This window comes from Lygodium microphyllum, chromosome 10, assembly GCF_053477565.2.
Source record: "Lygodium microphyllum isolate KBCC chromosome 10, Lygodium_microphyllum_v1.1.10, whole genome shotgun sequence".
In the NCBI taxonomy this organism is placed as follows: Eukaryota; Viridiplantae; Streptophyta; class Polypodiopsida; order Schizaeales; family Lygodiaceae; genus Lygodium; species Lygodium microphyllum.
In genome coordinates this window covers 131,120,328-131,264,506 of record NC_141144.1, presented here as the reverse complement: position 1 = coordinate 131,264,506, position 144,179 = coordinate 131,120,328, and the positions used below count along the sequence as shown (strand labels likewise).

At 41.1% G+C, this 144,179-nt stretch overlaps 1 protein-coding gene across 3 annotated transcripts; it reads right to left on the bottom strand.

The window, feature by feature from the left end:
- Positions 1-27,948: 27,948 nt before the first annotated feature.
- Positions 27,949-137,336, bottom strand: LOC148030569 (uncharacterized). 3 transcript variants are annotated; one of them, XM_087687279.1, is made up of 8 exons: positions 137,129-137,336; positions 136,555-136,700; positions 103,138-103,217; positions 102,725-103,020; positions 102,343-102,420; positions 96,518-96,580; positions 96,229-96,289; positions 27,949-28,742 (listed from the first exon to the last, which is right to left on the bottom strand). In XM_087687279.1, exons 1-7 carry the CDS (start codon positions 137,171-137,173, stop codon positions 96,275-96,277), a joined length of 723 nt encoding a protein of 240 aa, XP_087543405.1. In that variant the 5' UTR covers positions 137,174-137,336; the 3' UTR covers positions 27,949-28,742; positions 96,229-96,274. The 3 variants fall into 3 exon arrangements, with proteins under 3 accessions (XP_087543405.1, XP_087543407.1, XP_087543404.1); XM_087687281.1 differs by lacking the exon at positions 96,229-96,289 and adding an exon at positions 136,958-137,047 and having other exon boundaries at positions 27,977-28,742; positions 137,129-137,335; XM_087687278.1 differs by lacking the exon at positions 96,229-96,289 and having other exon boundaries at positions 27,980-28,742; positions 137,129-137,335.
- Between the last annotated feature and the right edge of the window lie 6,843 nt (positions 137,337-144,179).

Here is a 144,179-nt window from a genome sequence, read left to right as displayed (position 1 = left end):
AGAGTCTGAAATGTTGATAGACAGCCAGTACATAACTTTCCTGGCTCTCTCATGCCATGCTTTAAATGCCTACATTTGCTGTTGATTGGGAACATCAGGAAGAATTAGTTCTTCTTCATTTCCTACAACGAATTCCCAATATCCTTTTCCCATAAGGAAATTTGTCATTCTGAACTTCCATGCTTGGAAGTTGTTCTTGTCAAGCTTTTCAGTGACAATCTGTGAAAGAGAATCAGATGCCATTACAGAACACTGCAAAAAATTCTGTCACTGCAAAGAACATAGCTTCAGCCTCACAAGGGCAAATCTGCAAAACTGACGAAAGTGGTATTTGACCACACAGTCACTTCCTAGTGACGATTTTGCATCAACAGGTAACAAGGATGATTCTGTAACTCCCAATGTCTCTGCGCACAAGCATACGATGCAACTTCTACAGTAACTTTTCACCGACCTGTAGAACAGTGGCCGCACAGCATAAAACAGGGCCTTTTCCTGAGTGCGTGTAGAAATCTTCCGCCTCCAAAACAGACCCCGAAATGGCCTCAAATCAAAAAAACAAAGCAACCAAGGGCTAAAGCCTTTCCCGCAGCATATACTGCCCTTTTGCTACACCGCGAAGGGCGTCTCAATCTGAGACAATGCACTCTTGCACTTCCCGGCTGTGCTACCTGTAGAGACTTGCTCCCAAAACAGAAAAATGAAAGCAACACTGGTCCTCTTACCAGAACACCACGAGCTTGGCTTGCTTTCTTAAGCTCCTTACTACGAACAAGGCTCTGATACCATGTCAAGATTGTGGGAGAGAAGGAAGGAGTCTCACTTGTAGCTTTCTTGCTTGCACAATGGGGGAATGCACACACAGGTGGAGGCTGAAAACAATTTTCCTCTTCTTAGTTTGTGTAAGCCAAAAGAACTCAAGTACATAGAAATAGAAGAACCCTACATATGGGTCTCAAACCAAACTCAACTAACTAAGGTGGCATACTAACTGAGCCACGAACTAGAGTAGATAAGGATAGCTGTCATCTAGCTATTATTCATGGGCGGTGTACCAACCGCACCAACTGACAAGTCGGTGACATAAATGCACAACGGTCGCCCTGGCATATCATGAGTGGAGCTTGATATCTCAACACCAATTCCACCAAATTGGAAGTAGATTCTATTAAATATTGAAGATGCATGCTAGGATGGATCACTAATGAGAAAGTAGATAATCATAATGAGACATAAATAATGACAAAGAAGAACAACTGATATTATTTAAGCATAATGCAAGTACAATTGAATGAGAATGATGGATGGATTGAGTGTGGGGATGAGTGCCTTTTATAGGCTTACAATAGGTGGCATGTTGAGATATCGAGCTCCACTCGTGATATGCCAGGGTGACCATTGTGCATTTATGTCACCGACTTGTCAGTTATAGATGCGGTTGGTACACCGCCCATGAATAATAGCTAGATGACAGCTATCCTTATCTACTCTAGTTCGTGGCTCAGTTAGTATGCCACCTTAGTTAGTTGCCTTTGGTTTGAGACCCATATATAGGGTTCTTCTATTTCTTTGTATGTGATTTTTTTTTTGGCTTACACAACTAAGAAGAGGAAAACTGTTTTCAGCCTCCACCCTTGTGTGTATTCCCCCATTGTGCAAGCAAGAAAGCTACAAGTGAGACTCCTTCCTTCTCTCCCACAATCTTGACATGGTATCAGAGCCTTGTTAGTGGTAAGGAGCTCAAGAAAGCAAGCCAAGCTCGCGGTGTTCTGGTAAGAGGAGCAGTGTTGCTTTCATTTTCTGTTTTGGGAGTAGATCTCTGCAGGTAGCACAGCCGGAAATTGCAAGAGTGCATTGTCTCAGGTTGAGACGCCCTTCGCGGTGAAGCAAGAGGGCAGTATATGCTGCGGGGCAGGGCTTTAGCCCTGAGCGACCCCGTTTTTTAGATTTGAGGCCATTTCGGGGCCTGTTTTGGAGGCGGAACTTTTCTGCACGCACTCAGGAAAAGGCCCAGTTTTATGCTGTGCAGCCACTGTTCTACAGGTCGGTGAAAAGTTACTGTAGAAATTGCATCGTATGCCTGTGCGCAGAGACATTGGGAGTTACAGAATCATCCTTGTTGCTTGTTGATGCAAAATCGTCACTAGGAAGTGACTGTGTGGTCAAATACCACTTTCGTCAGTTTTACAGATTTGCCCTTGTGAGGCTGAAGCTGTGTTCTTTGCAGTGACAGAATTTTTGCAGTGTTCTATAATGGCGTCTGATTCTCTTTCACAGATTGTCACTGAAAAGCTTGACAAGAACAACTTCCAAGCATGGAAGTTTAGAATGACGAATTTCCTTATGGGAAAAGGATATTGGGAATTTGTTGCAGGAAATGAAGAAGAACCAGTTCTTCCTGATGTTCCCAATCAACAGCAAATACAGGCATTCAAAGCATGGCATAAGAGAGCCAGGAAAGTTATGTACTGGCTGTCTATTAGTATTTCAGACTCTATGATTGTGCATATTCAAGATGCAAGTACGCCTAAGGAGGCATGGGATACTTTGTCAAAAATGTATAGCACAAATACGCAAGCCAGGAAAATGCAGCTCAAGCAAGAGTTGCACAATGTGCAAAGAGAAAATATGAGCATCAATGACTACCACATGAAGGTGAAGAAGATTGCAGATGCACTTGCTTCCATTGGGTCGCCAGTGGAAGATGATGATTTAGTTTCCGTGACCTTGAATGGTCTAGGAAAGGATTATGCACAGTTTCGGACATCCATTTCAGTTCGTGAAAGATTTCCTGATTTTGAGGAGTTGATTGCTCTTTTAATTTCTGAGGAGCAGAGAAATGGTGGTGCATCTTCTTCAGGAGGAACTTCAAAAGAAGCTGTCTTCTACTCAAATGCTGGAAGAGGTAGAGGCAGAGGTAGAGGAGGCCGTGGTAGAAATTAGAATATGCAGCAAACTCAAGAAAACCAGTCCTATGGAGGAGGACGTGGTAACTCTAGAGGCAGGGGGAGCCAAAGAGGTCGTGGTGGATGGCAAAGAGGCCAAAATGCAAACAGTAATGTAGGCCCAAAACATTGTTGCAAGATTGCCTAAATTCAAGGTTGCAGAAATGCATAAGGTATGTGAAGCCTGTCAGTTTGGAAAATAGGCAAGGAAACCATTTCCTAGACATGTTCAAGAGAGTAATAAGCCATTGGAATTAATCCACTCTGATGTGTGGACTACTAAAGCCGCATCTCTTAGAGGCTGTCATTATTTTGTCACTTTTATTGATGGCTATAGCAGAAAAGTTTGGGTGTATTTTATGAAAAAGAAAAGTGAAGTTTTTGGGCATTTCAAAACTCTTAAAGCTATGGTTGAAAAAGAAACAGGTCTGTAGATAAAATGCCTAAGGTCAGATGGAGGGGGAGAGTACCTCTCAAATGAGTTTGCAAGGTTCCTGCAGGAGCATGGCATAAAGCAGCAATATTCATGCAGTCATAACCCACAACAAAATGGAATTACAGAAAGAAAAAACAGGCATATTGGAGAGGTATCTTGTGCCATGCTCAACGAAAAAGACTTGTCAGATTTTTATTGGGCTGAGGCAGTTGCTACAGCAGTCTACATAATGAACAGGACTCCCACTGCAGCAATACATGGCATGACTCCAGAGGAGAGGTATACTGGTAGGAAACCAGATATTTCTCATTTGAAAATTTTTGGCTGCATTGCCTATGTTCATGTGCCAGATGAGTTGAGATCCAAGTTGGATCCAAAAGCTGAGAAGTGCATCTTTATTGGTTATTCTCTGCAGCAAAAAGGATATAGATGCTATAACCCTTCTACTCGTAAGTTTATAGTGAGCAGAGATGTTGTTTTTGATGAGATGAATAGCTGGTATAAACCAGTAAATGTGATTGATAATGTAGATGCACAAAATGGTAATGTTGCACAGAATTCTCAGCAGAAGTCAAAAGATATTAGTGGACCTGGAGTGTCCTCTGGCAGTGGTTCACATTCTTCTCCATGGACAGGCAGATTGAGATCAGGAGAATCTTCTCAAAGCAGTGCAGATAGTGGTATGCAGGTATCACGAAAAGGAAAAGAGAAGGTAGATCAGCCCATGTTTGATGTGAATGCAGGTCAGTCTTATGTGGATGGTGAATCCAGTGGCTCAGAACAGAGCATTGATGATGAGTTGGGTATTCCTTCTATTGTTACACCTGGAGTAAGGAAGACGAGGGATGTTTTGAGAGCACATGGGAGTGAACCCACTTTGCGCAGGTCTACCAGAGTTAGGTATCCTGTGGATAGGCTGAAATATGATGGATTTACAACCATTCACTATGCATATATGGTCAAGGTGATACGGGAACTAGAACCCACTTCTTTTGAGCAAGCCATGGGAAAAGAAAAATGGGAGAAAGCCATGGATGAAGAAATGGATGCCTTGGAAGCAAATGCTACATGGGAATCGATATCTTTGCCTAAAGGTAAGAATGCAATTGGCTGTAAGTGGGTTTATAAGGTAAAGCACAATGCAGATGGTTCTGTGAACAGATACAAGGCAAGATTAGTAGTCAAGGGGTATGCACAAACATATGGCATTGACTATGAAGAAACATTCAGTCCGGTTGCAAGGATGGCAACCGTAAGAGCAGTCATTGTTATGGCTGCATCAAAGGGATGGTCTTTACATCAGATGGATGTAAAGAGTGCCTTCTTGCATGGTGATTTGCAAGAAGAGGTCTATATGGAGCAGCCACCAGGTTATGTGCATGTTGTTCATCCTGAGTTTGTTTGCAGGTTGAAGAAAGCCTTGTATGGCTTGAAGCAAGCACCTAGAGCATGGTCTGACAAGATAGGACAGTATCTTGTCACTATTGGCTTTCAGATTTCCAAGGCAGATTTCTCACTTTATGTGAGAAAAACAGAGAAAGGTATTATGCTACTTGTCATTTATGTTGATGATTTGATTATGACAGGTGACAGTGATGAAGATATCCTTCATGTGAAAATGCTATTGAAGCAGAAGTTTGAGATGAAGGATTTGGGAGAGCTGCGTTATTTCTTGGGCATTGAGGTGATTAGATCACCAAGTGGGATACGGCTCTTGCAGAGGCAATATGGATTGGACATGCTGTCCAAATATGGGATGACAGGCTGTAAGCCTATTTCAGTTCCTTTGGAGCAGAATGTGAAGCTGAGCACAGATGCAGGTGAGCTTCTGGAAGACCCTACTATGTACAGACGCATAGTAGGAAGTTTGATTTATATGACTATTACCAGGCCAGATTTGAGCTATGCTGTTGGATTGGTAAGTCAATTTATGCAGGCTCCAAGGAAACCGCATTTGGATGCGGCTAGACGCATACTCAGGTATGTGAAGTCCACATTGCAGTATGGACTATTTTATGAGACTGGGGTTTAGATACAGCTGCATGGATACACTGATGCTGATTGGGCTGGTAGTATTTCTGATAGACGATCTACCAGTGGATATGTGTTCTCTTTTGGGAGTGCTGCAGTCACTTGGAGCAGAAAGAAACAGCCTACAGTTGCCTTGTCAAGCACAGAGGCTGAGTATAGGGGTGCAGCAATGGCTGCATGTGAGGTAGCTTGGTTGCATAAGCTACTTTATGATATGCATCAGTCTACAGATGGGCCAGTTGTCATTTATTGTGACAACATGAGTAGTATACACTTGTCAAATAACCCAGTCTATCATGCTAGAACAAAGCACATTGAGGTGCATTATCACTATGTGCGGGAGAGGGTTTTACTAGGTCTTATTGATCTAGTTTATGTCAGCACAGAGGATCAGGTAGCTGACATATTTACGAAGGCATTGGGTGCAGAGAAGCTGTGCAAGTTCAGAGACCTGCTTGGTGTGCAGGAATTGGGATTGAGCTCGAGGGGGAGTGTTGAGATATCGAGCTCCACTCGTGATATGCCAGGGTGACCGTTGTGCATTTATGTCACCGACTTGTCAGTTGTAGATGCGGTTGGTACACCGCCCATGAATAATAGCTAGATGACAGCTATCCTTATCTACTCTAGTTCGTGGCTCAGTTAGTATGCCACCTTAGTTAGTTGTCTTTGGTTTGAGACCCATATATAGGGTTCTTCTATTTCTTTGTATGTGATTTTTTTTTTGGCTTACACAACTAAGAAGAGGAAAACTGTTTTCAGCCTCCACCCTTGTATGTATTCCCCCATTGTGCAAGCAAGAAAGCTACAAGTGAGACTCCTTCCTTCTCTCCCACAATCTTGACATGGCATTGGTAGGTGGAAAAAGGTGGAAAGGGACCATGGTATTCACCAACTTTGGTTTTAATAAACCATGCATACATGACCTAGTCTAAGGCTTTACTTGCAATGTGATCCTTTGCCTTGCTATTCATTACAAAGGGGCTATAGAGTGGGTGTGATTGCACATTTCTCAACATATTCTTATACTTTTGGTTGACTTTTAAAGGTGATTGCACTTGCAGGGGCTAGACTTGAGCAATCCTTTGCAACGTGACACTCTCCTTTGCATCTACTACATAATGGCTTGTAGTCCATTGACCTTCTTGGATTAGGGAAATTTGGAAAATTGTGGTCTTTCTCTCCACACTGATAACATTCAACTTCGGACCTCTGACCACTACCAAAGAGGTTCTTTGTAACTTTGGAAAGAAAATATTTTATGGCTGAAGTTGGTGACTTGAACTCTCTAGATTTGGCCCAATGTTCTGTGTTGTCATCTTGGACTCTAATAGATTAAACCATGCACCTTCTTCTCTCTTTCTTCTATCATGAATCTCCTTCAGAGAGCATATTTCTTCTATATGGTTATTTCTCAAGCAATAGGAATGGAAGGCTTCCAAAATAGCTGGTTCTTGGGTAAATTCAATGGCTAAATGCACCACTTGATGGTACTTTCCACACCATCTGTTTGATCTCATAACATCTATGGCTAAGCCTCTAACATTAAAGACACGCACGTTAAGATCTACAAGTATTTTGTTTTACATCTGTCAGCTCCTTTTTTATATTGAAAAGTGCATTAGAAAGTAATCTTTAAGACTTTCTCCTTTTGATGCACTTGTAGTGGGATTTTGGCATCTCTCTACGATTATTGCATAAATTTGCTAGATTGATGCAAAGAGAGCTCTATTTTGTATTGGATTCAAAGCTCTTGTTTGAATGGCCTACCCATTGACTCCAATGGGTGGGATTTCATTGTTGATGTGAGATTTAATGAGGCATACCATTGTGGTTGAGGCATCATTTTCTTTGCCATTGTTGGGTTGGAGCACCATATTGGGATATTATAGGCACCTATTGATAGGGATAGGGTATAGGCATGATAACTAAGTTAGGTTGATATACAATTCCTAGCATTGAGGGAGGCATAACTCCTCTTCCTAGATTCATGCCTAGTCTCGTCTCGACCTCATCATACATTCTGCCACTTTTGCACATTTATTGGTCTTCTTAGTCCCATAAATATTCAAACCTCTGCTTGTAGTACTTGAAGAAACATTGCCTTCTAGATTTCCTCGTTTAGGTTGTTGTTGGACCATATTTTCAATATGGACTCCATTTAAGAGACATAGGATTCAACACATCTTCTAGCTAATTGGCTTAAATTCATGAATTATTCTCTCATTTCTCTTTGAAGCCTTCACACCTAAGGTAAGGAAAGCCAATCTCATGTGCCAAAAGTTCTTGTTTCTTGTCTTTTATACCACTAAAATGTTGTGCCCTTGAAAGTGGCAAGGAATATTGCCAACCAATGCTCTAGGGTTCTGGCATTGATGGCCACATATGCTACCATGAACTCTACCACATGAAGATCGAGGTTTTCATTGTACTCTCCCTTAAAAATTGGCAATGGGAATATATTGGCATGATGATCATTAACATTTCCAAGGGGTGTCTGACTAGAAAGGGAACATTGGTTTGGTTGTATCATTGGGACTGTTGTTAAGAGTGTTGCAAGGGCATCAAAGGATTCTTCTGTTGCTTGTTCATTTTCCACTTTAGCCTTCACTTTCTATCTTCTCATGTACCTTAAGAGATGCTCCAATGCTTTGGCTCTAGAATGACTCATTCGTCAAGTAATTGGTACCATCCAACTTTTCATCACTTTACAGAAGGGAACATAGGGATTTCTTGTCGTCCTTCGTCTTTGGGGACTCTCTAGCCAACATTCCCTCAACTAGTAATTGGTACCATCCAACTTGTCATCACTTTAGAGAAGGGAACATGGGGATTTATTGATGTCCCTTAGTCTTTGGAGGACTCTCTAGCCAGCATTTCCTCAACTTCTTCTTTCTCACAATCTTTGATATTAGCCTTCATACCACATCAAAGGGGATCAACCCATTCATTCACAACCACAAAGCTTCAATTACACAAAAACAAAGCCTAGTAGAGCCAAAATAAACATATCAAAACCAAATAGTCACCCAATAGAACTAATAAGAACATAATGAATCAAACCAAAAACCTCAATGAGCTTTCAAAAGATATTCAAGCCTAACCAAACTCATCCTAGCACTCTCAAAATCAATCATACAAGAGTCAAAAATCACATAAACATGTAGAAAACATGAATAAAGCTTCAAAAATCAATAGAAGATAGCAAAAAATCCAATCATTTTTGCACTCAATAATGCGTTCTTGTGTGACTGCACGTGTTGACATGTGAAAACAAGCACGAATATGATTGTGGCAAGATTAGGGTTGTGAGAAGACCTATGACTTGAAGTGATGAATAGTGTGGTTGGTTGACTTAGCTTCATCCAATTTAGGATGGGACTCAAGGTACTTAAGCTCAAGGTGGTGGAAGCCTTTATACTTAGTGGACTTTCCAACTTGGGGTGGTGGCATGCAAAGATCTTGTTGAGTAGTGATGTATGAGCACTTGAGTCGGGTCATGGCAATGACTTGAGGTGGCTACACTATGGGCTTGAGGTAATTTATTAAGGACTTGGTGTGTTGGAAATCAAGGTGGAAGCAAGATGAGAACTCAAAGCAAGCATAAAGACAATCAAAAGTGGATGTTCCCACTCAGAGTAGTGCCAAGATAAGTGTCAACCCAAGGTAGGCAACTACTTTGAGGTAGTAGATGTGTCAACATTTTCTCCAAGTAAGTGAGCACTAAATCTTGAGTATCAAAGATAATTTCCACTTAAGGTATTGGAGTTGTAATTTCACTCAAGATAAGAGGTTGTTCCAACTCAATGTGAGTAGAAATGTGAGCACTTAAGATGGATACTACTCATCAAGGTGGGTACCAATATCAAAATAGATAATGAAATGGACTTGAAGTAAGCATGACCAAAAGTTAGACAGTACAACTCAAATCTCCAACTTGAGTTAGTCCAAGGAGAAGTAAGTATGATGAATCTCTCATCAAGGGTTGACATGTACAATCCACTCTAAATGAGCTTAGGAGTGGACTCCATGTGGCCTATGAGAAAGCTTGGCCTAAGTTAAGATGTCTCTCAAGGTAAGATTGGTAGCCAATGGCAAGACAAGGAAATTGACTTTGATGAGATATTCTTAACTAGTAGTCAAGATGACCACTCTTATAAAGCACTTGTATTGCCAAAGAAGTTATGAAGCTTATGCAGATGGATGTAAATACAACCTTCTTGCATACAGATTTGTATGAGGACATATATATGAAACAACATGAAGGTCTTATTGTGGTAGGTAAGGGAGTAGTTGTCTAAGCTATATAAGAGCTCATATGGTCAGAAGGCTCCTAGAAAATGGTATTATAAGTCTGATACCTTTATACAATCTCAAGGGTATACTAGAAGTGACATTGATTGCCTATATACTAGGAATGCTATGCACAACAACCTTATGATTTTGATTCTCTATGTAGTCTTACGGGCACACAAGAAGTAAGACTAACTATTGCCTATACACTAGGAAGACTATGAATAGCAACCTTATGATTTTGATTCTCTACTTTGTCTTAGTGATACACTAGAAGTAAGACTAATTATTGCATATATGCTAGGAAGGCTATGGATAGCAACTTTATGAGAAAATCAATCATGGATATGGATGAACTAAAGAAACATTGCATGAAAAAATTGACATGAAAGACTTAGGGATAGTGAAAAAACAATACTCTATTTGTCTCAAAGGAATACATTGGAAAGGTATTGGAGTGTCTCAATATGGAGAGGGGGAAGGCAATTAGTATTCCATTGCCTTCATACTTGAAACTTAGCTAAGAAGAAAACCCTAAGTGAAATGAGAAAAATGATGAAATAGCCAAGGTTTCTTATATATCCATAATTGCTAATGTACGCTATGGTTGCTCACGTCCAAACATTGCCTATGAAGTGAGAGTAGTTAAGTAAATAGAAAACCCTATCAATAAGTATTGGGAGATAGTGAAGAGTATCATGAGATAAATGGCACTAAATCTATATGTATATGATTTGGAAGAAAGAGTACACCTATTCTTGGATATGCAAATGATGATTTCATAGGAACCTTAGACTTTAGGAGGTCTATGACAAGTTTTGTTTTCATATTCACCAGGTAATGCACTCTCATGGGTATCTTGATTGCAACCATATACGGATTATCTACCATTGAGGATGAATATGTTGCAACTACTAGGATATGCAAGGAAACTATATCACTTACTCGTCTAGTGGGAATTTTGGGCATTGCATGAGAGGTTCCTACTTTACACTAATAGTTAGAGTGCCATTTAGTTAGCATGAAACACAATCTTTCTTGCAAATCAAGGAGGTGCTTGAGAAAAACTGCATTGCACCTGTTAAGGTCCATGCAGATAATAACCTTGCAATATTTTTCACAAAGATTTTATCTTCTTAGTGTTTTACACATTGTGGAGTATTGATAGACATTGGATAGTATCTTCACTTTCTTCTTACACTCACATAAAGATGTATTGGCCTTTAAGTGGGAGGTTGTTTGGATAAAGACCAATGTCCAATAGCCATGTGGGAACCCCTTATATAAGTATATTGTATAATCATATATAAGTAAAGAATAAGAGGACCATTCATTTTATCCTTCTAGGTTGCATTATTTGGTTTGAATAATGTTCTTTAAATGTATATTATTGTATTATTTAGGGTTTTTCCAAATACTACCATTTCAAAATAAAACTCATTTTGATTGAAAAGAGTTTCAATCAGAAAGATTTTGGTTTTTTTTTAAAATTAAAATCTTTTGTTGAAATGATAACTATAATAATATGGTGGGTGAACATTTTAAATTATTTCAAAAGCTTTTTGACAAGTTCTTGCCTTTTCTATTCTAGCTCAATCCATAACAACCCAAAGGTAATTTTTACATTTATTTTTAAATTATTTTTAATTTAATAATTTTAAAATATAATTTTTAAAAAGGTTTATCTCACATTTCAAAAGTATTTTTAAATTTAGTTTCCCTTCATGTGTATTAGAGGCATGTCTCACATTCCAAAAATGGATTTAGGATTAGTTGCTTATGTTGTCACGTATTAAGAGAGTTGTCCTCACACTCACTCTCCTCCAATAGTGAGTCTAAGTAGTAAAATATCCATATCTATGTGTGTTAGAGACTTACCTCACACTCGAAGAATGAATTTAGACTTCGTCACATGCTTGTGTTGTGTTGCATTGCTTTTTAAATATTTTTGTTGTGCGAGGTAAAATTTCAACACTTTGAAAGTATTTATGAAATTTTAGTTTCTCTTTGTCAATGTTAAAGATATGCCTAACCTCCCAAAAGAGATATTAGGATTAGTTAATTGGTGTTATATCGTGTTAAAGGCTTATATGCATACTCATACTCCAATAGTAAGTCTAAGTACTACAACATCGATTTCCACATGTAAGCCACACTTCAGAAATGGATTTAAACTTTGTTGTACTTGTGTTTTGTTCTGTTAGAGGCTACTACAAGGAATTGGAGTATAACATATCCATATATAGTTTGCTACAAACATCCTTGATCCTAGGCTAAATCATGATGAGACCCAAAGGATCATTAAACAAGAATAAAAAAGCTTGGCAATCAAGATTTGTCATCTATCCCCCAAGTGAACATATTGATGATAACTACCAAGACAGAGACCCTTTGTGCTTATACCTAAAGAACATGAGCACATCATAGAGATGGCAACACAAGTAGCAGCATTAGCATTGCCAGGGCAAAGTGTGGAGGAACTATTGGCACATAATGCCCTGTTGGAACAAGAAAATGTTGAGCTTTGGACGTTTGGCTGATGAATTAAGAATGCAATTGACACATCCCAAACTAACATGTCTACTACTCTAACAATGTAGTACGGATTTCCATGATAACAAGGGTATTTCTCAAGTCATTGTAATAAAGCATAAATGCCTTAGCCTAGGGTTTAATATAAAAGGTGGAGATGTAACATGTGAGGGATATTTTGCCATTTTGAAGAATACATGTTTTGAGGTTTCCTTCCTTCCACCATCTAAAAGAGTGCATACTCTTAGCCACCATGATCATGGGGTGCATACCATGTCCCACCTTGGCACGAGGTGAGTAATCATGTTGCAGCAATCATCTTTGATTCTCAGCCTTCCATGGCAATATAATTTCATGCCTAGCCACCTTGGCTATGGTTTCTTGGAACATATGGTGTATTTCTTGTATTTTCAGTTATTTTACTTGCTGTGAGAATTAGTTATTTTACATTGGTATCAGAGTATGGATTTTGATCCATGGGAAGAGTCATTTTCTTTGGAAAATTTAGTCACAGGAACAGGTGACAAGTAACCAGAGTACAAGATTTTGTTACAATGGTTGACACAGTTAAAACCATGACTGGCTATCTGTATCAAGTCATCACTAATATGGAGGTTCTTGGAATTGGACATGAAGATACTGGAGGATCTATGGTGAAAATAATAGGTCGTGGCTCTTTTCATGACATTTTAGAGGTCCTTGAGTTAACTGTGGTTAACATGGATTAAGAATGGACTAAAACAAGGGTTACTTTTGTAAAAAGAGAGTTTCTCTCTCTTCTTTCTTCTTCCTATAGCCTTTCTCTACAACTCCATAGCCAAGATCTTGCTTCTATCTCTTTCCCAATACCTTGATGGTCCAAATGACTACCATAGATCAATTCTTCATGTTGTAAGCTTGTTATAGAGTACCTATATGCCTTGCTTAAGCCTTATTTTAATCATGAAGTAAACATGTAGGTTCATGGACTGTTTGCACCAGTTTTTTTGAAGACACATTCCATCAATGTGAGCAAAAATGAAGGCCAAGCTTAACTTCTAGCCTACTCAAGTTCACTTACAAACTCTCTTCCAAGTCTACAGCATGATAGAAGCAAACTTCATCACTCTCTCTTGAATTCTTGGAGCTTCAAAACCCTAACCATTGCTGAAAATGGACAGCATGAATATTCCTTCAATTTCTTGAAGATTTGGCTTCTTATTGATGCCTTTTAGCTTCCAACAGTCAAGGGGAAGCATCTATAATGCACATTGGGTCTACATTGAGGATTTCAAGTAAGATTGGAGCATTCTCTTCTCTTGATTTGGGGCAAACAGGGCAGCCACTTGATTCTTTCAAAATTTCTAGTCTTTGAATATTGGAATCATGGGGCTTTTGGCTCTTGATGCCTCCAAAGGCTTCTAGGCATTGGATTTTGCCAAAATTTGAAGGCTTTGCTTCAAGATTGCAAGAATGGAGCTTGATTTTAATGTTGCAAGTATATGGACAGCTTATGCAAGTTCAAGTACTTCAAATGGGGGAGCTCTTTTTAAGATTTGAAGTCTTCTACTCTCTTGGAAGGTTCATCATTGATTCCCCTTCAATTTTCAGTCACATTTGGAGTTCATAAGGATCATCTCCATCAAGCTTATGGTCATAGAAGCTTTCTCGGAGAAGAATTGGAGTTTATGCATTGAATATTCATCCTGGGAATTACAAATTGAAGGTATTCTTGGCCATTTCAAGCTGGAGGTCAAGCTTTTCAAGTCTCTTATGGTTGTTGGTCCATAATCATCTACCTTCAACAATGAAAGAGGTATTACTACATTTTGCTCTTAATTCCCTTTAATTCCAATTGCTTAAGCCATCCATTTGCTAAAAAAGGGAGAATTGAGAGTAATCCTATTTTGAAATTGACAATTAAGTGCATATAGACCCAACTTAGGGCTAAATGTGGCTGTGATAAATTTTCTTCATCTTACCCACTTAAAATCAGTAGCCAATTGATGCTAATATTTTTCATTTGCTGAAATTTTATACCTCACCTTGAATTTGGTTGCTTGAATGTGATTGATTGCAATATGGCTAAAGTAAAAATCAAATGGTAAGTGAAATTCATTGTATGCAATGAGTCATTGCAAGAAAGGGCAATACCTATCCCTATCCTTTTCCATTTTGATCAATTTTCTACTTCCACTTGCATATCATTAAAAGGATGAAGGAACTCTTTTCAACCTATTGCATATCATCATTGTTTTCTTAGCCTTAGCATGTACCTTGCCATGTTTATACCCACGAGGAAAAAGTGGATGTCGGAGGAGTTGGTAGGACAAAAGTGAGGTGACCCTCCCCTACTGATGAGGATCCTGAAGGGGATCACAAACCGGCTTGAGAGGGAAATTTACACACCCCTCAAGTCATTGATCCCATGCATTTTTTTCAATTTAGGTGCAAGTACATATCTTGAGCCAAGAATTGACAATGGTATTTCAGTAAGATCAGCAATTCACATATGTTACAAACATTCAGCAGCAAGAGAACATGGTCATTTAGCTCTCTTGATTACTACAGGTGACAGGGTAATTACTGATCATTTCCATCAATTTTACCAATCAATTACAAGTATTTCTTGGATACCTACACATGCCCTACAGTCTATCACAGGTCTATTAAGTTTTTTGGTGTCCACAAGTACTCCAAGAGCCAATTCAGGGTGAAATGGGGCATTCACACAAGGTATTTATAGGGTGCAGAAATTCACAAGATAGGTACACGATTTCAGCTACAGAATTTTTTGTCATGATCTAATATGAGAGCTTGATATCTTGATTCAAAAAGGGGATGTCAAGCTTTGATTTGAACTAAAAATTTCAGTAATCAGACATCGAAAGAAAAAGTTATAACAATTTTTCTAACAGTTGGTATAGTGGGGCTGCACCTAGACAAGCTGACAAGAGTGCATTATTTGAGGTCATTACACCTATTACCCCTCTTGCAAGATTAGATCTTAACAAATCTAGAATATCCCCACTATATGAGCTTCCTTTGGGTCAAAAAATCATTGGGAGTGGTGCAATATTAAGCAATATATTGTTAGTTTTCTTTGGAGCAGTCATCTTTGACAACAACTATCCCTAATGGCCAAAAACAAAAGGAAAGGCCAAGTGATGGAAACCATTCAAGAGGATATCAGAGAGTACGTCAACGATCAAAATAACACTAATGAATCCCATAATCAAGACCAACACAATGAAGGTGTTAGTATTGGTAATGCTCATAGTGTACAACTTGGCAAGGATAAGAATAAATTGTTTCATGAATCTTTTGAAGACTCCATACTTTCAAAAGAGCTGTGTATGATGAATATTGGGATGCATGACATTCATGAACAACTCTCTAATAACAACCAATGAAGTGAATGAGGGTCTTTAGCAATTGGTCAAGTTTATGTAGAGTGGACTTAAAAATGCAGTAGCAAAGTCTATGAAAAGTGGATTTGAAGATGTATTAGCAACCGTCAAAGACTTGCAAACTCAAACCACACCTTCTATGTCCAAATGTACCCACTTCTCATTTTGGAAATACTTCAGCCCAGCCAACAAATATGAAAGGAAAAGAAATTTATTAACCAATAATTTCAACCTTTGAGAAAGGAGAGCCATCAACATTAAAGAGTGTCTATTATCAGCCACCACTTATACCATCAAAGCATCATGCCTGTCCATAATTCAATTCAAGACATGAGGCCACTAATGAAGAGGAGAAGAACTTAAGAGAAGATGAGAATGAAGAATTTCATGGATGTGACTCATTTTACAAATCCTTTTCCTTCCAATCTACCATCAAGCCAAAAGAATCGGAGATGCATGATAAGAATTGAAGACTTGAGAAAAAAAGGTCATTCCATGATATCACTAACAAAGAGAAATCATTTTATGGTCAGCCCACTAGTGGACAGCCTCATTCTTTTGGATCGGATCAACCAAATGGTAGTGCTTCTAGACCAAATTCTTTTGGAAGAGGTTCAATGTATAGGGAGTCTTGGAGACAATCATCTTTTGGGCAGCACTCTAACAATTTTCAGCCAACCTATAATGAGTGGGAGTACAAAGAGAAGATCACCATTTCCAACTTCAAGGGTGATAATGCATCTCCAACGGAATGGGAAGAATGGGTAAATAATTTAGAGATGCACTTCACACTTTTTCCTCACCAAGATGAATCTAAGATCTATTTTGTGGCACTCCATCTTGAGGGCTACACACATATATGGTGGAGATACATGCAAAGAGTTGGTCATACTTTTGCTTCTTGGGAGGATTTTAAGAAGGCAATGTTAGTGGTGTTTGTCTCTCCAATGGAAAAAGAAAGATTGCAAAGAAGATTGTATGGTCTTCAACAAAGAGGTATGTCTATTCATGACTACTCCAATATGTTCCTCGATCTCTCTATGTACATTGAAGGAATTGATGATTCGACAAAATTAAACAAATACATCTTTGGTCTAGATCCAACCCTTTCTTTGGAAGTAGGTGCAATGCATCCCAAGAGCATTCATGATGCTATTCAATATGCTGAAAGATATGGGTAGAAATATAGAAGAGATTCAATGGGTATTCAGCCTAAAAGTGCAGGGTATTCCTCACCAAATCAGTCCTCTAAGTTTGGAGCTCATTTCAGTCAGCCAAGGGATGTGTATAGACAAGATAGCAAGGGAATTAATACCTATAATAGTAATTACATCAAGGTGCCTACTTATCCAATGGTTTATGGGTCAAAACCATGTGTTGGTGGTGGTCCTAGACCAATGGTTGAAGCTGAAAAAAACTTTACAAGGGCTAAAAATACACAAAAAGGGTCTCAAAACAACACTTTGCTATATAGCAAAGTCCTTTCTAATTATCGAATTAGGGACATGCAAGCCAAAGGTTTATGCTTCAAGTGTGGAGAAAATTGGACACAAGACCATAGGCCAAAATGTAAATAGAATAGCAAGCTCAATTTTGTCATCATCAATGAGCCGGATGAAGATGAAGGTAAAAAGGGAAATGTGTTTCATGTGGATGCAAACCCTATGGTTAAAGACATGCATGATGAGGGAGATGGAATTAATGATGAGTTCTATGATATTGTGGATAGTTTTCCCTTTGATCCGGGTGGTTCTCTATGTGCAATTTCTCATGATGCATGGATTGGTTGTAAGGAAGAAAATACCCTTAGACTTGAGGGACTGATCAATGGGAAAGTGGTTCATCTTTTGATAGACATGGGCATCACCCACAGCTTTATAAATACCAAATCTTTGCATGGGCTGAAATTGCTACCTCAATAAATGTAAGTGCCATTGAAAATCCAAGTTGCCAATGGAGCTTATGAGTCGAGCAATGAAGTGTGCCTACACACTCCTATCACCTTATCTCCTTCATGTACCATACAAGTGGACTTGCTTAATTTAGAAATGGGACCTATAGCTATTGTCATTAGTTGTGATAGGTTAAAGTCCATTGGAAATTTTTCATTAGACTTGGAAAACATGCAAATGGAGTTCAAATGGAATGGATAGCATACAAAATTGAAGGGCATTGGTAAAAAACAATTGGAATTCATATCCATAAAGAAGTTACGAAAAGAAATCAATACACGATCATGTATCTTCACTCTTTTGCTTGCCAAAGTAGATGAAGAGCAGCCATCAAATCAGCCATCTTCTTCTTCAAAGAAAAAGGATCCAAGGTTAGAAGAGCTATTGGAGGAATACAAAGATATATTTCAGTCACCATCATCTTTGCCTCCAAAGAGAGAGGTTGATCACCCTATCAACTCACTGTCTAATACAAAACCCATCAACAAACCTCCATATCGCTTGTCAAATTTTGAAAGGGAAGAGATGGAGCGACAAGTCAAAGAGTTGCTGCAAATGGGTTTAATTCAGCCAAGTCAATCTATGTTTGCCTCTCCCATGCTCTTGGTTAAGAAGGATGGATGTTTTCGCATATGCATTGATTATAGGGAGTTAAACAAGTCCATGATGAAGAATATATACCCAATTCCATGCATTGATGATCTTTTGGATGAGCTTGAGGATGAAAGGTCTTTATCAAGATTGATCGTCGTTCGGGTTATCACCAAATTAGAATGAAGGAAGGAGATGAGTATAAAATAGCTTTTAAGATTGAAAGACGGTTATGCCACTTCTTGGTCATGCCATTTGGGCTTTCAAATGCGTCGACTACTTTTCAAGCTCTCATGAACAAAATATTGCAGCCCTTTTTGTTCAAAACAATCTTGGTATTCTTTGACGATATCCTCATTTATAGCAAATCCAAGGAGGAGCATTTGATGCATGTACGAGAGGTCTTTGGCATATTAAGAAGACACACACTCTTTCCCAAAATGTCAAAGTTTTCTTTCATGGAAGGTGAAGTGAAATACTTGGATCACATTGTAAGAGAGCAAGGCATTCGAGTGGATCCAAACAAAGTGAAATGTGTCAAAGAGTGGCCTACTCCTACGAATTCTACTTCTTTGAGGGTTTTCCTTGGATTGTCTTTCTTCTATAGGAGGTTTATAAAAAATTATGCTCATGTGGCAACTCATTTGACCGATAAGCTGAAGAAAGAGGCTTCCTTTTGGGACTCGATAGGCCAACAAGAGTTTCAATGAGCTAAAATCTCTCTTATTTTCAGCACCTATCGTTGTATGCCCGGATTTCTCTAAGAAATTCATTATATGTGCGGATGCTAGTGGGAGAGGAGTTGGGGTTGTTTTATATCAAGACTATGGAGCTATAGCCTATGAAAGTCGCAAGCTTGATGATAAAGAGCGTCAACTACATGTCTATGAACAAGAGATGTTAGCAATTTTGCATTCTATTAAAAAGTGGCATCATTATATATATGGTAACCATTTCAAGGTTAAAAGCAATCACTGTGTGCTAAAATATTTCATTTCCCAACCAATTTTTTCTCTAAACAAAGGAGGTGGCTAGCTACTCTTCAAATCTATGATTTTGAAATATCCTATATGGCTAGAAAAGATAATATTGTGGCAGATGCTTTATCAAGAGTGTAGGCATGTTCTATCTCTAAAATTTCAATTGTGCATAAGGATTGGATACATGATATCCAAGAAGAGTATTTGCTTGATGAACAAGCATAAAAGATGATGAAGGAATTTCAACAAGGCAAAGGAGAAGAGTATCCCGATTTCAAATGGCACAACGGTCTTTTAAGGTATCATGGTAGAGTCTACTTGACACCATAATCTTCTTTCAAAGATTGTATCTTGCATGAGATGCACTCTTCACCTTTAGTGGGACATCATGGATTGTTCAAAACATTTGACAATATCCACAAGAGCTTCTATTGGAAGGGCATTTGGAGGGATGTCAACAATTATGTTATGCAATGTCTTCTGTGTTAATAAAATAAGGACTCCTCTTCTACCCGGCGGCTTACTTTAGCCACTCCCTATTTTTCAAGGCAAGTGGACTAATATTACTTATGGATTTTATTGTGGGATTACCTACAACTAAGCATGAGTGGAATATCATTTATGTGGTGGTAGATCGGTTGACTAAATCAGCTCATTTTATCCCCACCAAGGCTCAATTTATAGCTAAGCGGATGGTTGAACAATTTATGAAATGTATTTTTAAACTCCATGGTATGTCATTGAAGATCATATCTGATCGTGACATTAAGTTCATGGGAAGTTTTTGGAGTAGCTTGTTCATTTCTATGGGAACAATTTTGACTCCTAGTACGACATATCATCCCCAAATAGATGGCCAAATGGAGCGTGTCAATAAATAGTTGGAAGTATACCTTTTACATTTTTGCCATGACACTCAAGCTTCATGGGATCAATGGCTACATCTTGTTGAATTTTGTTATAATAACACTCATCATATGAGCATTGGCATGTCACCATTTGAAGTGCTTTACGGATATAAAGTGCAAATACCTTCAACTCTCTTTCATAAATATGTGAATCCATAAGTCAAGGCTGAAGTTGAGAAAATGGAAGCTCTTTTACATCAATGTAAAGAAAACATTAGAAAGGCACAAGATGTCATGAAGGCTTATGCTGATGAAAAGAGGGGGCCTTTGGAGTTTGAAAAAGGAGATTGGGTATTTCTTAAAGTGCCTAAATCTAGGTATCCTTCTCTCAAAGGCAGTCATAATAAGTTGGCTCATCGTTAATATGGGCCTTATCAAATCCTCAAACGGGTTGGCGAGCTTGCATACAAGCTTGCTTTTCCTTCTTCAACAAGGATTCATTCTACCTTCCATGTTTCCCAAATTAAGAAATATGTGGGTTCAACCATCAAGGTTTTAGAGTTACCTCCATAGATGAAGATGGTCTCATCATTTATGAGCTCAAAAAGATTATTGGCAAAAGAGAAAAGGTTTTAAGGAACTGTTTACTGCTAGAATACATTATTAAATGGTGAGGTTTGCCCATGGAGGAGTCTACTTGGAAACCATCATCGTACCTTGATTGTTTTCCATGGCTTTTGCAGGAAATAGAGTAAAATTTGAACAGGACATCTTGTCGTATAAAAATTGTGTCAGAAAAATAATTACTCTATTGTCATCCGCATTGGATTTTCATGGCATGAGTGGATACTAGGGCTTGTCCTCTACATTTCTATAGCTCATACATGGTGATTGGATATTTCTTCTTCAAGTTATGGCCATTCTTGTGCGGCATCCTATTTTGGACATTTCCAGTAATATACTCAAATTTCATACTTGTACTTCATTGACATATGAGATCTTCTTCAACTTGCAGTTTCATTTCAGCATGGATCCATTATTTACAAGCTATCCTTGTAATCTTTCGTTGTGAATTGTTCCAATTCCTGCTTTGAGGACAAAGCTCTTTTAGGATGGGATGGCTTATAATAAAGCGTAAATGCCTTAGCCTAGGGTTTAGTATAAAAGGTGGAGATGTAACATGTGAGGGATCTTTTGCCATTTTGAAGAATACATGTTTTGAGGTTTCCTTCCTCCCACCATCTAAGAGTGTGTGTACTCTTACCCACCATGATCATGGGATGCATACCATGTCCCACCGTGGCATGAGGTGAGCAATCATGTTCCAGCAATCATATTTGATTCTTAGCCTTCCATGGCAATATAATTTCACGCCTAGTCACCTTGGCTATGGTTTCTTGGAACATATGGTGTATTTCTTGTATTTCCAATTATTTTGCTTGCTGTGAGAATTAGCTATTTTACAGTCATAGCTCCCACTGCTTGTTGGTTACTATCTCTTGAAGCACCAATTGCACAACAACAAACGTACTTAGCATGTAGTGAGATGTGGTAAATCGTGTGCCACAAAATATTTGCAAGGTCTTCAATGGTGGCTTATCTCTTTTTTGCAAAAAGAGCAAATCTAAATTGATGTCCTTTATGAAGTTAACAATGCGATTTGAATTTAAGAGGGTCTATTTGATAAATGGAAGCTTGCCAATGTCTTTAAGCAACAAATTCAAAGTGTGAGCAACACAAGGTACCCATGTAACTTTAGGGTGTTTCTTCATGATCAAATCACACTTTAGCCAAGTATGTGGAAGCTTTCTCCTTAAGACTTTCCTTGAGAGATATATCAATTGACTAAAGGAACACAGAATCTCAAGGACAAATGCACATGATATTTTGATCAAATGTTTTTTAAAAACAGTAGGTTCATCTATCCAATGCTATTATGCACCCATACATGGGCATAAAATCAAGACTTTCCTTGAGAAATATATCAATTGACTAAAGGAACACAAAATCTCAATGAGAAATGCACATGATATTTGATCAAAGGTTTTTTATTAAAAACAATAGGTTCGTCTACACAATGCTATTATGCACCCATACATGGGCATAAAATCAAGTATAGTTCTATTAAGCACAGTCTCAAGTACTACCCTTAACTTTATTTATGTATTCTATTTACATTTCATTTTAATAAGACAAAACAAAGTGTTTTCCAAATGTGATAAGCAAAGCATCTTGAATTATGGGGTTCCAAATCACATTGAACAGTACTCCATATGCCATAAAAGCTTGCATCCACTTCAAGTGAAATTTGCCTCTCTAGAGACATGCGAACTTGTGCCCTCTATGAAAGCATGCACGTAACCCATACCCTCTTGCCTCTACTTCCATTTGAAGGGAGTCTACCTCTTGTTGAGTGCCGCCCATATGTGCAATAGAAGGCCTATTATCATTAAGACATCTTTGTTTCTTCCTAATGTCACTCTCATTTGTATTGAGTTTAGCTACATATTTATATACTAGTGAGATGTGCACCCATCCACATTACCTGCAGCCTTGAAAATATGGTCCTTAATTTATGTATCATTCTTGGTAAATGTGTAACCACAACTCTTGCATCACAGTCACAAAGTAGTTTTTTCAACTAGCTACTCTTCCATATGTTCTTACCCCAATCCAGAAACCATGATTGCAATCGAAGGCATATTAAGTAAACTTAGCAACACCATAGAATAGAATAAACTTCCAACTTCTAACTATTACAATTAACTCAATAAAATGAAGTCCTAACGATCACAATTACTCTAATGGGTGAGAAATTCTCTAATATAATAGAATAAGCAAACTTAATCAATATATTTGATATATAAATATCATCGCTTTACTTTTACGAGCTCATTTTAGAGTATGAAAATGTCTCCAACACAATGAAATAACTTTAACTTTCATGATTATTCAGAAGTGTGCAAAATTCAAATCTCGTAGCTACCATAAATATTCTAAAGTGTGAGGAATTCTCAAACATAATAGAATAATCTAAACCTCATAACTATCATAATTATTTATTTTTCTAAAGTGCAACAATTCTTTAACACAACAAAATAATCAAAATCTTTAAATTTTCATGAATTTTTTGATATATATTACATTGCCAAACTATTTTAAATTATTAAATTACTAAATTACTAAACTATTTTAAAATTATGTAATTATTATTAAACCACTAAATTATTATTTAAGTTATAAAATATTAATTTTTTGAAATTAATTACTTAATTTTAAAATTATTACTAATTCAATAAAATATATTTTTAATTATTTTTATTTCATTTTAAATCACAAATTTACTTAAGTATTAGGCAATTTCTCATAATAATATGATATTGTAATTCCACTTTTTAATTTACCTTGTATGTTGGCTACCACAAGACAAGAGCTTGCAATTTGGTATATCACCTATAATTTGGCAAATCTTGAATAGAAGTTTGAATATTATAATCCATTCTTTTGATCAAAATACAAAAACCTTTCGATCTTTTCAATCAAGAAATTTTCAATCCAAATGTACTAAGCAATATTTGGTCATTTCCTTGTATGCTAACATGTCACGAAATAATGCGTTTGAGTTTTTGTGGTTAATGTGAAAGTCAACTATTACTCGCGTGAAAAACGTTTTTTAAAGAACATAAAATGCAGCCTAGGTATCCACAAACTCTCTCTCTCTCTCTCTCTCTCTCTCTCTCTCTCTCTCTCTCTCTCTCTCTCTCTCTCTCTCTCTCTCTCTCTCTCTCTCTCTCTTTATAACTACTACCTTGCATCGCATTATTGCTTCCCTCTCCAATGCCATTAGATGACCCTCCTAGACTTGATTTCAAGACTAACCTCTTAATGCCATCTATTTCCCTTTTCATTTCTACTCTCTTCGAGGAGTGATTGCTAAATTCAATAGTTTATTAAGGGTACATCCTCCTTAGTAATCCAACTTTTATCAAAGTTAGTTTTGTCACTTTGAAAATTATCAAAGGAATTCCATAGCCTTGAGGAACCTCCTTTCTACTTCCATCGTGCGAATTTGCCCCACCTTTGTTTCTAAGTTTACTAGCTCTATGATATTATCTATCAACAAAGGGATGGGGATATTCATAATTTTTTATCAATACTCTGTGTTTTTGGGACTAGGACATCTACCTTCCATAAGGGTTGGATATCGCATACACCCATTTCCTTTGGCTCTAGTTAGCTTGATATGTCACACTGTTCTTGTGTGAGGTTTGCCTTTCTAAGTTAGGGTTCCTTTCTATTCTTGCATGTTGTTAAAGCTTCCATTGGAGCTTGTCTAAGAGTTTTATTCTTTCAATGACTTGACTTCCTATTCATGATCATTTAGTTTTCAATTGAGTCCCTAATCTCCTTGAGGTTTTAATCTATGTGTTATTTCTAAGAGTTGTGTTTCATAGGAGTTATCTAGTACTCCTTATCCATTTTAGTGTGTCTCACTTAGGTAGCCAAGATCTATTGAGTTCAAGGTTGTTAGGGTTGCCAAGGTTATATTCAATAACAACCTCTAAGTTGCAATTGTGGTTAGGTTGACCACCCTAGTTGTGGTGTTATTGATTATCCTAGCTGTGATGATATCAAGGGGGGTAGTGTATCAATCACACAATCAATAGTCATACAATCATAATCATGCGTTCACTCTAGCACTTATGTGATGGTGTGGTAGGGGACACTCGTGTCAACCATGGTCATCACACAACAGCCATGCACTCACAGAGGCTTGGACATGTATGCTGTCAAGGGGTGTAGCCAAGTGGTGACGTGGTAGGGAATAGTCATTCAAGCAATCATTATTATACCCTTGCGTCACGCTCACAGCAATCATCACCCTGCAGCACTCATCAATCACATCACTTCTAGTGAAAACGTGTTCAAGAGAGGGAGAGGAGATGGAGGAGAGAAAGGTTACTCACAGATTTCATGCTTGCATGGCTACTCAATCAGGAGTTTCAATACATAACTTGTGTGTTGATGCAAATGCGGCGGATTTCCTGATGCATATCTCATATTCTTCCTCTTTTCTCCTCTTCCACAAGCAAGAAGACTCCTCTTCCACGGATCCGCATCTCTTCGTGTATGTGCTTTCTCGCAATCCCGTCTCTCTTTTATCTCTCTAACTGTCAACACAGCAAGTATGTGTCCTATCTGTGTCTCCCACCCAGTCATGGTGTAGTCTTGATGAAGGAAAAACCAAGATTGGGTCATGGTCTATTGCTAATCACGGCCATGTCTATGCAAAAAGCAAGACTCTATATATGTCCAATCCAATCCAATCATGCATCCAGGACAAGTACACTGCCAGTCGTGGTCACACGTGGGGAATCAGGCAATCAAGTAACCAACTTGTCTCTTTCTCCATCAATCATTGCCACTCCTCACTCAGCCGTGGTCTCACACACTCTCCTTATTCACACACAAACCTCTTCCTACTTGCTTCTCATGCAATGAATCAGAATGCACAAGATGGCTTGCACAAGATTGAGAAGTTCATTTTTTTCAAGGGTTTTCAAAGTATTCTTTCAATAGTAATTTAATCTACCCTACTTTACTTTCATCCTCCAAAAAAATTCCATATTAATTTAGTTTCCCACCTAGCCACACACATTTCAAAGCAAGAAAATCATACAAGGCAGCCATTGCCTTGTTACTATTCCATCCCTCTCAAGCACAACAATGTCTTCCATGCCTGCACACAATAAGAATATGAGCACCTTTGGAGATTCAATTACGTCTTTGACTCAACAACGGGACATAAACAAGACTCTTATTTGTTCAAGAGCTCAAATCTACCAATGCCTCAACCATCTCTCACATAATTGGCTTTAGTCTTGCTCCAAACCATCTATATTCCCCTCTTTGACTCCTGATGAAATCAAAAGAACAAAGAAGTCCAAGATAGTGAAGTAGACACCTATTTACCTTCTTCCGCATTATAGCCCAAAAATGCACAAGTGATTCATCGTTGCTCACACAATTCAAGTGTTGCATCTCAAGTCATTGTCTCACCTTCTTCTAGTCTATTTAGTTGCCACTGCAATTCCAAGAAAACAAGATAGAGAAGGAGAAGAAGAAATATGGGAAAGAGCCTCTCTCCAATAGGCCCCTTACTCTCGCACACTCTCCTTCACGACTCAAATTCTCCTCTCAAGCTATGTAAGCAACATGGGAAGAGATGGAAACAAGTAGTGAAGATAGAGTTTCACCTCATTACTCCCTCGCTCTCTCACACCCTCACTCACTTTGGAGCAATGGAACCAAGAAATACATAAACAAGAAGATGGATAAGTGTTAGCCTCAAAATGTTAACACAAAGGAGTGAGCTCTCTATTTTCTTCCACACATAATATACATTAGGTTTATCGTTTTAGGTTGGATGCACTCTTATTCTTTTTCAATCAATGAGAAATCCTCCTCTTTTTTATGTTCCATTTTGGGCACTGTGGATACAATTCACACAAAAGTAAATAGAGATCCTACAACCCCCTCATTCATTGTAGATCCTATAATGAAACCTTCAATGATATTACAATTTGCACTAGAGTGAGCCCTACTTTCACTTAAATTTTACAAAGATATAATGCCTCTTCACCTACAAATACGAAGTAGGAATAATCACCATTACACCTCATGGATGAACAATGCCTAAAACAATATATTGAGTCCTCAATATTTAACATAACTTTGAATATTCGGCGCCTTTGATTGGCCTTCTTACACTTCAATTTCAACTTATGACTTGTTGTCTATAACTTGTTTTCATCGAGGGTTAACAATGAAAAGTACTCAGTCAATTTAATTTCAAATTGCAAGGTTAAGGATTGCACTTCAAAAGTACTTGGCGTGAAAGCTTGTTTGTCAACAAGCTACAAGCTAGTCAACTTATTTTCTCAAAGGGTTAACAATGAATTGTGTCAACTTAATTCCACATTGCAAGCTTAAGGATTGCACTATGAAAGCTCGTTTGGCAACAAACTACAAGCGTTGGAAAGACTTGAAAAGACACCTAGATTTCTACACTTCCAAATGTGTATAATCTGGCCTAGACTTAGTTTATGGCCTAGACTTGAACAAGAAGTCCAACGCAATATGCGCTTGCAATTCTCAATATAAAAACCTTAACGCCAACCAAACAATATTCATCAGATGGATGCAAGCTACTTCGGTTGGATCGCACTCTGCATATGGAGATGCATGCATGTAGACTCTTGCATAAGGGGAAACAAAGTTGAGGAAAGTCATTTCGCTATTCCTTATATATACATCCACATATAGAAGTGTGCATATAAGCATAAAGCATTAGGTTGGTATCATACAACAAAGCTTAGGACAAAAATACAACAAAAGTTTGATGGCCGAGAAATATTAAGATTGATGATATCGAGCTTGGCATTGCATTGGTTAAATTTGCCCACACAATGATGAAAATTAATCGAGAGAGGACCATTTCTAAACCCCTCTTTAGAAAATGGCTGAATTTTTGGTATTGCATTAGATCTGTGTGTGGCTTCAATGCTAGCAAGTCTTCAAGGTACTGACCAACTCATTCGTGTCTATATTTAGATAGTATGTAATGACATCATAGGCCAAGGTTGGATCTTAACAACATAGTTCCACAACCTTTAAAATTTATGCGGTGTAGGGTCAACCTTTAAAAATAAAGAAGCAACGACATCACATTTCTAAGAAAAGTGTCTACGATAGAATCTCTTAGGTCTAGTTGCCAAGAGCATTGCCTCCAAACCCAGCACCTGTAATAAAGTGCCTTCCTTTTAAAACTCCACTTGAAGACAAATCATATATTAGCATAAGATAACATGAACATTCTTTGGATGCTGGAGGTAAAAAAAAGCAAACACTTGATTTAATTTCACACATCTCAAGGTACAAGACACACCAGATATATTTTTGAAAAACCAAAAGAGAGGCAATGTAAACCTCTATCCTATCCTTTGTCTTAATAAGATTTAGAACCATGAGGTTTGATTGTTTAAATCCAATGAATGAAGGTACGGTAACGCAACTCCAATGGAAGTAATTGCAAAGTCACATGGCCACTGTTTTACTTTCTTCATTGCTTCATTGGAAATTTGAAAACATTACATGGAATGCACAAAATTCTCTTCAGCAATGAACCTGCTGATACAGGCAGTGCATAGCACGAGCAAGGGAAATCGCTGTTTGAATAAGCTCTGTTCATGACAATCAAATCAGGCCATCTGATCAGAGAACCCTATGCATAGACTGTACAATTCACCAGAAGAAATGAAGCCAAGAGGGCAATTAAATAGATTGGGTATGCCCTTTGAGCATGCTTGTACTAGAGTGTACGGAAGATATTAGAGTGTATGGAAGATACTGAAATCATGCAAGGGAAGAGAAAAGGCCTCTGTAACAATCGTGAAATGACTTTCACTAACGTCAGGTTAGTCACACTGATTTCACAAATGAAACTAAGAAAAACTTCACAATTCAAGAGCATTTTGAACATCTCTATGCATACAGTCAAGTTCTCATTATCCTGCTAACAAGTTTCTGAATACAAGGAAAATTCAGTTTCTGGTTGTGACACAAATTTTGAAATTAGTGGATCCACTTCCTCCAGAAACAGGAGTTAATGTAGAAAACTGCAAAAGAAGTCACCTATCTTTTGAAATGTGAATCTAAAGCCAATTTAATCTTCTTCCTGGGCCCCTGCAAAATGTTTAGTTACAATGTCATACACACATTTCCCTGAAAAAATGATCAATCAATACGTTTCATAACACTATTCTTTGCAAAGCTCTTCAAGTTCTTGAGATCAAAAAAGCAGGAAACCCTAAAAGCAATCATATCAAAATGTTTTGTTTAGAGTGCAGTGATAATGCACATGCTTCAAATAACAACACTATTCTTTGCAAAGCTCTTCAAGTTCTTGAGATCACAAAAGCAGGAAACCCTAAAAGCAATCATATCAAAATGTTTTGTTTAGAGTGCAGTGATAATGCACATGCTTCAAATAACAACAAATTATGCCCCACATGACACATTATCAGTTATCAACCACACAGCTTAGGCATGAAATGTTGAAGTACCCCCAGTTGTTAATGGAACATTAGTGTGCAGGGCCCTCCTTTGCTGGAGTATTCATCCCAGACCTGTTTATGCAGATGATATTGTTTTCTACTGGATTCAGCCGAGGGGCATACGCAATACGTAGATCAACTACATTACAAGTATCCTACACCAAGGGACATTGTATCCTTCTATTGAACTTGGAGACCTTTCCTTACATGGCCTTTTGTGTTGAAGTGCCTGCTCAATTTCAAGAAGCCTCTGTTTCTTGAATCCATAAATTCTAGTTGCCAAAAGGCTTCTCTACTCATTAAAATGGCTAATCATCAAATGGATATTAATTAGCATTAGTGTCGAGTGACATTGGGGAATTGGCATTAATCAATCAACAAATGCCCATTCCGGGCTAATGACCACTCACAATCACTAGAGTGATAAATTGGCCTAGCCAATTTAATTGTTGCCTAGTCAGATTATTTTTCTAAGCCATAAATAGTTATTAAAATAATTTCGTGTTGATAATTAATTTAATATAGCTGGATAATGCTGGAAATGTTTTGAAAGGCTGCCACTTGGTAAAACTTGCCCATGGAAGTAGGAAAAACACTTTTGAGGCTAGGAGAGACAGCTTTGGCATTTCCTTCGGTACCTCTTGCTGTCCCAAAGCTCTAGAGGATGACTTCCTCTTTTTGCCCTTATTGTGCTTCTTGGAAGAACACAAAAACCAAGTAAATTGAGGATCCTTTGCCAATTGTGCAAATATATTAGCTCCTCTCCTCAAATGATATTTGAACTGGTCATCAAATTCATATTCTTTTTCATCATCAGCATCAGTGGCTTATGAGGGATCCCCTTCTTGCTCTAAACCCACATTTTCTCCTTGCTGCCCAAGCTACATGCCCATTCCAAGATTAGGCATTGCATTTCCTCTATTGCTTTGTGTACCTTCCAATGGTGAAGCATCGTCATGACTTGAACCTAAATCATTGTATGATGACATGCTTGCTGTAAATGCACTTAGCTTATCACAATTTCAGGAATATGCAACTTCACTAACTTGCACACAAGGGCCTCAGGTCCACCTACTCAAGAGAGCTGATGGTATCCCAAAAATGGAACCATGAAACCAGCTTTCCTTCTCAAAGAGGGTGGTAACTACCTGATTAATCAACAATCACAACAAGCATAAAATTCATATAAACTGAAAATGCAAATGTTACCACTTAATCTTGGACAATAACAGCTTATTGGCCCCAAAATTAGCACCCCTTACAATATTTATTTATCTAGAATTGCAATCTGGATGGAATACAATGAGATTCCCTAAATCTCCTTCACTCTCCAATAGCCTCTTGTTGTCATAAATGACCAGCAAGCCTTCAAGTCAATTTGCCCCTTGGTTTGACCTTCCATTGTGCTCCTTGGGTGACAAATTCAGCCCCAAATGTTTACTTGCTGAATGGCTACTTCAATCTCTTGAAATTGCCCCAATTTCAACGACCAAAATTCAAGTCTCTAAGCCTTCAATTTTTTAGCACGCTTCCTGAGGTAGCTATCAAACCCTCTTTCTTGTTACAAATTTGGGTTTATAGGAGAGACTAGTCAAAATCTCCACCTCCAATGGCTAATTTTGCTGAAAGTTGTTGAGAAAAGATGAGAATAGGCTAGAAGATGAGAGAGAATACTGAGGAGAGGGAAAATTCAAACTTCTATCACCAAAAAATTCGAAGAAATCAACTACTCTCCTCTCTAGACAATCATGAAAGCTATCTCCAGTGATGGAACACCTAGAATATGTTGCTTAGTTGAAACAGTTCTCAAATTGCTACTATTCACTGCTACATACTCTTGGAGTGTCTTTGTTGGCTAGAAATGGCTTGTCAACTGTTACAACAACGGCGGCTCTCTCTCTCTCTCTCTCTCTCTCTCTCTCTCTCTCTCTCTCTCTCTCTCGCACAAAAACGTTTTTCCCACTTGCATAGGTAAGTTTTGCCAAGCGGCAACCTTCCAAAACAAATTTCAGCATTATCCGACTTTATTCAATTAATTTTCAACATAAAATTAGTTTCATAATTATTTATGGCTCAAAAAAATATATTACTAGTCAACAATTAAATTAGTTACACCAATTTATCACCCAAAGTGATCAGAGCACTCACTAGCCCAAAATTGGCATTAATTAATTAATTAATGCAAATTCCCTAGTATCACTATTGACATATGGCTAATTAAATGTCCTAGGCCAAGTTTTAACTCTGGGTACCACCTAATACCTGACAAGCATAACTTATTACAAGTTGTATCAATGTCACCCACTAATCTCTAGGGTTACTAAGGTCTCACTGTCACTTAACTAACTTGCATTTCACATGTGAACAACTTAATAACGCCAAAGCTAAGCATTAAAAATACACATCCTTGCTCAAATAAATAATATTACTAGTCAACAATTAAATTGGTTGGGCCAATTTATCACCCAAAGTCATCATGAGCACGTATTAGCTCATAATTGACATTAATTAATTAATTAATGTCAATTCCCTAGTGTCATTCTTGACACTAATGGCTTATTAAATGTTCTAGGCCAAGCTTTGACACCGAGTACCACCTAATACCTAACAAGCATAACTTATTACAACTTGTACCAATGTCACCCACCGATCATCAAGGTTACTAAGGTCTCATTGTTACTTAACTAACTTACATTTCACGTGTACCTCACATGTGCATAACTTAATAATACCAAAGCTAAGCATTAAAAATACACATCCTTGTAACAGACAGTATTCATTCACATCCATGAGATAGAGGAGCCTTTTGTGAGACTACACAACGGAAGAGAAACACAAACGCAAAGAGAAAAGACAACACGAAGAGAAGAAAAATCTACAATGAATCTGAAATGAATTTTAAATACAATGGAGAATTGATCAGTCCTTGCACACAACCCGAAGTATTAATGAGGGTATCGGATTAGAGTGGACGACAATAGTGGAGACGGTGACGGTGACGATGACAAAGACACAATGTACAACTAGCAATCCTCAACGAAGACGAAAAATTGACAAAACTAACTGGCAAGCCTTCAAACCAATTTGCCTCTTAGTTTGCTTGGGGATTCGCCTTCATCCTACTTCTTGAGAGACAAATTTAGCCCCAAATTCGACATTCTTTGGCTAGCCTCTTGAATCTTTCTTAAATTCCTAAATTTCAACTACTAGTATTCAAGTCCTAGGCCTTCAATTCTGAGCACACATCCTGAGGTGACTGTGAAACCCTCATTTTTGCTATAAGTTAAGGTTTTCATAAGAGATTTACCAAAATCTCCACCTTTGATGATTCAATTTGTTGGATTTTGTTGAGATAACTTCATAGATTACTGGAGGATGAGAAAGAATTCTATAGAGAGAAATTTCAAAGTTTCATTGTCGCAAGAAAAACTAAAAAAATGCTACTACCCTACTAAAATACCCATAGAAGCTTAGGACCACCAAAAAGGGTGATGACTACTCTTGTATGTTGTCACCTTCATTGAAAGCACCTTGGGCTGATGTCACCTGCACTTGGAGGGCTCCAAACTGATGTAACTTGCTGTAGGACTCTCCTTACTCTCTAACCTTCTTCTGTCTCACAATGGCTTACATAGACTTCCATCAACCCCTAAAAACGTTTTCCTCACTTATATGGGCAAGTTTTGCCAAGTAGCAACCTTCTAATCTCATTTTTAACTATTATCCAACTTATTAAATTCATTTTCAAAATATTAATTTTAAAAATTAATTTAATACTTATTCTAGTGCTTAGAAAAATAATTCCACTCTTCAATAATTAAATTGACTAGGTCAATTTATCTCCCAAGTGTCCTTAGCAATTGTTGATGCCTAAACTGGTATTAACTAATTATTTATTGGCCAATAAATTAGTCTAAGCCCGTGTTTGACATTGAGTACACCTAGTACCTATCACACATAACTTATTCCAACTTTTGCCTTTGACATCAATCGATATCTCAAGGTCCTAGATTCCACATTATGAAATAATGGACGTGCATCTCACATGTGTAAGTCACATTTGTACATTTGATTAACTTTTAATTAAATGCTAAGCAAAGCACTAAAATTTCACGTCCTTGTGACAAGAATGTTACAACTTATCACAACACCTATAGAATATAGAAAGAATGGTCTACCCATGCTTAAAAAGTGCTTATTAAATAGCCAGAAAATGCTCAATCGGGCCAACATGGAACTTCCAAGTTTAATTATGCTCAATAGAATCAAGGTCCTACTGCAAATATAATATGCAAGAGTTTCATCAACAGTAGTAGACTCATGATCTTGAAGAATCTCGCACATAAAGGTACAATTCACACAAAGTGAACTATCCCACGGGGCCCATATCTTGGCTGATCTACATGGGCTTGATGGAATAACAAGAAAGAGAAGAACACATGCATCCTCCATGAGTCGTCGATACCAATGAGGAATGGTGATAAGCTCATCCTAATGCGAGAAAGACCGAGAGGCCTCTGGTACCTGTAATGCACCTATCTAGGAAGGGACTCCCCTCATTGGGTAAAGGTACATCCACCTCATCAAAAGAACAAGGCTCCTCCTCAGACAGCTCAAGTCCCCTAGAAGACACACGAGGGGACGAGGAAGAAGTACAAACACTTGATGAAAAAGGACTAGGAGTTTTCTAGGGTGAAAGAGAAGCAAAAGGGGAAAAAGAGGAGGAGTTGAAGACAAAGAAGGGATGCCAATAGGTAACCAAGAAGGGATGGAGTGATGGTGGGGGGGGTTGAAAAAGGAAAAGGGATTGTTTGGGGGGGGGGGGGGGGGGGGGGGGCAAAGGGGGTTTTAGGTCAATCAATAATAAAGAACCACCTAAACATGAATCGCCATTAATGGGGTCATCAAAGGCTGAAGCCTCATCAAAGATATCATCTCGACTCACATCAATCTTTCGTGTCAATGGGTTATAGTGCATGTAGCCCTTCTTGGTCATGTTATAACCCACGAAGATAAGCTTCTTTGACGTTGAGTAAGTTTGCTGCTACGTTTCTTCTTGTCAATATGGACATAAGCATTACATCCAAAGATGCAAAAGTGGGACAAAGAAGGCTTCTTTCCAAAGAAAGCATCATACAAAGTCATGTCTTGTAATGCAAAAGTCAGAGACCTATTGCAGATATACACCACAATAGCAACTGCCTCACCCCAAAGGGAGTGAGATAAACTTTGATGTTCCAACATCGATCAAGCCATTTCAAGCATGGTCCAATTGGCGCGCTCCACTACATCATTCTCTAATCATGATTTTGGATAGGAATACTCCATCTGAAGGCCATGATCCCTCCAAAGCTTAGAAAAAATATTAGAACAAAACTCGATGCTATGATCAACTTATACAACTTGAACCTTCAAAGTTGTTTGCATTTCAGCAAACACCTTCCACTTGCAGAAGTTGAAATACACTGAACTCTTGCATACTAAGAAGTATAGCTACACATATCTATTGAAATCATCAAGCAGCAACATCAAATACTTGGCCTTTCCAAGGGAAACCATGCCCATTGGTCTCCATAAGTCGGTGTGAACCAAGTCTAGTAGTGTAGTAGCCTTGCGTGAAGTAACTTGTGCATGAGGTTTCTTATCTTGCTTGCTACGTAAGCAACTAGGGCATAAGGTGTAATTAGGAGGGAAATCAAGGAGATCCTCCACTAAGTCCTTCTAAGAAGCCTTGTGTATTACATCAAAGTTGAGGTGCCCATAACAAGCGTACCAAAGGAGCCCAAGCTAATAAAAAATCCATGCAGCAAGGATTGTGAACTTGTAAAGCCCACCCTCATGAGCACCTCTCCAACGAATAGAACTTGTAGAAGAGTCCTCAACAGTCTCAATATCTTGGGTAAAGACCACATGACTACCTAGCTGCGTCAAACCTTGAACACAAAGAAGCTTAAAGCCCAAATCCAAAGCATAAGGGACTTTGGCCATTGAGGCCTGATGATTGGGCAAAAGGCGAATGGTCCCCACTCCACGCACTGGCATGGAAGAGTTACCAATGGTGACTAGAACCCCTTTATGATGAAGATCTTGAAGCCAATTTTGACAATAAGTCAAATGGGAAGCGGCCCCACTTTGAATCAACCATGGCCTCAATGAACGAAGCAAGAGCAGTATCCTCTCTCAAAATAGTGTGAAGGATCCATATGCTTCTATACCATATCAGAGAGAGAGTACAGTTTGCAACGAGAAACATATGTGTGGCAAACACTATCTGAGAGAAGGAAAAACTCAAAGAAAACAAAAAAGAAGAAGATCGTGAATGATGAATCATTGAATCATGCTAAGTGAATCAAGTAGATACAACGGTACTGAAGCTCTGAAGATAATTGCATTGTCATATCTTATCAAGCAACAACACCTGAAGGGAATCTACATAGTAAAGGGAACAAAACGCAATCCTTCAACAATCGGATTTTGAAGGTAATGTTGAATGGTGAAGGAAAGGATAGCCAGCTGTAGAGGGAGAGAAACATTGTCATGGGATTCCTTGCACATGGTCTAAAAATAAAACTTTTATCCTTTACATACATCACTTAGTCACTTGTATTCTAGACATGCTACATAGAGACTTGCCTAGTGCAATAAATCTTAAACACCTAAGTCCACCAGCATATGGCATGGTGTAATAAAGATGGGGGGCTCTCTACCTTAAAATACAATAAATTTATCATGGGTCCTTGACAAGATGATTGATCTTGGTTACTTACTCTTATCCTTTCTTGCATTGCTTGCATGAAGTAGCTACAAGTTCTGTAAGTCATGGAACATTAAACAAGAGAAATATGGTCATGAGTAGATGACTTGGTAGGTTCCCTTAGGTTATATTTTCCAAAAGCCAATGATGTGGTTGTGTACTTATGATATTCAAGAGTTTTAAGTGTATTCACAAGCAAAGTCACAAGGAGGATGGAGTTATCTAAGTTGAAAGCGTGTGACATTGTGTATGCATTAGCCTTGCTTATGCGAACTTATTGTGGTTCATTTGAACTACATGGACCTTCCATTTTTTGCGCCGCATTTTTCAAGCATTCTCAGGCTGAGAACAGGGCGCATCCTGGATGAGGGAGAAAGGAGCTCATTCACTACCACAACAAAAGAAGATGAAGCCATGCAACCACAAGCAACTTTAGAAGACTCCACTTGACATGAAGGTACCACTCTTCCCATGCATTGACGAAACTGGAAGGCCACTCTTGGCTGTGTAAAACAGGGCTGAACTGTGTATTTGAGAGCAGCAGCCGATACTTATTGAATCTCTCTTATGATTCTAGAAGAGAGTTTATTTCTTGGCTTGGGTATTCTTCTATATGCTGACTCTGATCTCCCATGCCAAGAGAGGTATCAAATTTACTCTCTTGAGTTCTTCAAGAGTTGAATGAGGATTGCTATTGGCTGTCCAAACTTGTAACCTGAAGGGCTGAAGCTCATCTCCTTGTATTCTTGTCTAACCTTGTCACATCAAGGGGCTCATTCTTGCTCTTGGAAGCTACCATGGTAGAAGCTTGAAGAGAGGAGTATCTAGAAGCTTTTTGACTTGATTATGTGATGAAAATGGGCTGAAATAGCCACCAAATAAAGAATTGAGGGCAGCTGCACATATCTTTCTCTTCTTAAAGATTCATGATCAATCATTGGTTTTACCTGACATTGATATGCTTGATGCAAGTTGACATTGCATAAGCATTGTGGAAGGGGTATCAAGAGAGCATCTTGATTGCTCTATGTACATGCTTGGGCTGAAATAGGTAGCCAATAACAGGGCAGACAAGGGCAGCAGGATTTCCTTCTTCTCTCCTACTTCTACATGCTTATTGCAAGCTACCTATTGCTTGTTTCATGCTCTTGAATATAGGGGCTGCTTTTGTACTCCAGCAAAGTGTCTTCTGGGAAGGTTGATGCCATGTATATGGGCTGAAATAGGCAGCCCACACAATGATTTTGTGGAAAACCAAGTCAGTTTTCTTCTCTATTGCTTTATATGGTGTGATAGAACTTACACTTAGCTAATCTATGCACTCCAAGATAGGGGAAGTTTATGCTATCATCAGAGGTGAATCTTGGATAATATTTGGGGCTGATTTGGGTTGATATCTTCGGCCATAATCAGAGAATTAGCTACAGCAGTGTTCTTTTGATTTATTCCTTGCCCTACAGAAGTTGTCTTGACAAGATATGCAAGTCTTATGTGCCCCAATGGTAGAGCAATGTTTGTAGATCATTCATAGATGCTTTGAGTTGGATAAAGACAAGATTTTTCCCTTTATTTTTTTTGGCTGTAATAACCAAACCTTATCAGGAATTCTATTTTACGCTTTCTTGAAGCAAGTCTCTTTTACTCTACAAGCCTTGTAATTGACTCATAGTCTTTTGTTCCTAACAGTCTATATTGAATGTAATCATGCAAAGTTGATTCACGCTTTGGCATCATGTATGATTAATGGGATGCAGAGTTGTTTATAATATATGACGGCTTATTATACTTGAATACATATCTTGTGACTGCCCTTACAGTCAATTAAACAAGCTTGATTTGAGTTAGATCTCATGAGGAAATACTCTTGTGATCTTTGCTAAGAATATGCAGTTGGAAGCTTTATTAACATCTTTGAGAACTTGGCTTGAAACCTTCAACCCTTCTCTTATCTCTTCCATCTCCAGAGTCTTTACCTCTTGAACCCTCATACATTCTTCTCTCTCAAACCCCTGTGGATGACTGTGAAGTACCTCTTAAACCTTAAAACATTCACTGTAATCTACTTATCTCTTGAAGACACATCTCCATCTATCTTGTCCAGTTTTCTTGCCAAACTCCTGTGGCGACCTTCAACCCTACGCGTTGTGACAATGCAATCCTCGAGCTGTCAAAGATGAAGGATATGCTGAAATCTCTCCGAGATGATAGCTACTATCAAGGCAATTGTTGGGCAGCCAACTAGAGAAGAAAATGCAAGAATATCTTATGAAGATCTCTCCATGTAAATGGCTGCAGACATGTGACTATTCGGCAGCCCTTCAAAAGTGAAGAAAACACAAAAACACAAGTATCTGATGTGGGGCTGATCAAGAGGGTGTAACCTGCTATAGATGGCCTGAAACTGCTGCAAACGCAAGCCTGATGATGACGCCAAGTGAGAAGGGCTAATGTTAGATGATGTAGGCTCCAAAATGCCCAAGTGGAGATAGATGTAGAAGCCACAAACCATAATGTCCTCCTTGCAGAATGTGAATGGCACCGGAGAGAATGGAGAAAGGAGAAAAGAATATGGAAGAAAGTAACGATGTCATAAGGAATGAATGTCTAGGATGAAGAATGAGGAAAGTCAATACCGTATTTATGTTGTGGTGGGTAGTATTGAGGAAGGTATCTAGGGCTCCAATGGAATAGAAGCCAAGCAACTCCCAAAGGTGGTCTCTTGAACTTGAGCATAGGGAGGGGTATCACACAGAAGCTCCTCAATGCCCGCATCGCAGGTGGGGTTTGTGGAGCAAGTGAAGGGAGTTGAGAAAACAGATAACTCTCATAAAGCCATATATAGGCAACAACCACTATCTCTAAATTGAGCTGATTGCAGAGCCAAAGCAGGAGAAGTAGTCGAGAGCCACTGTCTCAGAGAGGAGCGAACTGACATGACAGCACCCAACATGCACTATTGTCTCACAAGGGAGCCGACTACAAAGCCGAAGGAGTAGAATTAGTGGAACAACCATAGTTTGGCGAAGGAGCGGACTGCAAGAAAGTAAACAACAACCACTGTCTCTCAGTGGGGCGAACTATAGAACAAGTGGCCAAGAAAGCCATTGCACCCAAAAAAAGAACTTAGTGCACATTAAATGCATCTTATTGCGTTGAGCATAAAAATCTCATAGCTGATGTAGAATGATCTCTATAGCCTAAAAAGGTGAGGTGGCACAACGAGCACCCAAGGGAAGATGCATATACTCTAATGAGAAAGGGAGCAAAGGTCGATGTCAACAATCTTCAATGGTATAACCATTCTTGCCATAGGAGGAGCACCCACATGTTTATCTGTCTTGTGGAGAGGCCATAGCACTGATGTGGCAAACAATCATACCATATTAGAAAGAGTAAGGTTTACAAGGAGAAACACAGAGTGTATGGCAAACACTAAGAGAAGAAGAAACTCAGAGAAAAGACACAAGAAAAGGATGATGAACGGTGAGTTAGTAAATCATGCTGAGTGAACCAAGCAGATACAATGGAGCCGGATCTCTAAAGATGACTACAATGTCCTGTCTAATCAAGTAGCAACATTTGAAGGGAATTTGCATAATGAAGCGAGTGAAACGCAGTCCTTCTGCCGTAGGATATCAAAGATAATGTTGAATGGTGAAGAAAAGGACAGCCAGCTATACACATAGCAAAACATAATCCTCAAGAGTAGTCGGAGATGAAGAATATGATGAAAACTCTCCAAGATGATGGTTGCTATCAAAGAAACTGTTGGGCAGCCAACGCGAAGAAGAAAACACAAGAATATCTGATGAAGATATCTCTGTGTAAGTTGTTGGGCAGCCCTTTAGGGGTGAATAAAACACAAAAACGTAGGTATCTGATGTAGGGCTGATAAAGCGGATGTAATCTGCTATAGATGGCCTAAAATTGCTGCAAATGCAAGCCTGATGATGACATCAGGTGAGGAGGGCTGACATCAAATGATGGAGGCTGCAAACCACCTAGTGGAGATGGATGTAGAAGCTACGAACCATAATGTCCCCCGCGCGGGGTGTGAGCAAGAGTGGAGAGGATAGGAATAGGAGAGGGGAATATGGAAGAGTGACAAAGTGTCAAAAGAAAGTATGTGTGGGATGAAGAATGAGGAATGTATTAATAGGCATAAACTGTCTTGAGTGGTACCCCAACTCTCTCAAGTGGCACCAACTGAAGTCTCTCAGTTGGCACCTCGGCTCTCTCGAGTGGCACCCAGACACTAACTAATGATCCAAATAAAGTCTTTTTAGGGTCGTAAATGGAGACCAAAATAGGAATGAGAAGAAGAAATGCACTAAACGACTTGGCATCCATTTCAAATAGATGCACAAAAATAGATTTTGTAGTAGCGGGGGTGGTCTTCGCGTCCTTGGAACCATCCTCTGGCTTCAAATGGGGGTACTTCTACCAAAACCTCTCCTCGAGACGAGTGCCCTTCCCACAATGTGGGTACTTGGGCATAGACTTCTTCTCATCCTTATTGTCATCTTGTTTCTTGTTGTTATTTGCAAGGTAATCCCATGGATGGAGATGAAGGATATGCTAAAATCTCTCCGAGATGATGGTTGCTATCAAAGCAACTGCTAGACAACCAACTGAAGAAGAAAACACAAGAATAACTAACGAAGATCTCTCTGTGTAAGTGGCTCCAAGTAATGCTAGGCAGCCCTTCAGGAATGAAGCAAACACAAAAACGCAGGTATCTAATGTAGGGCTGATACAGAGGATGTAACCTACTACAGACGACCTAAAACTGTTGCAAACCCAAGGCTGATGATGACGGCAAGTGAGAAGGACTGAGATCCAATGATGTAGATTGCAAAACACCGATTGGAGATGGATGCAAAAGCCACGAACTATAATGTTCTCGAGGGGTGTGAACAACAGTGGAGAGGATAGGGAAAGGAGAAGAATATGGAAGAGAGTGACAAAGTGTCAGAAGAAATGAATGTGTGGGATGAAAAATGAGGAAAGTTCATGCCGTATTTATAGGCACTAACTATCTCAAATGGTACTGCAATTGTCTTGAGGACCCATCTCTCTCAAGTGGCACCCAGAAACTAACTAATGATCCAAATAAATCCTTTTTGGGGCTATAAATGGAAATCAAAATAGGAATGAGATGAAGAAATGTACTAAATGACTTGGTTTCTCGACATCCTCCATTTCAAATAGATGCACAAAAACAAAGTTTGTAGTAGTAGGGGTGGCCCTCAAGTCCTTCAAACCATCCTTTGGCTTCAGATGGGGATACTTCTACCAACATTCTCCTCAAGATGAGTGCCCTTCTCCGCAAGATGCTTGGGCTTAAGACTTCTTCTCATCCTTCTTCTCGTCCTTATTGTCAACTTGTTTCATGTTGTTATTTGCAAGCCATGGGCAAAGATCTTCTGATGATACAAGGAAGCAAGTTTTGTCCATACTTCTATTGTCGTCTTTAACCTACGAACATGAATAAGAATAGAGTCTTGAGAGCTCATAAAGACAAAAGACTGGGCTCGAGATTTGAGCCTATCCCAAAGGGCTACACAATCCATAGATGAGCCAATAGCAAGATCCTCCATGAGCTAAGAAATAGGGGTAGTGACAAAAGCCCAAAGATTGAAGGTGTCCAAAATACACCACTTTGAAAGACCAAAGGAAGTAATGTGATCCATCCAAGCTATCTTCTTTGGGGAGAGAAGGAAGAATAGGCACCTGAATAAAAGGTGCCATCATATGCATTCGAGGACCAAAATGTTAGAATTTGCCAAGTTTGGGCAATGTCCAATGTAATTTGTGTGGTGTGGACACTTATTAAAGTCTCCACACCACACTTTTTGAAGTGTTATCATAGGGTGTGTACACCTAGTATTTTAGAACATTAAGTAGTGACACTAGCCTCTAAAGTAAATAAACTTAACTCTGGTTAGTTGATGGAAGTGTGGTTAGGTTATACCTTAGACCTAAACCTTAGTTTTACTTTCACCTATCATTGAGTTCAATTTAGCAAGTACACTCTCCATTTTACACTCACACTGTCTTTTGTCTACTACTCACTCTCATTCCTCTCTCCTCCATAGCTGGTCCTATTTCGTTGATATCAGAGCAATTATCTCCACCAGCTCCAATTTAGTTGTTTGACTCCTTGTTTGCAAGGCGGAGCTCCGCCAAGTCTGCCACCACCAGCCAGCTCCCTACTCCTTAACATCACCGTTGCCTACAACTCCATGACCTGCAGTCGTCGCCCATCACCACGTGTGCAATCAGTCACCCTGCCACGCCACCGCCACCCCAATCACCAACCAACTGTGCCCTTCACAGGCTGCATCACTAACTCCTAAACAACTGCCTACCAAGAGCAACACTACAACACAGCACACCTACTCCACTATATCCACCAGCACTTCTGCTGCCTGCAAACACTGCCACCTGCACTCCAGTTGCCTACACTACTTCTTGTGCTCCAATCTTGCCCAACGCTACCCCTACTCTCGACTACTCTGCTTGGACTACTGCCTCAGCTCTATTGTCTACACTCTCTGCTGCCATCACCGAGCTCTCAATGCCTTGGGTGTGCTTCTTGAGGTAGTCACCTCACCGAAAATTTGGGGCTTTTGCTCAATTGGAGCTCCGAGAGTGAATCTCAATCAAAATTGCCAACATTACGCAATTTCTTTGACATTAGTGAGAGAGCTTTGAAGCTTTTCTGATTTTTTTTCCAACCTGCATCCTGAGGTGAAATCCAACTGCTGGTTGCTGTCTACATGCATCCGAGGCGACATTACATTGGTTTTCAGGCTGCAAGTTTAAAATTTCTTCAATTTCCTTGAAGAAATTTGGGATTCTTTCTTGGCACACATCTCAAGGCAATGAATAGGTGTGGAAACAGCATTAAATTGCTGTTTGGATCAGTATTGGCAGAGAAATTTAGAGATTTTCAGCATTAATTTGCTGAAATTTGTCATTTGGCACACATTCCAAGAGACCCGGTGGTAGAATGTTGAATTTCTGTGTATTACAGATTTGGGATTGTTTTATGCAGACTTGACATGAATTTGAAAGCATTTGACAGACTTGGACAATTTTGTACTTGCATTTCTACCCCATGGTGGGATTCCAATACTTCGGAGAGTACATTTGACACTTCAGCTTGGAAGTGTTTGGCTATGCATTAATTGCAGCATGGCAAACCAAGATCACAATGATCACAACAACATTTTGGGTGTCCTCACTCAAGACGATAAATTGGATGGTAGCAATTACTCCTCATGGTTTTTTATAGTGCAAAATTTTCTTGTTGCAAAAGATCTATGGCACTATGTACCCAACAATTTGTAGAGACAGGGAGGGCCTACACCTCAAACACCTCAACAAGGTGCTAGAGAACAGCCAATTGCCCCTGTTCCTGCCCCCGTTCCTCCAACAACTAATTAGAGGAGATGGGATTCAAAGGATGCATAGGCCTTGTCTTTGATTACTTTGTCTGTTAAGAGAGCAAGAACACCTCATATCCGGTCATGTAAGACATCAAGGGACCTTAGAAGATCAAATCATCGAAGGGATAGCTGCTGGACATTGATGAGGCAATTGAAGATCCAGATCAATTCTCTTCCAAAGTCTTACCTTGGATTTCACACTTCGTTGAATCTGTCTTTTAAGGGGGGCACAGCAGCCCCTCACATTCATAGAGTTCACAAGCCTCTTGCTTTAAGAGGAACAAACTAGGAAGAATGTTGTTATGCGTTTGGGTGATGTTGCCATACTTTTCAAATTTAAAGGCAAAGACAAAGCAAAGTTGCCAATGAAAAATCAGCCAAGGACTAATGTGGAACAACCATCCGGCAAGGCTGCCCATGATGCAAATAAAGGCAAGAAGAAAGAAAAACGCCACTACTGTAAGAAGCCTGGTCATTACATTGAAGAATGAAGGAAAATATCATCCAAAGAGTTTGGCTATCCAAGAGTCATCCACCACTTGGTCTTTGGATGACGATGCTACAGCCAACTTCATTAAGGAGGATTGTGCATTTTTGACATGCAGTTATGACAGTTCTATGGTTGATTCTGCATTTAATGCTCCTGAAATGCTTTGACAGTGAGGCATCCAAGCACATCACTTCAAAGAAGTATCTATGTCAAAGAGAGCCACATGTGCAAATAACTCTAGTTATGATGTCTCTGGCATTGGTTCACAATGTTAATTACTGTGGTGATCCATCCAATCCAAACGGCCCTATAAAACACAGGCCCAAAACATTCTTCTGCGGGTCCTGATGAGTGCGCTGCAAATGGATCAGATTTCATGCTTTTGGATGTATTATTTGTGATTGGGATTGCAAAGCAGCTCTTGTTGTGAAGCATTTAATAGACAAGGTTTTTGGGTCATCTTTGAGGATGACAAGTGTATTATGAGAGACTAAGAGCTTGATTATGCTCTTCATTTATCAAGCACTTTGTATAAAGGTCTTTTCCCGTTGGATACATATGAGAGGAGATCTCATGACAGAGAGCTTGATTATGCTCTTTGTTTGTCACGCACTTTGTATAAAGGTCTTCTCTTGTTGGATACATATGAGAGGAGATCTCATGATGTTTTTGCAATTAGCGCACTAACACCTGCTATGTAGAATGTGGAGCTATGGCATGCCCGTTATGGTCACATGAGTTCTCACAATTTGATGCCACTTCAGTGTTGTCAAATCAAGGTTGTCTTACGTCCTGTTGAGACCCCACCTACCCATGCATGTGAGGGATGTATTTTGGAAAAGATACATCATGTTTGCCTTCAAAAAAGATGGTGCCTTTTAAAAAGATGTGGTCCCATGCGAAGACAAGCTCTTGGGGGTCATCTATATTTTGTCCCCTACATAGATGACTACTCTCGATATATCACACCTACAAAGGCATTGAAAACTATCACTCTTTTTAAGGCTTGGCATAAGAGGAAACCAAAGGTTGACTGCTTTCATGTGTTTGGATGCATAGCCTATGCTCATCTCCCAAAAGAGCTTTGTGGAAAGCTCGATGATAAGGCATTAAAATGCATTTTGGTTGGCTACAATTCGGAAAGTAAGGGCTATCGCTTGTATAATCCACACACTTGCAAAGTTTTTGGCAGTAGGGATATTATCTTTGCTGTAAATGCAGCCTTTTCACATGATTAATTTAAAATGCTAGCCACACATGATCCGGGTGATGTTTTTGAAGTCTTTTACTACTTGCTTTGGGATCCGAGCCTGCTGTAGATGTCCGAACAAATGTATTACAGCAACCTGCTATACTGCTCCACATGCCTCTAAACACACATTCATTGATCATGGTTTGCATCCCGAAGTGGACCAAGCAACTGAGCAAGAAAGGCCTGCTGTAAATGCAGCAAAAACAATCCCTAGATGAATGTTACAAACTCTCCAAAAGAGTAAAATTGATGGTCCCTTACATTAGCACACTAGAAGGGCTGCTAGATAGGCAACACATGATACAGAGGGGACATATTTGGTTACTACTATGGAAGTAGAGGCTCCTTTTAATGAGATTGTGTTTATGAGCTCGTTGTTGGATGATGATGAGCCTACTTCGTTTGATGAAGCACAGCAAGATGCACATTGGTTAGATGTACTATTCCCGCCATAACACTTCATATCAAGAAGCGAATTCAAGCTTGAGACATTTTTAAAAAATTACTCGTTGAGTAGTGACCGCACGTAATTTTCTTAATATTGAGTCTTGTATTAAATCAATTCCACAATCCGACTATGAGAAGACACCTCAATGTTCCCAGCCAACAAAAAGCAAAGATGCCTCGTAAATAATATTACGACGGCTTGATCATAATTTTTTCCGAATTATATTTGATTTAGCATTCCCGATTCCATTTAAATGGGTCAAAGATCGCATTGATTTTGTAACCGCAAGACAAATCACAAAAGCCTTAATCGGTAGATGAAGAACGCACAAGGACGAGCATGATATTGAGTAAGTTAAGTATCAAAGAGTATGACATGACTTTATAAACTAGATAAGTCATGAGGTAACTTAGCCAAAAACCACCAGATTGTTGGGAATAAAGGGCCCTCGTGCCTTTTAAATGTGCTTGGGTGTGAACACACCCTTAGCACACCTATACTTTCATATATATATCTATCTAAAAACCTAAAGAGGTACACTCGTTATTGTACCCACAAGTCGTACTCACTCTCCTCTCTACTCTACACTCTCTCTGCTACTAGCAAGCACTGCGTGTCTCGATCCTCGCGCCTCAGAGCTCAACAAACTAGTATCAAAGCCATCAGGTTCTACACGCTTCCCGAGATTTGACGAGACCAGTAGACAGCTGGAGTTCTTATCGACCTGTGTGTCAAGCTGAGGTAGAAGACCACGTACGCAGAGGGCAAGTTGAGGAGAAGACGTCAAGTTGCAGACTGGGCACGTCGACAGACAGCAGACAGTCGAAAGCTAGTAGTCAAGTCATGGGTTGCAAATGGCGACGGCGTGAGTTAGGCACAGGCATGTGACGGAGTAGGCGGCAGCAATAGTTGTAGATCGACGGGGCAACAGTCACGACCAATTGGGCGACACGTAACCTGGTTCAAGCTGCCGATGAGATGGCAGCTGACAAGACAGCAGGACCAGCGGGCGACTTCACGGGCGCTGATAGCGGGACCACAGCGTGCAACGGATGGGAGGCTTCAGCCGGTCGTCACGTCAAAAACCTGAGGGATCAATGGACCCACGTCAAGTCACGCACAATTTTTTTTTTCTTTCAAAGGAAATCAACTTCTACCCCTCTTACTTAACGAGATTTCACGCGTGGAAGCACAAAGTGCAAATTTGTGTAATCTTGGCCCGGAAATCTAGGGCTTTTCTCGGATTTATAGATTGTGATGTAGATAAGACCATTTGTCTCAGAAATTGCAAAAATTTGTGACATTTTGCCTCCGACATTTGGGCTTTTCATGTATATGCAAGAATTGGACTGAAATTTACCCAATTTCTTGACATTGATGCACATTCAACCCCGTGCAATTCGGGACTTTTGTTGTTTGGGCAAAATTTGTGCGCCATTTAGTCATTTTATGTAATGCAGGTTTAATTCCATGCAATTTGGACATCTAGCACTTGGAAAATTTTGGGGGTTTTGCTGAAATCGCTCTATTTTAGAAAAATTGGCCTATTCTCTGCATGTCAGAATCAGTGCAGATGTATGGTTGATGCTTTAAGCACAAGAATTTTGGGGCTTTTGACTGTGCGTGTCAAATTTTGTACCTGTGGATGCATGTACATCAGAAATTGTAGCTAAAATTTGGGACTCCTCATGTAATGTGATGTATTTGCCCTTGAAACACCTGTAATCAGTTGTGGAGTGATGTAGCACAAGGTTTAGTACTTCTGCAAAATTTATCTGCAGGTTTGAAATTTCTGCTTTTACGTGGCCATTTATTGTTGCTTGATACTTGTTTGTACTTGGTCACTTGTGTGACAGTTTGGGCCTGCATTTGCTGAATTATCTGGTCACATTTGGGCTGAAAATCATGGCTGGCAGCAATGACAGCAATAATCTTATGCACATTAAGAAGCTTGAAGGAGCACATAACTTTGCAGCATGGCAAAAACAGTGCTACAATATCCTGTTGCAAAAGAAGCAGGCCAAGCCTATTAAGACCAAAGGGGCAAAGCCCGTAGATATGGAACAGGAAGATTGGGATGAGTTAAATGAGCTTGCACGCTCAACCATCGAGCTATCGATTTCTGATGCCTTGCTGTTTAACATTGAAGGTTTGGATTTTGCATATGCTATTTGGACTCCACTGGAAGAACTGTATGCACAGAAGAGTGCCGCAAGCAAAGTGTATTGGCTGAAAAAGCTTATGGATTTGCATATGAAAGAGAGTATAGCAATGTCTACTCACTTGAGTTAGTTTAACTTCATTTTCAGCCAGCTGGTTGCCTTGGAGTTCAAGATTGATGAAGAATTTAAGGCTAAGTTCTTGCTTTGCACTCTGCCACAGAGTTGGGATACATTTAGGACTGCTATGAGCAATTCTGATGTGATTCTTTTGTATGCTAATGTAAAGAGTGCTCTACTCATGGAAGAAATGAATCGGCAAAACAATGCATCCAGTAAGTCTTCCAGTGCTTTGCATACTAGGGGCAGATCACAGCAGAAAGGAAAATCTGATAGCAAGGGACACAGTAAATCACGTGGCAAGGATGTTGAATGCCATCATTGTGGCAAGAAGGGTCACTTTAAATGTGACTGCTACAAATGGAAGAAAGAGAAAGGAAAGGGCAAGAAGACAGATGATAGCAAGGAATAGAAGAAAGAGAGTCAGCCTAAGAAGAGCAGTGTCAAAATTGAAGAGGTGAATGTAGTTACTCATGATAGTGACAATGGGAATGACGTACTCTTGGTCTCTTCACACTTTGGTGCACATGCTTTACTTGCAGATATAGATGATGACATGCATACTTGGATTCTCGATTCAAGTGTTTCTTTTCATGTCACCCCTCATCATGAGTGGTTCTCTGACTATACAGGGGGTCAACATGGTGTTGTCCATCTTGGGGGCAACTATGCATGTGACATTGCAAATATTGGCAATGTGCAGTTGCAGTTTCAGCATGGTTCTGTCTTCACACTTCAACATGTACGGCATGTACCTCAGCTCAAGAAGAGCTTGATTAGCACAAGGTAGCTAGATGAAGGTGGATTTCATACCACCTTTGTTGATGGGAAATGGAAGATTTGTAAGGGATCTAGAGTGATTGCGAGGGGTTGTAAAAGTGATACCTTGTATCCTATCCATGTATCTAGTGTGAGTGATCATGTTGTTGCCGTGACCGAGCAGCCAAGTGTTTCTGTGGCATGGCCAATCGAGACACATGAGTCAAACTAGAATGAAAAAGCTTTCTCGTTTGGGTTACTTGCCTTATCTTCGTTATGCTGATTTTGATCATTGTGATCATTGTGTTTATGATAAACATGCACAAATGTCTCATAAGAAGTCTCTTTCGCTGAAATATTCTCCTCTAGAGTTAGTACATTCCGATGTATGTCAGATACCAGGGTTAAATTTAAGGGGAAAGAAATATTTCGTCACCTTTGTCGATGATGCTACACGGAAGGTATGGGTTTACCCTATTCGTAGCAAGGATGAAAAACTTGACAAGTTTAAAAAATTATTTACATTGATTGAAAATCAGATTGATAAGACACTTAAGTGTCTTCGCTCTGACAATGGTGGGGAATGTGTCCAAGGGCTTTCAATTTTGTGACAGCAAAGGGATAAAGAGGGAGCTCACTGCTCACTACCCCTCATAATCCACCCTAAAATGGAGTTGCAGAGCATATGAATCGGACCATACAGGATAAGGTCCGTACAATGTTGTCTCATACTGCATTACCCCATGGTTCTTGGACAGAGATTGTTATGATAGCCATACACCTGATTAATCGGTCACCAAAAAAGTCCTTTTTCTTTTATGCGGGGGGGGAGGGGGGGGGAGGGGAGGGGGGGGAGGGAAGAGTTCCCCAAGAAGCGTGGTCGAGCAAGCCACCTTTGTATGTACACTTGAAAGTGTTTGCCTGCAAAGCATTTCTGCACATTCGTAAAGAAAAACGCAAGAAACTTAAGCCAAAGTCCTGTAAATGTATTTTTCTAGGATATGGTGCTCAGGGTGAAATGGGGTATAGATTATGGAATCCCGAGAAAAGAAAAGTAGTATGCAGCAATGATGTTATCTTCCGGGAAGATCCCATTCATAAACAACCCGACAAAACTGAGGTCTGTAGGCTTGTATTCCGGGAAAAAATACCTTTTAGACAGTAAAATGTGCCCGCTGTACAGCAGCAAATACTTGTTGTTTCTGAACTTGCAAATGAAGAAAATAATGTTGGAAATAATCAGCCAGCTATTGCCCATGATAATAAGCCAATACATGTGCACGAAAAGCCAGGACAGCAAGATGTTAATGCTGATTTGCAGGTTAAAATGCCAGAACAGCAAGCTGAAAATGCTCAACAGCTAGCAAATAATGATCATTGGGTTAGGAAATCATCTAGGGCTACTACACAACCTGATAGATTCATTCCTAGTGCAAACAATGTGGCTGATTATGTCATGTTGACAGATTGTGATGAACCATCTTGCTTCAAGGAAGCAATGGACAGACAAGACAACAAGAAATTATATGAATCCATGTTGTCAAAGATGGAATCTCTTGAGAAAAATGGCACTTGGGAATTGGTGCAATTGCCTAAAGGGAAGAAAACCCATTCGTGCAAATGGGTTTACAAGATGAAGGTCACTTCTGGTTCCTCACCAAAATACAAAGCAAGATTGGTTGCAAAGGGGTACAAGCAGGAACATCGAGTTGACTTTAATGAGATCTTCTCTCGTGTAGTCAAGATGACTACATTGAGAACCATTTTGGGCTTGGTTTTAGTTGAGGATATGGAGTTCATACAGATGGATGTAAAGACTGTGTTTTTACATGGTGATCTGCATGAAGACATATATATGTAGCAGCCTGAAGGGTTTGTGGCAAAAGGGAAAGAGAAGATATGTAAACTCAAAAAGAGTTTATATGAGCTGAAACAAGCACCAAGAGAATGGTATCATAAGTTTGATACATTTATGCAGTCTCAAGGTTTTCATAGAAGTCAAGTGGATCGTTGCTTGTACACCAAGAAGGCAACAGATGGCAACCTGATTATCTTGGTTCTGTATGTTGATGACATGCTGATTGCTGCCAGGGATACTCGTGTCTTAGACTCACTGAAGCAAAGTCTTCATGGCAGCTTTGACATGAAGGAACTTGGTGATCCAAATCACATTCTTGGCATGCGAATACTCTGAGATAAATCGAAAGGCTTACTCTATCTATCTCAGCACGAGTATATCTCCAAGGTTTTGCAGTATTTCAATATGGAGGAGGGAGGGGGGGGGGGAACAATTGGGGTTCCATTGCCTCTATATGTAAAACTTACAGCAGAGGACAGCCCTACATCTGATGATAAGAAGGCTGAAATGGCCAAGATACCATATGCTTCAGCTGTTGGCAGTTTGATGTATGCTATGGTTGCTACACATCCTGACATTGCCTATGCAATGGGAGTGGTTAGCAAATACATGGCAAATCCTGGTAAAAAGCATTGGGAAGCAGTGAAAGGTATTATGAGATACCTCAAAGGCACAAAGGATTTGTGCATATGCTTTGGAAAGTAGAAGGCATCTGTCGTTGGTTTTACGGATGCAAACTATGCTGGTCATGCGGATTGCAAAAAGTCCACTTCTAGTTATGTGGTTACCTTCATAGGAGGAGCAGTCTTTTAGATCTCCAAGCTACAAAAGTGTGTGTGCATTGTCTACTACAGAGGCAGAGTATGTGGCTGCCACTAAGGCATGCAAGGAGGCTTTATGGCTTTCACGTCTGGTGGGAGAGCTTGGCATTACATAGTTACCTATTCTTCATTGTGATAGTCAGAGTGCTATCATGCTAGCACAGAATCCCGTCTTTCATGCAAAGACAAAGCACATACAGGTGAAGCATCACTTCATTAGAGATGTACTTGACAGCAAGAGCATTGAGCTTATTACAATGCATACAGATGATAATCCTGCAGACCTTCTCACGAAGGATCTTCCAACAGAGTGGTTTGCTCATTGCCGACAAATGATGGAAGTTGGATAGATATATGTATTTCAGCTTTGTACATACCTAGTCTTAGCTTATTCTTTTCTTCTCTTAAGGCACATTGCCTTTAGGTGGAAGGTTGTTGGGAACAAAGGGCCCTCATGCCTTTTAAATGTGCTCGGATGTGAACACACCCTTAGCACACTTGTACTTTCATATATATATATATATATATATATATATATATATATATATATATATATATATATATATATATCTAAAAACCTAAAGAGGTACACTCATCATTGTATCCACAAGTCGTGCTCACTCTCCTCTCTACTCTACACTCTCTTTGCTACCAGCAAGCACTGCGTGTCTCGATCATTGCGCCTCGGAGCTTAACACAGATGAAGTCGATTTGAAAAAAAAAAGACGTTTATGAAAAAATAGGCCAAAATTCATGACCTTTTTTATGCCTAGAGGAAGAGAATGCATAAAATAATCATCCCCATGCCACCATCCAACAGGTAGGCAATCAAAATGCATTTTTTATAAAGCTTACTTGGCTCTTGACAAGTAGCCAAAAGAATGAGTTGATTGCATACTTCCCCTCATGCCTATAAATACACCCCCTCTCCTTCACAAAGAAAGCACGAAGGAAGACCTTCTGATGACGGAAATTTTTCTCCACTTCTCTTATCCATTGAAGCTTTGAGCTTGAAAGAGGAAAATACCCCCCTTCTACCTCATTTCTATTCTCTCTACCCCCTGTTACGCCTTCGTTCCATACAGCCATATCGCCAAGCGAAACACTAGCGAAATTTTTCTAGCCAACCATCAACTCTCCCTGAACTACCACGTCAATTTCGCTTAGCATCCATGGCTTTGCAAGGTCGCGGAAATTCAAAAAGCCCATTTGAAGCAAGGGAAGCAAAGAATGCGGCCGATGGAGAAAATAACAAAGTAGGAATTGGCGAAACCCCTGCTATAGCAAACCTGAGAGAGGTAATATCTCATCGGTTTGGAAAAAATTGTTTTATAAGCTTATCGCTGTATTTAGCTTTAAATTATTATAAACGCATTCTAAAGAAAATGCATATAAACTGCCGCTTAGAAAAATAACCTAAGTAATATAATAATTAACTATTTAGTGAAAATACTCTTTCACATGGAAAAAGATTATATGCATGTCATTAAGAAAATATCTTAGTTATGGTTTATTTCGTAATATTTATTGTTATATCATTAATGATGCATGTGATCATAATAACAGAAAAAAAGTAGACAATGTCAGGGAAGGAAATATTTTATAATTTTTTCTTGAAAGTGACTATCTCTATTTCATTTTGCTAATGATAAACACACGCATATAAGTTTTATAATAATTTATAGAAAATCATTTAGATAATACCATAAAATAATTAATGCATTAAATCAAGAGAAAATTGTATAGAAAAATATATACTAGACACGCATAAATTAAGTGCGTAGTAATATAATTGGATGTCTGAAAGATGGAAAAAAAAAATTACACTTATGATTTTTGCATTGCCTGGAATAAAGTTTTCAAAAAAACAATCAAGATTGTACTTAGGACATAGCTAAATGAAAATTGATCTTTCTAGATAACGTTGAAAGTTCGACAAATGGTCGGACATCGTCGATTAAACCATAGAATATGAGTATAATAAAATAAAAATTATTTTCCTGCTGAAAGCACACACAATGTTAATATTAATGATTATATTAGTAAGAACGTCAATATTATGAGTTAACCCAGGTATGAATCAACAAGAAAACCTAACATAAAATATCGAGAATGTTGAAGTAAAAACAACTATAAAATACTCAACAACCCTGAAACTATCAATATCAAGAAATCAAATAAATATCAAAAGTCTATAGGACTTATTGGACATTGATAAGAATTTGTCGATACAATCTTTAAAGTCTAAACAGACTTGGAAAAGCATTTGAAATCCTGCTAAGCGCGGGTTAGGGCAGGGCAGCGTACGAATTGCCTACCATAGGTATAAATGTCCATATTATCTTTTGGGACGGAAATACCAAATTTTTCATAAGGATAAAATAGACTTTAGATTCATGAAATAACTTGCGATTCCTGAAAAAGAGTTGCAAGTAGAAAGCAAAACCCTAAGAATAAGGTGGGACCTTAAAAAAGAAACCCTAGATTTGGATGGGGCTGCTTCCTATGCTAAAAAACACTTACTGTTGTTTCTTTTTTATTTATGCATGCATTGATGGTTACATAGGAAAGATTGATTGTGCTTGCAGCAGTTAGATTTGATTGTAAATATATAATCAGGATAATAAGAGTAGAGATCGCACTATGCCTCCCCCATGGCTAGACGCGGAACCTCGCTCCAAGGAGAAATGTTTTGTACCACTGTGAGAAGCTTTGGACCAACCCCGTCCGCGAGAGATCACTCGTGAGAAATCCGTTAGGCAAGAGAAGGTGCAAGTGCCAGGAGGCTCTGGCTGTAAATCTCTCGATCGCTCCTAGGAACTGCCTGACCCTCACACGAATCAGAATGGGATCCTGGAGTTCCCAATACTAGTGAAGGGATAGAAATCTTAGAGGGTTTCTTTTCTTCTGCACAGACAAAAGGGATTTTCCAATGAAGGGAGGTTTATCTTCTGCGTAGACAGAAGGGAAAAATCATTGTAAATAACTTTGCGAAATAATAAATAAATACGTTTTACCAAAGGACAGTTTTCTCTATCTTTGTGTTGTGCCCTAAAAATTACACGAATGAACCTGTGATAACGGATTAATTAACGAAGTTACTTTCATATGTCATAACCTAATATGATAGGTAATTAGAAAGCTAAAGAAAACCATTTACAGGAAGCGGTGGGCGAGATCCCTAACGGATCCGTCCTACAGATAAGTGATCCCGGTAAGCTGGGAGCTTCTCTCAAGAGATTGAACGAAACGTTAATTAGGAAAAATTAGGTAGAGCCGAGCGTTGACTTACCTAGGGTCAGATCTTAAAACCTTGATTAGAAATTATCTTAGGAAAAAGATGTGGCAATTGTGCCAAAACTCCGTTAAGGTTTTCTGAATCCTAACCAGTTGCTGGAAAAAAGCATTGCACTCCATGAACCAAGGGTAACTACGATCGCTCCAGTCGAACGAGAAGCCCTTGTGAGACACCTCCAATGGAGCTAGCTGATGCATCGAGACCTCACTTGTCAAATTAGGACCCCAAGCTTGCAAGTTGATCCTCATGGGGACGGCCGGTACCTTTCATTACGAGGTGGACTCTAGGAAACCTAGACGATAGACCCCGTGTATTCTCGTGAGTGCCGAGCAAAGCCGTCTAGGATAGTTCCCTGATAGACCACTAAAATGTGCTGCCAGGGAATTGTTATGTAGGCACATGACATTAGAGACCATGCAAGAAGAGTTAGACTCTATTGCCACTAACCGTATTTGGGATCTTGTTAAGTTGCCTCCTACCAAGAAAGCTCTTGGCACCAAATGGGTTTTTAAACTCAAGCGCAAAGCTGTTGGCGCCATGGACATGTGTAAGGCACATTTAGTCACAAAAGGCTATGCTCATCAGAAGAAAGGCATAGATGATGAGGAGACATTTACTTCTACATCACCCATAAGTACAGTAAGGTATATTGCCATGGCTGCAAATTATGGTTGAAAAGTACATCAGTTGAATATAAAGACCACATTCTTAAATGGTGACCTCCATGAGAATACATGTTTCATAGCCTCCAAGTTTTGTGATATAAGAAAAAGAGCATATGGTTTGCAAGTTGCACAAGGCCCTTTATGGTTTAGTACAGGCTCCTCGTGCATGGTACTAAAAAATTAATGCTTATTTGACCAGTCTTGGATTCAAAAATAGTCCAACTACTCCCACTCTCTACATTAAGAATAAAGGGGGGGAACTTGCTAGTTATCATTCTCTATGTATATGATATATTGGTCATCAAACCTAAAGAGGATAAAATTGCAAACTTTAAGGCTGATTTGAAACATGCTTTTGCTACGTCAGATATGGGCTGCTAACACTTTTATTTGGGGATTCAATTCACCCAAAATCAGCACGGTATCATCATGTCATAGCCACAGTATGTGAACAATCTCTTGCGTAGGTTCAACATGCAATACTATAAGGCTATGAGTATTCCGATGGAGCCAAGGCTGAAGTTGTCCATGCATGATTCAAATTGGGTTAGTCACTCAAACACTCAAAAGTCTACTAGTGGACACACTTTCTTTCTAGGCTATTTGTACATTTCATAGCTTAGCAATAAACAACCTACAGTGACTACCTCGTCTTGTGAGGCCGAGTACAAGGCAACTTTTGCAACCATAGTTGAATGTGTATGGCTGTGCCAATTGTTGGCTAATCTACAAATCTAATTCGAGGGTCCTGCACCCTTTTTCTTTTACAATCAAAATACTAATACAGTAGCACCAAAATCCTGTGTTTCATGATTGAGGTTCACTATCATTATGTTAGAGAAAGATGCTATGCATGAGAGATCAGCTTGGTATCTATCTAAACTGGAAAATGTTGAATACATTTTCACCAAAGTGTTGATCACGTGAGAAGTTTAAGGCTTTTTGAGGTCCTTAAACTTACTATCCTTTGGTGATTGATCTTCCTTGTACTTCATCACATTGGCATTGCAAGAGGGTCTTAGAATTTGCCAATTTCAAGCAATGCCCAATGTAGTTTGTGTGGTATTAAAGTGTCATTGTAGGGTATGTACACCTAGTGTCTTAGAACATTAAAGTAGTGACACTAGGCTCTAGAGTAAATAAACTTAACTCTAGTTAGTTTATGGAAGTGTGGTTAGATCATACCTTAGACCTAAGCCTTAGTTGTACTTTCACCTATCATTGAGTGAAAAATAGTCCGAACAAAGAGATAAGCAGCAATGCCTGCAAGGAAACAATTGTACATGTCCTACATTTGTCAAAAGCACCTATGAAAAGTGAAAAATCTTTGTGTTTTCTACAGCAAACAGCAAGCTGAAAATTTGCAATTTCAGCGTCTTCTTTGTGGGAAACCTGTGTGTCCTAACTTGGGCAATGATACTATGTGAGAGTCCAAGAGAAAAGGAGAAGGTAAGAGAAATCTGCACTGAAGCTGAAATGAATGCTGAACACAATGGAGGATTGATTAATCCCTGCACACAGCCCAAAGCATCAGTGAAGGGACCGGATTAGGCTGAAAAATGATAACACAGAGTCAGTAATGGAGATAGTGATGGTGATGGAGACAGTGTGTGCAGCCCACAGTCCTCAACTGAGATGGAGAAGAATGCTGCAACCTGTCAGAGCACCTGCCAGTGGCAATTAAATAGCCACAAAAAGCCGAATTTGGCCACCTGCACAAATGCAGGCCAACTGCATTTAATGCAGTATGAAATGCTGATGTAGCAGGTCTGGGGCCGATCACAGCCATCTGGAGCTAATTGCTGGAACACAGGCTGCGCAGCCTCTGGCCAAACACACAAAACGGCTGGACATACTCACTAGGAAAAGAAATGCATACAAAACTGAATGGAAAACATAGTGAGAGCTACAATGGCCCCATCAAACTCTGATGGAGCTCACACCCACGAGATGACATACTGATAGAAGAAAATGGTAGACTAACTTCTTCGGCTAATTTCTAAGAGGCCTTGGCCCATTGACAATAGTACTTTTGAGTCATATAATTCCTCAAGGAGATTGGCTCTAGGATCTCCATCATCTCAGGGTACGATCACTATTGGTGACATTTCACTGGTGCCTCATTGTGGAGTTGCACCTTGCTACTATTGTCTAACTGTCCATTGAGCTATGTTTCAGAAGTCCTAAATGTTCTAAACTTGGGCTTCCATCTTCTCTTAGTTCATGGCCTCACGATACTCAATACCTAGATTGTCTTCACCAAGTAGGTATGTTTGTTGAGGATTCTTCTTCATGAACCATATTTGCAATAGGTTGGCAAGAGAGGGGGCTATACACCCTCCATTCCCCTTCTACTATGAAGGGCCCTCCAAGAGAGTTGTCCATTGCCACACCCATTCCTTTTTGTGTGCCACCCATTCCACAAGTTCTATTCCTTCGCCCACCATCTCCTTTGGTGGTTCCCTCATATCCCCCATCCCTTTCAAAGGGGGATGATACCAATGATGTGGTTGTGGATTCCCTAGCCCCTTGTGTTTCAAAGGGGAATTCCTAGGATCTTGAGAAGCTTCTCCAAGGATTGCAATCATCTTCCGGACTTTCTTTCATCTAGCGGCATCTTTCCTTCATCATCAAGCCACCATCTCTTGCCACTTGCATACCCTTTTCATGACCCTTGGTCGTCGTTGTTCTTCTTTGGTAGGCTATGTCACCTCTCACAACTCCTCGCTATTGTCTCTCAATTGTGTCACTAGTATGGCTTACCATAACCCTCTAGAGTAATCCATCTGAGGCTTCTCCACTTCCATTGGCCTATGGTGGCCTTGCGTTGCATTGGGCTTTCATATAGAGAGGTGGTCTTACTCCTTGGCTGGCATTCTTCATAGGCAAACTTCATCAATAGTGGCACTTCCACCATCCTCATATCCATTCCATCTTCTTTAGCCTTCCACCACATCCAATATCTGAGATGGAGTGTTAGAGTCGTGTGTGTCATGTACAATCATCTCCTCCCTATGAGATTCGATTTGACTCAAACAAGGACACAAACATTAGGAGCTCTAACATTGTGTTTTTGTTTGTCATTATGTGTGCTTTAGAGGCTTTAGATGGAGTTAACGTGAGCGCATTTTATTTTAGGCACATTGATCATTTGGTCAGTTGGGTGGGCCAACCTAAGTGCCCACATTTTGGGCCTAGCCAATTGTATACCAATTGTGGTTGCAGTTTGTCTATTTATATGCAACCTACCCCCCCGAGGCAAGGAAACTCCATTCATCAGTTGTGATTATCCAACATTTAGCCATCCTTCCTCATTCTTATCTCATCCTCTTGCTTCTATCTAGCACCCACATTGATGCTTACAGTTACATGATGGGGCTAACCATTGCAACCTTGTATCATTCAATCATTAATCAACTTGTTCCTTCTCTCTCCTCTATTCCATTCAATCTCCTTCTCTATTCGCTCTCTATTCACTTTCCTTTCCACAACACTCCAACAACACAAACATTTGCAAGAGATATGGTAAAGAGAACTTTTCGGGCTCTACTCTCTTTTATTATTTTGAGAGTCTTAATACTAAAATGATCCAAATCTGCCTTATACATGGGTATCTATATATATACACACACACACACACACAGATGTGTGTGTGTGTGTGTGTGTGTGTGTGTGTGTGTGTGTGTGTGTGTGTGTGTGTGCGCGAGTCTTGTATCCCTCACCTATTACAAAAAGGATACCATATATGTCAATAATGCACGACTTCCTTGTCTCTACACCCCATTAGTGTTGCCTCAAACCATGCATATCTTGCCTTCACAATTACAAGACCTCAATTTTCTCATCACACCCCCTTCCAAATACTTCATTATCCTCAATGCCATTTACTCAAGTGACATCATGCTTCTACTTGGTAGAGATATGCCACCATCTCATGGAGCTAGATCTAAGTGGTCCCTTAGATACACTCACCACCCAACTTGTTGACTCCCTCCATATTGTGGTTGGAGATACCTTCCCCCAGGGCCCATACCCTTGCTTACATTTCAAAATTACAAGCGAAAAACTTGTATTTGTACGTAAAAGACATACCTATGTTAGCTAAATATAAGTGCGTGCAAAGATGTGAAAGGGAAAAGGAAGTGGAGACATTAAAGTGAAAATAAAAGGGTGACTAGCAAATTGAAAATATTGTGCTAGCAAACTTGTGGCCATGGCATAGTATGAAATAGATCTGGGAACAAAAATAGCCATTTCGCAGGTCAAGGGGTCAAGGAACACATTCCAACTGTTCCCAAGGGCTGGAATGGCCGTTCCTTTATAGGGACCGGTTAGGCACAGAGATCAAGACATATACGCGGTGAGAGACAGAGAGAGCGAGAGAGAGCAAAGTAGAGAGTGAGCACGTTTACAGATACAATGAAGAGTGAGTACCTTTAGGTTTTTAGATAGATATATATGTGTAAGTACAAGTGCTAAGGGTGTGTTCACACCCGAGCATATTTAAAAGGCACCAGGCCTTTATTCCCAACAACCTCCCACCTAAAGGCAATGTGCCTTAGGAGGAGAAAAGAATCAGCTAAGTCTAGGTATGCACAAAGCTGAAATGTATATATCTATCCAACTCCCATCATCTGTCAACAATGAGCAAACCTCTCTGTTGGAAGACCCTTCGTGAGAAAGGTCTGCAGGGTTATCTTCTGTATACACTTTGACAAGCTCAATGCTTTTGTTGTCAAGTACATCTCTAATGAAGTGGTACTTCACCTATATGTGCTTTGCCTTTGCATGAAAGACAGGATTCCGTGCTAGCATGATAGAACTCTAACTATCACAATGGAGAACAGGTAACTCTGTGATGCCAAGCTCTCCCACCAAACGTAAAAGCCATAAAGCCTCCTTGCATGCTTCAGTGGCAGCCACATACTCTGCCTCTGTAGTAAACAATGCAACACACTTTTGTAGCTCGAAGATCTAAAAGACTGCTCCTCCTATGAAGATAACCACATAACTAGAAGTGGACTTTTTGCAATCCGCATGACCAGCATAGTCTGCATCCGTAAAACCAACGACAGATGCCTTCTACTTTCCAAAGCATATGCACAAATCCTTTGTGCCTTTGAGGTATCTCATAATACATTTCACTGCTTCCCAATGCTTTTACCAAGGTTTGCCATGTATTTGCTAACCACTCCCATTGCATAGGCAATGTTAGGATGTGTAGCAACCATAGCATACATCAAACTGCCAACAGCTGAAGCATATGGTATCTTGGCCATTTCAGCCTTCTCATCATCAGATGTAGGGCTGTCCTCTGCAATAAGTTTCACATATAGAGGCAATGGAACCCCAATTGTCCCCCCCTCCCCCCCCCCCCCCCTCCATGTTGAAACACTGCAAAACCTTGGAGAAATACTCGTGCTGAGATAGATAGAGTAAGCCTTTCGATTTATCTCAGAGTATTCGCATGCCAAGAATGTGATTTGCATCACCAAGTTCCTTCATGTCAAAGCTGCCATGAAGACTTTGCTTTAGTGAGTCTAAGACACGAGTATCCCTGGTAGCAATCAGCATGTCATCAACATACAGAACCAAGATAATCAAGTTGCCATCTGCTGCCTTCTTGGTGTACAAGCAACGATCCACTTGACTTCTATGAAAACCTTGAGACTCCATAAATGTATCAAACTTATGATACCATTCTCTTGGTGCTTGTTTCAGCTCATATAAACTCTTTTTAAGTTTACATACCATCTTCTCTTTCCCTTTTGCCACAAACCCTTCAGGCTGCTACATATATATGTCTTCATGCAGATCACCATGTAAAAACGCAGTCTTTACATCTATCTGTATGAACTCCATATCCTCAACCAAAACCAAGCCCAAAATGGTTCTCAATGTAGTCATCTTGACTACAGGAGAGAAAATCTCATCAAAGTTAATTCCATGCTCCTGCTTATACCCCTTTGCAACCAATCTTGCTTTGTACTTTGGTGAGGAACTAGAAGTGACCTTCATCTTGTAAACCCATTTGCATGGAAGGGTTTTCTACCCTTTAGCCAACTGCATCAAGTCCCAAGTGCCATTTTTTTCAAGAGATTCCATCTCTAACAACATGGCTTTATAACATTTTTTGTTGTCTTGTCTGTCCATTGCTTCCTTAAAGCAAGACGGTTCACCACAGTCTGTCAACATGAAATAATCCAGGAACAAACCTGTTAGGTTGTCTAGTAGCCCTAGACGATCTCCTAACCCAATGGTCATTGTTTGCTACCTGTTCCCACAAATTTCCATTTTCAGCATGCTGTCCTACCATTTCAGCCTGCAAATCAGCATTAACAGCTTGTTGTCTTGGCTGTTCCTGCACATGTAATGGCTCATTTTCATGGGCAATAGCTGGCTGATCATTTCCAGCATCATTTCTTGCATTTACATGTTCATTTACAGCAGGTATTTGCTGCTGTACAGCGGGAACATTTTGCTGTCCAAAAGGTATTTCTTCCCGGAATACAACCCTACAGACCTCCTCGGCCTTTTCGGGTTGTTTATGCATGCGATCTTCCCGGAAGAAAACGTCATTGCTGCGTACTACTTTCCTTTTCTCGGGATCCCACAATCTATAATCCATTTCACCCTCGTCACCATATCCTAGGAAAATGCATCTACAGGACTTTGGCTCAAGTTTGCTACATTTTTCTTTACGAATGTGCATAAAAGCCTCACAGCCAAACACTTTCAAATGGGCATATAAAGGTGGCTTGCCCAACCACGCTTCTTGGGGAACTCCCCCCTCCCAAAGACCTGTTTGGTGACCGATTAAATAAGTGAACAGCTATCATAATAGCCTCTGCCCAAAAACCATGGGTTAATGCAGCATGAGACAACATCGTACGGACCTTATCCTGTATGGTCCGATTCACACGCTCTGCAACTCCATTTTGGGGCGCATTATGAGGGGCAGTGAGCTCCCTCTTTATCCCTTTGCTGTCACAAAATGCCCGAAAGGTCTTGGACACATATTCCCCACCATTGTTAGCGCAAAGACACTTAAGTGTCCTATCTGTCTGATTTTCAACCAATGCCAAGAATGTTTTAAACTTATCAAGCACTTTATCCTTGCTACGAATGGGATAAACCCATACCTTCCGTGTACCATCATCCACAAAGGTGACAAAATATTCCTTTCCCCCTAAAGATAATCTTGGCATTTGACATACATCCGAATGTACTAACTCTAAAGGAGAAGATTTCAATAAAAGAGACTTCTTATGAGACGTCTGTGCATATTTACCATAAACACAATTATCACAATGCTCAAAATCAGCATAACGAAGACAAGGCAAGTAACCCAAACGAGAAAGCACTTTCATTCCAGTTTGACTCATATGTCCCAACCGGCCATGCCACAAAGAAACGCTTGCCTACTCGGTCATGGCAACAACATGGTCACGCACACTAGATACATAAAGTGGATACAAAGTATCACTCTTGCAACCTCTGGCAATAACCCTAGATCCCTTACAGATTTTCCATTTTCCATCACAAAGATGATATGAAAACCATCATCATCTAGCTGCCCTGTGCTAATCAAGCTCTTCTTGAGCTGAGGTACATGCCGTACATGTTGAAGTGTAAAGACAGAGCCATACTGAAACTGTAACTGCACACTACCAATACCTACAATCTCACATGCATAGTTGTTCCCAAGATGGACAGCACCATGTCGACCCCCTATATTGGCGGAAAACCACTCACGATGAGGGGTGACATGAAAGGAAGCACCTGAATCAAGAATCCAAGTATGCATGTCATCATCTATATTTGCAAGTAAAACATGTGCACCAAAGTGTGAAGAGACAAAGAGTACATCACTCCCACTGTCACTGTCATGAGTAACTACATTCATCTCTTCAATTTTTACACTACTCTTCTTAGGCTGACTGTCCTTCTTCTCTTTCTTGCTATCATCTGTCTTCTTGCATTTTCCTTTCTCTTTCTTCCATTTGTAGCAGCCACGTTTAAAGTGACCCTTCTTGCCACAATGATGGCATTCAACATCTTTGCCACGCAATATACTGTGTCCCTTGCCATCATATTTGGCCTTTTGCTGTGATCTGCCCCTAGTATGCAAAGCACTGGAAGACTTACTGGATGCATTGTTCTGCCAATTCATCTCTTCCATAAGTAGAGCACTCTCTACATCAGCATACAAAAGAATCACATTAGAATTGTTCATAGCAGTCCTGAATGTATACCAACTCTCTGATAGAGTGCAAAGCAAGAAAGTAGCCTTAAATTCCTCATCAATCATGAACATCAAGGCAACCAACTGGCTGAAAATGGAGTTAAACTCACTCAAGTGAGTAGACATTGTTGTACCCTCTTTCATACGCAAATCCATAAGCTTTTTCAGCCAATACACTTTGCTTGCAGCACTCTTTGGCGGATATAGTTCTTCCAGTCTAGTCCATATACCATATGCAGAATCCAAACTTTCAATGTTGAAGAGCAAGGCATCAGAAATCGATAGCTCTATGGTTGAGCATGCAAGCTCATTTAGCTCATCCCAATCGTCCTGATCCATGTCCGTGGGCTTTGCCCCTTTGGTTTTGATCGGCTTTGCCTGCTTCTTTTGTAACAGGATATTGTAGCACTACTTTTGCCAAACTGCAAAGTTATATGCGCCTTCAAGCTTCTTTATGTGCATCACATTACTGCTGTCATTGCTGCCAGCCATGATTTTCAGCCCAAATGTGACCAAAAAACCAGCAAATGCAGGCCCAAAACTGTCACCCAAGTGACCAAGGTACAAACAAGTACCAATCAGCTATAAATGACCATGCAGAAGCACAGATTTCAGATCTGTAATTAAATTTTCAGAAGCACCAAACCATGTGCTACAGCATTATCCAACTGATTACAGCTGTTGCAAGGGCATATACATCACATTACGTGAGGAATCCCAAAATTTCAGTTGCAATTTCTGTTGTACATCTACCCACAGGCATAAAATTTGACACGAACGGTCAAAAGCCCCAAAATTTTGTGCTCAAAGCATCAAACACACATCTGCATTTCCTTTGTCATGCATAGGACAGTCCAATTTTGCCAAAATAGAGCAATTTCAGCAAAACCCCCAAATTTTACCAAGTGTTGATGTCCAAATTGCATGGAATTCAACCTACATGTACATAAAATGACCAAATGCTGCACAAATTTTGCCCAAACTGCAAAAGCCCCAAATTGCACGGGGTCCAATGTGCATCAATGTCGAGAAATTGGGTAAATTTCAGCCCAATTTGTGCATGTACATTAAAAGCCCCAAATGTGGGGGACAAAATGTCACAAATTCCTGCAATTTCTGAGACAAATACCATTGTTACATCTTGCTCGCACCAAATCTGGACAAATCCCCAAATTTTCCAAGTCTTGCGTGCACTAATTTCAGTGAAATTGAAAGAATTTCACTAAAATGTGAAAAGCCCTAAAATTCCCGGGCAAATGTCCACCGACTCTACATTTTCTGAGTCAGATAGTCCAATTCTGTGTTGAGATCCCCGAATTCGGAAAAAGCCCAAAATTTATGGCTCAATTTTGCATAGATCTGCACACTGTGCTTGCACACGCGAACACTCGGAGGAGAGGAGGCAAAAGTAATCTCAAATGTTTTTGGAAAAAAACAAGAGGAGAAAATTTGCGGATCAACGGGCCGTTCAGGTCCGTGACCTGTCGTGCTTGCCAAGTTGGCAACCGCTAGTCGCACTCGTCAGCGCCCGCTGGTCCCGCCCCGCTGGAGACGTCCAGTCCGCTGCAGTCACCGTCAGCAGGTCGCCCGTCAGCTGCTGCCCATCCCGCACCTGGTCCACGTCAATTGCAATCAACTGCTGCTCCCTCTAACCACTGCCTGCACGTCACGTCGCAGCCCGTCTCACTGGAGTCGCCCATTTGCTGTGACTGACAACGCGATGCCTGCAGCTCACGCCTGTGACTCTCCTGCTTGCCTTTGAGCTGTCTCGTCAACCACGCTGGTCTTCTGTCTCAGCCTGACGATCGTCTGCAGCACCTTACGCTCTGATACCAGTTTGTAGGGACCAGTTAGGCACGGAGATCGAGACAAACTGTCCTATGCGTAGTGAGAGACCGAGAGAGTGAGAGAGAGCAAAGTAGAGAGTGAGCACGTTTACAGGTACAATGACGAGTGTGTACCTTTAGGTTTTTAGATAGATATATATGTGTAAGTACAAGTGCTAAGGGTGTGTTCACACCCGAGCACATTTAAAAGCCACAAGGCCTTTATTCCCAACATCCTTGTTTCTATGAAATTGTGCCTACCTGAATGCCAAGGAGCCTATGGAGCCAAGAATTGCAAATCCATTATGATTGGGCATGCTTGTGCTAGACTTTGTGGTTCTATTTTGGAGCATGAGGCTCAACATCTAGATTGAGCAGCAAGTAGTGAGAGCCAGAGGGCAAACAGGTTTCTAATGAGGCTTCTCTACCCTTGAGCACATCTTCAACCTTTGGGGCGTCATCAAGGAGGATAAGGCACGTGGAGGAGATCTACTACTACTTTGTGGATTTCCACAAAGCTTTTGGCATTGTCCTAGGAAGGTTCAAGCCCAACATCGCTATTTAAAGGAGGTTCCTAGTGCTATAGGAGCAAAGCAAGGTTGTTCCCTTTCACCCATACTCTTTCGGATTATATATTGATGAGGTGGAGTGCATTGGCAGCAAGGAAGGGAGTGATGCACAACTACATGGTGCCTTGATCTTGATCCTCCTATATGCAGATTATATTGTACTCATATCCAATTCACCTAAGGTGCCTAAAATGTCACCTTGGTGCATTGCTAGAGTTTTTGTGCAAACTCAAACCTCAAGATGAAACTAGGGAAGACAAGGTAATGGTCTTCAATACACCCCTAACTTGAATGATCAAATTTGGATTACATTGCCAATATACGAGGCAAGTAATGGAAATTGTGACCTCTTGTGTCTACCTAGAGAATACTTTCGTTGGGCCAGGGTTTCACATGAGCAAGGCAATTGAGGAGTGTTTGACACAAGGGTGCAACCTTAACTGCCTTGGAGTCTAGATGTACTCATATACACTTCCAAGAGCCAAGGACAAATTTGTGGCTATTTGGCACTTCACAGATCAGATCACCTATTCACAAAGCTCCTATGTGGGAGCCTTGCTTTGACCCATAGACAAAGGAGGTGGGCAAATGGAGCACAAGAGGACCACACACTAGATGTTGTACATGAAGCGGATTAAGATGGTGCAATGGAGGCTACTATAGAGGTAGAGCCTACATAAGGAATTGAGGAGTATTATGATGGATGTATAGTTGCCTTCGTATGACATACAGACAAGATCGAACCGTGTGATCTAGGCCATACAATACGGTACGTATCCGTACAGATTCATACAATGAAACTGCCTTGTTTTGTCCATCGCGTCTGGGTGCGTTCCTACGTTTGCACAACAGCTCCAACTGTGCATCTTTCACCTGCTAGTCGCATGCATGGCACTTTGGAGTCTTCCTATGACTTGGATGCCACATTCCACACCCCATCCCCCTTGGATTCCCTGCTCCAGCCAGCCCACTTTTGAGTGTTTGGATACTCTTGGACCTCTCTTCTTACATACTCTTCTCTCTTCTTCCACCTTGGATCCCTCTCTTCTTCCACACTCTTCCCTAGCCTATAAAAGGTACTCCCCTCCATCCTTCCACACCAAATCAACAAGCGGTCTCAAGCCTCTCTCTTCAAGCAAGCTATCTATCTATCAAGCCTATCCCACCCCCTCTCTCTAACCTTCAAGCCTCTCACTCCCCCTCTCTCTAAAGCCTCTCTCTCACTCTCCCCTCCCTCGCCAACGTCTTGAACTTCTACCTTCCAAGCTTGAAGCCTCAGCCCTTTGTTGACATCATGACTCATGAGAAGCACGATGCCTTCAATTTGTAGGCGATCTCATGCCCCAGTTGCTCGGCGCCTCAATCATCAACTCTGTTTGCAATCAACTTATAGTTTGCCCTATCTTGTCTTGCCTTGCCACACCACAACACCACCTAGAGCTGCCAACCATCACGCCCACCAGCTGCGTCGCTGACTTGGACCAACTCCTCCCGTCGACCAACCGACCATCATGCTGATGCGGACTACCATGGAGGACCTTGCGGCCTATTTGTCCCATCAGCCCCAATAGTGCACCACCTTATCGTCTTTCACTTGATACATCCTTTTCAAGTTTTATTCGTCAATAAAGTCCATGTTCACACTCAATGCCCCACCCAAGCACAATCAGGGACCGATTTGGGGATTTTCATCGAGATCACCCAATCCATCCTGGATTTCATAAAAATTTTGGGGCTTCTCATTATTTTTTAGGAATCCTTCATCAATTCAAAGAAATTCACCATCAGCCATCAATAAATTTAGGGATTTTCACCAAATTGGCTGAATTTTTCCAAAATTTCACTCCAATTTTCCAAACAATTTTGGGGCTTTTCAAGAATATGGCATTCTTCATTGACATTGAGGCTCATTTCATCAAGAGGCGTGACATTTTGCATCATCCGGGTAAAAATTTCACAAAAATTCCTCGAATTTCTCTTCAACTTCTAATAAAATTTGGGGGTTTTTTTCACTTGAACTTAATTTCATCCAAATTCCTTTGGAAATTTTGAGCCTTTTTTGAAATCCATCAAATTCATCAATATTGAGGCTCAATTCACCTTGTGTTGTGGCCTTTGACAACATTTTTGTAAAATATTTTCTCCAATTTCTTCAATTTCTCTACAATTTTCGGGTCAAATTTGGAACTTTTCCCCAATTCCACCTCCAAGGCACTTGAAATTTGGGACTTTTGTCTCAATTCATTTTCTTTGGCCTCCACATTCTCAAAAATCATATTATTTGGCTTAAGGCCTTGTTTTTCCCAACATTGAAGACAAATTTTATCATTTCAACACATTTATTGAGTGAATTTTCATCAAATTCTGCTGTTGTTTGCATTATTGGAGCACATTCAGCCAATAATCTCTGATTTCAGCATATTGCTGATTGCCGCCTTGATCAAGTAATAGTTTCTGAAAATAATTCTATTCTACATATTTTTCTATCCTCTGTAGGAAAACAACCCAAAAAAAAAAACTTCATATTATTCAACTGCATCGAGGTAGGCAACATCTCTTCTATCAATGATTTATTTTTGTTTGGGCGTTTATTGTCTCTCTTCACTTGAAAATTATTATTTTATTGCTAATCATCAATCATGGTCGGCAATAATAATGATTTGCTAGGCATGCTTGGCGCTAACGACAAGCTCAACGCTAGAAATTACCCAATGTGGGCTTACATGATGCAACATGTTTTTGTCACAAAGAATTTATGGCATATTGTGAATAGCACCTAGCAAAGGCCAGCTTCTCCAACACTGGCACCACCTCCCATCTCCACATCATGAGGTGGCTCTCATAATGCATCTTCCTCTTCCACAACGCCTCCCGCTCAAGATTAGTTTCAATGTGATGGCCATGATGCCCAAGCATATGCCCTAATTGCTTTATTTGTGAAGAGAGGTATCATTTCACACATTCAATCATGCACGACAACCAAGGATGCATGGCATAAGCTTGTATCATTATATCAACTACACAATGAAGCACACGTTGCTTACCTATGTAAGCACTGGAAGATGTTCGTATGGAAGGAGGTAATATAGATGTCTATCTCACCGTCATCAAAGATCTTATTGAGCAATTATTAAATATTGATGAAGAGGTCCTAGATAATCAACTTGTTTATATCACTCCTAATAGCCTACCGGAGTCATATCAAGGTTTTGCCACCACCTTGCCGTTAGTAACTATGGGCAACCAAGTTACCTATTGTTTTGATTAGCTTCTCTTTCTTTGGTTGCAGGAAGAACAAAGCTAACTCAACCACAATGCTACCATGGTGACCAAACAAGCCTTTTCCATCCATTATCGCGGAAAAGCCAAACCAAATGTTAAAAACAAGGCTGCTGGTCCAAAAGTAATAAACTTTCATGCCGGTCATCCTTCTTCTTCAACTTCTTTTCCATCAAAGACAACCTTCCATGCTGGTCCAAGCAAAGGGTACAAGCAACAAACCTAAAAGGTGTAAATATTGTCGAAAGATGGAGCATGACATCACTAAATATCGTAAGCGCATTGCATTGGAAGAGAAAAAGAAAAGTCCGATCTTGCTCTCAAACATGAGACTGTGAACTGTTCTCAGTTTAAGGATTATATTTTTTTCATTCAATGTCAATATAATCCTTCTATTCATGATGCTTGTTTTTCCATCAATGATGCGGCTGCTACTTAGTATTTCAATAATGGTGCATCTAAGCACATCACCTCTTGTTGAGCAATATTTTCATCTCTCTCTAGTATACCTAAGGGGAGCATAGTCATGTGCAAACAATGCCTCATATGCAATTGAAGGCATTGGTACTGTGCAAGTTAATACTATTTCTGGCACTTTCATGACATTACAGAATGTCCTCTATGTGCCAAGCATTAAGAAAAACATTCTTTCCATCTCAATCATTGCTACTTCGAGCTTTCGTGTCCTCTTTGATGGCCCTCAGTGTGCAGTTTATGATGATCAAGTACCTTCTTCTATTGTATTGACCGGCACTCTCACATCAAGACTTTATTGTCTTGATACTTATGATCAACAGCATGCTGAAATTTCTCTTCATCATGTTCCTTTAGTGAATTATCTTTTTATGACACATGTTCCTTCAATGCCATAGATTTCAGATTTGCTGATTTTTATTCCATATGTTGATGATTTGCTTATTATTGGGATCAATGCTGTCCAAATTGCAGCATTACAGCATGTAATTGATGCTCAAGCAAGGACAGCCTTGGTTCGTATGCAAGTTGTACAGCCCCTACTTCCATGAAGTTTGTAAAAGACTCTAGGACATTCTAGGACATTCTAGCAAATTCAAGAAAGTATTAGACGATTCTAAGAAGATTCTAAATGATTCTTTGGAAAGTTCTAAAAGAGGCTTGCAACATTTACATCAACATTTCTTATATCATCACTTATGCAAATGATACTTATGTCATCGATGATGGCATCAGCTAGAAGCTTTCACTTAACCTCCTCGATTCTAGTATAAATAGAGATATTGAGATACAAGCCCTTTAGTCTTGCCAACACCAGTTGGGAGGCTCCTGCGAGGTAAATACTCTTCCAGTTTTTGTCTTGTTCTAGTCTTGTGTCTTGTATTGAGTCTTGCCTTGTAATCAAGCCACACTCTTGTGAGCATTTTCTTGTAATCAAGTTATCTCACAATCTAGTTCTAGTTCAATTTCTCTTTCAAGTTCTTCTCTAGTAAGTTCTGAGAGCAGTCTCCTCACTCTCCAAGAACACTTGCCGTGCTCATGAGAGTTTGGCAAGACTCTCCTACCACGGTCTTCTCTAGTCATGATGGAGTCCATGATGGAAGGTATTATTGCTTCTCTACAAAGCATCCAACAACAAATCCAAGAGCTTTGAGACAATAATGCAAAGCTATAAGTAGAGCAACCACAAGCTTTGGGCTTAGTTGTACAAGGCCTACAATGACAACTTCAAGAAATTCAAGAGACAAGTTTACATGAAGCCAAAAGTCCATAACTTATTGGGTAACCTTCATGGTCAACATAGGAAACAAACAAAGGTCAATCTTCCAGAGAAAGTTGATGGCACAAGATCAAAATTCTCAAGTTTCCTCCAACAAGTATGATTGTTTATACATATGCAACCAGATTGTTACCCAAATGATGCTTCTCAAATTGGCCTCATAGGAACTCTCCTCTCAAGTATAGCTCTCTCATGGTTTCCCCCCTTGCTTGAGAAAAAATCCCCATTGCTATATAATTTTGAGGCCTTTATACAAGAGTTATCTGCCACATTTGGAGAAGTAGACAAGCAAAAGTAGCTCAAGCAAAGATTAGAAATCTACGCCAAGGGTTGAGACCCGCCTCCGTTTATGCATCAAAATTTCAGTGACTCACATGCAATTTAACATGGCATGAGGATTATTCTACTAGACAATTCCGTTGGGGGATTGAAAGATGATGTTAAAAGTGGGAGTCTCTTGCCTATGCATATATTCTCAATTGGCTTTGGTATACACTATCTTGGCAAATCTTGATGATTATGGTGTACATCCAGTACTTCCTCTTATCAGACAATTTTGTTAGCTTTGATGCATTCTTGGGTATGTACTTGAGCTTCGCTATTCATATACTGTGAGTTAGTTGCATAATTGGTGGTCTATTGCTTTTGGAGATCTCTTATGCATAGTTGGCATATGTACATACTACTCTTGCATCTATGTACCTGACATCTTTGGGTCTCTTACAGCATTTGGTACCTTGGTGGTTTATATTCTATATTGCACTACTAGTTGCATTTTATATCCCAATTGCTACTCAAATATCCTTAGCAGTGGGAGCTTACACTTAGTGAATTTATCTCTAGCAATTGAATGTGACAACCGCCTGTTTGAAAGACGACAAGAAAGTCGTCGAGGAGCTACTTTGAATTTAAGTATGATGAAAACTTTTGAAGACCCAACTACCAAAGAAGAACAAGTATCTAAGACAGAGCCTATGCAAACTGATATGACACAATTCAAGCCATTAACTAAAAAAACAAAAGCGGCACATTAATGGATTATGCATGTATTGGGGCCAATCAAAGCGCATAGCTAAATATCGTCCTAACAAAGAAAGGATGAGAATTCATGGTGCCACTACTCCATCACTGTCAGGAAAACGTGAACATCAAGCCTCAATAGAGACCATGTTGCTCGACAAAGCTTCAAGAAGCCCAAAAGAATGTCTTCTTCTATCTATAGATCCAATGTTTAGCTTTACATTACTAATAAAAATTCACATTGAGAAAAGACATATAGACACACAAGCTTTGTTAGACTTTGGATATCTTTCAAGAATACTTGGATGACTTTATTGTGATCTATTTGGATGACATCTTGATCTTTTCCAAGAACCAACAGGAACATGAGCATCACGTCAAAGTAGTCTTGAATAAATTATTGGAAGTAGGCTTATATGTAAAGCTGGAAAAGTGTTGTTTCCATCAAACTGAAGTTGAGTTTTTAGAATACATCATTTCTCAGAAGGGAATTCCTATGGATCCTAAGAAGGTACAAACTATTCTAGAATGGGAAACTCCGTTTATTTATGCGAGATGTTCCATGCTGAATTACTCTAATATTGCTACCTCTCTAACCAACCTAATTGGAAAGGACAAGTTTGTATGCAATCAAATGGCTGAACAAGCTTCTCAAAGATTAATGCAAGCCTTCACCTTAGCACCCATTCTCATCCATGCAAATGCATTGAAACCCTTTATCATGGATATAGATGCCTCAAATTTCGCACTAGGATCTATTCTATTCCAAATTAGTGATGATAATCAAGTTTATCCAGTAACTTTCCACTCAATTCTTTGCTTCAGAAATTAACAATTAAATTCATGATAAAGAACTTCTAGCTATTGTGGAGTCCTTAGAGACCAGGTGACACCTACATGAAGGCACCCCTCATAAGATCACTATCTATACGGATCACAAGAATCTAAAATATTTTCTTACTTTTCATGACTTGAATCGTTGCCAAGCAAGATGGAGTGGTTTCCTATCCAGATTTGACTTTGTCATTACCTATAGGCATGGCCACCAACAAGAAAAGCCAAATGCTTTATCTCAAAGATCCTACTAGCATCAAAAGAAGGTAATGAAGCCCGTGACCAATAGAATTCAATAATCTTGAAACCTAAGCAACTAAACTTAAGGACAATTATCAACAAAGTCCCAAAAGACTTTGGATTCTTATCAAAGGTCAAGAAGTAAATTACAAAAGACTCATTTGCCAAGGACATTAGGAGACAATTACATCAAGGCCAAGAATAAACTCAAAGGGATTTCCAAGATGGTTTGTTCTATTATGAAGGACTCCTCTATATTCCTCTTGTCCCTTTGCAAGTGGATATACTCCAAAAGAGACGTGATCTCCCCTCAGCAAGGCATTTCGGGCTTAACAAGGCAATCGAGCGGCTTTCAAGGGATTTTTTGTGCCACAAATGTGGAAACTAGTTAAGGACTCAATGTGTTCTTGCAACATGTGCAATCGAGATGAAGTCCCTCATCATCAAGCTCATGGCCTTCTTCAACCATTATCTATTCCAAGTAAGCCATGGTTATCTTTATCCATGGACTTCATTGTCAAACTACCTTCTTCCAACGGCTATAATTCCATCTTGGTAGTGATAGATGGATTCACAAACATGGCACTTAATCCAAATAACCAAGAGTATCAATGGAAAAGAGATAGCAAGGCTCTTCCTGGAACAAGTATATTGCCACCACGAGTTACCTAATGATATTGTCTGTGATCATGGCCCCCAGTTTATATCTGGGTTTTGGAGAAGCCCCTTTAAACTTATGGGAGTACAAGTGAATCTTTCTTTAGTCAGCCACCCGCAAAGTGATGGATAAACAAAAAAAGTGAATCAAGTCATGCAGCAATACCCTTAGTGTCAAAAGATGACGTACCAGCGAGACAATAGGGTTTGCGGAGAGGAACACAAAGTGAACTTGGCAAACATGGAGAAGAGAAGAAAAGAGAGAAGAAACTCTAATGAATGGAATGATGAAGATTTGAATCATGGAGTAAATGTGATACAAGGAAACAAGGGTGTCGTAGCACAAGGAAGATGATGAAGACAGCCACGAACCACGAACCACATGTCCTCCTGAAGGGGCATGAGGATAGCGGAGAGACTGGAGAGAAGAGATGATAGACTGAATGAATCAGCCATGAGGAATGAATGAGAGAGTGGCCTATAAATAGGCACAGTGAGTCTAGGATGGCGTCCCTTTTTGGGGCTGCAAACCCTAAACGCAAAACCCAAAAAACCCAAAAATGCAAACTACAAGTAAAGGGTGAAGGGTTTCTCAACACCCCCTCTCAGGCCCAAAAAGAGCAAGAAGAGAAAAGTGAGGTGGAGATGGAATGCTACATGCTGAAAAATGCTCATGCAGTAGGTGCCACTTGGACAGTGTCCCTCGTGGGAAAATTGTTCACTTGCCCAAGCGCCCTAGTACAAAGATGATGAAATCATACAATGCATAGAAGGAATGTCGGACTTTGTGTGGTGTCGGAATCATAAGGACATGCCCATACTCGATCTCGGGAGTTGGCTCCATGCTGACTAAGTGACCAAGGCAAGAAGAAGAGGAGGAAGAAGATGTAGAGGATCCCTAAGATCCAAGATTTCCACCTGAAAGGTAACCTACAGTAAAGAGCAGTAGACAGAGTGAACTAGAGAACCTAAAACTCAACCTCGAGAGAGAAGCCACTAGCTCCGTGCATCCATGCTGGAAGGAATACGAAGGCCTCGTCACCAAGTCATGGCTAAACCTCCGAGGCCCCGAGCTAGGTAGATCCTCATGATCCTGGGTATGAGTAGAAGAGATGACTGCTCGAAGACAATCACGCCAAGAAACTAGATAACGGATGAAGAACTTCATGTGGAGTAGGGGCCCTCTCTAAAGCTGGAGGTAAAGGGCCCCCCTCTAAAGGTGAAGAAGAAGTAGGAGTAGTAGCTCTCTCGAAGAGCAAAGAGAGATCATCCCTCGTTGAATCCCCCTCTGAGATAGATAGGGAATCCAAAAACTCATGGATCACGGAATCTCTATCATCTGATGTCGAAGAAAGTGTCGTCGAGCGTGTCGAAGAAGGTATCTGGGGTGATGAAGAATTCCCAAAGGTGGCCTCTCAAACCTAAGTAGACGAGGGTGAAGGGTGGGGCTCAGACTGAGCAATGAGTGGACAACAATCGCTACTTCTCAATGGAGCGGACCGGGAAGCCAAAGAAGAGGAAGGAGTCGAGCAGCCACTGTCTCTCGAAGGAGCAGACTGACGAGGAGATGATATCAAACAATCATCGTCTCTCGAGGGAGCGGACTGCAAAACCGCGGGCCGTGATAACCACTATACCCAAAAATAGGTGGGAAAAACCTCCGCGCAGTGGGGTGGTCTCCAGGAAGACCTATCGCCTCATAAGGTCTTAGAGCCTCTATGTGCTCGAAAGGACTTAGTGCGCGTTGGGTGCGGCTTATTGTCGTGAGCATAATACTCTGATAGCTAATACAGAACGATCTCTATGGCCCAAAAAGGAAAGGTGGCACAAGGAGGGCCTGGTGGAAGACGCATATACTCCGCGAAGGTGGGGGGGAGGAGGAAGCAAAGGTCAAAGTCGGCAATCTTCAGTGGGATGACCATTCGTGCCGCAAAACGAGCACCCAATAGTCTGGTCATCTGTTGGTAAAGAAGCCATGGATACCATTGTGCCTTGCTAAAGAAGGAGAAGGTGGAAGAGGTAAGCCACAAACCACGAACCGCAATGTCTGCCTCAAGGGGTATGAGGGCAATGTGAAGCACAAACAACAATGTCTACCGCAAGGGGTGGGGAGGGCAGTTGAAAGGGCTTGAAGTGAGCTGCCAGTGTGAGGAGGATTCTACTACCAATAAGAGGTTGAAACCTGTAGAAAAACGCACGCGAGGAGAGAGAAAGACTAAAAACGCAGGTTGCAAGAGAGAGAAAAAAGCAAACGAAAAAAAACCAGCAGCAGCAGTTAGTACGCTGAAATCAACTCCAAACAGTGTGTGATAGGCTGGAAACAAGCGCCAGACTATTGTAGACAGCAATGGCCAGCTTGGACTACCATGTCCTCCCGTTCAGAGTGTGGACAGCAAGCTGAAATACCTGAAATCTGCAAAAACGAGATTGTTTTCTGAATGGAGAGTGATCAGCAACAATCACTTTGCTGTAAACAGCTGTAGACTGCAAGTGGACGACTAGAAACAGGCGTCAGACTATAGATGACAGCAACGGACAGCTGAGACTGTGATGTCCTCCGTGAAAGGGGTGTGGGCAACAAGCTGAAAACACCTGAAACCTGCAAAAACAAGGTGTTGATGCAGGAGAAGTAGAAGAGAAGTGGATGCCGAACCCGCCACCGGTCTTTGCCTCACTAAAGTGGAAGATCTTTGCCACTGTTTGAGCAGATCCGGCTCTAATACCATGTCAAAAAATGACGTACCAGCAAGACAGTAAGGTTTGCAGGGAGAAACACAAAGTGAACTTGGCAAACATGAAGAAGAGAAGAGAAGAGAGAAGAAACTCTAATGAATGGAATGATGAAGATCTAAATCATGGAGTGAATGTGATACAAGGGAACAAGGGTGTCGTAGCACAAGGAAGATGATGAAGACAGCCACGAACCATGAACCACAATGTCCTCCTGAAGGGGTGTGAGGATAGTGGAGAGGCTGGAGAGAAAAGGTGACGAACTGAATGAATCAGCGGTGAGGAATGAATGAGAGAGTGGCCTATAAATAGGCACAGTCAATCTAGGATGGCGTCCCATTTTGGAGCTGCAAATCCTAAACGCAAAATGCAAAAACGCAAAAATGCAAATTGCGGATGAAGGGTGAAGGTTTCCCAACACTTGGATGCACAATCAACTATCATCAAGACAATTAGGTGGATCTAATAGCTCTTCCTAAGTTTGCATACAATAATTCCTCCCATGCCTCCACTCAATTCACACCAATCTTTGCTAGTTATGGTCAACACCCAAGGATAGACAATCATGTGAGATCACAAGAGAAGAATCCAATTGCTACAAGCTTAGCTCAACACCTCTTTGATATTCATAAAGAGTTGCAAGCACATATCAAACAAGGTCAAGAAAATATAAGAGAAATCCAGACAAACTTCACATACAACACCCATCATACAAAATTGGAGATCAAGTTTGGCTTCTTCACGTAATCTAAGTTCTTCTCGCCCCTCCTAAAACTTGGATTATCAATAACTTGGGTCCTTCAAGATTCTTGGCCAAGTAAATCCACTCACTTATCATCTCTAGCTTCCCTCATCCATGAAAATCCATCTTGTATTTCACGTTTCAATCTTGAAGCCATGTTGTACATACAGTATCCCCGAAAGAATACCAAAGCCATTGCCTCTAATCATAATTGAAGATCGCCAAGAATATAAAGTAGACAAAATCCTACATTTGAGAATTTCAAGAGGCAAATTACAATATCTTGTCCATTGGAAGGGCTATGATGCAAGTGAACAAACATGGGAACCAGCTTCACATCTTCAAAGCGCTTTTGTTAAGGTTCGTGAATTCCATCTTCAATACCCAACCAAGCCAAGGCCTATTCAAAAGCGATGTAACTACTCAGCGAGAAACTCCCCGCCATCGCGTCACGAAGCTGCCCCCCTCCCCCCCCCGGCCGACTGAGCTGTCGCCTACGCCAATCCCCCCCCCCCCCCCCTGGGGCCCTGCTCCAGTCCTCCCCCCCTGCCCTGCGCCATCTCGACAGCCCTCCCCCCCTCTGCCCTGCACCCGCCACCTACCTTGCGGCCGCCTGCCCTACACCCCCAACCTGCGCCGCCCGCCCGCGTGCTTGCACTCCGCCTTTCCCCCCTAGCCGCCCGCTCCCCCCCCCCCCCCGCGCACTGCCCCCGCCTCCTCAGCCTTGAGGCCCGGCCAAGCGGTCACACCACCATTTTGAAAACAGCAATTTCCCCTACCCCCCCCCTCAGTAGCACAATAGCGTGATAGGTAGGTTCCCAGCAAGGACGCACAATGGAAACCTCTGGTCAGACGCCGACGCATTCTGCAAGTGTCCCCCCAGTCAAATACCTTGCACATCATCCTCTCTAAGGAACAGCTCTTAGCCGTCCATGCCACAAAGCTGGAGTTGAAAGAAATAGTGATCTTTGGTCAGGTCGTTGGACACTCTCTATCAAGGGCCCAACTGCGGGATTGGCTCCACTCCACGTTGCGCATTGGCACAACACAGATTGTGGAGGTGGTCCTCATGGGCCAAGGGATCTTCATGGTGCGACTGACCTCTGCGAACGCAGCTCGTGAGTTAGTGGAGAGCTCGCCCTATGCCTCCACAAAGGGGGTCATTCACATGGTTCCCTGGAATAGCGGTTTCACAGTGGAGACATTTGCACTCCACAACAGATTTCTCAGACATCCAATCACCTCACTTTTCCCCAAACTGGCAGTAGAGTACTGCCAGTTAGTGGAGGACTTTGGACGGCTCTTCAGCACAGTTCTTCCTACCTCCTTCACGGATGCAGTGACAGCTGCAGGAGTCCCAAAGGTACGAGTGGCAATGAAAGACACAAAGAGTATACCCAAGTTCCTAGAGATTGAGGCAACCCGTCACTCCTTTAGGCAGCAGGTCATCGTGACTGAGCAACCAGGGCAGTGTCCGTGCTGCCACGACTTTGGGCATCAAGCAGCAGATTGCACGCGTTTCGAAGCCTAGGCGACTCCGCCGACAGGCCCGCAAGTGGACGCTGACAGCTTCACACGGGTCTAGAGATGACAGAGAGGGAGACGGCAAGGGAGGCCCACAGCCAGCTCCTCAGACACAGCCTTGTCAGCAGGGATCAAGAGGGCGAGCAATGCCCCCCCGACAGAGCACTCCGCAGCCCGCCCCACGCGGCAAGACCGCAATCCCCCATATCCACCACCCGTGCCACAAACTACCTCACCTCAGATCCCATAGCCCCCACATCCACCTCCCATGAATCCCCCCACTGACCCTAGCCCACAGCCTCCCCTTCCAGGGCCACTAGCCCTCCCCCACACTTGTCACGCGCCTCTAACTACCCCAACATCCCACGTTTCTCTCCCCCCCCCCCCCCCCCACCACCACCCCTACCGAGCACCCCCTCTAATCCGCACCCGATACAGGTGATCCCTCCCAGACCCACCCCCCCCCCCTCCCACAAGAGGTGATGAGCCACACACACCTACATCCTCCTCGCACCAGCAGTCCTACCCCCCCCCCCACACAGCCACCAGCTCATCTGCCCCCGCTGCCCGTCACACCTTTCTAAGATAGGCATAGTTGTTACCATAGGAGTTCTTCCATAGTGGCCTGTGGTCTTACCTGAGAGTTGCGGAGCATGGAGAGTTCCCACTACCTCTAGAGGTGGGGATCTCCGTGGTGTGTAAGTCAAGGAGGGGAAAGATCCACCTACTAGCACCACCAAATGGACCAAACTACACCTTTTTCCTTCAGTCCTCTCACTCAGGGAATTGGAAAATGACACAGATCGAGGAGGAGATGAAGAGTCAGGTGGCGAACCAGATCTCCCAGTGGATGGGAAAAGGACTAGCATTGTTTGCACAGCAATGGCCAAGTTGCATGATGGACATTAATTGGTGGGCTGGTGCCGAGGTCCCACACTTGAGCATTATCTTTCATGCCCCTCCATAGTGGAGAGCTCCAATGGACATGATCGAGTGGACCATGGCACAGGAGGCCCATTTCTACTAGTGTACAGAGTCACGACTGTCAACATGGCTAATAGATGCATTGATAGTACCACATGGAGCATCTATCACCCCCATGATCCCCGCCTGAGGGCCACCATAAGGGACTGGAGTTCGTCGTCTAGGCCTGCAGCAAAGCGTACTTGTATGCCCCATGGTTCTCCATCCTCATCAATAGCTTCCACACCGAACAGATGCCTGTTCGATCAGTCACAGGTTCCCCCATGAGCTTGCACCTAGCATCCTGGAATGTGAATAGTCTCCACTACAGTGGAGCACATGGTTCCATGAAGTTGATTGTTTGGCAAGAGTTGCAACCGGCCCTTGCGAGATGGATAAACATCCTGCTTTTGCAGGAGCACAAACTCACCCCCACCCAAGCCCATCGAGTACGGAAGGTTCTCCCAAGCAGGTCATACACCTACTGGGAATATGCCATCGGTGCTCACGACATGAGTGGAAGCGTATGCACCTCTATTGGCCTGAGACTTACCACCTGCGTACGGGATCATGGGGCGATCGTGACAGGGAGGGTTCTATGGGTCAGGTTGGATATTGGGGACTCTTGCGTCGGAGTCCTCAATATCTATGCTCCCACTAAGGTCAAGACACGCAGCAAGTTCTGGGTGGAGATTACAGCAGGACCTCCAAAGGTGGACTCCTGGATTGTTGGAGGAGACTTCAACAACCTGGTGGCTTTAGAGGACCAACAGGGTAGAGGCAGAAACTACCAAGGCATGGCTGGGAAGGATCAGGAGGCATGGGAGATCTTCCTACTAGCAGTAGGAGCTTGCAATGCTTGGAGAGACCTAGCATTCCACAGGAGGGAAAGGTTGGATAGGTTCTATATGGAAGTGTGGGGATGCTCTCGCGGAGGTCAAATAGGGCAGTTGGTTGGCACCACTCTGTCCGATCACTGCCCGATCCTCCTGACACTTGATCCCCCAGCATCTTCCCTAGATATGCGATCCTGTCGGATCCCTGACTCGATCTACAGGAGAGAGGAGGTGAAGAGGCAAATTGAGCAGATTTGGACAAGGGAGTGGAGCAGCAGGGACCAAATCGCAGAGGAGGTTGTAGAGGTCCTAGCTGCGTCGAGCAATATCTGCCAGGAGGTAGCCCTACAAGCCAGGCAACAGTGCAGGGAGGAGGAGAGAGCACTCTAGCGGGGCCTAGCAGCTACGCAGAGACTACTACAGGAGACACCAAGGGATCTGATCCTCCACGCACAGGAGGTGCGCGCACGAGCAGCCATCGCCGGCCTAGAGGATAGGCACTCGAAGTTCTCATTCCGCACCTCAGCAACCTTTTGGGCACGGAAGGGGGACATGATGTGCAAGGAGTTCTTTCAGGCACACCAGCCCCGCACCTCAGGAGAGCAGATACGCACCCTTCGGGATCAGTATGGGAGGATTCGCTCTAGCCCAGACGAGGTGATGGAGATTGCCACTGAGTATTACATACGCTTTTTCCAACAGGAGACCATATATTTCCCCCCAGTAACAACTCTTTCCAAGTGAGTTTAGTCGGGTGATACTTGAAGACAAGGACCTGCAAAAAACACCAGATGTTAGAATTTTTAGGGTAGTTAAGGAATATGTGAGGGATTGATTCTACCTGTTGGCCACACCTTAGGCAAAGTCCATTCCCCAGACCAACTTTAAGTGCTCTCTCATTAGTCCAAAGACTTTTGAGGGTAATGAGCCACATAAGATAAGACATCTTTGGTTGGATTGAGGGAGCCCAAATGTTACAGAACCTGTAATTCCACTGTGCTACTGCCCAATTAATATGCCATCTGTTATTCAGTTTATTACAGAGATGAGCATTGCTTTCTATTAGGTCGGGAAGGGGTAGAAGAGGTTTGTCCCCCAACAAACAGATTCCCCTGTGATTGAAGTGGTGGTTAAGATTACTCATTACAGGCATGTTAGGTGCACTTGGGGCGGCCAGGACCTGTTTTTCGTGATGCAAACAGGCAGCCCTAGTTGGCAATACACCCCCCCTCCATGGCTTCTTGCCCCCATCCCCCCCAAACCGCCTTGAGAGGCTTGTATACATTATGTATTTGTGACTTTCATCAGCTCCAGCTAGTTTGTCGAGCATGGACACTCCATTGTCATCAATTTTTTGAGTAATATAATCAACCACATTTTGCTTGCCAAAAAAAAAAGGCCTATTCAAAGCACACCACCGCCTCTCGTGGAGCTCGATGCTAAAAGGGGGGGGATAATCTAACACGCACTCAAGCAAGGACAACCTTGATTCATATACAAGCTGGTATAGCCCCTAGTTCCATGAGGTTTCTAGAATATTCCAAAACATTTTGGAAGATTCGAGAAAGTACTAGATGACTATAAAAAGGTTCTAGATAATTCTAGCTACAAGCCCCTTAGTCTTGCCAACACCAATTGTGAAACTCCTATGAGGTAAGTCTTCTTCCAGTTTTTGTCTTGTTCTAGTCTTGTCTTGTATTGAGTCTTACCTTGTAATCAATCCACACTCTTGTGAGCGTTCCCTTGTAATCAAGTTCTCTTGTAATTGAGTTATCTCACAATCTAGTTCTAGTTTGATTTCTCTTTCAAGTTCTTCTCTTGTAAGTTCTAAGAGCAATCTCCTTGCTCTCAAAGAACACTTGCCATGCTCATAACACAACATCCTTTCCAACAATCACTTGTTGTCATTTATGTTGTTGTTCTTCACCCATCTTTGGCTCCTCAACTTGTCACCATTGAGATGGGTATATTTTCATCACCAAGAACAAAGTATTCAACTGTCCAATCAAGCATCATAATTGATAGCCCTCTTGTGAATCATTGTCAAACAGTGAGGAGTATCTTCACTTACCTCAAGGACACCAAGGATTTAAGCCTTTTCTTCAAGGTTATTTCTTCACTTATGCATGGATTCGTGGATTGTGATTGGGCTGGTTATTCAAAAGACATTTTGACATATCTTTTTATGAAGGCTATTCCTTCATCAAAGTTTCAAGCTATTCAAGAATGTCTACTCATGATACCCTTTAAAAAGTAATCTATCATTCATTGTATTATCATAAGTTGCTATATCCATCAAGATACACATGTGCAACCATCACTACATATCTCATTTTTTCTAGGATTTTATTATTCTTCATAGATCAATGCACCCATTGTACACCATCCATATGGAGAGGAACACAGATAAGTCCAACTCCCACCATTCCACATGCAAGTATTGCACAAAGCACTACACAAATGATGCGACCCAACTTCTCCAACATCTTTCCAAGAGGAAGGGAAGAGAAGAGAAGGGAAGGGGGAAGGGGGAAGGGGGAAGGGGGAAGGGAGGCAAGTTGCTCCATGCAAGGAAATCCCTCAAAACATCACGGATGAGATTCAAGGCAAGTGGCATATCGGCACGAACACCTATGCCTACTCACGAGGAAGCATCAAATGTGGGCACAATCAATGCAAGGCCTCCACCATTGGTGGTGCCGGCTCCACATCCGCATCCAACTCCATCAAAAGATAAAGAGTAGAGGCCCATGCAGTACCGAAGAGGCAATGCTCTCTCTCTCAAGCTCCCAATCATGTGCATGGATCGGTTGCCTTTCTTAGAGAAAGGCAACGGCAATGACTCGCAAACACTGAAATTGCACACATGGCGATTGAGTGCAATCTTGCATTCAATGTCCCAAAGCAATAGCAATGCAAGAAGATGGTAAAAGCCATTGCCAATATGGATCCATGCAAAGGATGGACTAGTATCACATATAATGACATGAGGACGAACAAGATTAATGAAGAGAAGGAGAGGATTGATAGAGCCCTTGATCTTGTTCGAGTCACATGGACAAAATATGGTTGAATATGGTTGCCCCATTCTCACCAACAGATGGAGTATCGTAAGAAACGGGGGCATCTCATGTGCACTCAACACTTACTTTTTCCAAGCTACAAACACCAACAAGAGGGGGAGAAAAACGACAGGGACATTCGTCTATCACCACATTCAGCAAGCTATCATTGAGGTATGCATTGTCTTTTAAATTTGTTTCTTTCATCATCTTGAATTTTGTATTATAAATTATAAGTCAATGATTATGATTCGTGAAGCCTCTCTCTTTTTCGTGAAGATAATTGAATTAAGTAGAAAATATTTTACATCAGACCATCGGGTTGGCTTAGAACAAACGGAAAAAAAACAATCACAGCTAGTGTGGAGCGAACACTGTCTAGCCAAGGAGTAGCAATATCAAGAAGAACCAGGTCAGCAGACACCATAGAGGTGATTTGCCACAGCACTAAACCGCAGATTCGGGCCAAATGACCATGATTCCCAGATACAAAATCAAAAATGAAGGCATTCCAAGTTCGCCAAATATGCCACAAGGCTGTCCATCTGAGAAAATGGAAAAGGCAGGAATAATCTAAACTCAAAGAAGTCATGGAGGTCATCTTCCCCAGAATCCACGAACGAGCTAAAATCCGGAGACGAGTCAACGAGGACTAGACTCGAAACACAAAACTCCAAATTTGTCTTGCAACAGGGCAGGAGACAAAAAGATGAAGTACCGTCTCATCACATGTAGTACAGAAAATGCATTGCCCTGCAGAGATCTTACGAGCACGTAGCACATTCCCAATAGGAAGGGCCCCAATAAGAAGCCTCCACATAAACACTTTTCCCTGATACGGAATCTTAGATTTCCAAAGCTGGATGAAACTATCTTGCCACTACTTTTTGCTTTCCCAAATGTGCCATACTTTATTTGCCTTGACCGTGACCCATCGCTTACTCTCTACCATCTAATGATATATCCGATTGGCCGATCTTTTCTCGAAATCATCAGGAACCACAAACATCCAATCACGCCAAGGAGACGAGCTATAATGTAGGCAAAGGATAGTAGCTCGTAATTCTATTCTATATGGCTGTCCAAATAACATGATACCCTCTAGGCATCCGAAAGTGCTGGCAAATACGCTGAAATGAATAAAGACGGGCCTGTCCCGAAATGACACCATCCTGGACTGACTGCAACCCCAACCAAGCCATGTGGTTAAACTTGTCTCTCTAGAGATCTTTGTCAGGCCAATCCAACAACCTGGAAGAGGCCTGGGAGAGAATTCTCCTCCTTGCGAGAATCCAAGGGGCACCAAACCGAGAAACGTAACATCGCCTACCAAGATGCGATCATATGGGAAAGGAGAAAAGACTGAGAGACCTTAATAGATCTTGTGGAGTTAAGCACATGCCACCAAGAAGCATGAATAACAGTATTACCATGAGAAATGCCAGTCTTTTCTATAAAACATTTAGCTATATCTGTCCAGGGATGAGTTTGTAGACAAAGAGCCTGCAAAAGAGCTAACATCAAAGCAACCAAATGAAAATTAACATCCAATAGAGCTACTCCCCCCATCCTTTTAGAAGTAGTCACGTGCTGCCATGAAATCCACACCTGACCCAGGCGATTACCTTTCTTCTTCCATAACATGAATCCGATAGGTTGGACCAATTCTAGTAGGGACTTCTTAGTCCAAGGAAGCAAAGGCAAGAAAAACAAAATCAAGCTGATCATAATGCATTGTGCAACTTTAAGTCTCACATGGAGAGGCCAGCCTTGTGACTTCCAGTACATAAACCGGTCATGAATACGAGATGCTATCCAATCCAACAAGGCACGGGGAGCCACCTCCACCCCAGTAGGATAACCCAAATGTCTAGTTATATTCCCCTTGTGAATCACAATACCATTCCAACCCAAAGCCTGCCAATCATTTTCTGCACAAGAGAGCAGAGTGGATTTTTTAGCATTAATATGGAGTCCTGATGCCATAGTAAAAAGTTTCCACACGACCATTGCCCGATCAGCATTGGAAGGATCAACCTTAAGAAACATAAAGGAATCATCTGCCAAAGATTGACCCACAAGTTGGGCCCCACTGGGAAGAGACAACCCAACTATCTCACCTTGATTGGCCAACTTATCCAACAAAGAAAGCATCGGGTGAGTAACTAACGCAAACAACAAAGGACTCAGAGGGCAGCCTTGATGGAGAGAGCGGGATAAGGTAATTTCATCAGTGATGCCTCCATTAAGCGCAATATGAGCCACTGTCCCCTAACCATTAGTATCCACAAGAGAAACCATACGTGGCCCAAAACCCATGGTGAACATCAACTGCCTCAAGAAAGACCAGCTTACATGATCAAATGCCTTTTCAATATCAAGTTGAAGTATGACCACCTGCTGGCTTGAAGCTTTTGCAAAGTCAATCTCCAGTTGAACATTCAAAATATTATGCATTATATTCCGGCCCTGAATGAAACCATATTGGCAAGGATGGACCAAATGCGGAAATACTTTTTGCAATCTATTGGCAATGATTTTTGAGAAGATTTTATATAACGAGCCCATAACAGAAATGGGTCTCCATTGTTTCAAAGAAGTAGGAGAGGGAACCTTGGGCAATAACCGAATGATTGCAATCTTCCAGTCTGAAGGCATGACACTGGAATTCCAAACTTGTTGACACAAGCGAGTCAATGGGTCCTTACTCAACATTGGTTGAAAACAACTCATTAGGAAGCCCATCCCAACTAGGACTTTTTCTTTTTGGCAAATGGGAGAGAACCTCTGCCACTTCATTCTCTGAAATATCCGCCTCCATTAAGGCTACCCATTCTGGCTGAACCTGATTTCTAACCAGATCACAAATGTATCTGCGAGCAGAGTAACAACGTCTGACAGACTCTCTTGAGGGCCCAACAATGATTTGTAAAAATCAACACACATCTGAATGATGGATGCATGTTCTGTCACCATAACACCTTGTTCATTCTTCAAACGCACAATATTTTCCCGGGCATATTTCTGATGTAATCTAGCAAAGATTCCTGTAAAGATTGAACTCGGCCTTTCAACCATTCAATGCCTGTCAGCAAGTCATTTGTAGTATCTCCCAACTAACATAAAGATAAATAACGGGCCAATAAAGATTGTGCATGCAGCAATTCAGCGCGTAAAATGGAAGCATGCTGAATACCAAACTGTCGGGATAACATCCGTGCATTATCCCTAAAAATAGGCCATGCTTCCAATCCTTCTGATAGGACCCTAGAATGAAACGAATCAATTATTCGCTGAATACATTCCAAAAACTGATTTTGAAGGAGAAAGGATTAATTGAAACGAAGAGGCAGGCGAGAGCCAGGAGAGCCTTATAAGCATGAACAGGTCGATGTGTCATTTCCAAGATCAAAGGATGGTGATCAGACAAGACATGCTTTTGCTCTATCCACATATCAAGAACTGCAGGGAGAAAAGAATCACTTTGACAAACATAGATCCTATCCAATCTGGCCCATGTGTTTGGATGCTAAAGAGAACGATAAGTATATCCTGAGTGTGAGGGACCAAGACCACATGTCCTATTTCAAAGACTCGGCGCTACAAAAGCATCCCAGGCCTGACGCTCACAACCATCCATAGCCGAGTGTTGAGAAGTCGTCCGATCCATAGATGTATAGGCATTGAAATCACCCATTACAAAGCCTTGACGAGTCATAGCAAGGCAATGTAAGTCATCCCAAAGCCGGCGACGTTCACGAGAAGTAGAAGGAGCATAGATCCCCACCAGCCATAAAACTTCTCCCTCCATTGGATTTCCATAATCATGAATCTACCTTGACGATCCTAAAAAATCAAAGATGGTTGCAGCAAAGATCTGACGGCAAACATTACTCCAGATTTATGTGGAACACACCCACTGTAAAAAACCGAGTAATCCTTATATACATAAGATGATCCTGCCAAATCATGTTGTTTATGCTCCACGGCACATAGAACATCCCAATTGCCGGTTGACACAACTTTCCACAACCGATACCGCTTACTGCCCGAAGAGATACCTTTAACGTTCCATAACACAATTCTCATGATGGAAAACAAAAAAGAAAGGAAAACTATTGGATCCCCACCTTCCCTTTCTCTTTAATATCAATTGCTTCGGCGCTACCTGAAATCTTTCCATCTTGCTTCGAATAACATCAACTAGATCTGCCCTTTGCAAACTAGCAATTGAAGTACGAGAAGGAAATGGCTGTTGTTGGGCACGGAAAACATCCCGAGGAGGCCCCATTCTCCGTCACGAGTCAAAGTGCAAAGCAGTATCAGAGACCCTTTTGTCATTACCACCAATGGCAGATCGAGGATTCATATAGAATCCCCTACCTCTAGCGTTGAAAAGTCTGGGTAATAGTCTAGGGAGCTAGGTGAACAGGAGTAGACCGAGGCTCCTGTCTAGCATTATGGCAAACCACCGAAACCTAGGAGTTATCCTGAGGAGACAAGTTCTGGCCCCCTGAGGGCGAAGCATGCTGATTTCCAGCTTGAGAAGTAGCCTTCTTTCCATCTAGTTGTCCCTGCTGGACAATATGCTCAAAAGCGACTTCAGGCTGCTGAGCTACCTGTTGCGGAGGATGGTCATGCATATCCAAAGACGGCTGCATTACCTCGTGGCTTCTATCACATTTCGAAATAAAATGTCCCAATTGCCCACACCTGAAACAATGTCCTACAAAAGTGCCCCATTTGAGCTCATAGACCAAACTTTGCAACCCCGAAACCTAAAGATGAACTTTATTCAGGCAAGGTTTCCCTGTATCCCAAAGCATGCATACCCTATTCCTGTTACGGGAGGCTCCACCAACATCTCTCCAAGAGATCTCAACACGAAGGGAAGAAGTCACCAAAGATGGGCAAGGAAATCCACCACCTTGACCCAAATTGGGCATGCCTGCCTCAATATCTCTTGAAATTCTGCCATAGGCCTCCAAGGGACCATGTGGACTAACTGGCCATCCATGAACAACAGGATACGATGCATAATATGGGCCCGCACTTCCGGGGAACGGAAGAGGACCTCGAGAAAAGCCCTTGGGCCATCATAGATCTCTTCCACAAGGGATGCCTGGTCTTGCCTTAAAACATCATCCTGACCCATCTCCCCCTTGGCAAGCATGGATAGCAACCATGCCTGGATGTTGAAGATCAATGGGGTCCTTCCCGTAAAGTAAAAGATGGCAGCCCTCTCATGGAAGGCAGCAATCTACTGTAGAACCAAATCAGCACCCATAACAGCGACCACATGTTCCCCTTGTGGTAAAGAACTCGCTTTACCCTCATTAGCTTGAGCATATTCTGACATCAGATGATTGGCAGAGGCCAGCATAAACTGAAAAGACTCATTAGTCTAAGAGCACGAGGCCTGAACATTTTGCTGAAGCAAATTCAGGGCACACAAGTCCAGTTCTCCGACCGACATCTTGTGCCGTTTACCCATGTCATCCCCTTCCATTAACTGCCCAGAATCCCCAACTAAGGAATTGTCATATGATTCCGCCAAGTCTTTGTCGTCCCCATTTCCAATATGCTGGTCAAGAAAGGCCATGTCAATACCATTAGATTCCTGCAAGTTTGCCATTCCCAAGGTTTACGCTGATTACACAAATTATCGAACTCTGGCTGTCTTTCACAGAACCGGACAGAACCTGTCTCCTTCAGTGAGCCTTTGTACCCCAGGACCCCAGGACCTCAGGACCACAGCCCCAATCTATACACTTCTGTTTGGTGAAAACAGGGCTCTAATAATCTCAATCGCACCCAGTCTGACTTGCCCGGATAAGGGCCTGGTTGTCACACCCTCACTGTCAGGCACAGAACAGAGGATGACAGAATAGGTCAGGTCGACGCTGATTACCAAGCAGACGTCAGAAGGTACAGCAGGCAAATCGACAGGCAGGACGAAACAAGCAGGGCTCGAGCAGGGCTGGTGACCTCACACTCTGTCTCAGTCGCAGAGCAGGGGGACGCAGGCAGGATGGTCGCACGGCACAGCAGGTCGCCCGGATGAACGCAGGTAGGCAAGGGCATGGCGCAATGACACGGGCAGGGCAGAACAGACCCTGCACTAGTCAGAGGGGGGAACTCAGGCAGCGCACGGGACAGGTAGGCACGTCCGCAAGACGGGAATCAGATCCGCCATCGCCTGCACCCCAGATGCCTTGCCATCGCTCTCTCTCTCTCTCTCTCTCTCTCTCTCTCTCTCTCTCTCTCTCTCAAAAGGTAATTGTATTAATTACAAAAAAAAGGAACAAGTTTACATGATTACAAGATACACGATGGCTCTAAGCCATCGTGTGTAAATCTCTCTCTCTCTCTAAAGTACTAAACGACAAAAGAGTTACAAAAAGTCATGGCAAAGACGCAGAGGAAATTGCCATATGCCAGGGAAGTAAGTACTCCCGAGGAAGTAAGTCAAAGTGCCGAATGAGATCTATCTGCCAATGCAAGTGGCCTTTAAGCCTAGCAATATGTCCCTGAACATTATAGGCTGAATCAAAAAGAAAAGCATTCCGAATGGTCCAATTGTGCCAACATCCCCAGTATCTAAGAAAGTGAAACAAGATCTTCATATGCGACTGAGCCGGTGTGGGGTATTTGGGCCGCACAAAAACCCAATCAAAAGGGCTTAGCAAGAAATCAACCACTGCTCGCCAAACCGCCGACAAGAGTGACCAGATTTTCTTAGCAAGAGGGCAAGAAATAAATCGATGACGGGCCGATTCCACAATGGTGGTGCAAAAGAAACAATTACCGTTGGAGATTCAACGCTTGGAAAGGGCTGAAGCAAGAGGAAGACCACCGATCATCACCCTCCAAAGAAAGACCTTGCATTTGAAAGGTGTCTTGTTCAACCAGCCCTGCATCACAGTTACCTTCCACCATGACTGAGATTTACGCAATCCCCATACAGTATTAGCTTTAGTAACCAGCCATTGATGATCTTTAATCAGAAGATGATACACCTAGTTAGCTGAGGCCTTTTCCAAATTCAGGTGGCCTGCAAGGTCCCAGTCCTGCCAAGGACGATCCAAAGCAAGGGCAGGAAAGGGTTGTCTGCTCTGGAGCACCATCAAAAGCTGTCCCTATAAATCACGATATCCATGAGGGATCTTGAAAAGCCTTCTGGTTGTACAAAACGATATCAACACATTGCGACTAGCAAGGGTGGCATCTGCAACTGAAGTCAAGCCCAAATGTGCCATACGGTTAAATTTTGGTCTGAGCTCATGTTTGCCTTCCCAAGAAAGTAATCGCGAGGCTGCCAATAGTTCCCGTTGAAAAGAGTTAGTAGCTAAGCGGTCCTCCACTGGATGCCATTGAGCCTTCTGGAGAACCAATTTCCAAGAACATACCAAGTGAGCAAGCAGGGATGATGAAGGACTGGAAAACCGAGAGTCTGCATTAAGAACATGCCACCAAGAGCTCCGAATTTGAGTATTACCATGTACAAGCCCGTGATTCTCAAGAAAATAACGGGCTATCAAAACCCACGGGTGATGATCCAAGCACATGGCACGAAAAAGAGACCAACGGAGTGCCAACATATGAGTTTCGGCATCCAAAATAGCCCCACCACCCATGCGTTTGGGGGTACATGCATGCGACCAAGAGATCCATGAAATACCTGCATGTAAGAAGTCTTTCTTCCATAACATGAAATGAATGCACTGAGTAAGAGCATTCAATGCAGTAGTAGCCCAAGGCAGCAATGGCAAGAAATATGTGAGCATTGGCAATATAATTGTCTGAGCCACTTTGAGGCGAACATGGAAAGGCCAAGCCTGTGACTTCCAATACAGAAACTTAGCTGTCAGTTTCTGTGAAATCCACTCTAGTAGTTGCTTCGGCCGAACATCAACACCCAAAGGGTACCCAAGTTGCCTGACAATGGAACCACAGGGAACAACCATTCCCTGCCAGTCCAGTGACTGCAAATCTGACTCCGTGCAACTGAGAATGGCTGATTTCAAAGCATTGATATGAAGACCAGAAGCATGACCAAAGAGAGTCCAAACATCTAATGCTTTGCGAAGATTATTCTTATCCGCACGCAAAATCATAAAGCTGTCATCAGCCAAGGATTGACTAATGAAGTACTGTCCAAAAGGAAGAGACAATCCAACCAACTGAGTAGAAGCTGCCATATGAGATAACATCGAAAGAACCGGATGAGTCGCAAGGGCAAAAAAGAGAGGACTCAAAGGGCAACCTTGTCTCACAAAGTGTGCAAGGACAAAAGGCTCGATAACACCACCATTCAACATAACTCGCGAAGAAGCCGCAACACTAATGGTGTAGATCAAACGAGCCATCTGAGTACCAAAGCCCATAGTAGACATAAGTTCTACAATGAAGGACCAGTCTAAATAATCATCAAAAGCCTTTTCCAGGTCCAATTGAATCAATACCACCTCCTGATTAGAGTGCCTTGCATAGTCAATAGCCAGTTGCACATTCAAGACATTATGCAAAATGTTTCGGGCCTTAATGAAACCATATTGAAGAGGATGTACAATGGCAGAAAGATGCTTATGGAGCCAATTCGCCATTACTTTGCAAAAGATTTTATACATAGAACCCATCAAAGAAATCGGTCGCCAATGTTTCAACATAGACGGCGAAGGAACTTTTGGAAGCAGTTTGATAAGTCCTTCTTTCCATGAGGAAGGCATGAACCTCGTTTCCCAAACCTACTGAAACATAGCCGTCAATGGTTTCACTAGATTGGTAGCAAAAACCTCAAAGAATTCATTGGTGAGACCATCCCAACCGGGACTTTTATCCTTGGGCAAGTGTAACAAAACATCCATAACCTCTGCCTCACAAATATCTGTCTTCAAAGTAGTTTGCGTGTCATGTGGAACCTGATTGCGGACCAAATCATAGAAAACTGAGCGACCATGAGTAGTTTGGTCAGAAGGTGAAGGAGTAGAACCAAGAAGGTCTAGAAAATAATTCCTACACATATTCACAATATTCTGAGGATCAGTGACCATTTGACCTTCTGCATCCTGGAGTCTAATCATATTCTCTCGAGCGGGAGATGCACGGAAGAGCACGAAAGAACTTATGAGTCTGACAAGCACTATCTTGCAAATTCTCCGTCAAATTTTGCAATTTGGTCTGTTGATAAGATTTCAACTAAAATTCTTTAAAAAGATCAGCCAAACGCATAGCCAATGGCAGCAGAAATACATCATCTGGAGTCTCCACCAGTAGAGAACAAACCAAAACCAGTAATTCCTCCGCTGCATGTCGACGCCGCCGACAAAGAGAGGCATGATGGATCCCATACTGCCGAACAACCCGCTGCACATTAGAGAGCAATCGTTCAAAAGAAGCATTGCCCTCAGAAAGGGAAGTCTAATAAAAATCTATAAATCAATTGCTGCATATAACCCTGAAAGATTGAATGCTTCAAATAAGACGAGTTGAAACGCAAAGGGAGTCTATCCAGAAATTGCTTAAAAGGTGCAATGGGTTGAACAAGCATCTCAAGCTGTAGAGGAAAATGATCCGACAAGGCATATTGCTGCAACACTTTCATTTCCAACATCTCAGGAAGAAAAGCATCATCTAGCATGATGTACATGCGGTCCAACCGCGACCATGTAGATGTATACTGCGCAGAATGAAAAGTAAACCCTGTAGAAGAAGGGTGTAGCCATGACCAGAGATCTTGCTTAAGTACGGCAAGAGCAAACGCATTCCACACACGGCTTTCCAGAGTATCCATCACCGAATGCTCTGATGTGGACTGTGAAGGATCAGCACACATATTAAAATCCCCCATCAAGAAACCCCATCTGCCAAGTGACAAGGAGGTCTGCAAAGTATTCCAAAGATCCCGATGGGATAAAGGGTCGTTTGGAGCATAGAGCCCAAGTAACCATAAGATCTCTCCTTCAAATAAAACTTCAATCACCACAAAACGACCATGTACATCATTTTTTGTAAGAACAGGTTGATATTTCTCATGTACAATCATAAGCACACCAGAATAATGCATCGCATGGGTCCCTGCATAAAACAAGCGAAAACCGTGACAATCCACAACTTTTCCTGCTTCGTCATGACTCTTGTGCTCAACAGCACACAAGACATCCCACTGATTCTCATGCAATAAACTCCACATGGCATGCTGCTTATTACAAGAACAAATGCCTCACACATTCCACGTGGCTATCTTCATGTATATTCAAAAAGAAGGTCAGGAACGAGACAATGCTTGCCTCGATTTAACCTTTTCTGCTAGAATGTCAAGGACTCCCTCATCCAAAAAATCAGCCAACATGGCAAAAGAGTTCCGACGAGTAGATTTAGAGGTAGACGGTGTATCCACTGACTTGGGGATGGAACGGGGATAACGCCGATCCCATGGGGTAATCACATTACCTCTAGCATCAAAAGCCAACTTAGCAGGTGGGCCCTTTGGACCATCCGTATATACTTTCCTAGTGGGCTGATTGCGAGGAACAGAAGAAACCATAGCATGAGAAGGGTGCTCTGACAACAACATGTCTTTCCTGCGCATATAAGTACGCAAGGAATCTTGTATCCGCCATGCCAGCATCAAATCTTTTACCTCTTTTGGCACGTACATCTACCCAATCATTGTCATGGGAATCCAAGCCCAAAACATGTTGTTTACCTTTATCCAAAACTTTAGATGGTTGGATCGCATCCTGCGATGGGGCATCAAGCACCATATCTTCCCTAAAGGCAAAACATGCTCAGCATCTGAAGTCGGTTGCTTTGCTGGACATTCAGCCATAAAATGCCCCAATTCCACACGAAAAACAATGCCCTGCAAAGTTACCCCATTTCAGACGAAAGTGCAAAGGATGCATCCCAGAGCAGTTAAGACGTAACCAAGCAGGCCTTTTCCGAGCAGTGTCCCATAACATACACAAACGGTTACGATTCATGGCCCTTAGGCTCGGGGGGACCAAAACAGTGCCCACAACGGCCATGGCATCCTTTAACAGTGGCCAATAGACAGCCGGACAATTTTCCACCTCAACCCACACCGGGCATTCATGTTGAAGCAAGCGCTGAAAATCTGCCATTGGGCACCATGGCACAACATGGACCAAACGGTAATCAAAGAACAATGGCAGTTTAGTCAGCAGATCAGCACAATGCTTCTCGGATTTCAACAGCACCTCATAAAAGCCTCGGGGCCCAACAAAAATCTCTTCAACACACTCCCCTTGTAGTAGACTTTGCAGCCACTGGCGAATATAGGAAAGCACTGGGATCCTACCAGTGAAGAAGAGTATAACAGCACGTTCATAAAACACTGAGAATGAGCGCAAAACATTTTGGAGATCCACAGTGGCTTCTAGAACATCTTCAGTTTCAGAGTCTGAGAACGCTGCATGATTATGTTGAACATAATCACCAAGCAGAGTGTTGGCAAACTCCAGCAAATGCTCCCAATCCACATCCTGAGAATCCACAGAATTAGAAGCAACCTGAGCATAAGAACGTTCCCGATGATCCTGATGATCCATTGTATCTTCCGGAGTATGCTTGGTGCGTTTGCCCGCAAGCTGGAAGTCAGGACCAGGTGGCATCTCCTCTGTGCAAGGAACCATATCCTCTGGTTACTCTGTTTCAGAATCCGGACCAAGGGCTGCCACCGTTTGGTCAATAAAATCCACGTCCAGACCAGCCATGTTATATCACCACTTTAACAGCTGTGTGTGTGTGTGTGTGTGTGTGTGTGTGTGTGTGTGTGTGCTTTCTTTGTCTGTGCGTAGGGGCAGATTGCACGTGCCACAGCAGAATGTACTGTCTACAGTCTCTGCTCATCAGTAATCTGCTGCCTCCTGGGCACAGATCTGTCCTTGTAAAATGTCTATCTGTCTGTCCCTATTACTGTCATTTCCCGGCCTGTGCAAGGACGTATTCTGCAAGCCCCCCTTTGATCCTGGCAATTTTGCGATACGCTGGTCAAAACTTCCACACTTCAGCACAGCACGATTACAGATAGGCAGAAGGTAGGTCACGTTGGCGGGCCAGGTAGGCAGTGTGCAGGTCACAATGGCAGGCGCCAGGGGCCAGCGCAGGTGACAGCGTCCACGATCCCCTCTCTCTCTCTCGCTCTGTCTCTCTATCTCGTTCGTTGCCTGAGTCCTGCGCACAGGGGCCGCGCAGAGTTGCGCAGGCCTGTGGGCGTGATGCTGCGCAAGAAGGCAGGGGCACGAGGCTAGGATCAAGTCGCCTCTGTCTCTCTCGCTTGTTCCCTCTCTCTCACTCGCTGTGTGGCTGCCTCAGCCTGTGTGCAGAAGCGGGGCAGAATAGCGCAGACGCAGGCCCAATAGAGCCAGCACACGATGTCAGGTCGCCACAGCAGAAGGGTCACGGCAGGTCGCCATCCGTCTATCTCTCTCTCTCTATCACAGCCGACAGTTGTTCCCCTATCACAGCCGACACACAGCACCGTATTTTCAGTTTCCAGTTTTTATCTTTTCATTCAGCACTTTTATTTCGGATAGCTGGACCTCATCAGTTGTATCACACTTTGTCTCATAGGCCAGTTTTGGTCTTTAGAAGACGTTAATATAACTTTCTTTCTTTCTTTCTTTCTTTCTCTCTCTCAATTGTTAAATCTTCTGAGGCTCAACTCTTTTCAAGTAAATTGGAGACCACAAATATAAATCCTTTTGGACAAATAACAACCGACGAGTCTTACAATTGGGTATGGTCCATTAGTAGACATCAAAGAAGCTCTTTCTCCATCATGCATAAAAGCTCTATGCCATTCGAACGATGGGTGATTAGAGAAATTCATACTCAAAAAGTAGTTTCTAATTTCTTGAAAAATAAACATAAATCCTTTTTTTTAACAAATGACACTCTAGGAAAACATGCAAGATAAAAGAAGGCGTCTGAACAGAACATAATAACACTCATTACACAATGCACGTCCAAGCAGTATATTGTACTTTAAATGGGAAAAAAATAATGGCAGAAACACATACCATGGGAATCCCGAGCTCCTTCAACTCATCGTCTTTCATTACTCGAAGAATCGGCATGTCAATCTGGGGAGGAAGAAAATATTTAACCATCTTCCAAAGCAGCTTTCAAGATGAAATTTTCTTTTCAAAACCTTAAAGAAGAGAAATGTATACAGAGATTAACACCCTTTTGCCAAACACAAATCTATGTATTTGAATATCATTGGTCAAATATTGCCTTTCAATGACTTTCTTAATTGATCTTAACTATGCTGCTCAAAGGAGTCGAGTGACATGAAGGAGAAAGAGAACTCATAGAGCCACTAGAATGAGCCTACGTGTCAATCAGCCGCAAAAGGGAGAGATTTTGGCCAGAACAAATGAATGGCAGTAGTTTTGATGTGGATCATATTTCATCATTTCAGATATTTGCAGATTAAACATTCTCCACAACAAAGTACACAAGATGCTCTGCTAAGGTGAAAGATAGCTGAGTAGAGAGCAGCTATCTGTAGTTTGACTTACTTTAAGCAACACTACCCGCATTCTAACATGGATTCAAGCCAATAAGATTCTGTTCTCAAACCAAAAATAAAACCCAGTAAGCTCAAGTTCAAAGACATAATGCTTGAGAGTTGAAGAGAGGAATTGTAAAATAATCAACTGTGCTAGTTAAATCTAAAACTGAGATGTGCTCCTAAAGTTTTGCGCTCCAGTGAAAACCTAGGTACATAGTGGTATGTTGCTCTCACTTGCAAGGGAACATGTACAATCTTCTTAATTAGTATGAATGGACCACAATACATCAAGGACAACTTAGAACTTCTACCAATTTTTAAAAACTCTGTCTATTATCTATGGATTTTCGAAGGTATCTTTCTGAGTTTGCATTCCTCTTATATAAATTTTGTGCCTTTCGAGTTTCTAATACTATTTTGGACGCTCTGACTTGCAAGGAGACATGTCCACTCTTTGTAAGCAGTGTGAATGGACCACAACACATCCAGGACAACTTAGAACTCTACCAATCTTTAAAACTCAAATTCTATCAGAATTTACAAGAGCATCTTTCTGAACTTTGAGTCTTTCGAATTTTTAACATAGCTTTAGCATAAGACAATATCCAATGCATATCTAAGAAATACTCACCAGAATGAACACTCAATTTGCAGTCCTACTGCAAAGAGTGCTCTAAGTATGTCAATATAAATGGATACTCAGGACTACTAAATGCAAACTTCAAGTTCGAAGATAAATGTTCCATTCTGTCAGCTTCTTGGTTACATAGGCTGTCAGCACATCCTCTTAAGCTTGCTGAACTCTTTCCGTCTAACGAGGAATCTATAGTGATCCAATGCACTCATGCTAAGGTCGTACTCAATTTAGCGAATACAGCTGTTACCAAAATGGCAGTGTGATACCACCATTCTTCGCAGATGCAATGACCAGTACAAGGATTCCAAAGGTATGAGTCACGATGGCCAACATTAAGAAAACACTGAAAAGCTATAGATTGTGGTCAACAACTCCATTGTCACCTAGCAAATCATTGTCACAAGATAGTGTGGCCAGCACCTTCAATGCCATGCTTTTGGACACCAAAGCTACAGTGTATATGAGATTTGGGTATAAGCCCACCCACCAAGAGACTGCTCACTAGGTGAAGCCCAACCCTACACCAGATGATGATGGCTTCCTAGTGTACAAAGTCAACAATGTAGGGGTCAAGTACCCCCTAACAGCACAAGGCAAAACTAGGGACTTTTTAAGGGGCCACACATAGTTAGTGCACACCTTGCAACAATAGGTTCCCCCTCAATGATAGTCGCCCTCCTTCGCCTCCATCTCTCTTCTTCCCCACCCCCAAAGAAAAAGGTGGGGTTTTGGGGGGGGCGGGGGGGTGCGCGGATTTACACAAGGACAAGGACGTGTATTTTTAATGCTTAGCTTTGGTTTATTTAGTTAGGCACATGTGACGTGCAAGTCAGCTAAGTCATTATGACTACCTAAGTACCCTAAGTATGCAATGAATGACATTGGCAAGCAGCGGGGGAAAGCACACAAGGACGTGTATTTTTAATGCTTAGCTTTGGTTTATTTAGTTAGGCACATGTGACGTGCAAGTCAGCTAAGTCATTATGACTGCCTAAGTACCCTAAGTATGCAATGAATGACATTCGCAAAAGCTGTATTAAGTTATGATGGATAGATACTTGAGGCTGCTTGGTGTCAGTTTTGGTCTAGGGCATTAATTGAGCCTTTAAAATATCATTTGATGACATTAGGACTAGGCATTCATTACTAGATTAATACTAGTCTAAGGCCATTAATGTTTGGAACAACTTAAAAGTTCCAAAGGGGTTAGCACATTAAATTGCAGACAACTAGCAATAAGGTGATCATGGGTGGCATGGACTTCCAATCTGACAAGTCACTCAAACTTGGTTGCCTCTAGCCCCATACCTTTCTCTACTCTCTCTGGAGGCAATGTAATAATTTATTTGCTCAGAACTCAATGTGCTTAGGGGTCTAAAGCTCTCAATGTGAACAAAATAAGTTTTTGAACTCAAAGTACCAAGATGAAACAACTTTGTATGATGAGGATAATGAGTTGATTCTAGAGAGGGTAAGATTGCCCTTGGAGGTGTTTTGCATTACGACAGGTGCAAAGATCAACTTGTATGAGTCAATCGGTTTTCTTACCTAATTCCAAGATAGATTAAAGAGTTCAACTAGCCTTCAAATGAGTAAGCAATGGACAAATAGTAAGATCTTGCATCCCAGATGGGACTCCACAACCTGTATCCAACAATAGGCAAAGCGTAGCATTGCAAACTACTTCAAACATATCAAGACACCTTTTGGATAGCTAGCAATCAAGAAGGATTCCATACTTTTTATGGTTGGTGGCTCATAAGGGTCTAGCAATTGATAGCGAATTGGCTCACGTATAGCAAGATTGGGTTTGCCAGCATTGCCCATGTCAACACTAAAGTGGAGCCTAGCCTCGCATGAATTACCTTGGGAGCTTTCTATTGGTAATCAATCCATCAGGAGTGCCTCTTACTCTATGAGGGGGAGATGCATGACAATCTTCATCATTGAGGCTCGTTCATGTGCAATGGTGGGCCTATAGGGATTGCCTAGCCAAGAAGTGTTTGAGCACTCACCATCATGATTAGAGGCGTGGAACCTTCTTAGGAGTGTCACAAGGTGGCACATTTGAAAGGCCCACTACCGAACTAACAATTAGCGGAGAGAGGCTCTTGGTATATGCCACACTTGTGGAGATTTGGGAATCCATCATCCACTCCATTCACTGTTGATGGGAACAGCTTCAAGGGGAGTCATGGCATCGACCGGAGCTTTAGCAGCTATTCCTTTGCACCTTGGGTTGCCATAGCCTGTTTTTCACTACAAGATGGCAACCTTCAATGGTGTAACATGTTATAACCCCCACCCCCCCCCCCCCCCACCAAACCATGGCTTCTTTGCACCCCATCCCCCCAAAACCACCCTCAAAGGCATTGTGCATATTTGATTTGTTTGAAATTTAGCTCCAACTAGACTGTTGAGCACTTGTACTTTGTTGTACTGTCTTCTAAGTAATGCAAGTAGCCACACATTTATTTCACACCCCCAACAAAACAACAAACCAAAAAAAAACCCAGCCAAAGAAATTAAAAATAAAAATTTATTGATAGCAATGTTAGCAAGAGATCTGTATAAATTGTACAACTATTCAAGAAAGATTAATGCTAGTTCAATTGTTTGTATATCCATTCTAGTTGACATAGAATGAGCTATCTTTCTTTGTATATCTAACATACCAAATGCTTTCAAAGATCGCAAGTACAGCAGCCATGATATGGAAAGGATCCCTAGATATCAAGTAATCCTAAGGAGTTACACCTATTGAACTCAATCTTATTTTAAAACAAGGGCAGTCATGGAATACACTTTTAACAAGTTACACAAACCTCTTGTCTCTACATCACTCACTCAATAGCTTTCCAAGATAGGTAAACTTATGGCATAGGCCTTTACATAAAAACCAAGGTTCCTGCTTTTCTTAGCTTCCATTCTTTAACAAGCAAATCATATATGAGCATGTGTAAAGCTACCATGTGTGTGAATGCATAATTTATAACATTCTAAATGATACTACATATAAGCAAATGATAAATGAATGAGATTCAATATTTGAGCCCTCATTACTCATTTTACCCTCATGATTCTGCATCTTTTCTCATAACTCTCATTGTAATACACCCATCCTATTTAATTTGACTACCTATTAAGGAGAGCATAACTATAACAGTTCACTAGTAATGGTTGTTGGCAAGCATCAGGCTAATCAGTCAACCCTAATTTCACATATAAACCCTTAGCCATGACATTGGTATGACATTGGTCAGGCAACTACTTTACCAGCTTTGCAAGGCAGGTAGATTACATGGATTGCAACTGTTGTTCATTCTTTAATTAAATTTCAAAATTTACTCAATGCATCTTTCAATCGCCATGTCTATGTCAATGCAAAGTACTAGCATTCTCAACAATACTACAAAAATACAATGCAAATGATGGATAAAGAAATTAGAAGATATATACTTATGTTTCTGCATCAGTTATTGTAAGATATGCCCATCCTACTCACTTTGATAGTGTATTAACCTGAATATTAACAATCCCTTGCTCTATACAAAGCCTAAGGCATATCTATTCAAACAATAAGGTCCCCTTCTGCGTAAAGCAGCTGTCTAACTACACCACATCTACATTAATGGGTCACTTGAGAAATGTTTGCCTACTACCACTCAGATTGAGCACTGTAGTGAAGCAAAAATACAGATGAATTGCAGAAGCATGCAGTACTGCTGCAACAATAGTGACTATACATTTAAGGAAACCAGATACACAAACGAGTAATCACTACACAGATGATGAGACATGATAATGTAGTTTCAACATGTTCTAGACTCTTTACTGTGCAACTAAGCTTGCTAAATATGATATAGGGATAAGTAATATACAAGATGCACTATTGTGAGATGTGAACTGGAAGCATGAGATGCATAAGATGTACATATCTCTGGATAATAGAAGGTAGACCTACTATGACATGCAGGCAAAGGTTCGCGCAAAAAGCCTCAATGTGCAAAAGTATCCTGCTTTTAGAGTCAACAGTTTGCAGGTTGAAGGCGAAATTCAGAAAGCAGTCAGAAGCATGGACTATACTGTCAACAAACCTCGGTAAGGGAATGACTAAGCAGAAAGGAGCTTGTTTAGACTAGTTGCATACCAATTGTGTACAAGAATCACCTTTTAAAGGCAACAAGAACCGATATCCCAAAGATGGATGACTGAAACAGAATCAGAGGAGATACTTAAAATAGTTCATGCATTGCTAATACCATCCTTGTTTTTGTAAAACTGTCTGACATAAAAATTACAAAACATTGTTCAAAGTTAATCATATTTATAGCTTCCCAAACACCCAAGACTAAAGATCATTTTATCCAGGAGAAACACCCTACTTTAGGCTTCAGGCTGAAGACTTCATGCTACAACAGAAAGATAGCTACGCCATCATGAAGTCTAAAATCCTACCACGTTACATCAAAATAATTCCACGTCTATTCATTTTGATACAGAAATCCCAAAAACATGTTACATTTGATAACAGTATCACCTTGTTTCACAACATATCTAAACACCTAGCATGTTACATTCAAAAATAATATCATACCTATCCATGTTAATCAAAGCCACATTCAAAAATAATATCATACCTATCCATGTTAATCAAAGCCACATTCAAACGATAAGAGAGAAAGGAGTACCTCTTCTGCTTGAAAAGTTATCGCATACTTGCTTAGGCCCAACGATTCCAAAAAGCTAGATATAGTCATTGTTTCCACCTGTTTGATAATAGAGAAATAATCCCATATGAGATTGCAGAAATAATCTTCAATACTTTGTATTCCACATTACAGCTGACATAGAAAGCCTAAGACACTTATAAAAGGTCACCCACAACAGCTGCCTAACTTGGGCACTATGTTTCTGATGTTGTTATGGAAGGGATCAAGGAATAGCACATTAAAAGCATTTACACATATGCTCGCATAAAAACCAAAAACCATTTTCAAAAATATCTGCAGTTTTTAATTTATGGTGGGAACATGTGTGTCTACTATAAACATATGGATCAGAGGTCAATACCCCTGTTACCGTCTTCTGCGGCTTTTGTGTTCCAGAAGGCTTGACATTGGGAGTGGCAGTAGGCGGCTTGCTCCCAGAAACAGTCGTAACAACTGGAGTAGCATTCTTTGTAGTAGAAGAAGTACGCTGTTGTGGCTTGGAAACCGTTTGAGTGCTTGGTTGAGGAGGTAGGGTAGGTCCTGAAAGCTTCTCCCGCAAATCTTTCACCCCCTCCACTATGCCACTACCACCTTGAATCCCACGAGGTGTACTTTTTTTTAATTTGGTCCGTAGGTCAACATTGCTTGTTTGTTCACCTGTGGTCATAGCATATCAATAGACAAAGTAGAAAGTCCATAACTGTATTAAAGGAACGGAAGCCAGCCAAAACACTTTCATGCACAGCATGAAGCATGACATAGAAGGATCAGTACTTTTTGTGATAAAACAGTTGTCAGCATCATCTGCTTCGTCATACATGTCATGCTGCCATTTCCCATCATATCCTTGGAATCTGTAAAACAAGGATCATTGTAATCTCTCTCTCTCTCTCTCTCTCTCTCTCTCTCTCTCTCTCTCTCACACAATTAGTCATTAGTCATTTTTCATTGTTGTTCTGGAGTGGAGACAACATGGTCAAATGTACCCATACTTGATGTTGTAAGTAAAGCTCTTATAAGCATCTTCTTTCACTGCCGTTTTACAAGACAGCAGACCTATAAACTCATTATATTCCTAGTACTGGCTTTCGTACATCAAGTTTTGTCACCCTGCATTGTATCAGCTAGGGTTTCTCCTCCTATCATAGTCTCTAGCTTTAAGCTTTCTTCTACCAGTTCATTTGCATTTGCTGTTGTTTCCAGACAGTTGTATCATCACACACAGAAGGTTGTAACACATGGTCTCAAAGGTCATTTTGGCCTTTTGCAAACATTAATATATCATTTCATCTCTCTCTCTCTCTTTTTTTTTTCGTAATCTCTCTCTCTCTCTCTCTCTCTCTCTCTCTCTCTCAAAACATTCTAGGATGCATTCAACTAACTTTCTTTTCACTTTTTACATGATGCTGGGGATACAGATTGTTGTAGTTTGTTGATTTGTCTCATGGGCCAATTTTGGCCTCTACTAAACATTAATCTTGGAGGAACACATCAAAGAACTGCACGAACAGCTGCAAGGCATGAAGAGCAAACAATAGGAAGCAAAGGAAGAGCCCATAGCAAAGTCATTACAAGCAGAACTGGCCAAACAGATACAAAAAGCTAATTCATCTAATTCAGCACATTTTTGTAAAGAGGTCATGTCAGTAATTAAGGAGAATGAGAGGATTGAAAGTAACAAGAGAGAGAAAAGGTTTGGTGGTCTCCCCTTAGATGGGATAGGCAGAATCTTGCTCCAGATCTTGAACAAGACTTCATTCTAGAAACAGATGTTTTGTTAGCACAACTACACAAGGTTTTCTCTTTCATAGATTTGGCAGAGCCCATTAGCATTACCCCAAAAGTCACACAAGCAAAAGTCAGTTACATGGATATGATAGAGAAGGTAGTTGTGATGAACCAAACTAAGTTCCTACAAGGGACAAAAGTATGGATAGCAGACCGGTTGACACCACTGCAACTTAAAAATCAACCAATAAAAGTAGCCAAAGTCAAAAGAGGCACAAGAGAGTTCCACACCCCACTTTTCGAGAAATAAATGTATCTTTTACTGGGATTTACCTACCCTCTACTTTTATAATAGAACGCAATGTTGTAATTAAAGCTCTTATGAGTCATAAGAGCTTAGCATTTATTCAGTCTTAGCTATTTTTACTTTTCTTTCCTTTTGAAACCAATCTTCCTTCTTGGAAAGGCTGATAATTCCCTGATTAAGCACTTAATTACAGCAATCAGCAAATAAACATAACTTAAAATGCACAAATTACCTTAATAACCTCAGACATTGGACACCTTGTTCACCCAAAACTGGCGCCCCTTTCAGTATTGGTGACAACAATGGAGATGCACGAGGATGCTGGCAATGGCTGAAACTGCCAAACATGGCAAAAGAGATGTGGCAGCAGTCACAAAGGCTGGACAGCCACATGGAGGAAGGCTGATGGCGAAGATCTTCACATGAACGCGAAAAACCTGCAAAGAAGGGATGAAGACTGAATGGGTCAACCTGTCTATTTCTAGATGTGGACGGTATTGGAGCCTGACGGATCTGGACTGAGAGTGAGCTGAGGGTGAGCGCATCAGATATCACACAAAGAGTAGAGAGTAGTAGAGAGGAGAGTGAGCACGACACACTTGATGTTCGGTACAAAGACGAGCGTACCACTTTTTAGGTTTTGATAATATGTATAAAGTACAAGAGTGTAAGGGTGCGTTCACACTTGAACACCATAAAAGGCACAGTGAGCTTTTATTCCCTCCCAACAAGCTCCCACCTAAAGGCAACATGCCTGAAGGTAGAGAAAAGAATCAGCTAAGTCTATGGATGTACAAAGTTGAAAGACACATATACTATCCAACCCCCATCATCTAGCGGCAATGAGCAAACCGCTCGGTTGGAAGACCCTTTGTGAGAAGGTCTGCAGGGTTATCATTTGTATGTACCTTGACAAGCTCAATGCATTTGCTATCAAGTACATCCCTGATAAAGTGATACTTCACCTATATGTGCTTTGTCTTTGCATGAAAGAAAGGATTCCGTGCTAGCATGATAGCACTCTGACTATCACAATGGAGGATAGGAACCTCTGTAATACCAAGCTCTCTCACCAGACGTGAAAGCCATTAAGCCTCTTCGCATGCCTCAGTGGCAACCACATATTTTGCCTTTGTAATAGACAATGCGACATGCTTTTGCAGCCTAGATATCCAAGAGACTGCTCCTCTTGTCAACATGAACACATATCCTGAAGTAGACTTCCTACAGTCAAGATGGCCAGCATAGTCTACATCCGTAGACCCAACAACAAATGACTTCTACTTACCAAAACAGATACACAAATCCTTTGTGCCCTTAAGGTATCTCATGATACCCTTCACTACTTCCCAATGCTTTTTGCCAGGATATGCCATGTATTTGCTAACCACTCCCACCGCAAATGCAATGTCAGGTTGTATAGCAACCATAGCATACATCAAGCTACCAACAGCTGAAGTATAGGGTATCTTGGCCATTTCAACCTTTCCATCATCTGATGTAGGGCTATCATTTGCACTAAGTTTTGCATATGGAGGCAATGGTACACTAATGGCTTTACCCTCCCCTCCATATTGAAACGTTGCAGAACTTTCGTGGCATACTCCTACTGTGACGACAAATAAAGAAGACCCTTTGATCTGCCTTTGAGTATACGCATGCAAAGAATGTGATTGGCCTCACCAAGATCTTTCATATCAAAGCTATTGTGTAAACTCTACTTCAAGGAGTCCAAGACATGAACATCCTTGCCTACAATCAACATATGATCTACATACAAAACCAAGAGAATAAGGCTATCTATTGCCTTCTTGGTGTATAAGCAGTGATCAACTTGAGAACAATGAAATCCCTAAGATTGCATGAATGTATCAAATTTGTGATACCATTCCTGTGGTGCTTGCTTCAGTCCATACAAACTCTTGTGGAGTTTACATACCATGTGCTCTTTTTCCTTTGCAGCAAAACCTTTAGCCTGTTGCATATAAATCTCCTCATGCAGATCACCATGTAAGAAGGTGGTTTTTACATTCATCTGTATAAGTTCCATGTCTTCAAATGCAACCAAGCCCAAGATGATTCGCAAAGTAGTCATTTTGACTACATGAGAAAATATTTCATCAAAATCAATTCCATGTTCTTGCTTGTACCCTTTAGCAACCAAGCGTGCCTTGTACTTTGGCAAAGAACCAAAAGTGACTTTCATTTTGTAAACCCATTTACAAGGTAGCACTTTTTGTCCCTTTGGCAAATGTACCAAATCTCGAGTGCCATTCTTCATGAGGGATTCCATCTCTGATAGCATTGCTTTGTGCCATTTCTTACTATCATGTCTATCCATTGCTTCCTAGAAGCATGATGCTTCACCACAATCTGTTAACATGACATAATCAATCACATAGTTTAGACTAGAAACGAACCTATCTGGCTGTTCTTGCACTTTGGTCGACCTAGGAACCCAATGGTCAAGATTTGCTAGCTATTCAGCCTGCAAATCTGCATTAATAGCTTACTGTTCTGCAGGTGCAGCATGTTGTACAGTTGGTTCAGGTTGTTCCAAAGGCACATGTTCTTGTTGAATTTGTGGGAAATCATGGACAAGATCCTACTGATCATTTTCAGCATCATTCCTTACATTTTCCAGGACATTTACAACAAGTATTTGTTGCTGTCTAAAGGGCATTCTTTCCTTCCCTATTGATACATCCTCCTGAACTACAACTCTTCTGACCTCCTCTGTTCTTTCGGGTTGTTTGTGCATGTGATCTTCCCGAAAGATAACAATATTGTTGCGTACTACTTTTCTTTTCTTGGGATCCCATAATCGATAACCCATCTCACCTTCATCACCATATCCTAGGAAAATACATTTATAAGACTTTGGCTCAAGTTTGTTGCGTTCTTCCTTGCGGATATGCACAAATGCCTCACAACCAAACACTCTCAAGTGAGCATACAAAGGTGGCTTGCCCAACCACTCTTCTTGAGGGACTCCCCTCCCAAACACTTGTTTGGTAACAAATTAATCAAGTGTACAGCTATCATAACAGCCTCTACCCAAAATCCATGGGATAAAGTAGCATGTGATAGCATTGTACGGACCTTGTCTTGAATGGTCATGTTCATACGCTCTGCAACACCATTTTGGGACGGATTATGCAAGGCAGTAAGCTCCCTTTTAATCCCTTTGTTGTCACAGTCCTGAAAGGCTGTGGACACATTCCCCACTATTGTCAGAGTGAAGGCATTTTAGTGTCTTGTTGGTCTGATTTTCAGCAAGTGCCAAGAATTTTTTACATTTATCCAAGGCCTCATCTTTGCGACGGATTGGATAAACCCATACTTTGCGTGTGGCATTATCAACAAAGGTAATGAAATAATTCTTCCCCCCTAAAGATCATCCTGGCATTTGACATACATCTGAATGTACCAATAAGGGTGAAGACTTTAGAGAGAGAGATTTTTTGTGTGACATTTGAGCATGTTTACCATAAATACAATGATTGCACTGTTCAAAATCAGCATACCTCAAAGACGGTAAATAACCCAAACAAGAGAGCACTTTCATTCCAGCTGACTCATGTGTCCCAACCGGCTATGCCACAAAGAAACACTTGGATACTCAATTATGACGACTACATGGTCACCCACACTAGATACATACAAAGGATACAAGGTATCACTTTTGGATCCTTTGGTAACAATGAGAGAGCCCTTACAAATTTTTCATTAACTATCCCCAAAGATGGTGTGATAGCCTTCATCATCTAGTTGCCCTGTACTTATCAAGCTCTTCTTGAGCTGAGGTACATGTCTCACATTATACAAAACAAACATGGAGCCATGCTAAAATTCCAGTTTTACACTGCCAATGCCTGCAATTTTACATGCATAGTTATCCCCCAAGTTGACAACACCACGTACACCACCATTGTAGTCAAAGAACCACTCATAATGTGGTGTGATGTGAAAGGATACACCTGAATGAAGTATCCAAGTTTGCATATCATCCTCAAAATCTCCAATCAATGCATGTGCACTCAAAGAAGAAGCAAGAAGTATATCAGTATCATGAGTGACTACATTAACCTCTTCTATTTTCACATTGCTCTTCTTTGCAAGCTGGCTGTCCTTGTTTTTAGCATTGTTAGCTTCAGTGTTTTTTGTTTTTGCCCTTCTCTTTCTTCAATTGAAAACAATCCCGTTTGTAGTGTCCTTTTTTGCCACAATAATAGCACTCCATATTTTTTCCACGAGATTTGTTGCATGCTCTATTTTCTGAACTGCCCTTGTGTTGAAATTTGCATCTAGTGTGTAATGCATTAGAAGACTAGTTTGCTGAGTTATTCTGCCTATTGAGTTCTTCCATCAGCAAAGAACTCTCCACATCAGAGTATAACAACTAAGCATTCAAATTACTCAAAGCTGTCCTAAAAGTATCCCAACTTTCAGGCAAAGTACATAGCAAGAAAGTAGCCTTGAACTCTTCATCAATATGGAAATCCAAAGCAATCAGCTGACTGAAAATTGAGTTGAACTCATTTAAATGTACAGACATGGTTGTACCTTCTTTCATGCGAAAGTCCATTAATTTTTTTAGCCAATAAACCTTGCTCGCTACACTTTTCTAAGCATACAATTCTTCAAGCCTTTGCCACATTGCATATGCTGAATTCAGCTTCTCAAGGTTAAAGAGCAAATTATCTGACACTGAGAACTCAATGGTAGAGTGAGCAATCTTGTCCAAGTCATCCCACTCGTCTTGTTCCATGTCTACTGGTTTGATTCCCTTTGTTTTGATGGGCTTTACATGTTTCTTTTGCACCAAGACATTGTAGCATTGTTTTTGCCAAATTGCAAAATTATGAGTACCCTCAAGCTTCTTAATGTGCAAAAGATTACTATTGTCATTGTTTCCAGCCATAATTTGCAGTCCCAAATTGACTAACCAGCCACCAAAGATAAGCCCAAATGTGACACAAATAACCACAGTACATAAACGTACCAACCAGCAGTGAGAAAATCCCGAGATTGCAGAAATTTCAGATCTGCAAATAGATCTTCAGAGTTAAAAGGATGTCTTTTGCTGCACTCCTCAAGCAATTACTGACACATTTAGAGACCAAGCCACCAGTTACATGTGAAATCCCCAAAATTTCACTACAATTTCTGCTTTAAATGCATTCTCGGGCAAAATTTGACAATTTTGATCAAAAGCCCCAAATTTTTAGAGGGTAATCCATCCAAATTGCATCAATACGTGTACCCAAGTGCATGTACCAAACATTTGTTGCACTGATTGAAGGGATTTTGCAAAAGCCCCAAATTTTTGGATTCAGAGTGCACACATTTTAGTAAAATTGAAGAAATTCCACTAAAATGTGAGGTTCCCCAAAATTTCTCGGGCAAATGTGCACCAAATGTGCAATTTCTGAGTCAGATTGTCTTGTCATGCGCTGAGATCCCCAAATCAAAGAAAAGGCCCAATTTTCTTAGGCAAAATTTCACTTTGTGCCTTTGCGTGTGAACACCCGGTAGAGAAAAGGGAAAAAAAAAAGATATTTCTGATTTAAAAAAACGTTGACTGTCGTCTCTACTAGTCACCGTGTGCCAGTCTCGTGGCAACCGGTCCTGGTCGCCAGTCCCGTCTCCCTGGCTGCGGGTCAGCTACCGCCCCATTCGCTTGGCTACGCGTCAGCTGCCTACCCCCCCCCCCCCAATCAACTTGTCGTGTTGCCCCAAGACCCTGCAACTCTTGCAACAGCACTAACATGCACTGCGACACCTGCAACTCCTGCTCACCTGCAACTCCTCCGACTTGCTTGTTCGCAACTTGACGCCCGTCACTGGCTCTAATACCAATTTGTTGGAGCCTGACCGATCTGGACTAAGTGAGCTGAGGGTGAGCGCGTCAGATATCACACAGAGAGTAGAGAGCAATAGTGAGGAGAGTGAGCACAACACACTTGATGTTCGGTACAAAGACAAGTGTACCACTTTTTAGGTTTTGATAATATATATAAAGTACAAGAGTGTAAGGGTGCATTCACACCCGAGCACTGCAAAAGGCACAGTGAGCCTTTATTCCCAACAACTCCAACGGATCAAAGAAGTGCCGGTGCAACTACTGTGGATTGAAGAAATCGAGGAGCGTAATGCACGTGAAAGACCACTTGTCATGCGTTTCCAACAAAGACATCGGGCCTTGTGCAAATGTGCCGAAAGAAGTAACGGTAAGTCTCCATCTTTGGTGCCGAAAGTGTATGGATATTGAGCTAGAAGAGAATGAATCCTCTCATCCAACACCACATTGGGCTAATGAAGCACGAGTGGGGCAAGGAGAGGCTAGTGGGCCTAGTGGCGCGAGCCAAATTGGAGGTACCAGTGGCCCATCAAAAAGAAATGCATCCATATCCGTATCGGATCCAAGTGCAAAAAGGACCCCATTGTCATCTTTTAGTGGTGGTAGACAAAAGGGCTCCTTGTGTGGTGCAAGTGTCCATGCAGCACTTCAAAGGCAAGCAATTGTGGAGGCAACTAGAAAACTCACACGCTTATTTATTCAGCGTGCTATCCCTTTTGATGTGGCCACTACACAAGGAGAGGCTAGTGGGCCTAGTGGCGCGAGCCAAATTGGAGGTACCAGTGGCCCATCAAAAAGAAATGCATCCATATCCGTATCGGATCCAAGTGCAAAAAGGATCCCATTGTCATCTTTTAGTGGTGGTAGACAAAAGGGCTCCTTGTGTGGTGCAAGTATCCATGCAGCACTTCAAAGGCAAGCAATTGTGGAGACAACTAGAAAACTCACACACTTATTTATTCAGCGTGCTATCCCTTTCGATGTGGCCACTACACATTAATGGAAGAACACAATCAAGGCAGTGAGCCGCATAGGATGTGAGTGGGAAGGCCCATCCACGAATGCATTACACACACGAGAGCTTTGAAAGGAGAAAGCATCCATAGAGACTCAATTGGAGCCCTTGAAGGAAACATGGGCAAAATATGGATGCACAATATTATGGGATGGACAGTCAGATATGTGTCGAAAGAATATTTACAATGTTTATGTGTCTTCACGTAAAGGCACCATGTTCATTAAAACCATCGATGCCTCTGCCTCAGATCTTACCATCACAGGAGCTTTCATTTGGAAGCACATGCGACAAGGCATCATGGACGAAGTTCAAAATGTGGTGCATGTGGTAACAAATAATGAAAGCAATTGTGTGTCTATGGGACGTATGCTTGAGGAGGAGTTTCCTAACATACTATGGATTCCATGTGCATCCCATTGCCTTGACTTGCGTATTGAAGATGTTGGGCAAATATCTTGAGTGGATGACATTTTCAAGACGGCAACAAGCATGTTAAGATTCGTGAAGAAAAGGCCATCTGTCACAAGCATGTTTTGAGCCAATAGCACACTTGAGCTATTAAAGCCCTTTACCACTAGATTTGCTTATATGATTAATGTATTGGAGAGGTTGATACAGTTCCGTCCAAATTTAATACGGACCATTGCATGCCAAGAATGGCTCATATGGAGTGAGAGAGAGTCTCCAAAGGCTCTTGCTTTTAGACACAATATTTTAGATAAGAGTTGGTGGATTGAGACAGAGGCATTAGTGAAAAGTCTCACTCTTATTTACACTGTATTGTGCATCACTGATATAGAGGGGAGTACTTTGGGCCTTCTATATAAGTATATGGATAAACTTGATGAGGCCTTGCTTCACAACAGCTTTTTGCTTCAAGACAAGTAAGATAGTGTTTAACTTTTACACATATAATTATTTGGTGTTAACGACTCCTTGTGTTGTGAGTGGCTATCCAAAAGCGTGAAGGTCCTCAACAGCAGAAGAGTGCAAATGAGTGAGAGTGACAAAGAGAGAGAGTACGATATTATTTTGGGTGTACCAACAATGTGTTGGTACACAAAGAATAAATGTAATTATACTTAGGGCACGTAAGGGTGCATTCACATGTACAACTAAATAATACACGTATACAATACACGGAGGTAAATAAAGAACCTTTATACCAACAACCTCCCAATTAAAGGTCCAAAGTGAATCTCTAACCAACCCCCAATAGTCATATACAATGCTCATGCTGAGCCTTGCTTAGACTTTTAGTAAGAACATCTGCAAGGTTCTCTTGTGTTTTGATCTTGATCAATGTGATTAGACCATCTTCCAAAATCTGTCTAATAAAGTGATATCGCACATCTATATGCATTGTACGTGAATGATACATGGCATTCTTAGCCAAATACACAACACTTTAGCTATCACATCCCAAAACTAGAATACTCATAGACATACCGAGATCCTCTGCAAGTATGCTCAACCATATAGCTTCCTTAGAAACTTCAGTAACTAATATGTATTCAACTTCAATAGCCGATATGTATTCAGCTTCAATAGTACTCAGTGCTACGATATTCTGCAACCTAGAGCACCAAGAAACAGCCCCACTAGCAACTGTAAAGACATACCCGCTAGTGGACCTACGAGTGTCCAAGTCATCTGCCATGTCTGCATCACAATAGCCCTACAAACTAAGTGCACCCTACCCATAGCAAATACACTTTCCTTGTGTACCCGTTAGATATCGAACAATACACTTAACAACCTCCCAATGTGTTTTGCCAGGATTTGACATAAACCTGTTGACAACTCCCATTGCATGAGCAATGTCTGGACGACGAGTAGCAACCATAGTATACATAAGAGAGCCCCAAGCTGATGCATAAGGGACTCCCTTCATAGCATTGGCTTCCATGTCATCTTGTGGATTGTTGGCTTTACTAAGCTTAAGATATGGAGGTAAGGGCACCCCAAGAGGCTTAGCTTCAGCCATATTACTTACATCTGTCCAATACCTTTTCAATGTACTTCTCTTAAGATAAGAACAGCAATTTTTGTGTTCTATCCCTGCGAATCCTCATGCCCAATATATGCTCTGCATTCCCCAAATCTTTCATGGAGAAAGTTGATCTCAATTGACCATTTTTCATGTACAAACAACAATCTGCATAGCTGTATGTAAACCCATGAGAGAGCATAAAAGTATCAAACTTTTTGTACCACTGCCGTATTGCTTGCTTCAGCCCATATAAGTTGCGTTTTAGTTTACACACCAACTGCTCTTTTCCACGGACTACAAAGCCCTCTGGCTGTTTCATGATGATTTTCTCATCAATGTCACCATGCAAAATAGTTGTTTTCACATCCATTTGGTACAGCTCTAAGTCCAATACAATAGTGGGAACAAAAAACACATGTAGAGTGGTCATCTTCACAACAAGTGATAAGACCTCTTGAAAGTCAATCCCTTTTTTCTGTGCATAACCTTTGGCAACCAATCTTGCCTTGTACTTGGGTTTTCCATCAACTGTCTTTACTTTGTAAACCCATTTGTTTGGAAGAGGCTTTCTTCCTTTGGGCAACGACACAAGATCCCAAGTATCATTAGCATACAGAGATTTAATCTCTTCTTGCATAGCTAGCTCTCACTTGCTATTGAATTTACATGACTTGGCCTCTTTATATCTAAGAGACTCACCCTCATCTGTAAGCATCACTTAGTGCAAAGAGGGGTCATACCTATGTGGTGCAGAAATTTACCAAAATCTGCACAAAATCCCAAATTTCCAGGTTCAACTTTGCATAAATGTCAGCCAATCTGACCCAGCTGAGCAAAAAATTTCATCAATACATTAAAAAACCCAAATTTTTCGAGTCCAAAGTCAAGAAATTTTACTCAAATGAGCAAAATTCCGACAAATTTGGCAAAATCCCCAATTTAACTGAGGTCAACACGCACAATGTCTGCAATTTCTGACACAAATGTCACTGTCAAGCTTAAACAACTTCAAATCTAGGAAAAGCCCCAAATTTTCAGAATCAGATTTGCACAGGTTTGAAGAATGTGCTTCCATGGGTGAACCCCCATCAGGGAAAGGGGATAAGGAAGGTTAAAAGAATTTCTCCTTTTTTTGTTTTTAAATTGGGGTGGGGGTTGGTTGACCCACCATCACGTCTCACAGCTTGTTGCCCACGTGTCACAGCTGGCCGCCTAGTCCCCATCGCCTAGTCGTCGTTCCCCGCTGGAGCCACATCTCTTGTTGCCAATGCTCAACACTTCCATGCTGGTCGCTCGCTAGACCTACCGCGTGTTGGTTGTCTGCCACGCTGGACCTGTCGCATGCTGGTTGTCTGCCACAATTCCCAACACCTAGTCATGAGCTGCCTGCACAACCTGTTAGTTGCACCTATCACCTACGACTATAGTCCTTGCTTGCTCTTGTCATGCCTGACCTCAACAACCCCTTTGACCTATCAGTCTTGTACCCTCAGCTCTGATACCAATTGTTGTGAGTGGCTATCCAGAAGTGTGAAGGTCTTCAGCAAAATAGAAGAGTGCAAGTGAGTGAGAGTGACAAAGAGAGAGAGAATGATATGATTTTGGGTGTACCAACAATGTGTTGGTACACAAAGAATAAAATGTATTTATACTTAGGGCACGTAAGGATGCATTCACATGTACAACTAAATAATACACGTGTACAATACATGGAGGTAAATAAAAGCCTTTATCCCAACACGATGAATGTCATTATTCTAACTTATAAGTTTTTAACTTATTTTATCTATGATCCATCATCCTTCGCTTTGAAGGATTAATGAGATTCGTATAGTGTGAAATGTATGATGGGATTGGTTCCATAAACCAATCCATGTTGTCGCACATATCTTGCATCCCCTTTGGCACAGTGAGGAGCAGTATACTAGCAAGGAGTTAGAGGAGGACTTCATGGAATACATGAGGCGCCTACTAAAAGAAACTAGAGCACATGGGTCCTCTTCCACACCAAAAAGAGAAACAACCTCACAACTACCCAACTGGAGCGTTTAGTATTTTGCCATTGCAATCTCCAGCTTCTTGAGAGGACCGCTCTATCCCCTGAGCCTTCACAAGTAAATTGGTAATGATTAGCATTATGTATAATCACCTTTTCAACCTTGACACTTAACATTGCTTGGAAGTTGAATTGTAAATTGTGATATGTATAAACATTGAACATGTTGAATCTTCTCTCATATGATATATCTTTGTCTCATTTACCTTTACAGGTGAATGTTGACATAATTGATATAGAGAAGATGCGTGACATCTCGCAGATACCACAAGAGGAGCGGAATATCTACTCCATGCTCTATGAGAAGCTATCGTCACCAATGCATGAGACTCATGAACAAAGGAGAGTTAGAGCGAGGGCCACACGAGGTCGTGCATCACAAGCAAAGTCATAGCTAGAGGTTGAGGCTGCTTCATCAACCTCTCAATCAAGGTCCTCGGAGTCGGAAGAGGAGATGGTACACAAATCCTCATAGTCCGGCTAAGTCATGAGTCATAACTCATGATATACAAGAGGCACTTTAGCATTGCAGAGTCCAAACTATATTTGTCAATTATTCATTGACGTTGATACTTATTACTCAGTAGTTACTAGAGTCTAGAGACAAGTAAACAATGCTCAGTGCTTACTGGACTTTTAAGTTTTGACAGATTATTCACATGACATAGTTACATGTATCATTATATCTTGATTTTACTTATTATACATCTTGACTCTTGTTCCATTGTTCTTGATGTCAGTCTCCACTATTCTTAATGTCAGTTTTCACTGCTCTTTAGATCATAGATGATTCATACGTCATGAATTATAATTCATTTTGTTGCCTTAAGTTTGGAAAATTGAGTCTTAATTGTATTAAGCTATCTTAAGTTTCAACCATTGAGTCTTGACTCTTCAATCTTCACTTCTGAGTCGTAACATGTGTAATGAATCATGATTTCAATCATATGACACGAAAACTCAAAGTTTTATATGAAATTTGGATACATGTTGTTATAGGCATTGATATATTTACATACCCACATAATATTGTATTTATTTTAGTGTACAATTCAAAACGTTGTTTTCCCTGATTATCTCTATTTCATTTTGCTAATGATAAACAAATGCATATGAATTTTATAATAATATATAGAAAATAATTTAGATAATATCATGAAATAATCAATGTATTAAATCAATGAAAAATTACATAGAAAATATATACTAGACACGCATAAATTAGGAGCATGAAAATATAATTTGATGTTTGAAAGATGAAAGAAAAATTTCACTTATGATTTTGCATTGCTTGGAATAAAGTTTTCAAAAAAACAATCAGCATTACACTTAGGACATAGCTAAATGAAAATTGATCTTTCTAGATAACATTGAAAGTTCGGCAAATGGTTTTAAAATTTGGCTGAAACTCCGATTTTTTCCGTTTTCGTTTCTCCGGTTTCCAAAACCCCCTCATATTATGCCCAGTAGCCTCTGTGAGAGAAAGCAATGCCAAGCAATGAAGGAGAAGCCACACTACAAAAACGCAGGTCCCAATAGCCCCTACGATAGATGAATGACGCCAAGTAATGAAAGAGGACCCAAGCTCCAAAAATGTAGGTCACTCGGTGATATAGACTGTCGCCAAAGGCGAGGATGCAAACGCTAAGCTGGAGATGATGATGTCAGGTAAGGAGAAGATCTCCAAACTTAAAAACACAAGTGAAGGTGGAGCCTAAAGAAGAAGGGTATTGAAGCCAAGCAAATGATGGTGATACCAAGTGAAAGATGCTCCAAACACAAGGCCTGATGCTGAAACAAGGCACCTAAAGCAAAAGAGAAAGGGTGAAGACAATCATGAGCCACAAACCGCAATGTTCTCCTAAAGGGGTGTAAGGGCAGTGGAAGGGGTTGGTGAGAGAAGGGAAGTGGTGGTGGTGACCGAAGAAGATGGTCAAGAATGATTGAAGAGAGAGAGGTAGTGGAAGTGAAGAATGAATGAAATGACTGTCTATTTATAGACATAAGTTGTCTAGGGTGACGCACCACTATCTGGATGCTCATTGAAAAAGTGGCCAAAATATGGACACAACTCTTTTTGGAGCTATCTGTGCAAAACCCTAAATGAAGTGTGTAAATTGAAGAAGTAGTTTCTCAACTAGAAAACACATGTCATTGCGATGAAGCCCACGACCAATAGAATTCACTAATCTTGAAATATGAGCAACTGAAGTTAAGGGCAGTTATAAGCAAAGCCCTAGAAGACTTTGGATTCTTATCAAAAATCAAGAAGGAAATTACAAAAGACTCATTCACTAAGGACATAAGGAGGCAATTACATCAAGGCCAAGAACAAACTCAAAGGGATTTTAAAGACATTGATGGGCTGCTCTATTATAAAGAACTCCTTATATTCCTCCCAGTTCTTTGCAAGTGGATATACTCAAAAAGAGACATGATCTCCCCTCAACAGGGCATTTTGGGTTTTAGAAGACAATTGAGCTAGTCTCAAGGGATTTTTTGTTGCTATAAATGTGGAAACCAGTCAAGGGACTTTATACGTTATCATGACACGTGCAATCAAGCTAAAGTCCCTCGTCATCAACCTCATGGCCTTCTTCAACCATTACCTATTCCAAATTAGCCATGGTCATCTTTATCCATGGACTTCATAGTCAAACTACCTTCTTCTAGAGGGTATGATTCCATCTTTGTGGTGGTTGGTCGATTCATAAAAATGGTGCACTTCATCCCATCCACTAAAAGTATCAATGGGAAAGGGATAGAAAGGCCCTTCCTAGAACAGATATGTCGGCACCATGGGTTACTTGATGATATTGTTTGTGATCGCAACCCCCAGTTTATATCTGGGTTTTGGAGAAGCCTCTTTAAACTTCTAGGAGTACAAGCGAATCTTTCTTCAACCAATCACCGAAAGTGATGAATAAACAAAAAGAGTGAATCAAGTCTTGGAACAATACCTTAGATGTACAATCAACTATCATCAAGACAATTGGGCGGATCTATTATCCCTTGTTGAGTTTGCATACAATAATTTATCCCATGCCTCCACTCAATTCACACCATTCCTTGCTAATTATGATCAACACCCAAGGATAGACAATCATGTAAGATCACAAGAGAATCCAATTGCTACAAACTTAGTTCAATACCTCTTTGATATTCATAAGGAGTTGCAAGCACTAATCAAACAAGCTCAAGAGAAATACAGATAAGCTTTGCATGCAACACCCATCATATAAAATTGGAGATCAAGTTTGGCTTCTTTGACAGGATCTATGTTCTTCTCACCCCTCCTAAAAACCAGATTATCAACGACTTGGGTCCTTCAAGATTCTTGGCCAAGTAAATCTAGTCATCTATCGTCTTCAACTTCCCCCGTCCATGAAATCCTGTGTTCCATGTTTCAATCTTGGAGCCATGTCATACATCTAGTATCCCTAGAAGAATACCAAGGCCATCGCCTCCAATCATAATCAAAGATCATCAAAATATGAATTAGACAAAATCCTGGACTCTTATCCATTAGAAGGGCTATGATACAAGTGAACAAACATGGAAACCAACTTCACATCTTCAAAGAGCTCTTGTTAAGATTCCCATATTTCATCTTCAATACCTAACCAAGATAAGGTCTATTCAAAAGCACACCAACGCTCCTCATGAAACACGATGCTAGAAAGGGGGATAATATAATGGACGCTCTAGCAAGAACAGCCCTTGGTTCACATGCTAGCCCCTAGATACATGAAGTTCCTAGAAGATTCCAAAACATTCTAGAAGATGTCTGTATCATCACCTATGTCATCGTTGATGTCAATGTACCATGTGCCAACGTGCATGTCATGCCATGTATCAACGTACATGCCATGTCATGTGGCATTCTATTGTAATGACATGTGTTCCCCTTAATCTCCCTAGGCTGTAGTATAAACAGGGATCATGGGCTACAAGCCCTTTAGTCTTACCAATACTAGTTGTGAGGCTCCTGCAATGTAAGTCATCTTCCAATTCTTGTCTTGTTCTAGTCTTGTCTTGCATTGAGTCTTGTCTTGTAATCAGACCATGCTCTTATGAGCATTCTCTTGTAATCAAGTTCTCTTGTAATCGAGTTATTTGGCAATCAAGTTCTAGTTCAATTTCTCTTTGAAGTTCTTCTCTTCTAAGTTGTGAGAGTAATCTCCTCGCTCTCAAAGAGCACTTGCTGTACTCATAGCACATATCTCCTGTTAGCAATTTGATTGGGAGCATTGTCTTCCTCATATTGAGTTTGCTTATAAGAGTGCTAAGCATTCGCCTATTGATTATAGCCGTTAATGTTTATTTATGGTTATGAACCGAAACCACTAATTGCCACAAAGCTCAAGGTGATGAAAATGCACTCCGTAGTTGACTTTCTATACAATATGCAAGAGATGTTAACCATTGCTAGGGAAAGGATTAGAATGGCTCAAGATCATGTCACATTTTATGCTAACTAGCACTATTTCTTGGGAGCTCCGAGAAGGCATGTGGGTTTACCTTGAAATTAACACAAGGTGAGTAAATTGTCCCCATTAAGGAAGTCCTACAGTATAAGGATATTGCTTGTTATGCTCCACTCGAATCTAAACTGATTCTTGACCTTAGGACTAAACAATCCCATCAGACCATTTATCACAAATATTTGGTCAAGTGAAAAAGCCGCAGAGACAAAGGCTACTTGGGAGTGAGTATATTCATCAAAGAGTCGTTTTTCTTACTATCTTTGAGCATATTGTTGAGGATAGCAATCATTCATAAGGGGAAGTTCTACGTCCCTGGGCACTCGGATAGGTGCTAGTAGCACTGGTCATAATGGTCTCATGAAATGTTTTAGTGCAAATGCACTAAGGGCACTTTGGGTTAGGGAAACCGAGTCTTACTTATAAGATGCAAGGCCCTATTGTGCACATTCATTGTGTGATCACCACTCTTAGACTCTTGACCCATTGGCCAATGCATCCATACACCAAGATGGTGTGGGCTAGCGACATGTGAAGCAATGCAGAAGCAAATGACCAAGACAAAGAGTGAACAGAGAGACGAGAGAGAGAGAGAGAGAGAGAGAGTAAAATGAAAAAAATCTACAGTGAAGAATGTTGTATAAGGATGCAAAAATATACGCTGGTGCGGAGGGAATATTTGCGAATGTCTCAACCTTGAAGATCTCAATCTCCGTCGGCCCTGAGGGCAGTCTCCACGGTCTGCGGCTTGAAATGTAAAAACAATCATTGGAGACTAGCAGGCTACTGAAATTAGGGCCAATAAATAGGCTAGGAAAAATGCCAAAAATGAAACAAGCTCAATGGTTCCTTCGAGAATGCCACAGGCCATCTTGCGGCTGCCACTCCTCAAGGACTCCCTCAATCCCTACATCACAAAGAGTGTCATGAGCCCAACAAGGAAAAGGTCGGAGCTCGCCTCGTCACTCTCCATCTATTAAAGTTTTGGGAAGATCCATCGATGGTGGGGGAGCAATCGGTGAGTCCGATAGCTAAGAACGAAGCTCCTCATTTAAAGAAGAGTCCTCAAGAGGCACAGGCTCCTAAGAAACAATTGTCGGCGCCCAACTATCACTAGGATCTCCAAGAACAAGGTGTTCCTCACCCCCTCTAAGGCTGAAACTTCCACAAACAGAACATCACAGCTTGTGTAGACATCCCGCTTAACAGGATTATACAATCAATAGCCTTGAGACTACGAGCTATAGCCCACAAACACCTATCATTTCGAAACTGCTTCAAATTTGACACGCTATGTCTTTGGGATGTGAATATAGGCATCACACCCAAAAACCCTGAAATAAGAAACATCTGGCTTAGACCCAAAGTATGTCTCATATGAAGTCATGCCAACAATAGAGGAAGCAAGGGAACGATTAAGGATGTGAATTGTAGTAGCCAAAACCTCCGCCCATAGAGACTAAGGTGTCTGATGATGCTCCATCATGGACGGGCTATCTTGATCACTTTGCGATTCTTCCACTCCGAGATGCCATTCTCCTGAGGGGTGTTTGTATTGGCAAACTCCTAGAGAATACCACGATCTACACAAAAACAAGCAAACTCATTAGAAACAAATTCTCCACCCTTATCTAATCATAAGGTCTTCAGCTTCCGGCCTGATCGGTTCTCCACAAAGAGCAACCAATCCTTAAAGTTGGAGAAAGCCTCCAACTTCAGCTTCAAGAAATAAATCCATGTCATCCTGCTGTAATCATCCACAATTAGCATGAAATACAAGCTTCCTCAAAGGAACTCCATCCTCATCCATCCACAAAGATCAGTAAAAACAAGCTCCAAGGGTGCTGAAGACTACCTCAAAGCCTTGTTGGGAACAGCATTACAGTCTGTTTCCCACGGATGCAGGATACACAAGGCTGCTGGCTCACCACAACATCCGGCAAACCTCAAACAAGTTGTCGCTTTGATGCCTTCCGAAGGTAATCATAAGTGAAGTGAGCAACCGAGCATGCCAAAGCCCAAACTAAGTTTGTGAGGTAAAAAGAAGACAAGTCAAGGCAAAAAAAGACCGCAACTTGTAGACTATGTTCTCCTCGTAACCTGAAGAAAAAACCTATCTCAATCCACGATCAAGAATCCGAAAAGAATCCTCATCAAATTCGACTAAGAGACCGAATCTTGTGCACCGAAAGTAGATGGTACCCCAAGGGTGGCACATAAAGGGCCTCGCATATATGGGGACCACCTCATCCTCCTAGAATAAGATGCATGTGTCCCCATCCCTGTATAGAAATAGACGAACTGTCACCAATGAGAATCTGGCCATATGAAAGGTAGCAAATGAGCAACACCTACTGAAGGAGTCCTGTGCCGAGAGGCACCACTGTCAACAATCCACTCCCGAGTGTATGGGGCTGTCAACGCAACATCAAAGCCATCAGGGTCAAATCCTCAACCACCTCTAAATGGAGGAAAGCAGTTGATAAGGGAGCAGCCACCGCTCCGAAATCCTTTGAAGATTTCTCATTTTTCTCCTTGTCAGGAAAATCTTTCTTCCAATGACCTGTTTTGCCAAAAATGTGACAAGTAGACTTCTTTTCTTTGTCCTTCTTAGATTTGTCCTCCTCCTTATTCTTTGATCATTCCCCTTTTTCTAAGAGGACTGACCAACCAAGGCCTCAAATTTACAAGCATTGATCCCTTTCGATTGCTCCTCTTGGTCCAAGACCATAGGAACCAACTCTTCCCACCGAAGGGTCTCAAACCACCCTGACGCAATCAAGGTGGAATAAAACCACTAAAATGGGGCACTAACTGAGAAAGAAGAGTTATCGCCATGTCTTCAAAAGTGATCGCCTTCCCTGATGGAGCTAAGTGAACGCGCCAAATAACACACACAAAGAGTAGAGAGCAGTAGAAAGGAGAGTGAGAATGATACCTTTGATATTCGTTACAAAGACTAGTGTACCTCTTTAGGTTTTAGATAGATATATATGAAAGTACAAATATGCTAAGGGTGTGTTCACACCCATACACATATAAAAGGCACAATGGCCCTTTATTCCCAACAACCTCCCACCTAAAGGCAATGTGCCTTAAGAGAGATGATGCAATAAGCAAACCGCTCTGTTGGAAGACCCCTCGTGAGAAGTTCTGCAGGATTATCATCTGTATGCACTTTGACAAGCTCAATGCTCTTGCTATCAAGTACATCTCTAATGAAGTGATACTTCACCTATATGTGCTTCATCTTTGCATGAAAGACGAGATTCTGAGCTAGCATGATAGCACTCTGACTATCACAATGGAAAACATGTAACTCTATAATACCAAGCTCTTCCACCAAATGTGAAAGCCATAAAGCCTCCTTGCATGCCTCAGTGGCAACCACATACTCTACCTCTGTAGTGGACAGTGCAACACACTTTTGTAGCCTGGAGATCCAAGAGACCGCTCCTCCTGTGAAGGTAAACACATACCTAGAAGTGGACTTTCTGCAGTCCGCATGACCAGCATAGTCTACATCCGTAAAGCCAACGACAGATGCCTTCTACTTTTCAAAGCGGATGCACAAATCCTTTGTGCCTTTGCGGTATCTCATAATACCTTTCACTACTTCCCAATGCTTTTTACCAAGGTTTGCCATATATTTGCTAACTATTCCCACTGCAAAGGCAATGTCGGGACATGTAGCAACCACAGTATACATCAAATTGCCAACAGCTAAAGCATATGGTATCTTGGCCATTTCAGCCTTCTCATCATCAGATGTAGGGCTGTCCTCTGCACTGAGTATCACATATGGAGGCAATGAAACCCCAATTGTTTTCCCCCCTTTCATATTGAAACGCTGCAAAACCTTGGAGATATACTCCTGCTGAGATAGATAGAGTAATCCTTTTGACCTATCTCTGAGTATTCACATGCCAAGAATGCAGTTTACATCACCAAGATCCTTTATGTTAAAGCTGCTATAAAGATTTACCTTCAGTGAGTCCAAGGCATGAGTATCCCTGCCAGCAATCAACATGTCATCTACATACAGAACCAAGATAATCAAGCTGCCATCTGCTGCCTTCTTGGTATACAAGCAGTGATCCACTTGACTTCTATCAAAACCTTGAGACTACATAAATGTATCAAACTTATGATACCATTCTCTTAGTCCTTGTTTCAGCCCATACAAACTCCTTTTGAGTTTACATACCATCTTCTCTTTCCCTTTTGCCACAAACCCTTCAGGTTGCTGCATATACCATCTTCTCAAACCTATATATATATATATATATATATATATATATATATATATATATATATATATATATATATATATATATATATATATATATATATATATATATTCATGCAGATCACCATGTAAGAATGCAATCTTTACATCCATCTGTATGAGCTCCATATCTTCAGCTGCAACCAAGCCCAAAATGGTTCTCAATGTAGTCATCTTAACTACAGGAGGGAAGATCTCATCAAAGTCAACTCCATATTCCTACTTGTACCCCTTCGCAACCAATCTTGCTTTGTACTTTGGCGAGAAACCAGAAGTGACATTCATCTTGTAAACCCATTTGCATGAAAGGGTTTTTTGCTCTTTAGGCAACTACACCAAGTCCCAAGTGCCATTTTTCTCAAGAGATTCCATCTTTGACAACATGGCTTTAAACCATTTCTTGTTGTTCCTATCTATCCATTGCTTCCTTGAAGCAAGACGGTTCACCACAGTACGTCAACATGACATAATCAACCACATTGTTTGCACCAAGAACGAATCTACCAGGTTGTCTGGTAGCCCTAGACGTTCTCCTAACCCAATGATCATTGTTTGCTAGCTGTTGAGCATGCAAATTTCCATGTTCTCAGCTTGCTGTCCTAGCATTTCAGCCTGCAAATCAGCATTAATGGCTTGTTGTCCTGGCTGTTCCTGCACATCCAATGGCTCATCATTATCAATGGCTGACTGACCATTTCCAGCATTATTTTTTGCATTTGCAAGTTCATTTACAGCAAGTATTTGCTGCTGTACAGCGGGCACATTTTGCTGTCCAAAAGGTATTTCTTCCCGGAATACAACCCTACAGACCTCCTCAATCTTTTCTAGTTGTTGATACATGTGATCTTCCCAGAAGATAACATCATTGCTGGGTACTATTTTCCTTTTCTCGAGACCCCACAATCTATACAACATTTCATTCTCGTCATCATATCCTAGGAAAATGCATTTACAGGACTTTAGCTCAAGTTTGTTGCGTTCTTCTTTACGAATGTGCAAAAAAGCCTCGCAACCAAACACTTTCAGGTGAGCATATGAAGGTGGCTTGCTCGACCACGCTTCTTGAGGGATTTCCTCCCCCCAAAAACCTATTCGATGACCGATTAATCAAGTGAACAGTTGTCATAACAGCCTCTGCCCAAAAGCCATGGGGTAATGCAACATGAGACAGCATAGTATGGATTTTATCATATATGCTTCGATTCATACGCAGCCACGTTTAAAGTGACCCTTCTTGCCACAATGATGGCATTCAACATCCTTACCACGTGATTTATTGCATCCCTTGCTATCAGATTTGCCTTTCTGCTGTGATCTGCCCCTAGTATGCAAAGCACTGGAAGACTTACTGGATGCATTGTTGTGCCGATTCATTTCTTCCATGAGTAGAGCACTCTTTACATCAACATACGAAAGCATCGCATTAGAATTGCCGATAGCAGTCCTGAATGTATCCCAACTCTCTAGCAAAGTGCAAAGCAAGAACGTAGCCTTAAATTCTTCATCAATCTTAAACTCCAGGGCAACCAGCTGGCTGAAAATGGAGTTAAACTCACTCAAGTGAGTAGACATTGCTATACCCGTAAACATTGCTTGTGGCACTCTTCTGGGCATACAGTTCTTCCAATCGAGTCCAAATAGCATATGCAGAATCCAAACCTTCAATGTTAAACAGCAAGGTATCAGAAATCAATAGCTCGATGGTAGAGCGTGCAAGCTCATTTAACTCATCCCAGTCTTCCCGTTCCATATCTGTGGGCTTTGCCCCTTTGGTCTCAATAGGCCTTGCTTGCTTCTTCTACAACAAGATATTATAGCACTATTTTTGCCAAACTGCAAAGTTATGTGCTCCTTCAAGCTTCTTAATATGCATGAGATGACTGCTGTCACTGCTGCCAGCCATGATTTTCAGCCCAAATGTGACCAACAAATTCAGCAAATGCAGGCCCAAACTGTCACATAAGTGACCAAGGTACAAACAAGTACCAACCAGCAATAAATAACCATGTAAAAGCACAAATTTCAGAACTGCAAATAAATCTTCAGAAGCACTAAACCTTGTGCTACAACACTCCACAACTGATTACAACTGTTCCAAGGACAAATACGTCACATTACATGAGAAGTCCCAAATCTTAGCTGCAATTTCTGTTGTACATGCACCCACGAGCACAAAATTTGACACGCACAGTCAAAAGCCCCAAAATTTTTGTGCTCAAAACATCAGCCATACATCTGCACAGTCTCACTGACATGCATAGAATTGTTAGAAATCAAGCTCACCGTCAGTGTGTCTTCATCTATGACCGACGTCTATGACAGCTAGTGTGTACAGCTGTCTACATGTGACTACATTAAATAAGTCGGGTTAGTAGTCAGTTAGTGACCTGACTAGAGTTAGTCAGTCTAGTCTACATTTACACTAGGTCACTTTATCTTGTTGTGTGTGTGCTTTTCAGTTTAGAGTGTGGAATATGAAGAAATGAACTTGGAAGCCTGAAGGCTCATGGATATGGAGTTTCTCCCTTTCTCTCTCTCTCCTTTTTGAACAAGAATAGGCCAATTTTGCCAAAATAGAGCAATTTCAGCAAAACCCCCAAATTTTTCCAAGTGCTAGATGTCCAAATTGCATGGAATTAAACCCGCATGTACATAAAATGACCAAATGGTGCACAAATTTCGCCCAAACAGCAAAATCCCCAAATTGCACGGGGTTCAATGTGCATCAATGTCAAGAAATTGGGTAAATTTCAGCCCAATTCTTGCATGTACATGAAAAGCCCCAAATGTCGAAGGCAAAATGTTAAAAATTCCTGCAATTTATGAGATAAATATCATTGTTGTGTGTTGCTCGCATCAAATCTAGAAAAATCCCCAAATTTCTTGGGTTCGGTGTGCACAAAATTCAATGAAATTGAAAAATTTTCACTAAAATGTGAAAAGCCCCAAAATTCCCGAGCAAATGTGCACCAATTTTAAGTCAGATTGTCCAGTTCTACATTAAAGTCCCCAAACCCGGGAAAAGCCCCAATTTTTTCAGGTTAGGCTTGCACACTGTGCATGTGTACACCAACACCCAGTTGTGGAAGGGGAACAAATTTGAAATATTAAAAAAGATGACAAAGATTTGACTCCCGGTTCGTGACCCGTGGCCCGTCTAGTCACAAGTGACCTATCGAACACGTCGCAACCTTGTCCTGTCAAAGCGCTCGTCACAGCCCATCCCATCCGCTGTCTAGTCCTGGTCACGTGCAAGTCCCGCGTGACCCCCTGTCGCCTGTCGCCTACTCTCCAACAGCCCGCCTGAACCATCGTGCAATCTTCGTCTCACCCCCCGTCAACCGCGTTGACCTTGCACTAACTTGCACCTACTGAACACTAACTATACTAATGCCGACACCTCTCACTTGAGGTCACCTGACTAGCTTGTGCCTGTCCACCTTCAAGAAGTATACACTCCTTGTGCTCTGATACCAATTTGATGGAGCCTGATGGAGCTCAGAGTGAATGCGCCGGATAACACACACAAAGAGTAAAGAGCAGTAGAAAGGAGAGTGAGCACGACACCTTTGATGTTCGGTACAAAGACTAGTGTACCTCTTTAGGTTTTAGATAGATATATATGAAAGTACAAATGTGCTAAGGGTATGTTCACATCCGTGTACATATAAAAGGCACGATGGCCCTTTATTCCCAACATTTCCTGTATTTTAAACCTACATCTGAAGCTGCCACAACTTGTTGATATACTCCCACATAGAAGATGACTTGTTGACACTCATGGTCCGCATGCTGCACTTCCAAAGTAACTCGCTTCATGACAATCATCCGATTGTGTACATTTGATCAAGCTCCAACCATATCTCTTGAGCCACCATCAAATGCTCAATATGAGAGAGAACAATTGTAGTACATGAGAGAAATAAAAACGAGTGAATGCGAGCATTGAGTTTATCCCAATGTGCCTAAACCTTTGGCAACTCCACCTTATCACTGAAAGAGAGTCTGGACTTGTCTCGCGAACAAGGACAATGAATAGCCTCTAAAACAAGCTCCGCCAAATCATAGGACTCCAGAATGGCAACCATCATGACCCACCAAAAGTGATAATTCTCACCATCGAGCTTTTGATCTAATGGAAGAGCCGGTAAGAGGGGCACCTTCTGATCCATGATCACCTGAAACTCGGTCTCGGCCTCAAAAGACATATTCACCTACAATGCCTGCACAAAATACAAAAAGTTGTCCTCTCTAACTATGAGGAGACAGCCTGCTAGGGCTCTTGTTCGCTCGTCCCACTCCTCCACCCGTCGGAGGCAATGAAAAGGTAAAGTCTGCAGTTGAAGGCCCAAAACGCAGCCTTCTTCCTTCTCTAACAGCAAAAACCAGCAACAGCTTCAACAAATTTTCTCCATTCACACGCCCACACCTGCCTCAGCCTTAATCTGATGCGCAGCCCTCCTACTCACACTTGAACGCTAAAAACGCAGCCTTGTGTCGCGCTGAAATCTCCTCTTCAAATGAGTCCACCCTAGGTCAGTCCTTCAATGCGCTGATACCATGTTAGAGTGAAGCAATACAGAAGCGAATGACCAAGACAAAGAGTGAACAGAGAGAGAAGAGAGAAAGAAAGAGACAGTGAAACGCAGAAAATCTGCAGTTAAGAATGTTGTATAAGGATGCAGAAATATACATACGTGCAGAGAGAATATCTACGTAGATCTCCACCTCGAAGATCTCAGTCTCCGTCAAAACTGAGGGCAATCTCCACGGTCTGCAGCCTAAAATCTGTGAAAACAACTGTTTGAGACTGCTGAAATCAGGGCCAATAAGTAGGCCAAGAAAAATGCCAAAAATAATGCAGGTTGACTACATTTAATGCAGCCGAATGGACAGCAGCTGTCCAACCTACACTGTCCAACTGCAGCAAACTGGCCGACTATGCCACATGGCACCTACGCTCCTTGACGCCTGTTGTATGGACTGACTGCCACGTGGACTACCTGGAGAAACTGTTGTCAAACTGCTCAGATCTGAAACTGTATCCAGGGAATGCCAATCTCTAAGAAACCCCTGGGATGAGATCATGACCCAACGTGCTACTAGCACCCAAGCTCAGGGGTGAGCCCATTTAGCTCTATGGTTGGAAAGTAAGTCCGATGTCCAATCCCTTTCATTGTGAGTTTGACTTGCATCATGTCTCATGTGTAGGTTGGATTCTAGGGGAACGTTTCAAGAGAGAGACTATGAAGAAAAATGAGCACTGCAAAAAAACTCAAAGAAAATACTCAGGAAATGGAATCCATATACCAAGACAAGATGGTACAGATACAATAGTGAGTCATCGATTGTTGGGGCGCTAGCACCAACTCTCTCTCTCTCTCCAAGAAAACCTGCAACTAATGGGAGAGCAGAAGAGAGAATTATTACTGCAATTTTCCAACCATTGATGATCAGTCCAACCACCACTAGAGACAATCAAAGTGCTTCTACCAATTGATTAGGAGGCCATTGGAGCCAAGTGACAGCCCCTATAGGCTATCACCAAGCAAATGACAAGAAGTTTGGGTCCCATAAGGGTGGCTACCTGTGAGACTTCTATTGGTAGTGGATTGCAATCATTTGGTCACTTCTTGCAAGGCAATAGCAAATTTGAGCACTTTCTCACAATAGAAATTAAATATTTTCTCTCTCCTCTACCAAAAATCCCTCCATAAATTTCAGCCATTTTCAAGCCTTGGTAAAGAGCACTTGTGTTTTTGCTATTGTCTTAGTTCACAGCAAAAATTAGGGATTAGCAGCCACCTCAAGTCCAATACTAGGAAACTGAAGGGCTTAGTACTTGAAATCAACAGCTGCAATTTAAGACATTGCCACAAATTTCAAGAAGCTAGTTATATCAATTGGATTTGGGGTTCATTTTGACTAGCCAAGGGTCAATTAGAGACCAATCCCTTGTAAGATCAAGGGGTAAATTTGATAAAAAGACTTGCTGGTCATAAATGACAGTAAGAGGCATTGAAGAGCGAAGGAGATCAGAGCAATCTCTACGTATTACAATGCAAGTTAAAGAAATACGACAAGGGGCACCAATTTTTGGAACCAATCGAGTATTCATTGTCCCAATACCAAGTGGTGACATTTGTATTTTCAGTTTGTGTGAATTTTGTGCTTGTTGTAATTAGTGTTAGATCAAATCATCTACCACTGTATCCAAGAAGATCATAGTATATACAACAAGGACCAACAAAGTAGAACCATGGATACCCAAGCAGTGGGTGCACAAGCCACCATCAAGGTGTCTCAAAGAGATCTTGATATCGATGTCAATCGTATCAACTCTTGAAACAGAGAAGAATCATAGCAACTCTCAATACCTATCAACAATGTCTCACAATAGCATACAAGACCATCATGTTAAAAATACCTTTGAATATATGTGACCATGAATTCCCCGCCTTGGCTAGACTACCAAAGTATCCCCTTACGTAAGCTCAAACTAGGAGCCAATCTTGCTCTTTGTCAAAGAACCGGCTCATTATGCCTCTAGATATCAATCCCAACTCCAAGATTTGAACCTATCAAACTTTGGTCGACGATGCATTAGAAAAACCCCTCTTGGAAACCTATATACCTATTTACCTATATAGATGAGATGTACCAATTCCATCTCACCACCCTCTCATACTCCCTCCCTAGCACTAGAGAGTTGTGAGGGATGACTGCATCATCTGTACTAGCAATCTAGAAGGAAGGCCCCTGCAACCATCGCTAGGGCCACATAGCAAGAGAGCCTAAACCTAGACCTGGAGATGAGAAAGACTCACCGAGAGAGTTATCACCCTTCATCACCGACTACTCTTGCTCTTGTCGTAAAGCTGCTAATGGCATGCAATCCTTCCAAAGATGTCTCTTCTGGCCACAAGAAGAGCATGATGACTTCCTCTTCTTCTTTCATATATCACCCCTCTCTGAAACTATAACATCTGAAGTACCAAGAGATAGCATCCTCATAAAAACCTGAAATTGAATGCAGCAAGTCTCCAACATAACATTGGTAGATGAGTAAATAAGGTCTACATGTGGACCATCAAGAGGAGATGCCGAAGGAGCCATAAGAAGAGAGATACAGAGAGGATGAAAAAAGACAAGTGATCTTCAAGGAGAAAAGGATGCCGAAAATGCAAACTCACAAGGATTGCATGAGTTCTTTGCAGGAAGAAAAGCACATAAAGAAAAAAGCAACAGTAACCACACTGTAGTAATGAGACACAACAACCGGATGCACATGAACCCTCTATAAAATTGAGTAGAGTATCACAACAAAAAAATACGGACCAAACACAGCCAAAAAATAGCTTGAAGCCTATCCCTAGCCCTACATAGAAGGGAAAAGACACAACGCAAATATTGATCAAGAAAATGCAAATAGTAGCTACATTAAATGCAGTTGACTTGCAAAAAAACATGTTGCCGCACCCTGCTATCCCCAAAATGCAAATGTGGAAGGGTCAATAACAGGTCCCCAACCTTAAAACAGCCCCAAGAGTCTCTAAACACAAATGGAAAACTGCAAAATGCTGAGAAAATAGCAGAAAAACAGGCTAAAAATTAGCAGAGGATGGTTATCCAAGCTATAAATCAGTCACAGCAATCAGAACAGGTCCAAAAAGCAAACGAAAAGTCAAAACTCAAACCTGAAATTGTGTAAACCAGCAAACAAAAAGTCAATTTTGTAAAACAGCAGTAAGAACAATGATCCTGCAATCTGATACCATGTTAGAAGTGGATGCAGTGATGGGTGCATGGAAAACTATTGTAATAGACTACTGAACACGAGAGACAAAGAAAAGAGAAACACTACAAAAAAAAGAACACTACACAAAGAACTCGGAAGCAAAGAGAGGCTTAGGAAATGGAATCCATATACCAAGATATAAGATTGTACAAAACCAATGTGAGCCACCAACTGTGAAGGCACTCACACCTACTTGAAAGGTGTAAGTCCGGTTGCAACTTTATATGCTGTCCAGAAAGCCCACAATACTGAATCAAGTTTAATATCCCAATCTTCCCGATTGTCTTCAACAATTTTCTTCAAAATACGTGCCTGATAGTCAGTTCTCTGATCACTTGAATCAGGAAATGCTTCCCCCGATCACTGATCAACTCAATCAGATAGCCAAATCTGGTCATAACATTAGAGTACAAAAACTTTACCACACTTGCTGCCTTATTATCCTTTAATGCCTGAGCTTCAACCCACTTAGTAGCATAATTAGTACAAACTAAAATGTATGTGTTACCTGTCCTTTTTACAGCTGGTTTAATGGGACCAACAAAGTCAATGCCCCACTTTTGAAATGGCTCAAGTGGCAACACAAAATGATCTTACATCCTATCCCTGTCAAGTGGTTGACCTTCCTTGAGACACTGCAAACATTCTTTGGCATACTGATGAGCATCTTTCAACACAGTAGGCCACCATAACCCTACTTGTAGTATTTTCCTGCTTGTAATCTCTCCAGAGAAATGACCTCCTGATAGTCAGGCATGAGCTTCATGTAACACTGCTGGTTGCTCAAACTCAGGAACACACCTTCTTAAGATATTATCAACTCCCCTCCTGTACAATGTATTCATAATAACCTCTCCCTCCACCAGAACTTGTGAGATGATGAGTGACAGATGATGCATAATGACTGTGGAACTGCCTGAATAAATAGGCAAAAATAATGCCATAAATTATCTCGGGTCGGGGCTAGCATAAAATGCTAAAATAGCCATCATAAAATGCTTAAATATTCTAGGAAATAAACTAGTGTCCTAGACTACTAAAACACATGCACAGGCTCAGCCATGAACTAACATATCTCCTAACACTGGGATTATCGCATCTCCTCCGCTAATCCAAGTGCCTTCTACTATCAAAATTAACCAACAAGCTTTCAAACCAATTTGTCCCTTGGTTTGCTTGGGGATTGGCCTTCACCTTACTCCTTGAAAGACAAATTAAGCTCCAAATTTGATATGGGCTAGCTGACCTCTTGGATCTCCCTAAAATTCTTTGATTTCAGTTATTGGAATTCGAGTCTTAGACCCTCAATTCTGAGCAGACATCCCGAGATGGCTGTCAAATCCTAATTTCTACTGTAAATTAGAATTTAAATCAGAGATTTTCCAATATCTCCAACTCTGATAACTCAAATGGTTGGATTTTGCTAAGATAACTTGAGAGAAGGTTATAGGATGAGAGAGAATGCTATAGAGAGAAATTTCAAAGTTTCACTACTGTTGCCGTGCTCAAACAATCATGGAAGTTGTCACCTACAACTTAAAACCACCATAAAGACTATTGTCCCCTCCTATATACTATCACCTGCATCAGAAGAACCTTGGGTTGTTGTCATCTACACCTCAAAGGCTCCAAACTACTGTCACCTACTATAGGATTGGCCCCTGGTGGCTACAAATCACATCAGCAGCATCTCCCTGCTCTCTAATAGCCTTATTCTCTCTCACAATGGTTGAAATAGATATCCACCAAATCCTCAAAAAGTGTTTTTCACTTGCATGAGTAAGTTTTGCCAAGTGACAGCCTTCTAATCCCATTTTTCAGCATTATTCAACTGATTAAATTAATTTTTAAAATATTAATTCTAATAACTAATTTAATTATTATTCTAGTGTCCAAACAAATAATTTCATTAGCCAATAATTAAATTGGCTAGGGCAATTGGTCTTCCAAGTATTCCTAAGCAATCATTAGCTCTTAGGCCAACATTAATTAATTAATTAATGCCTAGTCTCTAATGTTACCACTAACATTAGTGGTCAATAAATCGGACTAGGCCAAAATCTAGCACTATACACCACCTAGCACTTGTCAAACATAACTTACTACAACTTTTGCCTTTAGCATCAATTGATACTTTGGCGTCTTCGGTCCCGCACCATGACAAGTCACTTTAGCACATTTGATTAACTTTGAATCAAATGCTAAGCAAAGCAATAAAATTTCACATCCTCCTAACACAATGTGATAATAGAAATAAAAGGTGAAAACTAACTAAGAGACAATGAACACATAAGATGAATAAATCAAAGGGATGAGTTGAAAAGTGTGTTGTACTCTATATGACTTGAAACACAGCAGGCAGCCCTGGAATGTGATCAGCAGCTTGAAACGCAAATTTGGGAGTCTTGATCACGCTGAACATGACAATGGCAGCTCAGAACAATGGGAAGCAAGCTAGGAAAAGTTAGGAGGATGAAGGCAACAGAAGCTGGCTACAAAATGCAGCTGTCAGCTGCCCCTGGAGGAGTAGGCGACTGCTATAGACTGCAAATGCAGGCTACAGATGAGCTGGCAGCATTGAAATGCAAAGATCTGGAGACTCTCTTCTTGATGGCAATGGCTGGAAACAATGTGGACAGGCTGGAAAGCTAACATCTGCAACAAATGCAATGTCATGAGGCCGAAGACTGTTCGCTAGGAGCTGATGGGAGGCTGGTCACCACCACAAATTAAGGTATCAACCATGGAGGGGTGTAGACAACGATGGAGAAGTAGGCGCCAACTGGAGGAGAACTTGCAATGAATGATTGAAATAGGCTAAGTGGAAGGGCAACCTCCTATTTATAGATGTGGATCCTCCCAAATTAGGGTTTAGCTTATGGGACATAGACACTCTTTAGGAAAGTTCAGTCAAGTTTCAGGGCTGTAATTAAGAGCTAATTAGTTTGTAATGCATTTTTTGGCTCAACAAGCTGCCCTTTGACCAATGCTAGTACCCATAGCACTACAACTTCGTCTACCAATCTAGAACCACCAAATGCATGAGGTCAATCAATGTTTGTGCACCTCCTCAAGATGGAACCCTCTTCTTGGAGCTAGCAGAGAATCAATCAAGAAGAACTTGTTTGGCTTTGTTGAAAAGAAATAGCAAAAGTTATACTGCCTCCATGCATGTCATCTCCATTGCCATATGTGTTGCAAAGCCTAAATGGTTGGAGGAAAACTTCATTGTACTAGTATTGTAGAGAAGAGATGAAAATCTTGGAATTGTCTAACTCCAATCAACAAGAGTTGGTTCCAATATCAACTATAAGCCACTAGGTTCCAAATCTGCAACTCATTTCCCATACTCTAAATCCACAAACACATCCCTACCAAATCCAAGACACTCCCTTGATCAGTTCGCATCAATCTTCACTTGGTCTCACTCAGCCACAAACACTCCAACGTGCGCTCCTTCAACCACATGCTCACAGTTGTGTTGTCCTACTTTCACAAACCTCCACCACAAGCATTGGCTCCACCCAGCAAAGGACCATCCAAGTCCATGGCACAAGTAGACATATCGGCTGGACAGTTGCTTTCAGTGATCTCCTTTTTTGTTGAACGAAAACAACTTGTTTAAATGTTCTCCATTGAACACAGGCTTGATCATGACAACTACTCAACAAAGTAAAACATGCTAGGTCTTTATGATCATCTGCTGCCAGCATCTTGTGCCTGCCATCTGCATATCGGTGGAACCTAAACGCACCAACCATTTTCACTCAGTTGAAAAGGTTGTGTTACTTCTACCAGTCATGGTAGAAAAGAATACACTCCAGGGAAGAGTTCCTTGCATTGTTTGTGCCACATCTGATCATGATCAAGCTCCAAATGGTGGGCACCCCATCTTGTCTGCATTGCTACTTTGGATCGAACATATGCATACATTCATATCTGACAAAAGTTGAGAAAAGATGTACCTGCACATTAGTATACAAGAAGGTAAGAACCATAAGCAAACCCATCCGCGTTGTTCCACTCTGTCCAACCAGTGTTTCAGAGTTTAATTCAGGAACTTTACACACATGTGTTATGCAATGCTTTCTGCCAAACAGCTTATGTACAATAATGTGAAGGTTGTCCATAAATTCAGGTCATCCCTCCATCAGGGCCTACAAAGAAGCTCATCAGTATTCTCTCCACCATCAGCCTGTAACCACTTCTCTTATTGCTTCCAAAATAACATGCTTGCTGCTTGCAGGCATACGTCATCAGCCCAGCCTGCAGGCTCAGGATAACAGCATAGGCCTCTTTGTGATATATTCCGTGCAACTCATATCATCATGATTGTATGCAGCTTGTATCATCTAGGTAAATAACTTTTTCTCACATGGTCAATCTGTCTTTTATGTTTGATGGCCATCTGTTTGCCTCAAAATCCTACTTAATTCAATAGGTTTCCCAAATCTACGAATTCTAACAAAACTCGCTCATTAATACATAGCAATTGCATAAGTCAGAACAAATCAAATAGGCCACTACTTTTGCAATCAAACTCGTGCATCCCTGATCAATCACTCCATAAACATCATGTGCAATAAGAACATAGACATACACAGGCAAAGTATTAGATATGTTGAGAATTGTGCATTCAGAGAAATGAAACTGTACCGTTTGTTCTGATCCTGTTGTGAAAACTCGTCTTTATTTTGTATAACCCCAAGCCTGTCTTTGACCGACCGTTTTCTATTGGTGCCTGTCCCACTGGAAGCAATTCGATCTGAATACATCTCCCTCAAGCTGTTACTGTTGTATGCCTGGATTTCATAGGAACAGTGCCAAGGGTAAGATCATCCTGGGTGTAACCTGTTTGTTCTGAAAGGGACAGTAGCATTTGCATTCTGGTGAATTGTGCAACTGTACAGGCATATCCAGATGATGAGGTGCGAACAACCAGACACAGTAGATAATATACGTGCTATACTAAGAATTGTATCTTCTCGTCCATGAACAAGCAGACACACGCAAGACAGTTAGGTAATCGACATGCTATACTAAGGATTGTGCTACTAACTTGATGCTGAAACTTGAAAATTTCAGCTGGGTCTGTCGAAATTGCTCAATAGAGACGCAGGGCAAGGACGAGTTACGACATTCTGGAGAACTAAAAGCAGAAAGAAAAAAATGAAAACCCCCCAAAAAAATTTAAAACAATTTAGAAAAAGAGCGGAGGGGGCGGGCAAACCTTGTGTTGAAGATGGAGGGTGTCAAAGCCTCTGGTGCGAGACATCCACCAGCTATCCCAACCGACGCTTATGGCGGCCTAGTCTGCAGTACAGGATCCCATGGCGCCTCTGCTGCTGCTGCTGCTGCTTCGTGTCAAGAAAAGGCGAATTGCAAGTGGCATCCTCCCGTGAGGACGAGAGGAACTGACTTAAACGACTGGGCTTTTGTAAATTTGAGATGGCAGCCAAAATGGGGAAGGCAAAAGAGAGGGAGAGAGATCAAAGCCCATTGACACATTTGATGGGCACGAGCCCTTGCGTCGCGGCCGCCCATCATCTTGGTCGTGGGCCTATGCGCAAAAGCAATGGCATTGTTATGCGAGCGGTGATCAAGACAAGCCTCTCCCACAACCCGATAATGAGACGTTAAGGAGTGCTGATTAGGATTATTGACTTCGTCAGATATACAACGCAACACAAAAATTTTAAATGTTTCAACAAACTCCACGAGAACCACACATGAAACCAAACAACACACAATGCTTCTCGTAGCTCAAAAACAACAAAGAACTCAATCCGGGTAGAGCATCACACACGCCTTACAATGTTTGAAAACACAAACTTCAAAGAGAAAACCAATTGCACGAAATTTCCATACCTTAAAATAACCTTGAGCCGACACTCGACACTTCAACAACGAGGTTCCAAATCTTCACAAATAGCATTTCAAGTCTCCACTTGCACACGTGCGACCCTCCAATCTCCTCTCACAAGATACAAGAAGCTTAGAAGGAGTAGGGCAATGTAAGGCTCTTCTCACTTCTCCTCCTTATATAGTTAGTTTTTCATCCACTCATACGTTGTGTTTTTGGATTGTTGCTTTTCCAAAAAGCCTAAGACTTTTTAAGCCTTACCTTTCTCAAAGGCTTTAAAAAACTCAAATTTTAAGCCCAAAATTAAAAGCCTTTAAGGGTTCCAATCAAGCGTGAGCCATAAGGCTTTAAAAAAACTAAGCATTAAAACAAACGTCTTTCTAAAAATATCAACATCCTTGCATTTCGAACGTTGTCTTCCTATCACCATCAACATCGCCATCTCAATCTCAATGCCTTCAAAATGTTGTTACCTACCCACAATTATGCCATCACATTGCGTTTCTTTTATGGTCATTTTGCTTGTGATCCATCAAAAACGCCATCGACATCGCTCACAGGCCTCCATCTTCTTTATTTCATCTAATGCTTTGAAGCTTTCATTTCCACCATGATCCTCAATAAGCCGTCTCGTCATCAAAATATGTTGAATGCCCCATTATTGTCCATCATCAATGGTAGCCTCCATTACTCCCTGCAATTCGATGTCGTCTCTTTTTTGCCAATCTGCATCAAATTGTCACTCTCATTTCCCAAACTACGTAAACCTATATGTTTCATTGGCTGCACCTCTGGCATTTTGACTAACTCTAATCACATCCAATCTCGTTTTGACTCCAAATTGAATCGATCTCCTTATCCAAGCCAATAGTTGGTGGTATAAGCATCCTCTCCCTCCATTCCATTGTACCCTTGCTCTTGCTCATAACCTAGCCTTAAGCCATTGCCTCTCTAGTTTTCCAATTCCAAAGGGGCTTGAAAATAGCATGCATTGACATCTTCATAAAGGTCCTCATACTCTTTAATAGCTACCATGTCATCTAAGTTTTTTTGCCTAAAGCTAGTGCATTCTGAGTATAAACTCCACCATATTGTCACGTGCACTAGTCCATACAATGAAGGCAAATGTCATGGTTCCTTGTGATATCTTGATAATATCCAAGGCCAATAAGCTAAAGACTAGTATGGATCTCTAAAACACGTCCCATTCCACATTCATCACTTGCAATCCATATCACTTGATCCCCCTTTTTTCACCATTAAAAATTTGCCATGACTTGCTAGGAGAAACAACATCAATCCCTTTACTAATGATGTATTCAAGAAAGTCTATGCAATCAATGCTGTAGAATTTCTTCAATTTGTCTTCACACCCCCTCACGTCTTCAATGGCTGATATTTCCTTCATATGTACCACGCTTTGTTCATGCAAGCAATGTGTCTTGACAAGAATATGCTACGAAAAAATGTACATCGTGCTCAACCATACATGATTTGATAAATGTGCAATGTCGGATCCATGATATGCAACCAATCAATCGATGCTTTACACAAAAATATGGATGCACTGAAGAAATTGTGCCTAACCTATCTACATGTGCTCGTGTGTCGTGCAAAATGCAAACACAGTTTCTTGTTTATTTAAGATCCTTATCCTCACCTCTCAACACTTAGCACAAGGAGAAATATCATACTCCACCCCACCCACCCAAAATCTCACTGTTGCTCAAAAAACTTATGGGCCTCAAGATGTTGATCAAGAAACAATCCATCTCACAATTGACAGCGTTCTTCACGACCCTCAAACTCACCCAACCACCTTTCCCACTCAACCAAAGATTCCTAACTTAGTGATAAACATTCCAAATAGCGTGTGTACATGAAACAATGCGTGCTCAATGAAGGTGCTCTCTCAAGTGCATGTGCAACTAAGATTTACTGCATATAGCTGCATCAGACCTTATGTCATGCTAGTGCTCAACGATGGTGCAAAATGTGTATCAAAGTCAACCCATGGCATGGAAGTATTTGATAATAATAAGAGACAATCCCCGAGTGTAGTGCAATTAACAAGTGCAACGTGAAGTGCTTGTGAACCCATAATCCCCATGATGTGCAAGAGTCTTGATAAGAAAACATACATGTTCCACAATGTATGGCAGCTACTAGCAAACTTTAAATCCAACCTGTCCAATAAAATACCAAACTCGACCAAGGCTATCAAGTTTCTACACTCCAAAAATCAAACAAGATGACAAAAACAAATCATAAGCTAGACAAACACAAAAAATCAAACTAAGAAACGACAAAACAATCAGTCACGCAAACAACTAAGCTAGCAAAAATCAAACCTAACTACAGTTTGACTAGGGGTTTTTAGTTTTCAAAAAAATGCTTGACAATGAGAAGACCAATTGGTCATCACTAAATGGATTATCAGTCGCTTCATGGAATTCCATCCTAAAACAATTATACCTAACGAACGATCAGTCATCTACACAAGGTCATTGCAGTAGCAATACGACGAGGACTTTAGTTTAAGGCTTAAGGGCAACTCAAGGCTGGTCTAACCATATGGGTGCCACATAATATCATCATCGTAAAATCACATTGCAAAAGAAAAGCACTATGTGCATTCCATTGGTCCATAAGGCAACAATTGTATGGTTGAATTCATTCATCCATCATTCCATTTGCTTGAAATATAGTCCCCTAAGCCTCAATGCTTCCATTTGTGAGAGCCATGATGCTTGATTTTCTTGCAATTCTCTTAGTATTAGAAACTTGAGGAAATTTGTATATACACGAACACAAACTCTTACTTCTCAAACTATGTTCTATATTCACCCAAGTTCAATTTGTAACTACATAGACCTCAATACTACTTGTGATCTTTTTCCTTCTTCCAATGCTGGCATGAAAAAAGGGGAAAATTTTATCGGTCCATGCATCAAATTCACTTCATGTCCCAATATAGGTGCATATCCTTTCATATTACCTCCCATGTTATGAATCTTTATGTTCTTCAAGTCCTCTACATCCACTTCCATTGACATGCCCAATCAATTAGTTGTCTAAGCCATCCATTATGCACTTGTATGAATGACTCTAGCACAACATGATGGGGCAATAGTGTGCCATCTAATCCTTTCACTTGACTGAGATATTCAAGAATTTGATGCAACACATCTATTTTGAAGGCAATAATCACATGTTATGCTACTCTAGGTGTAGAGAAGCTCTCAAATCAGATGACAAAATGATTTGCACAAAATGGAGGCGACCCAAACAAAATGTTGTAATAGATCCATGCTAAGTGCTGAAGATTGAAGCCCACAATATGTGTTGAAAGGGATACATTTAAAGTCGGCTCAAAAGTACAATGACAAACAAGTGAAGAATACACCAAATTATATCTCTAGATATGTTGTTGAATTCAAATAAATAGAAGTTGGCATAGAAAAAGATAGGGTAAGCATCTTCATCCCCAAGGTGTAATGGCCGACCAATGTTGACTTAATAATGAAGGAGCTATACATGATCCTAGGACCTAGAACCTTGACCTTTATTTATAAGTATAACTAAAACTATGTATTGGATGGATGTCTCTCACAAAGCACTAGAACTATCAATTGGGTCTCTCTCACAAAATACTAGCAAATCCTCAATTAAAGTGCATTCTATATTGTCCTCAAAGAGTGCAAAAAGTGCATTCTTTGGAAAAGGATCATAAAGCTGTGAAGATCATATAAGTAATGGCATTCGCTAGAATGAACCACCCTCAATTATTGAAGTTGACTAAAGATGGCCCTAATGTAAGATGATTATGCATGAATGTGACTCAAATATCCTTTTACATACAATGACAACACATAGTATGACTTAAAAAAGATGAGCAATTGCACTATTTGTATGCACAGCAACAAAGCCTCTAGGTGCTCTCATGTGGGTCCCTCCTACATATACTAGTTGACCACCTTGCTCATGAGAGCCAATTGTGGAGTCATCCGATTGTTGCCCTTTTTTTTAAGAGGCAACCCCCTTTACAAATCACCCTTTCTTTAGCTCCAAGAACTCTACTTGCATTGTTTGAAGGGTAGTCTACGTTAATTGTATAGCTCTAGTTGTCCTTCACTAACTTTCTTCTCTTTCTTGCCAACTCTTCTTCCCTCCAATGCAAATCTTCCTCCTTTCTATGTAGCTCTTCTTCTCTCTTACATAGATCTTCTTGATAAGATAAATGTGTGCCTATGAGGAAATGTTCATGTTCCATTAAGTGTGTTGCTTGCTCTAATTGCAAATTCATCAAACCTTATGTTATAGTTAGAGTGAAATTGTATTTTTCTTACCTTGACCACTGTGCTTTTATCCTTTTCTCTTTCCTTGCCTCTTTTGTCATGTCTTCTATTACCGTATCAGCCTCCTCCTCCATTTCCCTTCTCCTTTTTCCTCGTTTTGTTTTGTGTGTCCCTATTGTGCCTTGACCTCTTGTGGCTTGCTCTCTATCTTGTGTGGTAGTGGTTGTGGTGGTTGTGATGGTTATACTTCCTTCAGGGGGATTGAACTCTACACTCATGGTCAAGCTTGTTGTGAATATCCATGTAATAGAAGCTCCCATGGCAACATACACCAACCAAGTGAGTGCAAACCCATAGGTTTTTGTGCAAAACTTGGTCTTTGCATTTGTTAGTGTTTGTAGGGTCTTTTGTAGTGCCTAGCCCTTGCAGGTGACTCCACCACATTATCAATCCAAAAATGATTCAAGTTTTGCTTAATGGTGCTCTAGAACAATATGTCTTCCAATAGTCCTTTTGGAATTCTACTAGCTAATGTACCAAGTTTACAATAAGTGAGCATGGAATGGAATATTGGGATGTGACTTTAAATCTTCATCCTGAATAGCGCTAAATAATAAGCTGTCATTATTCAACCTTGTGTGTTCATTCCACCTAGTGGTCACACCAACATTGTCTTTTTAGTTGGTTCATATTTTTCTTCTCTTTTTTGTAGAACTAGAGCAAGCTCCATAAAGATGCAAGGGCTATAGGACAAAGTTTTCTTCTAGCTTCTTCTCCAATACTAATCGCTTCTATCTTGGCTTCTGGTGTGAACGTCTAAATGAAGATAAAGTATCCTAATAATTACACTAGTTCACGCATTGCTTTGACATAAGTGAAAAGCCTATACTTTACTATGAGTTTCTTGGTCATGTTGCTACTTTTGATCACTTTATCTAAATTTCCCAAAAGAAAAAACTTTAGCTCCCCCACTTTCCGTTGTTGCAAGTGACAAGCAAACTGTTTTTGTTGCTTCAAGGTGAAGACACTATTGTTTTCATCATGTTGGCACCCCTAATTGCCTTGACTCCTTGCTACAGTGTAGCATGAGTTGCCATATACATAGCAAACCCACTTAGTGTTGAAAGCTGAGAAGGATCAAAGCTTGCTTGGAAGAGCTATGGCAGGAGAGCAAGAGCAAGAAAGAGAGAGAGACCAAATGGGAACTCCAACAGTCATAATGTGTGACCGTGCCTTCCTTTATTCAAACTATCACTAAAAGAATAAAGAATAAAGTGATGGTGATGGGCGTCCGCCACTTGCAGTGTGTAGTGGCGAGTACTGTCAATGTAATAATACATGTGCAGCTAGGCGGAGGTGCCTTTACCCCCAACAACCTCCCACTTAAAGGTGAATTTGCCCTAGTGAGGAGTGAAAAGAAAAAAAAAAGACAATACAATGTACACATGTACAACAGGATGAGGAAAAACATCATCTCATCCAACGTCCATCAACCTCCTAAGGAAGGCAATGTGCTTAGTAGTGAGGCTTTTCGTGAGTAGATCTATAGGATTTTCATCAATGGAGATCTTGACAAGGTCAACAGACCTGTACTCCACGACCCCACATATGAAGCGATACCTCACCTCAATGTGTTTCGTCTTTGCATGGAAGACTGGATTCTTGGCTAGCTGAATATCACTCATAGAATCCAAATGCAGTGTAGCTATAGCATCAATCCCAAGGTCATGAACCAAATAGCCTAACCATATGGCCTCCTTGCAGGCCTCAGTTGGCTGCAACATACTCGGCCTCAGTGGTGGTAGATAGAGCCATACACTTCTGAACCCTGGACATCCAAGAGACAGCACCTCCAGCATAGGTGAATACATAGCCAGAAGTGGACTTCCTACTATCTGCATGTCCTGCACAATCGGAGTTTGTGTACCCCACAACTCCTGTATCATGGCTGCCATAGCAAATACATATATCTACTATGCCCTTCAGGTATCTCATGATACCCTTCACAGCATCCCAATGCTTCTTGCCAAGTGTAGCCATATAGCGTGCTGCAACACCAACTGCAAAGGCAATATCTGGACAAGTGGCTATCATGGCATACATCAAACTGCCCACAGCTG

What these genes read in the sequence shown, in the direction of transcription:
- LOC148030569 (XM_087687278.1), bottom strand. Translation starts at nt 137,173, where the DNA reads ATGTCTCGCACCAGAGGCTTTGACACCCTCCATCTTCAACACAAG. An exon ending in CAACTGTTTTATCACAAAAA is followed by an intron (nt 103,021 to 103,137) that starts GTACTGATCCTT and finishes CTATGACCACAG; the next exon opens with GTGAACAAACAAGCAATGTT. An exon ending in CGCAGAAGACGGTAACAGGG is followed by an intron (nt 102,421 to 102,724) that starts GTATTGACCTCT and finishes ATTATCAAACAG; the next exon opens with GTGGAAACAATGACTATATC.